The sequence below is a fragment of the Ixodes scapularis genome, unplaced genomic scaffold, assembly GCF_016920785.2.
Source record: "Ixodes scapularis isolate PalLabHiFi unplaced genomic scaffold, ASM1692078v2 PGA_scaffold2__306_contigs__length_199485367, whole genome shotgun sequence".
NCBI classification, from domain to species: domain Eukaryota; kingdom Metazoa; phylum Arthropoda; class Arachnida; order Ixodida; family Ixodidae; genus Ixodes; species Ixodes scapularis.
The window spans coordinates 178,147,736-178,291,914 of record NW_024609857.1 but is presented as its reverse complement, the minus strand read 5'-3'; the positions used below and the strand labels follow the sequence as shown (position 1 = coordinate 178,291,914).

At 45.6% G+C, this 144,179-nt stretch overlaps 1 pseudogene; it reads left to right on the top strand.

Annotated features, from left to right (window-relative positions):
• The first annotated feature begins 64,542 nt into the window (after window positions 1-64,542).
• LOC8042014 lies at window positions 64,543-129,209 on the top strand (annotated as a pseudogene).
• Window positions 129,210-144,179: the final 14,970 nt, after the last annotated feature.

The following is a 144,179-nucleotide window of genomic DNA, read 5'->3' as shown; positions in this document are numbered from 1 at the left end:
ATTATTCTGTACAAGACACAAAGTAGTTTGTGAGGTTGCACGGTGCCGCCGGCTTCAGACCATTAACATAAAACAATAACTGCAATGTTGTTTGTTTAATTCCCGCTTCAATTACTGCAGTTTAGTTTTAGACACAGCTATAAAATCAAATATCAATTTTATTACTTTCCTCCAAATGAATTCGCATAATGTTGAGAATGTTCTATGCAATATCTATACGGACGCTCTATTCTCTAAATACGAAATACCTAGCTAGAATACCAGGTACAAAAACTACCTACTTTATACAATTTTATTTTTATGTCCGGCCTCAGTTGATTCCACATTTCACACTTCAGGGCTAGCGAATAATTAAACACGTAATACTCTTTCTCTAGAAAGTGGTGGCTCTTGAGTGTTCTAAAAACCAATATTCACAGTCTCGCTACGTAATCATTTGTTCTTTCATATTGTTTAAACAATTACATTTGAATGGTAGCGATATATTGATAATTTAAGACTATCTTTCGACCAGATTCTATTAATTTGTCGAATTTTTTTTTTAAGCTTTGTAATATAACTACATCTCCTTTGTGTCTCGACAAATGCTTTTGAGCGAAGACATTGTTCTTTCCTGAAACTTTTTCCAACGGGCGGACAAAAAGTTGACAATATAAACTGTTAATTAGCGAATAAATTGCCTAAAATTTGTAAATTAGCTTTTTAAATATGTACTTTACCTGGCACGTTCTAAATTCCGGTTGGTTTCCCGCAATCAAAATATGCCAAAAGCTGTGACTAGAATTACAATGACAAGATTCTGCTCACTGTAATATCGAGCCAATCAATTGGCTAACCTATCAAACGGCATCATATTTGTTTTTCCTAGCAAGGAAAATCTGATTGGAATCTCTGCGTCCTTTCCCACATGCCACCGGTATGTCGAGAGTCTGATAGATGGGTTGCGCTTGCCTGTCCGGTAGAAACGGCTAATGATCATCTGGATGCAATACCAGCTGTGAGCCAAACAAGGTTTTATTTCAAGCTTTTTTATTTCCATCTTTGTTGTTCATCGACTGCAATAACGATCCCTATGCCATTCGCCCACCACATGCAAACGACTACCTTTGAATATGCTACCTGTGAGGGAAGGTTGACTCTTGCTAACATAAGCTTTATCTCACTGTCATGTGAGTATCGATTGCATGCATTTCTGAATACAAAGCTCAGTCGATATGAAAATGCTTGGGGCTGGTATGCTGACGACATACGAGAATATATATTTTTTAGAAAATAATATTGGTTAATTCTTGAGGCAAATTACTGATTAGAAAAACTCTGTTGATTGTTAGATAACAGAAAGTATAAAACAGAGAGAGGACGAAACACAGACGAGTGCATTCTTTGGACTCAGAACAAATTTATTCCATGGAGTGCGAACGCACGGTCCTCTGCGCAGAGTTAGGGAAAGGTGGAAAGGACAGAGGCAGAGGGGGGAAGTAAGAGGAAGGAAGGGCGGGTGGGAGAGGCGGCTGGGTGCGTGAACCCCTTGGGGTCAGGCCGCTCACCGAGGTCGTCTAATCACCCCGGACAGCTCTTGGGTCAGATAATCTATCTCTATATTGAAGAGGGCTAGCGAGGGGGAAGGGACATTGACTCCGGAGTTTTTTATCGCTAAAGATTCGATAACTTCCCTGCCGAATCTCTAAGGATGGCGCCCGAGCACGCGCGTTTTTTTTAACCTTGGCTTACATCCTTCGCATGTGCGGCGATGCGCTGCAATCGGTTGCACCGTTTCCTCGCTGGGATCGGCGACCTCTCGGAAATGCTCCCTCAGGCGGTCATTTAGGCACCGCCCCGTTTGCCCGATATATACTCCCCCGCAAGAGAAAGGGATGGAATAGATTCCCTCTCTCCGGCAAGGGACGAACTGCTTTTCATGTTTCTTGGGACAGGGATTTGGAGGGCAAGGATTATTGACCTGACGGCACATCTGCTTCAGTTTGAATTTGCACTTCAAGACGACTCCCACGTCGAAACGTGAGGCGAGCGCCTTGAGGCGATGTGAAGTGTTGTGGGTGCACGCAATGACGGCAAATTGTTTGCGGCGTGGTCGGGGTGTAGAGGGAGGTGTGTTGGAGGAGGTAATAAGCCTCTTTAGAGTATTTGTCAGAAGGTCTTCTAGATATCCGGCGTTCTGCAATCTATCTATTTGGAGTATAACGTTGCTTGTGCCTAGATGAGGGCAGAACCTAGATCGCGCAGTCTTCAGGAGGGACTTAACCAGGCCTACCTTGACTGTTTTTGAGTGGGCGCTGGTGAAGGGGAGAACTGGTTTTTCTGATCTTTGTTTGAATTCCCAGCACAACCCCTGGGTCGGAGACTAAGTCGTAGTTCTAAAAATCGAAGGGTACCCCCTACCGGGTCCTATAGATAGATTGCGGAAAGCCGGATATAAATAGATAGATTGCGGAAAGCCGGATATCCACATAGTCTGGGGACCTACAGATTGTACCAATATCAATTGTGTTTTTGCAAAACAATTCGCGTCATACCTAATGCTTCATATCGCCAGCACTCTGAACCACGCTTCCTTCAGTATAAAGTAATAAAATATGTATATACCGTAAGCGACCTATCATTCACGGGCTCAATGTTTCGCGATTTAGATCAAAGCTCAAGTTTTAGAATAATTCGCGGGTTCTAATTTTTGTGACCGCGGTGGGATCTCAATATAGATTTCAATGTGTTTACATTTTACCGGCATTGTTCGCGGGACCTATTTTCTGCGAATTGTAGGCGATTCGTGAAATTCGCAAAATTATGTCCTCGCGAAAATCAAATTGTTTACAGTATATCACTAGAAACTTGCTGCACAGTATTTGGAATCTCGTACACCTAAGAAGCATATGTTGCGTCATTCCACATAGAAGGTAGGCTTCCATTTTAGAGTTTGATATGTAAAGGCCTATCATTATTTTTTACAGAATGCAATACGAATTGTCGACATATGTTTCTTTCAATCCGATCACTCGCTCATACAATTCCGAGTTTCCATGCTATTATAAACTTAATACTGGATGTATCCAAGGAGAGGCCAGGCTCTTTAAATAGACCGCAAAATTCGGTTTCTTAACCTATCGCGCTGCGATTTTGTGCAGCGTTGACCACAGATGATGCTTTTTTTTTTTTTTTTTTTTTGCAAAATTTGCAAAGAGCCAACTTACCAGAGGAAAACGTTAAAAAAGAAAAAGGCTTAGCTCCTATGGAAATGCGGCGAAGCCAAAGGTCTTCGAACAATACAGCGCCGTTTCGCACGGGAGACAAGAGATAGCGCAAGCGGCCGCGATGCCAACTGCGCCAAAGAACGAGCATACGGCGCCGAAAGCCCACGTCTTTAGCAGACGATCTTTTCAACTCAAACGCGGCGCGAGCTTTTTCTGATATCAGTTGCCAATGCATTATTATATCATCCTTACTGGTAAAACATATTGAATGGACACATAATCGATTAGAAAAATGGTTTGTCGAGATATTTTGACTGTTTCTTTTCGGGGTACCGATGTCGTCTGCATTGCAGTTCCTTGTTGTTATCGCGCCTGTTTTTGTTTCTGCGACTGTCGCCGCCTGCGGAACGCGCTCCGCTTTTGAGTCGAAAAGATCGTCTGCTAAAGGCGTCGGCTCTCGGCGCCGCATGCTCAATCGTTGGCGCAGTTGGCATCGCGACCGCTTGCGCCACCTCTTGTCTCCCGTGCGAAACGCCGCCGTATTGTTTGAAGGCCTTTGGCTTCACGGCATTTCCATAGGAGCTAAACCTTTTCCTTTCTTTACTTTTTCCTCGGGAAAGTTCGCTCTTAGCAAATTTTATGAAAAAAATGCACCATCTGTGGGCAACGATGCAGATAGTCGTAGCACGATACGTTAAGAAACCGAATTTTGCGGTCTATTAAAGAGCCTGGCCACCCCTTGATACACCCAGTAGATAAAGGGCGACCAACAACAAAGAAACAAAACAAAAAAACAAAAAACAGTCATATCAATACTGTGTGGACAGATTGTTCGAATACCCTTTTTTGTATTTTTAAGAATGATGCTTTCTCCTTGAAGGATGTCCGTCGCAGATTGCGTGTTTTCATTTTTACATGTATTAGAAAGGTTGCCCAGCTTTTAATTTTTCGGATATATAAAATTCACGGTTCTACACTTTTTGTAAAATTAATCTTTTGCGTCTGGCATGTGGTGTCAGTTTCGTTGATAGCGCAGAAAAGTGTCATGATATTTGTTTTATTAATATTTTGTTTTCTATGCACAATGTTTTATTCATTCCTACGATAATCTGGTGCTCTACACAAGTAAAGACTGCGCTGTTACCACAACTTTGTAAAAGTTTGTCCGATGAATTTTTCGCAGTAGGTTTGCTACCTTGGCTGGCCGTCTGCTGGCAGTAGCGCCTAGAAATAATAAAATAAAATAAATATACACATAAAAGCAGAGCACAATGCCATAATTATTAGTCTTTATGAAGCACTTCAGCAAGGCATACTCAAGATATAGTTCACCTTTTTAACCGAAAACCAGGTTCTCGAATTTATGAGAACGCTTAATTGAAAGTAAAAGAAGCACAGCTACGAGGAATTGAGCACTGAACCTCCGCACGGAAGCAAAGCACGATAACCACTCGGCCACGCACGGGCTCTCTCAGTGATTGGCGGGGAATTATTTCATCCTTAAAAAGCGCATCGACTCGATGCAACTTGCCGGGAAATGAAGCAGCAAAGCACACAAAAAGAATGACAAACAACAGAGGCTTGTAAAACACAATCGTTTCGATAGTACAAAAACGCAGTTCGCCGCCCTATCGATCGGAGTGCGGCTTCAGGCGCATAACCTGTACGACTTCCGGTCGTGGATGGCGGCGTGATGAAGTTCGTCTTTCGTCGGACATCACCTCGTTGTTCAAATACCCGAGTCGACGAAGCAATTTGTAGGGTAAGAAGCAGCAGCGCTTCAGGAGTTTATAGCTTACACCGGAGCATCGTATCGGGGTCCAGACTTACACACTGTCTCCGAGCTTGGAGCGAGCGTCGATCCGACTAATGTTGTACCTAGTATAGCGTCGGCACGTTGTTGATATTTAATTCGGAGTCGGGCGAGCTGGAGGAAGTTTTAAGCTCGTTGAGCAACAATATGGGCATAGTTGCTCACATCGTCACCTGCATGGTTTGTAGGGCAGCATCGCGCCGAGCATGGTCGTTACGTTTCGGCCATGCGCCAGCTGAAATGGTGTTACTCCTGTGGTCTCTTGTACCGCCGTGTTGTAAGCAAACATGACGTAATGTAAAACCTCGTCCCACGTCTAGTGCTTTACGCCGACATACATGGATATCATGTCGGCTATAGTTTTGTTCACTCTTCCCGTTAGTCTATTTGTTTACGAATGCTACGCAGTGGGTCGACGGTAGCTGGTGCTACTGAGACGAAGAATGTCTTGCGTCAGCTGAGCCATAAACGATGATCCACGGTCTGTAATGTGCACTTCGGCGGCGCCATGCTTAAGGACAATGAACTGGATGAAAAACTTGCATACTTGAAGAGCCGTACCTGATGGAAGGGCTTTCGTCTCGGCGTACCGTGTGAGATAATCAGTCGGGACGATTAGGTATCTTTTTCCTTACGTCGACGGTGAAAAGGGGCCAAGCATATATATTCCGATCTGTTGGAACATGCGGTCGGAGGTGAAATCGGCTGCAGGAGACCTGCCAGCTTTGTCGGCGGTTTCTTATGTCGCTGGTACTCGTGGCACGATTGTGTGCAGTAGTGAACTCTTTTCGGGAGCTTGGGCCAGTAACACCTTTCATGAATTCGGGCAGCGTACCACTGTAACCAAGGTGTCCGGACGTCGAGTCGTCGATGCAGGCTTGGGAGATCTCTAAGGTCGGTATGAATTACTAGCAGCCATGGCGAGCTGTTGTCTCCGAAGTTCTCCTTGTAAAGTGCACCTTGTCGAATGACGACGTCGGCAGGGCTCTCGAAAATACACAGGAAATAGTACCCCCTCGTCGTTCGAGGTGTTCGACTAGCGCGAGCAACTCGGGGGTTGTGTCTTTGACGTCGTGCATATCGTCGGAATTCACTGCTCCTAGGAAGCACTCGTCGTCATCGTCGTCGCTGCTACCGGGATATGTCTCGACAGAGGCTCTGGATAGGCATTCGGCATCGCTGTGCTCGAGGCCTGATTTGTAGACCACAGTCATGTTGAACTCCTGCTGTCTGAGACTTCATCGAGCGAGCCGTCTTGAAGGGTCCTTCAGGTTCGCAAGCCAGGAGAGCGAGTGGTAGTCCGTGATAACACGGAACGGGCTCCCACACAAGTACGGGCGAAACTTCGTAATTGCCCAGACGTTCACAAGACATTCATCTTCAATCGCGGAGCAATTTATTTTTGCTTCGCACAGTGTCCGACTTCCGTAGGTGATGGCTCGATGGGTGGCTCCTGCAGGTTCTGCAGGTATTGCTCGGCAGTCCATCCGTTGTGGCGTGCCACGCGCTCGTAGTGTTGAATCCAGTCCTCGACGTCACCGATATTCTCGCTGTGGAAGGGCGTCGCAAACCAGGAGAGCGAGTGGTGGCCCATGATAACGCGGAACGGGCTCCCACACAATTACGGGCGAAACCTCGTAATTGCCCAGACGTCCGCAAGACATTCATTTTGAATCGCGAAGTAACTTATCTCTGCTTTGAACAGTGTCCGACTTGCGTAAGCAATGACTCGCTCGGTGGCGCCTTGCACGTGAACCAGTACAACGTCAAGTCCTGCGTTACTTGCGTCCGTATAAATCTCGGTTTCCGCATCTTGATCGAAATGTCCAAGAACAGGGGTCATCGCTTCAGGTCGTCGAATGCCTGTTGTTGCTCCTCGGCGCATTCGAACGTCTGGGCGTCTTTCGTAAGGTTTGCGAGTGGGGCACAAATCATTGCAAAATCGCGAACGAAGCGCCGATACTACGCACATAGCCCAAGAAATCTTCGTACAGCCTTCTCGCGTTTCAGCGCTGGAAATACCGCGACGGCGCGAGTCTTCTCTGGGTCTGGGAGAACGCCATCATTGCTTACCACGTAGACGAGCAAGTTGAGTTCGTTATAGGAGAACCGACACTTTGATGGTTTGAGGGTGAGACCGATGGTCTGTATGGCTTGAAGAAAAGATTGCAGTCGTCTGAAGTGCTTGTCGAAGTCGCTTAAAACACTACGACGTCGACAAAGTAGAGAGACGGCTCTGCCATTTCACTCCTGCCAGCACAGCGTTCATGAAACGCTAGAAAGTCGCTGGCGCCGTGCATTGCCCAAATGACATCACCTTGAACTCGTGCCGTCTATCCGGAGTGACGAAGGTTGTTTCCTCTCAGACCCGTTTGTCGATTTAGATCTGCAAGTAGCCGCTCTTCAGATCCATCAATAAAAAGTATTGAGAGTGGCGTAGACGGTCTATCGCATCATCTATGCGGTAGAGTGGGTAGACGCCTTACTTTGTCACCGTGCTTAGCTGCCGGTGGTTCACGCACAACCTAAGCGTTCTGTCCTTTTTAAAGAAAAATACTCGACCGCGGTGGGAGGTTCACGTGTTTCGCGATGATTCGGACGACTCCTGGCGTCTATTTGGATCCCTCCGGATGTAGGGCAGACTTTCTAAGCGGTCAACCATTTCGAGGGGCGACAGCCAGGCATAGAACGGGGGTGGCAGCGGCGGGCATCTAAGTTTGCGAGTCCCAGGAGGTCATAGTTTGTTTCGTCATTTTCTTCTGGGGGTCCGGTAAAGGTTCGAAATTTGGGGTTGATCTTTCGTGCGGCGGCTTCCTCGGCTCTTGGCTGTCTCCCGAGGACTGTCTCGAGCCGGGGGCTGGGCTTGCGCTGCGAGGCCTTGGAGGGGTGCGCTTGATGGGCTTCGATACCCCGCACCTTCACCAGAAATGTCGCGAATGACAGTCGATGAAGTAGGAGAAATTGGAAAGAACTGAAGATCTAATAAGGCTAACTTATGCAAAAAAAAGAGGAGAATAGACGTCAAGAAAACAGCAGCGAGCGTAGACAGCGGCAGCAACCAGCGGCGGTGCGTCGGCCTAACAGCTGGCTATTACGAGAGAGAATCAGTGAATGCATCGACAACACGGAGCTGAACTCCTTATCTACTATGGCCGTCATCTGGACTATTCTACCCAGAATATTCGGGAAAGATCTAGGGGGAGGCTGACTAGACCAGGTCATCATGACCTCCTTATCGTGTAAGCTCGGTGTAAGAGCACACGTGAATCTTCTAGAAGAACGGAGAAGCGTATCTTCTCGGTCACACAGGCGGTCATATTAAGGCGCCCACTAAAGAAAGACAGTATTACACCACATCGAAACCTGTCCAGAGCACACGAGCGAGAATGCACGCCATCATTGCTTACGCTCGGCACGCAAACGTATGCAACAACAGCAACTATAGGACCCATTTCCACATATGCACGTTTTCAAAAGCTACACATCGGGCCTGTGCTGACGCTCGCAACACCACCAGTGACTTATGTAGTGTACTATACCACTGTACCACTGGATAGCCCCAATGCATCCGTCACGATAAAAAAAGGTTGAATAAACCTTGAACTGCACTTCCCCGCTTGGAGAGCCAGCAGCCATGCGATTCACTCGACATGGTGTCAGAAGTAGAGTCCGTCTCCGCTGATTTCGTGCCTGTGGCTTCCACACACGGCCCGGCCCCGCCGTTGCCACTCTCCGTCAAGGCGGTCACCTTCCGTTCGCCATGGACAACGGTGAAGGGTCCGCTGGGTCCGCCGCTCCGTTTATACAAGGCATGGTTCTGCTCCGTCCTCCACTACCGTCTGACTTCGACAACCTCAACTCCTAGCCCACGTGGCTGCTGCAGTACGAGGACTATTCTAGACGGTGGTTTTAAAAGCGCAAAGGACTAAGAGGAGAAGGAGGGGACAGGACAGATTAAGAGAACATGCCCAAACGTTGAACTCAGCACCATCGGGACATCTTGCGGTTCATGTCAGAGACTGCAAATGCTCACCAACATTCAACAACACCAAAGTTCTGAAGCGGTTCCGTGACAAAAACATTAGAGAGCTCTACGGGGCTCAAGTCATCCTCACCAGTGGCGACAAGTGTAGAAGCGCGCCATCAGTGACACTAACACAGAAAGAACTTCAGTTCCTTCGGTGTTTCCCTTAAAGACTTGAAACACGAAAGAACCTCAGTTCTAGTGGTGTTTTACCTGAAGACTTTTTAGCCGGTTGCTCTGCGTGATGTTTTTTTCTTTTTTTTTTTTTGTCTTCTAATCAAATTTTCGTTTTTTTCTTTTTGTTGTACAGACAGTTTTTTTTTTTTTACGCGACGAGTACTTTGCCTTTAGCTGAAGTTAAAATATTTTTGTTTCGATTTCTAAAACCAGATATGTTCTTTGTAGCAGCAGTGACTTTAATTTAGTTTTCTTTTCTTCTTTTTTCACTTCTACCTTGTCGTTTTCTAGATGCTCTATTAAATTTGACAGTTGTAACTAAGCGCTCTGTCTTGTCCGCTCCTTCTCTTCTTAGTCCTTTGCGCTTTTAAAACCACCGTCTAGATGTTCAACCAACTAGCCCCCCCAATTAATTCTGATACGAGGACTACTCTTTCGCCACCAGGCTCTACGCCGCTCCGATAAATGTCCAGGTGCGCTCTATGCTCTACCGCCTGGGTTCGCAAGCCAGGGTGGTCCTCGCGTCCACCGCGTTGGGAGAGGCGGACCTCAAGGACGTCACCGCCTGAAGAAAACGTTCAGCGACGACTTTGTCCACCCACCGAACGAGCTGTACGAGTCAGCGCGCTTCCACCACCGTACGCAGCAACCGGGTAAAACGGCCGACGCATTCTACACTGCGCTCCAAACTACGGTCAAGTGCTGCAACTACCACTCGACCGACGTCGAAGAGCGACTCGTCCGAGACCGTTTTCTTGTGGGCTTGTTCGACCGCAAGCTTTCGGACTAGCTATCTCGGAATCCGCGATTGATGTTGCACAAAGCGCTCACGCACGTTCGCCAACACGAAGATGCTGATAACGAGCTGTGTTCGTGACTCGGCTATGCTCGTGACTAGGCTGATTCGCCGCCGCTCGCCGTTGACGCAGCTCGATTTCGGAAGGAAACGCCAGCGCCAGTTGATAAACCAACGCAGATGTGCCCTTTCTGCGGGCGCGCATCACACTCTCATGCCAACTGTCCGGCTTGTCGCGCGTCCTGCAACTTTTGCCACAAGAGTTGCCACTTCGAGGACGTTTGCCTCAAGAAGAAGCACATCAATAGGAAGCAGACACAGAAGCCTTCGGCCAGTTCTATCGAGCTACATACCGTTACGGAAGAGCGCCCGAACGTGAAGTTCGTCGAGGTACTCGTCGACGGGTGCCTACTTTCCTTCAAGGTGGACTCCGGCGTCGAAGTTGCCGTCGTACCCAGTACGTTTACCGCCGTTCCCTTGAAGCTTCAAGACCCCAAGGGTGAGTTCAAATCCCTGACAACAACACCCTGCCAGTCTTAGGCACTTACGTCGCTACCCTGGCGTGGCGCAGCAAATCCATCAAGCAGCTGCTCTACGTCCTGGCAACCAAGACGGTCCCGCTGCTGGGCTTCCCGGAAATCCAACTATTGGGCGACTTGTTCCTTGATTCGAGCTTTTTTTGAGGACTTCAGACGCTTCCCGAAGCCTACACTATCAAGCTTCAACCAAACGCTACGCCTTTCTCATTTGGTGTACCTCGGCGCCTCCCACTCCCTCTCCGTCACACCGTGAAGACTGAGCTCGATAAGCTGGAAAATAAAGGCGTAATTCGTTTGGTGGACACACCCACTGACTTGTGTGCTGGACTGGTTGTCGTCCCCAAAGTCTCGGAAGGCTACCGGCTCTGCGTGGATTTGGCTCGCCTCAACAAGGTGGATCATCGAGAGCGTCACGTGCTTCGTACCGTGGAACAATGCCTCGGGTTGCTCGAAGAAGCCACAGTTTTCTCCAAGTCAGACGCTACGTAAAAATTCCACCAGGTCAAGTTTTCCCCCGAGTTCCAAGAGTTAACCACGTTCATAACCCCGTTTCGCCGGTACTGCTTTCTCCGGCTGCGGTTTGGGATCACGTCTGCACCGGAGTCCTTCCAGCGGCAGATGTCCCGGATTCCCGAAGGTCAAGCGGGTGTTGTGAACATGATTGACGACATACTCGTCTTTGGGAAGACATCCTCCGAGCACGACCGGTGTTCCCGGCAAGTCCTTGATTGGCTAGCAAAGGCACGAGTCACACTCGACCGGGAAAAGTGCTCGTTTGCCACTTCCAGCGTAAAGCTCCTTCGCGTCGTGGTCAGCGCTTAGGACATCTCTCCAGGCACAGATAAGGTTGCCGCGATTTGAGTAGTGCCGGCACCCGAAGATGTTGCAGGTGTCCGTCGTCTACTGGACCTTGTGAATCACATCGGGAGCGTTTTGCTCCACGTTTCGGAAGTGACCGCGCCGATTTGCGCCTTGCTGCTCAAGAACTCTACTTGGACTTGGGGCCATGCGCAGCAGCCTGCCTTCTCCCAAGTGAAGAAGCTGCTGTGCTCAGACCTCTGCGTGGCTCGTTACCACACCGCAGACAAAACCACAATCTAGGCCGACGCCACCTCCTTTGGACTCGGGGCAGTACTCCTTTAAGAGCAGCTATCCTCTGCTCGTCGGGCCGTCAATTTCGCATTGCGCTCCCTCGCACCCACGGAAAGCCGGTACAGCAAAATGAAAAAAAGAGGCTTTGGCGGTCACCTGGGCGGTGCAGCGGTTCAACTAGTACGTCCGTGGACTCTAGTTTTTTCTCGAAACGGAACATCAACCTTTGGTGGCGCACTTAAGGTCCATGGACGTTGACCTGCTGCCACCACGGATCCTGCGGTTTCGCTTTAATCTAACGCGTTTCCAGTACTAAGTATTCTACGTACCGAAAAAAGCTGCTGGCAACCGCCGATACGCTCTCGCGCGCACCGCTGGATTCTCCTCCGTCCAGCCGGGCGAATCAAGTCGAGCTGTTCGTTCAAGAGGTTGTGCGTTCCCTCCCAGACATCGTCTCATCGCAGCTCGAGGACCTGCGCCAGGTCCAAGCCTACAACGGCCAGTGCAGCTTTTCTGCTTCAGTACTGCGCCAACGGCTGGCCACGGCAGTCGCACTTGCCTCTCCACGTCAAGAGGTACTGGCAGTACTAAGGGGACCTTAGCGTCTGCGAGGGATTGCTTCTGAAAGGATCGCGCATCGTCGTGCCATCCGCCCTTCAGTGCCGCATGCTGGAGCACCTTCACGATGGGCATCAGGGCATTAACTGATGCAAAATTCTCGCTCGGGATTTGATCTGGTGGCTGGGCATCAAACCCAGATAGACACACTGGTGTCTAACTGCCCCACGTGCGCTGAGACCAGAGGGCAGCACTCGGAACCCATGCTGCCGTCAACGGCTCCACGTCGACCCTGGAAAAAGGTGGGAGTACATGTCTTCCATCTGAACGGCCAGGAATACGTCCTTATGGTGGATTACCTGTCACGCTTCCCGGAGGTCATCAGCTGCGCTCGACAACAACACCCGCTGTCGTTAAACATAAAAGTCAATTGTCGTTAGTTTTTGGTTTTCACTTTAGTGGCACATTTTATTGTTGGTAGGTTTATTTTTATCTCTGTCGGTTGTAGATTAGCTTTTAGATCGGTTTTACCAAGGAAGATTTGTGCCATTCTTTGGACATGCAAACTTGTGTACATAGAGCAAAACCTGTACGCACACAATTCCTGCAGGCAAACGCGTCCTGTGGGCATACATCCCATGTATGAATACAGGTCCGATATGTAAACGAGGATACCTGTTCCGATACAGGTCCTCTTTCCCATAACACGTAATAATTAAGCTGGTCAACCGGTATAAATATTTATACAGTTTTTTGCCAGTATGGGTTTTAGGCGTCGTCTGAAAACAAGCTCACAATGTAAGGCTTGAAGAGACCCATGTCGGCGGTTAATAGACAAATAAACATTACAATATGCGCCTTAGAATTCATATTATAACGTTGCGCGAGAGTGATAAGTAAAAAGGTAATCATGCTCAGAAGGAATGTTCCGCGCCTTACCAACGTCCATGAATGCTGTTCTCTCCTTCCTGCCGAGTGCCACTTCATACCTCCCTGCGAGACTCCCCGCTAACATAAAGAGTCAGAATTATAAAGGCCATCGACGTCTAAAATTATCAGGGCTGCCATCACATCACCACAAGAAAGTGCATTATCGCTATACTCTTCGTATTAATGTTGGTCCACTCCTGAAGATACCGCGGCATCATATACATGAAAGCCAAAGAACCCACTCGCTTCAGTTTGGAAAACAAAATGCGCCCTACAAACGCATAAATGCCTTCTGGGCAGAGCGGGCTGCGTCAAAATTAAAAACGAGTGTTGCCTTATTTGTTTTCCATGAAATGTCCAAATCGTGACACTAAACATAATCGTTGTTTTGCAAGTGTGTAACCCTACAATTCACGCGACTTTTTCTGTTTCAGAAACTAGCGTGCATCACTGTACAGTTGGTGAGTCTAACCTAAATTATTTATTCCCAATACTATTAACCACAATCCAGGTTGTTGTACGGTGGTTCGGTTTGAAATAATACAAGGAAATACAATATTGCAAACACAATTTGTAGGTCAATATTCAACGCAAATATGGGAGTAAAGAATGAAAAATTAGTAAATAATTTCAGTACAATAGATACATTGTAGTTTGAAAAAAAAACATAAACTATTAGTTTATGATAAATTGTGGGCATCTACCTAATTGCGAAAGACGAAAATATCTTATTTAACAAAATATGTTAGGTTCGTTTCTTGCAAGGGCACTGGATTTGAACAGGGTGCCAGCTGCTGCTCATCAATATGATGCACCTCGCCCACAACAGTGGTCAATTCACTTTCGTAATGTGCTGTTCTTACTCAATTGGCCAATAAGCAAACTTCCTATAAAGCGTATAAATACGAAAATGCCTCTGTCCTTTTTAGTGAAAAAATAGCGCAGTAGCGCTTGCTCAAGGCTATAAAACTAGTTTTATATTTATATATATTATTCACTCCAATGTAGCTCTTTAGAATGTAGTTTTTTTAACTCCAATTGAAAGTTACTTCCTTGAGTAAAATTGAAACTATCTCCGCTATAAGCAAGATTTTTGTGACCTGCGGAATCGCAGCACTTTTCAGGCGCACCTGCAAAAAGCGAACGGAACCCTCTCGCGTGGGGCCATCACGCGGCCCCACGCGAGTTCAGCGGGGCGAAGAAACACACACGAGTCGGTCCCACGACATTGAAGTCTGGCAGGATGACGGCGTCCAGATGATGCTCGAATCTGTTCCTCCCTCTATTACGCACATCCACGACGGCTGTGCGGAACAGTGGCTGTGCGAAAGAAAGTGAAGAATAGATTCGAGCTGGCGATGCGCGAGAAGGTAACCGAGACTATGCTTCAAGCTTCATATCGGGAGAGGAGCTTTCGAGGTAGTTTCTGCAGTTACTCAAACTTTCTCTTTTCCCTTCCCGTTTTCAAAAGAACACGTCAGCCGGCGTTAACGTTTCATCTCGGGAGAAGCCCACTCTTCACAAACGGTTATAGTTGACAAGGAGGCTGGCTTCGACCCAACTAGTCTCCGGGCAGAATACAAACACAAGTGTATTTACCAACACGCTCGTTTTAATGTCAGTTTCCGGTCCTTGTTGTTTCCAAAAGAGATAACCCTTTATAAGGACAGAACGAGCGCGTTGGTGGGGATAATTAAACTTAAACACTCCCTTCTCGTTTTCTTCCTCAAGTTTAATAGATAACCCTTCGGTGCTATCGGATCTCCCCGGAGAGAGAGAGAGAGAGCACGGCCGTTTCAAGGTAAGGATAGGGCGCTCGAAGCTAGGGCAAACAGGCGGTATCGTTTCACGCATGCACGGGTGGCTGGTTTCAAATTTCCCCACATCCCTAACGAAACCGGCCCATCTTCGTGTGTGCGTCTGCGGGATTTCTGTCCCGCGCCGCCGGTTTTAGCGCGCACGCGGCGTTGGTTTGGCTGGCAGAACAGTTGTTGACCGTCGACATTGTAAGGCCGTGGTGTCCTCATCCTTTCAGGCAAACGATTCCTTTGCTTTCCCTTGTGCAATCTGACAGACTCCTCCTGGGTGGCTGTCACTGTTCGCCGCGTCAACGACACAATCGTACCATTTCACTCCTCGTGACACAGGGTGCGCTGCTCGCTTTACTGTCACGGGCCGTCCCATCTAACACAACGAGCGCGAAAGGTCGTGGTCATCTGCTGGCTCCGAAAGGGCGAGACGTTCAGGTAGGCCAACGAGGGCCCCGAATCAATACGACGTCTGCCGACTCCTACACGTTAAAAATTTACGACACCTGCTGGTCTGTTAAGAAGTGTTGCTTTCTTTTTTGAACTCCTCCGATGTAGCTTGCCGCCTATACTAAAATTTAAATATTCAATAATTATATCAGGGTGGAAATACTGTATTTCGTTTTTATGTGGGAACGTTGAAAAAAAGAAAAAAAACTATTTCCAAGCATGTGAAGACGCGCAATTCGCAAGTCCATTTCGAGCTGTAAAAACACGTCTTTGTACGATATTGATGCTTAAATGTAGAACATACAAACAAAATATACACTCTCTAGGCTTGATTTTCGTGTAGACAACTATCATATCTACATTTGAACAAAAAATAAAAAAAATAAAAACTGGGTTTTTTGAGAAAATCAATTTCAAAAATGGTACTTTTTGATTTTCTCATAATATTAACGTAAACGTACCGCAAAGGATATTTCATACAGCCAAGGCATTTTATAATAAATATAAAGAGCGTGTTTTGGGCTCTTCGTGGACATAAAAAATATCGATGTAACCCAAGTAGATCGCCAGTAATTAATTGTCAAAGTTCGTCAACAATTGACCGAGGAGGCGTTTTTGACATTTTTACAGAAAAAAAGCAAAAGGCCTAAAATTATTTCATGGTATTGGAGCCTTTTAAATGTGTACACAGAGTGCTTCAAAAAAGATAATATAATGTGGACTGAAAATCCATGGCGGGAGATCAAGCGAAACATCCGACCCACGACGGGTGTGAAAAACACTGCTTTTCGCCGCGGCCTCTTTAAAAATTCATAGGTCGAGAACAAAAAATCCGACGAACTTGCGGTTTGTGTCGACTGCGGTTTTAGAAACGGCGCCATAACACATATTTTTTTCATCGAAATTAAAAATTCGACCCTTTTTGCCTGCACGATTTGAGATGAAACCACCCATATATATATATGCATATACATATATATATATATATATATATATATATATATATATATATATATATATATATATATATATATATATATATATATATATATATGCCAAAGTCCTTCCCATTTCTTATGCGTCCCAACTTAAACACAAAACCTGATCGGGCCCTGAATATTGTCGGGACCGAAGTACACATTACAGAAGCGTTTGTCCCTGTGGAGAAGTTTCCTCGATTCCTCGTGATGCACTCCGAAACTGAAAAACAGTTATTCAAGCTTTCCCCCTACCTAGTTTCTAAGACTCTTGAATTTATAATCGGGAAAACAAATTTGAAGCTGAAAAAACGCCACCTGGTCCCGTTTGCTCGAAGCGCTAACCGCGGCTAAAGTTAGCCGCAGTACCTAGGAGAGGGATTTTGAAATCACGTGACTGGCTCGGTCTGGATGCGGGGAAACATGGCGGTGCCCCAGTGAGTGACCGCCGCTCGCTTTAAAACTAATATGTCATTGTAGCTGCAATATCGGGCGCGTTAGTCAGCAACGAATGGTGCAGGAGGCTTTCGCTTCGCCTTGCCTCACTTAAATCACAAAGCATGATCAATGACCTCGCCGCATTTTTTAGATAGTCTTTCGATTCTGGCAATTCCTAAGCCTAATGAACGCGATAATTGTCGGCATGGCAACGTCTTTGGAAAGTGAATTGCCTTGACTCATTCCGCCGGGTATTGATAGCACATAATAGCAGAGAGCGTCCCAAAAGATTTTTTCTAAATTACCCAAGATCAAGGCGAACGCTGGAAGTGTAATTCTACGGTCTGCGCGCGCTGGCCTTCCTCTTATAAAAGATTCGAAGAAAATAATCATAATAAGGATTTGACGTACGCGCGTACAAAGCAAAATTTGTTTTAGACCTTTTGCTTTAGAACAATTTCTACTGCAGACGCCAGCACGTGCAACGTGTGCAACTACACTCGTTGCATGCACTTCGGTGCTTGGGAAATTTAGAGAAAGGTCTATTGGGACGCTGTCTGCTTTTGTGTGCTATCGATACACCGGCCGATTGAGTCAAGGCAATCCGCTTTCTAAAGACGTTGCCGTGCCGACAATTACAATTTTACAGTTGCCGTGCCGTTGCCGTGCCGACACTACAAATTTACATGAATATGTATAATTTTATGCAGTGGAACAGCAGAATTTTTCTACAAAATATTTATGACATTCATTTCATTCTGGATGAGATTGAGTCGATTCTTCTGTGCTTGCAGGAGTCGTTACTTAACAAAACCAATACAAATGTTTTAAATCCTCACGTTTTAGAAGTAATGGCAACACCACCATTATTCTGGTGGTGTTGCCGTTGTTGTACGGAGTGGCATAGCGTGTTTAAATACCTCTGTCTACATCACTGGAAGCAGTTGCGGTATGTGTTCTTGCTGATCGTCTCATTACGGTTGTTTCCTTGTGTTTACCATCTTATCGTCAGCTGCATCTTCAAGAACTTCAAGGGTGAGTTCAGCAACTTCAAGTGCCTTTTTTTAGTTTCTTGGGTTTTGAATGCTCACAGCCCCATGTGGGGCAGTGGGCGCCTTGACTCTCGTGGCCTTGTTGTAGAAAGTTTGTTTCACTGTCCTCAGATCTATGTGTGTTTGTTTTGTTTGTTTTTTTTTTAAATAAGAAAGAACAAACGCTTTATAGATCCTCTGATAATTGCCTCACATCTATCGACTTCTTGATTTCATCGCCATCATTACTTCCTTGTTTCTCTTGAAAGGTTTTAAACAACACTTTCGGGAACGATGATCTCCTGCTTGTAACTGAAAGCCTCGTTCCTCTGCCGACTATTTTAAAAGAAACACCTCCGTGAAAACAGGACTAAGCCAACAGGGCACTATTTAAACTTAATGCAGTGTTTGACTGGTCAGTTCTAGCAAATTTGCCACCTGAGGAAGCGACAATGCATGTAGCCGAGCAAATCACCAGTGCCGCCCAAGATTCTATTCATCGCACCTTTGAAAATGTACCAGACAGGTGTAGCCGCTGGTGGAATGAAGACTGTGCTATCAGACGGAAAAATTAGCATACGGCATGAGATAACTTTTAGGGGTACCCTACTCCTTCAAATATAATATAATTTTAAGGACTAAAAGCAAAGGCCCGATGGAGTAGCAGGAAAAGTAAACGGGACTTCTAATCCAGGTACATTTCCTCCCGAAATATTTTTGTCTCGGAGAAGGAAGTTTGAGATACGTACCAAAACTATGAAATGGGATTAACATTGTTTTGTTATTCCTGTGTTCAGCTCCCCTGCTAAGTCGCGGAAAGATGTTGCTAATGTGCTTGGAGAGTACTTTGAGAATGTTTCCAGCTCCCTGAATTATCGGACGGAATTTAAATATTTTAAGGCAAGCGCAGAGTGTCACCGTAATCCCACGTCTGGTTGTAGCTCTAAGCAATGCGACTCAGTGCAAGAACTAGGGCTGGTTCTTGGCTCCAACAAGAGGTCTGCTCCGGGTCTTGCTATAATTAATATCCACTATGAAATGCTCCGTCAATTGCCTCCTGAATCACGCAACACACTACTAGGTGTTTTCAACTATCTGTGGGAAATGGGAAGCAGCTTACTTTCGTCAAATCTGGAAACGGGCAGATGTTATTCTTTTGCTGAAAGCTGGGAAGGATCCTTCGTAGGTATGTAGTTATCGTCCAATCGCATTGACGAGTTGCCTTGGTAAAACATTCAAACGCCTTGTTAAAAGGCGGATGATACATATTTTGCAACATAAGCACTTGTTTGCTAAAAACAGTGTGGCTTTCGAGAAGGACTTTCTCCTTTGGGCCACATAATCCCCATGGAGACAGTTCGTGAAACTTTCGTAAATAGGCAATATTGTGTTTCTGTTTTCTTAGACCTGGAGAAAGCATATGATACGACATGGGGGTATGATATCCTCGATGATTTGTATGCGTGTAGTTTGCGTGGTCGGATATTGCGTTGTATAAGCAGTTTTCTTACAAGTTGCTCTTTTCAAGTTCTACATGGCTCCACACTATCCGACTAGTACGTCCAGGAAAACGGTGTTCCGCAGGTAGGCGTATTAAGTGTCACCTTGTTTGCCGTTTAGATTGACTCAGTGTCAAAGGTAATTCCACTTTCCGTTTTATACTCCCTCTACGTGGATGATATTCACATTGCAGTTTCTTCTTGTAATTTGTCGAGCTGTGAGCGGCAAATGGAGCTTACCATCAACAATATTAGTAAGTGGGTTGATGAAAACGGGCTTAGGTTTTCGCCTGAGATGAATATCTGTACACCATTTTTTATGCGGCGGGGCGGTTTCTAGATAAAGAACTGACGTTAAACAGATTTCCTATTGGTGTCAAAACAGAGCATAATTTTGTGGGCATAACATTTGATAAAAAGTTAAACTCGGTGTGCCACCTGAAGGGCCTGAAAAAGAAGTGTCTTAAATTAGACTATATTCTTAAAGTCTTAGCGCACTAGTCATGATGATCCGATAAAATATGTCTACTACGACTGTTCAACACCCTTATCCGATCAAGTCTGGACTATGGTGCTATAGTTAGTGACTCAGCGAGGCCTCCTGCACTCAAAATGTTGGATCCTGTACATCACCTCGGCGTAAGGATCCTTACAGGTGCCTCCCGTACAGCGCCCATTCCCAGCTTAGCTTGTACGCTGAATCCAATCAGACGTCACTTAGGCACAGACGGTGTTATCTTGCTGGGACTTATACTTTGAGAATTTTGTACGGTCCAAATTACCCAACATATGGTGCTTTGCAGCATTCTCGGTTTGCTCGTCTTTTTGAATATAAGCATAAGGTTGTACCGCGTTTGAGGCTTCGCCTTGAGGGCATTTGTACATATCCCGACCTCACCCTTCACGTGACGGACTTTCTGCAGAAAGGTGAAGATGAAGCTCCGTGAGATATGCTGCCAGTTTCTTTTTTTTTTTTTGTGATTTCTATTTTACTATATTTAACAAACGTAACATCCCCTTAGCGATGATTCAGCGAAACTTCCTTGAGGGACAGAAGAGGTATGGTGACTATTCCCACTTTTATACCGATGGTGCCAAAGCATTGCCTTTTGAAGGATCAGCAGTTTATTCTGAAGGCTTCAGTAACGCCCAGCGTCTCAAGGAGTGTGCGAGTATTTACACTACAGAGCTCTATTCGGTGTTGATGGCCTTGGAGTATATCTTTACCAGCAAGACGATGAAACCTACTTTATTCGTGGATTCGCAAAGTGTGCTCAGCACACTTTGCGTAAGTTAGTGAAGGGTAGTAAAAATAGACTAGCCCAACTTGTCCGACGTAAGGTACTATGCAAACTGTGGCTTGACCGAAACATAAAATTTTGCTGGGTGCCTAGCCATATGGTTGCCCCGGGTAACGAAATAGCAGAAAATTGGCCACTAGCTCTAAGCACCTATTGCCAACAAGCTCGAAGACACTATTTCGAGACATAAAGCACTTAGTAAAATCATCAGTTTTTAAACTATAATAATACGACTGGAGTCTGTAATGCGAAAACAAACTTTATGTCATTAAGACAGCTCTTGGGATGTGGGAGATTGAATCCCACAGATTCCGCCGGCGTAAAGTTCTTCTGTGTCGTCTTAGAACTGGACACTCCTACCTTAGCTACAAGCATCTGCTCATGGGGGAAGCCCCATCACTGTGTGACGACTATGGCGAGCGTTCAACTATTTTAACTTTTTTTTTTGGCTGTGCTCAGGGCTGGAGCAAGAACGACGTAAATAATTCCCCGAGTTCTTTTTTTTTTTCACACCCGGTTACTTTTTACCCGGCGTTCTTATTGGTGAGACCTCTATACTACCGTTTGATCGTGTCATGAATTATTTAAGAAAAACAGGCTTCCCACTGGAGTTATAATTTTAATTCTATTACTTTTAACCTTGTCACATAAAAATTTGTTACATAAGATGTATCAATAATTCTTGAGTATGTGCCTTCCAACTAATCAAGATTGGCGCAGTATGGCCATAGTAGCTTTCCGACGAAATGCCCTTGATCGACAACTATCCCACACAGTTGTTAGTTAATTTCTAGGCCACTCGAGATGACCAAGTATAAAACACGGTACGTGAATGCAGAGCACTTAATTAGCTTGATTACCACCCGCCAAGTTATCTTCTTCGTTGCTCAGGCAGTAAATCAGTGTTGAAACAGGCGTTAGTCAACTCTGGTGAATACGGCAGCGTGTTTCTGACTATAGTGTGTTTCATAAACTATCCGAGTACAGTCGAAGGATTGAACGCACAACCACGAACGCACACGCCCAAAAGCGCATGTCACAGGGCCTCCCCCTACATGATTGTTTTCGCGATGATAGAGCATGCACAAATAAACATCACAAACACTTGCGCTTTTCACGCTGTTTCGCCGGTCCCATTGGCTCGTAGTGTCCAGACGTAAAGGGGCTTTGCAACGACATTTTGGCTGGTTTTTAACTTTGCACTGACCCTGAGCGCCCTGATCCCCGTAATTTAGTGAAACTTTCCTTTTCTCAAGTTTTGCTTTTAGAACGCAGCTCTTAGGCGCCCGTTTCCGGCTTAAGCGGCGTCGGCGTCGCCGTCGGCGTGACCGCGACCCACCCCCCTTCCTCGGGAGGACCTCGGGTTCATTCGGGAGGACCTCGGGTTCCTTCGGGAGAACCTCGGAAGGACCTCGGGTACGTTCGGTGACCTCACGAAGGGGGGGGGGGGGGGGTCACGTGACCCCCTTCCCCCTCCGTCGTCTGGCTGTACTCGCTCTGCGCGTGGTACGAAGCACAGGTGCGCAACGCGCAAAGGCGAATGCCACCAGACCAGTACCTTAGGTGGCGTCTCGATGTCCGAGACTTGTTTCAATTAGTGCGAAATATTTATGCCAGGTGGGCCTGCCAGGAGTCTGTCACAATTAAAATATTCTGGCGGGCTAGTTGGTTATACATAATTAAATTACAAATAGCGTTAGGACGAGGACAAACGAAGAAGTGGACAGGACAGGCGCTAACTCACAACTGACGGTTTTATATACAACGTTAAAGAAGAAGGTGAAGGAAGTGTCTGGAGTTGAAAACAGAAGAAAAAATAGTCTTTTTCTAACCGGGCGCTCTAAGAAGATTTTTAGACTAGAAAGATTAAAACACAGCAGACCAAAACGAAATTAGTAAAAATTAAAAAAAGGTAATGATTTTGAACTCTATACGATACTATTCTGAAGGCTTAGAAAATAACCCCGGACCGTGGCAGACAATTTGAGAATAAAAATTGGATAAAATATTAATAGAAAAAAGAAAGGGTGATCGTCCTAAGGCCGCCGATCAGTGCCTCGTACAGCCTATTTACCTTTTTACATCCAATAGGCACCACAGCCAAAGCTATACCGGCGCAAGCGCATAGACTCACCCGGTGCACCACCTCACGCGCTGACGTGCAAACGTGATTATGCATAGTGGTTCAAGTACTGAACCTCTTTGTCCGTTAACGCCAAAGATGGTGCGGAGACGCATTTTTCTCCATTGGCTTGCATGGTCTGTGCTTCATAGATTTCCACGTCTGATCACTTTTGTGTTTGAAAGCAAAGGTGTGCAGGAGCGATCGCGCACATGCATGGCTAAATGTCCAGAAGGTGTTGACTGCAGCGTCATGGCATGTTCTCTCAGTCGTGTGTTTATGCAAAGTCCAGTCTGTCCTATATACACTTTCCCACATGTGAAAGGGATTTCATACACCACTCCGCTGTTGCAGTCGACATATTGGTGCTTGTGGTTTAAGTTGCATTCATGATGTTGTTGCTTGACATTGTTGATTTTTGGGCACATTCGTTTTAATTTATCCGGTGCCGATAGGACGGCTTGGACTTCAAACGTGGATGCTGTCTTCTTCATGTTGTGCGAAATCTTGTGGATGTAAGGCACCACAGCCGGACGCCGTCTCTTCTCTTTTATTTTTTCTCTTCTTTTGTTCGTTGTCAATAACTTCCAGGCGATGTCAGTACTGGAAGGGGGTACCCCGAAGCTTTCAAACGAGCCACTTGTAAATCGAAGCTTGATTTTGCTCTGTGCTCACATGACTTGTTTAGCGCCATGCTTAAGCAATTAGACACTATGCCTCGCTTTACAAGTTTGGAATGGGATGAGTCAGAGCGCAATAGCCGTTTTTTAGAACGTGGGTGGTACATCCAGCAGGTCTGGTTCTTGTTGAAAGTAATCTGCAGTTCTAAAAACTGTAGGATGCCGTCCGTTGGTACCTCAATGGTAAAGTTGAGCTGTTCAGCTTGTTCCAGAAATGTGGCACGCACACTGTCGATAAGATGACTGTCACAATCATCGGGACGAAAAGGGAGGAGGACCAGGTAATCATCGACATATCGAAAAATACGCGATGCTTGGTTGGTTGATATGTTCTCAGCAATAGCCTGATCACAATGTGACAGATAAACCTAGCATAAAACGGGTGCAACGCAGGAACCTATGGATATCCCTCTCTTCTGTAAGTAGGAATTTCCATCGATGGAGACTGCAGTGGAACATAGGTAGAATCTCAGGAGTTCTAAGAATGCCTCTACTGATGTTCCGCAGTTGTTCTGAAAATTAACCCTTCCGTTGGCATCAATGCAATCGCTTACTGCTGCATACAGTTTTTCATGGGGAATAGAATAAAACAAATCTTCCACGTCCAACGAAAACCCAAATCTTACTCTCGTGGGATTTTCTTTTAAATGCTTGATTACCTCTTCAGAGTTGGGAATTAGAAAAGGATCATCCAGCTTGAGGGTAGACAGATGTCGCAGGAGAAATCGAGACATGTTCCCCTGCCAGCTTCCTTTCTCAGTAACTACTACAAGGAACAGGCATGCTGGCTTGTGTGTCTTGGCGGTGAAGAACATCTCTAGCTGGTCTTTTTAGAGCGCAGCTCTTAGGCGCCCGTTTCCGGCTTGAGCGGCGTCGCCGTCGCCGTCGCCGTCGCCGTCGCCGTCGCCGTCGCCGTTGGCGTCGCCGTCGGCGTCGGCGTAACCGCGCGGTGCATTATGGGTAAATTTCCCCGCTAAATCTACCGGGAAATTTTCCCCGCTAAATTTAGCGTAAAAATTTCCCGCTAGATCTAGCGGAAAAATTTCCCCGCTAAATCTAGCGGAAAAAATTTCCCCGCTAAATCTAGCGGAAAAATTTCCCCGCTAAATCTAGCGGAAAAAATTTCCCCGCTAAATCTAGCGGAAAAAGTTCCCCGCTAAATCTAGCGGCAAAATTTTCCCCGCTAAATCTAGCGGAAAAAATTTCCCCGCTAAATCTAGCGGAAAAAATTTCCCCGCTAAATCTAGCGGAAAAATTTCCACGCTAAATCTAGCGGAAAAAATTTCCCCGCTAAATCTAGCGGAAAAATTTTGGTCACGTGACCCGGGGGGTCACGTGACACCCCGAGGTCACGTGACCCCCTCCCGAGGTCACGTGACCTCTGAGGGGGACGTGTTTGCCCCCACGTGACCCCACCAAGGTCACGTGCCCTCGGGGGGGGGGTCACGTGACCCCCCCCCCCCCCCCAAGAACACGTGGCCCACAGTACCCTCCCCTCCTCCTCCTCAAGAGCTGCGCTCCAATTCGGCGTTACAAGGAGTGGTAAACGGCTTTCACTTTTTTTGAAGTGTTAATTTGATTCCTCAATTGTGTTAGGTCAAGTCTGCGGTATAATTCAATAGCTTTGGTCTTCACTTTCCTTGCATTGAACTCCGTCATATGTTTGAAGTTCTTGTCAATGGCTGTTTTAGCCTTTTCTAGGTAAATGTCCTTTGGTGCTACTACGAATCCGCCTTCTTTGTCAGAGATGATGAGGCTTAAATTATTGCCCTTGAAATAATCGACAACCTTTTGGATGCTGGTCGTGTTTTCAGTTTTTGAACGTGTTCGTTACACGACATCGACGCATTCATTGATGCATTGGGCTCTGTCGGTCTCAGTAACCTTGTCCGCGATATCATGAATAACACCCAACATCTGCACTCCCTGTCTCTTTGGTTCAGTGCAGTACTTGGGACCTTTTTCAAGCACTTTAGAGAGCCTGTCCGGAAGAATAGCATCCCCCAATAGCGTAATATGTTCACCTTGATTTTGTTTATGGTGCGAACGAAGACGCTTAAGATGGGAAACGTAGGATTGCCGAAGAAATTCGGTCATGTTACTCGCTGTGTGTAGATAGCTGGAGTATCTTAGAGCATGGCCTCCGTTGGGGCTCGCAGATCCAGCCAGTACACTGAGGCATGTCCTGTAGAAACGCACTTGCCTCCACAGCTCAGAGCGCATGATCTTGCTGATCCGTTTGGCGTGCTGCAGGGATGGACTTGCTTGGCCGAACAACGCTCTGATGTCTTCAGGCACCACATTATGCCTGATCGAGAAGGAGCAGAATCTTGCTTTGCAGGTACAGATGGCGATTAAATTAATATAGAAGGACACTAGGTCCGGGCGGGAGACACACGGAAAAGGACCCATTGGAGAAGAAATGAACTGAATTAAAATATTCTGGCGGGCTAGTTGGTTATACATAATTAAATTACAAATACCGCCAGGACGAGGACAGGCGAAGAAGTGGACAGGACAGGCGAGAGAGAGAGAAAATCGTTTTATTAAAATAATAATGAAATTCGGAGTGGGTTAGTCTAGCCGATTAGCTGACATTGTACGCTCCGAGAAAGGAAAAAAAAAGTTAAAAGAAAAGATGAAGAGTGCAAAGAAAGAGAAGAATAAGAAGAGAAAGGTGAGAGGTGTAAAGTTATTCATCCCGAAAGCACTTTCGTATGTTCACAACTTTAGAAAATGCTCTGCTTCTTATAGTTGACCTTGTAGCCCAGTGGCTTGAATGAAGGTCAGGAATATCCTTTGAAGTAATTTCCTCCGAGCTCGGGTACCAGAAGGGAAAATAATGCTTGCAATGTCTTCCACGACGAAGTGATGTCTTTTTAACTGTGATGCGAGGTCTTTCCTTTCCTTTTCAAATTTCTGGGAGTCTTCTAGGATATGGTTAATATCTTCGGTAACACCGCATACGTTACAGGTGTCTGTATCGCGTTTTTTCCAGCGGTGAAGTAATTTTCCTGTACGCGCACTTCCTGTACGTAGGCGGAAGAGAAGTGTGGCTTCTGCTCGTCGAAGACTTCCTGTTAGACAGGGTTGGATAGGGGAGGAGTGCGCTATTGATAAATCACAGATGTGTTCATTTATAATTTGGTAATATTTTCTAGGATCATCTTGCGTCTTGATGCTAATAGGAAGATTGTGTGCGTTGGAGGCAAGTTGGTCTGCCTTTTCGTTTCCATGTAATCCGACATGAGCTGGTACCCACTGAAATGAGATTTCGAAACCATCTTCTTCTAGTGATCCTGAAATTGATTTGGCCGCCATTACTACTTGTGACATTTGTCGAGGCCTTTGGAGCTGTTGAAGTGCAGCACGAGAATCCGTTAGGAGAATAACTGCCTGTGGTGTTAAGTTTTTTATCATGTGAAGGGCTTCTAGGATTGCATGCATTTCAGCTGTTGTTGATGACACAAATTCATCTAGTCGCCCACTCCATTCGAGCTGTAAAGTAGGCGCATAGTAGGCGGAAGTGCTACTTCTTCGACTTCGATTTACTGATCCGTCCGTGTACACCTCCAGGTGGTTGGCGTATCTTCTCGAAATGTATTCATTAGTTTTTAGTTTTATGACAGTTGAGTTGGCGCTGAAATTGTTGTGTATACCGGTAATGCGGCACTTACATTTCGGGCAGTAAACGTTCCAGGGGGGAGCTGATAAAGAGTTGTCTTTGTCTTGCAGTAACTCTGGTGTCCATCCAAGTTGTTGAAGAGTTTGCGTAGAAATAAAAAAGCGAGAGTGTTGCCTGGTTCGAAGTCGGCGTAGGAGGCTCCTTCCTGCAGACGTAGTGGACAAACGAATTTGTTGGGAAAGAAGGCATTTGGTAGCCATAAGTGGTAAAGTCAGAGCTCGGGCTTCTCGATATACATTTTCGTTCCTCTTTGATCTGGGCACTCCTAGGCAAGTACGTAGGCCTTGTCGATGTACGCGCTCTAGAGATTGAGAGTCTGTCGGCGATAATCTAATGAAAGGTAATGAATATAGAATACGACTGACAACAAGGGATGAATGGAGACGTATCATAGAGCTTGGCAAGTTTCCCCATGATTGTCCTGCCACTCTACGAATGGCATTTCTTGCTGTCATCGTTCATTTTATCACGTTAGTGGCTTGCGCATGCCAGTTGAGGCGGGAGTTCAGTGTGATTCCCAAGAATTCGTGCTGTCGAACACGGCGCAGAGGGACGTTATAAATAGTCAAAGTAATTTTTGTGCTTCGCCAGTTTTTTCCAGGAAAAAGTATGAACGCAGTTTTCTCTTGTGAGAACTGCAGCGCACAATCAAGTAGATAATTGCTTGCTCCCGTAATGGCTGCTTGGGCGGCGTTTCGAAGACCATGATGTTGATGTGCTGAGACCCATATGCAAATGTCATCTGCGTACAGGGATATATTGATGGGGAGAGTGTACTTTGGGAGGGATGTTGGTAACCAGGCCAAAACGATGTTAAAAAGGATTGGCGAGAGTACGCTTCCTTGTGGTAGTCCTTGAGCACGGTTGCGAGATGTACTAAAAGACGCGCCTAGTCTAACCTTGAAGGTTCGATTCGTGAGGATGCCTTGCACAAACGCCTGGCCTTTTCCCGTGATGCCGATGGCTGTCAACCTTTCAAGAACAACTGCTGGATCAACGTTATCATATGCCTTTTTAATGTCAAAAAATACCGCTAATGTCGATTTGTTGTCGTGATGATTCTGTTCAATTGAACTTAATAGATCTACGATGCCGTCTTGAGAAGTTAGCCCACGCCTGAATGCTGTCATCTCGTGTGGTAATAAGTGATTGGTTTCAAGCCACCAGGTGAGTCGAGCGTGTATCATTCTTTCCATGAGCTTCATAACACAAGATGTAAGTGAGATGGGTCGGTAGGACGATGGCGCGTCGCGTGGTCTACCAGGCTTGTGGATTGGAATTACCCAAGCTGTTTTCCAATTTTCTGGTATATCATTTGTTTCCCATATATAGTTAAGAAACTTGAGAAGTTCTTGTAGGCGTCCATCTGGTATGTTTTGCAGCATCTGGTTTGTTATTCCAGCCGGTCCTGGAGCGCTTTTTCGTTTACTCTCTTTTAAAGCCGATAGTAGTTCTTCGATGTTGAAGGGCGCATCTAATGGGGACGATGTAGTCAGAGCGTCATACGTCCTGACTGTCTTGTTATCGATTAAAGAAAACTGGTCTGCAAATTGTTCTGCGGCGTCCTCTAGACTTGTGTCCAACCGAAACGCCATCGATGCGTGTGATAGGTGGAGATCTCGTTTGCCCATGAAAACATCAAGGATTCGCCAAATTTGGGTTCCAGGTTTATCTGCATCTGCTGATGCACAGTTGTCGTCCCAGTGTTTACGCTTTGTTTTTTTCGCATATCGTGTTGTTGCTGCATTGATTCTGTTTAGATCGGTTTTGTTTGCGCTGGAATACTTCCTTTGGAGTTTTGGTTGGGCCTGTCTTCTTGCTGCAACGATTGAGCAACGTGAGATCAGGCTCTGGGTAGTGCTCTGGGAGCTTTATCTTGATGGTGGCCTGCTTTGCGCTCGTCAAGACTGCTTGTAATATGGGTTCTGATGATTTTTCCATATGTGCTCGAAATGAATCCCAGTGAGTAACATATCGAATACGCTGTTTAGTTCCACGGAATTCATGCAGATCTAAAAATATCGGATAATGGTCGCTGTTCATGGTATCAGGGTTTCTCGTCCAATTTACGCATAGGTCTGTGAAATGAGCAGTGATGTCGATGGCGCTATGCGTATCAGGAGGACGAAAAAAGGTCGGACTGCCGTCGTATGCAACAGCGAGGTCGCACTCTTCAAAGCATTTTGCCAACGCCCGCCCACGAGTATCGTCTCTGCTAGCTCCCCAAAGGCTGTGGTGTGCGTTCCAATCTCCGCAAAGTAAGATTGGGTCCTCACAACGCTGGCAAATTTCTTTTACGACTTCAGAAATCTTGATTCCACGTTTTCCAGCACGGACATATATGGATGCCACACACAAACTCCGTCCGGTCAACATGACACGTGCTGCTACCAGTTCAATATCTTGGGTGCACAAATCGTTCGTGTCAATCTGGTGTTGTGGAAGAGCTTTTCGAATATAAAGGGCTGCACTCCCGTCAGGAAAACCGCTCATGGTTCGATTTTTGTAGCAATAATACCCAGAAATGCTGCGGTCATTGGGGAGACCCGCCTCACTTAACGCAAGTATCGGAATAGGGAAGTGTTCTAAGTACAAAGAAAGCTCCGCATGACGATTTTTCAGCCCGGCACAGTTCCACTGCATGAGAATCGGTATATTTCGTCGTTTTATTGCTTTTCGTTGCGGCTGACACTTCGAAGTGTCAATCATGGCTCTGGTCGAAGTTTCGTGTCATTTCTGTAATAGACGGTTAGAAAAACATGATTGCTTGTAATATGGTCTTGAAATTACCTGACGGTAGGTTGGCGATGAGGTTTGGTAAAACAGAAAATATTAGACTAACTAAATCCCCGATTTTCGAATTCTGAGAAGGTCTTTTTCCAGTGACGATGTCGCTGTATGATCTCTTTCCTCTGGTATTAGTCTTTGAGGTGTCGGTAGTGTCGGTGTCAGCATCTTTTGAGTAATGTGCTTCCACTTCTTGTTCTTTCTCGGAAGAGGTCTGCTTTTTTCCCTCTTTTGTCCCAGCAGCTTTGGCTTTCTTCTTTTTTGCATTGTCATTCGGAGCCTTAACCCTTGGATTCCTTTCCGAGGTGATTATGTCATCTTGGCTTGTGGCCTTTAAGCGTGGTGCATCACGTTCCACCTCTGTGCAATCCGCATTTTTGAAAAATTTGGGGCCTCTGATAAAACTCTTCTTCTTCGCTAGAGCTTGAAGTCGAGTTTTGCAGTTGACATAATCGGCTGGATGGTCTCCGCCGCAGTTCGCGCATTTGACAGGTGATTCGCCATTGCAGTCCTTGGTGGCATGTGTTCCTCCACATCTCTTGCAGATCGCGGTGGCACTGCAGTATTTTGCCACATGGCCCAAAGCTAGGCAGTTGAAGCATCTTGGGGGCGCTTCGACATAGTCAGTCACTTCATGTCGTGTGAAGCCGAGATTAACCTTGGCAGGGCGTTCTGTGTTAGGGCGAAAAGTGATCACCACTTTATCTGTCGGCCGCACTGTTTCGTCTGGTTTGCCGTTGCGTTGGTATAGGCGCCGTGCTGCAATGACTCCTACTGGTTCGAGGAATTCAGTCATCTCTGAGTTTGAGTACCAGTCAGGCACTCCTTTGATCAGCCCATTGTTTTGCATATACGCTTTCGGGATGGTGGCCTGAACTAGGATCTCTCCCAGGCAGCGCACCTTCAGGAGCCTGTTGACCGTCGCCGGCTCTGCTACGTCAACGAGTAGACCTCCCCTGGCTGTAAATCGATGGCGTACGAAGGGTGCGCCTGCAGCTGCCCTGACTTCGTCATTTAGCTTGAGCGGGTTTAGCTGCTGTAATCTTCTCCCTTCTTGCGTTGGAGTGAACAGCACAGGTATGCCTGTTGTCCTTTTACGGCGATGTTCGACTAGGATGAATCCCTCGTTGTCTCCCTCTGCTTGGGATGCGTCCATTGAATCGCAGTTGCTGAGGAGCAGTTTGGCTGGTGTGGAGTCTTGTGATGTGGAGTCGTCGGTTTTGTCAAATCGTCGCTTAACAGGGGCGTGGGGTCGCTGACTTGGCGGGATAATATGGTAAGCGTGGTCCTTCTCAGCGGTCTCTTCAGTTAGAACCACTGGTTCGATGGCGTCCATTTGGTCAGCTTCCGCGGAGGCCATAGCTGGCCTTGTAGGCACCCAGGTTGCCCCGGTACCTGATGTTCTCCAAGAAGAAGAGTCTAGTTTTGAGACCGTGACCCAAGAAGTGGTGGAAACCGTCGGTGCGGCGTGAAAAACGTCCCAAAACCAGGAGCGGTTTGTAAAACACAAACGGGGTGGGTGACACTTCTTTGTCCTCCCGACAGGACAGGCGCTAACTCACAACTGACGGTTTTATATACAACGTTAAAGAAGAAGGTGAAGGAAGTGTCTGGAGTTGAAAAAAGAAGAAAAAAAAAGGTATTTTTCTAACCGGGCGCTCTAAGAGGATTGTTAGACTAGAAAGATTAAAACACAGCAGACCAAAACGAAATTAGTAAAAATTAAACAAAGGTAATGATTTTGAACTCTATACGATACTATTCTGAAGGCTTAGAAAATAACCCCAGACCGTGGGAGACAATTTGAGAATAAAAATTGGATAAAAAATTAAAAGAAAAAAAAAGAAAGGGTGATCGTCCTAAGGCCGCCGATCAGTGCCTCGTACAGCTTATTTACCTTTTTACATCCAACAGGCACCACAGCCAAAGCTATACCAGCGCGAGCGCATAGACCCACCCGGTGCACCACCTCACGCGCTCACGTGCAAACGTGATTATGTATATTGGTTCAAGAACTGAACCTCTTTGTCCGTCAACGCCAAACATGGTGCGGAGACGCATTTTTCTCCATTGGCTTGTGTGGTCTTTGCTTCATAGATTTCCCTGTTCCTCTTTTCTTTAAAACGTCTCATCACGTTTGTGTTTGAAAGCAAAGGTGTGCAGGACCGATCTCGCACATGCATGGCTAAATGTCCAGAAGGTGTTGACTGCAGGGTCAGGGCATGTTCTCTCAGTCGTGTGTTGATGCAACGTCCAGTCTGTCCTATATTCACTTTCCCACATTTGAAAGGGATTTCATACACCACTCCGCTGTTGCAGTCGACATACTGGTGCTTGTGGTTTATGTTGCATTCATGATGTTGTTGCTTGACATGGTTGACATTTTTAGAACTGCAGATTACTTTCAACAAGAACCAGACCTGCTGGATGTACCACCCACGTTCTAAAAACGGCTATTGCGCTATGACTCATCCCATTCCAAACTTGTAAAGCGAGGCATAGTGTCTAATTGCTTAAGCATGGCGCTAAACAAGTCATGTGAGCACAGAGCAAAATCAAGCTTCGATTTACAAGTGGCTCGTGTGAAAGCTTCGGGGTACCCCCTTCCAGTACTGACATCGCCTGGAAGTTATTGACAACGAACAAAAGAAGAGAAAAATAAAAGAGAAGAGACGGCGTCCGGCTGTGGTGCCTTACATCCACAAGATTGCTCACAACATGAAGAAGATAGCATCCACGTTTGAAGTCCAAGTCGTCCTATCGGCACTGGATAAATTAAAACGAATGTGCGCAAAAATTAACAATGTCAAGCAACAACATCAGGAATGCAACATAAACCACAAGCACCACTATGTCGACTGCAACAGCGGAGTGGTGTATGAAATCCCTTTCACATGTCGGAAAGTGTATATAGGACAGACTGGACGTTGCATAAACACACGACTGAGAGAACATGCCCCTACCCTGCAGTCAACACCTTCTGGACATTTAGCCATGCATGTGCGAGATTGCTCCTGCACGCCTTTGCTTTCAAACACAAAAGTGATCAGACGTTTTAAAAAAAAAGAACAGGGAAATCTATGAAGCACAGACCACACAAGCCAATGGAGAAAAATGCGTCTCCGCACCATCTTTGGCGTTGACGGACAAAGAGGTTCAGTACTTGAACCACTATGCATAATCACGTTTGCACGTCAGCGCGTGAGGTGGTGCACCGGGTGAGTCTATGCGCTTGCGCCGGTATAGCTTTGGCTGTGGTGCCTGTTGGATGTAAAAAGGTAAGTAAGCTGTACGAGGCACTGATAGGCGGCCTTAGGACGATCACCCTTTCTTTTTTTTTTCTATTAATTTTTTATCCAATTTTTATTCTCAAATTGTCTCCCACGGTCCGGGGTTATTTTCTAAGCCTTCAGAATAGTATCGTATAGAGTTCAAAATCATTACCTTTGTTTAATTTTTACTAATTTCGTTTTGGTCTGCTGCGTTTTAATCTTTCTAGTCTAAGAATCTTCTTAGAGGGCCCGGTTAGAAAAATACCTATTTTTTCTTCTTTTTTCAACTCCAGACACTTCCTTCACCTTCTTCTTTAACGTTGTATATAAAACCGTCAGTTGTGAGTTAGCGCCTGTCCTGTCCACTTCTTGGTCTGTCCTCGTCCTAGCGCTATTTGTAATTTAGTCTGTCACAAGAAACAAGGTGACGCTGTCGCAGCTGACGGGTCCTCCATTCATGCGGCCACAAAGGTGCATTGCATATAACACTAGGCGTGCTGTCTCGTGAAAAAATCCCGCTGAGGCTCGGAACTCGTCGAGAGCTCCAGTACTCGGAGGGAACACACATAATGGAGTATTCATCCGGCAGACAGGTTTCTTCAATAAACCCAGCATCGGCCGCAGCCGGTGGGGTGCTGCTGCAAGCAACTGAAGATGCAGTGTTTTAGCGTCAACTGAGGAAGCATCGGCGTTCTTTCGCTTTCTCTGGGGCCTTGGCTGCGACACCTTCTTTGACAGGTAGCTCGGAGCATTCGGAAGCAGCGCCGGCACAGCGGCCGGAAAGAGCTGCGGCTTTTCACGGGGACTGCGCACCTCGTCTCCGTTTATAATGTGAGCGAAGTCTCGCGAGACAAAGGATGGTTCAAAATGTAGCTTACACATTGAACATATTTCGTCCACGAGCTTATCCTTGCAATGCAAATTCTGCCCCCAAACAATTTTTTGTGTTCTTCCTCCTTAGGTACTGAGAACAGCGACGGCTGCTCACCTTTTTGCCACCGACAGCCTGACTGGCAGCCCAGAGCGAAGCAGTGGCGTTGTCGTCGTCAATTCGACATCTAATTCGGCATGACACTTCATTAGCCACAAACGACAGCGAACACGGGTTAAATATCAGTTCAGAACTAGAGCGTATATCCGGGACCTTTCCACGCTCGCCGCTTTACAGCAACGCGCGGCACGCGTCAGTGCCTGATCCGACTACGCCTTTCTACAGGGTGATTCAAGGAGAGGCCAGGCTCTTCAAATCGACCGCAAAATTTGGCTTTTTAACTTATCGCGGTACGACTTTGTGCAGCGTTGCCCACAGATGGTGCATTCTTTTGTAATATTTGCAAAGAGCGAAATTACCTGAGGAAACGTAAAGAAGGAAAAAGGCTTAGCTCCTATGGAAACGCAGCGAAGCCACCGGTCTTCAAAGAACACGGCGCCGTTTCGTACGGGAAGAAAAAGATGGCGCAAGCGGTAGCGACGCCAACTGCCGCCAACGAACGAGCATACGACGCCGAGAAGCGGCGTCTTTTGCAGACGAGGAACTGCAGTTCCTTGTTGTTAGGCCCGCTTCAGACGGGGCAACTTTTCCAGCAATTTTGAGGTTGCTGGCGGGTTGTTCCCTAGGTTTCCCTAGATCGACGCGAATTGCTGAGATCGGGTCCGGCTCGAACAAGCGAGCAACTCGGAGCAATTCGAAGACGGTTAAGCGGCTGCAGCCAATCAGAGACACGATATTTTCACGTGACGCCCCTGTGGTGGTGATGATTACAGCTAACGACGTAGTTCTGGTTTGGAATGGATCGTTTTCGGAAATAAACAGTTTCGGAAAAATGAGTCAGTAGTCTCAACGCCGTTCAAACATATAAGAACGCGTTTTTAGCGCGTAGCTGGGCGTCTAAATAGTGAAAGAAGAATCGAATTTAATGATGATGATGGCAAGTCGGAGCAATTCGGTTGCTGCGTATGAACGCGGGCGGCCGGTGTTGCTGGTGTTGCGACGTCAAGTTGCTGGGTGAAATTGCTCCGTCTCAAGCGGGCCTTACCGCGCCTGTTTTTGGTTCTGTGACTGTCGCCGCCTGCGGAACGCGCGCCGCTTTTGAGTCGAAAAGATCGTCTGCTAAAGACGCCGGCTCTCGGCGCCGTATGTTCGTTCGTTGGTGGCGTTTGTTGCGCGATCTCTTGTGTCCCGTGCGAAACGGCGCCGTGTTGTTTTGAAGACCGGTGGCGTCGCTGCGCTTCCATAGGAGCTAAGCGGTTTTCTTTCTTTACTTTTTCCTCAGGTAAGTTCGCTCTTTGCAAATTTTAAAAAACACAAAATGCACCATCTGTGGGCAACGCTGCACAAGGTCGTGGCGCGATCGGTTAAGAAACCGAATTCTTCGGTCGATTTAAAAAGCCTGGCCTCTCCTTGAATCACCCTGTGGTTTGCACCGCCTTTTCCACCGCTTGGTGGCGGGTATGTCGATTAATCATTTCTTGTTTCCCTACTTTCTAAGCTGCATGTGTTTCTTTTCTTATCTGAAATACTGAACAAAACTACTTTCATAACTAGTTGAAACGCCACTTATATTTTGCATTTCGACAAAAAAAAAAAAAAGAAGCTTTTAGCGGCCCTCACCAGTCGTAAGGCAGAAGCTGACCAGGATCGACAATGTCACGATTTCGTCATATGCTGCGCGCATTTGGCACCACGGGGTGCCCCCGTAGGAGGAGGAGGTTTCCACGTCGTTTGGCTGAAATATGACTCATTGATACTTAGTTACTCTTTCTGCGCACGCTGGGTTGCCCGAACTAAAAGAGTTGTGGAAACCGCAAAAAATAGACGCTTAAGTAGGACTGCAGAGCCCCTTTAAAGGAACACACTGACACTCCACAAATGTTTTTAGGCGATTTATTATGGTGTCCGAAGACTATTCAATCAATATTTTGCTACAGCGACACGCGTATATTTTAAGGTCAAAAGACGCAACTGCACGAAACCTAAACCGACACTGGACTGGGGAAGAAGATGAAATATAGACGAAGGAAAATAGGGGTATATTTTCTGTCCAACTATAGTATTCAGTGTGCGCTTCGATATCCCACGACTTTGATTATCTTTGGTGGTTGTGTTTACGCCATAGAAAACAACACCTGACCACGAAGAAGAGAGTTAGCGCGATCCAAACCGACCAGTTCTTGATCGGCGGTTTTTGGGCAGGAAGAAAACAAATTTCCAGCAGCAAATTGTGTTCTTGGTAGTTGAGCTCTCATATGTCATGTACAAATAAAAACCCTGGCGAGCTTAGATACCCTGTCAGTGTCCCTCTAAGGTGGAGCAGAGTATTTCGGCGTTCTTTCCGGCGACGGCTGGCGTGCCAGTGCAAGATTGAGAAAAATGGCGTTACGTAGCAGCAGAAACAGGAAAAATAATGCGTTGCGCAAGCAGCTTGTGCTCCTTCTCTTGTGCTGGTTATCGTTACTTGTCAGAGATCGTGAGGAGTGTCGATAATGTTTAGTGTAGCCAGCAAAAAAGTCAGGGCCAGCCTTACCGGTGACAAATAACGGTCCCTGTTCTGAATTGCAGATGGCGCGCTTGAACAATGACCTGTCATTCCTTTCATCACATCGAATGTGTCTGTAATGCACCATAGAGTCATCCGATATAACCTAACTCGTCGGGAACGTGAATGCACCTCGTTATTCGCTAAATGGACGAGCCCTGATGTTTCGCAAAAAACGTAAACAAACAGAATGAAGGGAGTGGAAGTAAACGGAGAGAGCTCGTGCATAAAAGGACGCCGCTAGGGATGTTTGAGAAGCGAACAGCTCCCTGTTTCCTCATGCCTCAAAACACATCTAAAGCATTCCGAATGATATTCCTGAATGTAAGTTGGGGTCTTCGTTAGTATTTATCATTGAGATGTTCTCAACCGTATTCTAAAAATAGAAACGAACGAATTGGTATTTTGTAAGCTGGACGCACGTAAACGTTGTCAAAAAAAAAGTTGCGTTTCGGAGGGAAAGTTAGAGGTATGCTGATATCCTCCATTCATTAACGTACAATATCTTATCGAACACATATAATCGGCAGGTGCTCATTGCTCCGACCCGCAGTTCAGAGTTCTAAATTTATTACTCTTTATACCGCAGTTACCATCTGCGAATATAGTCTTAGTATGTCAGCAGCGCCTCTCTTCCGGCCAAGTCAAAATTCGATAACATTGCTTATAACGGTTGCAGATGCATCAAATGACCATAGATGTTACCATTATCAAAGAGGGTCATACTCAGCTCGTCCCCTTTTCTGTTTAGTAGTCCAGTCTTCATTCTGCTCCTTCTTGCGAGACGTTGCAAGGAATGTGGCACATCCAGTCAGCATTTCGTCCCGCGATCCGCACATACGCGTAGTAAACGAGGGTGGCACAAACATGATATTGCTTTAACTCTTCCCTTACAATAAATATGGATATAAAGACACTGGTTTTAGTGGAGCTAGTTGGTACATACTGTTTGCCATCGGGTCAGCAGAACACACACAAAAAAACACGAAAACACAGAGAAAAGGATCGGACAAACTGTGTGTCCAGTCCTTTTCTTTGTGTTATCGTCTTTTCGTCCTCAGCTGACCCGTTTGCAACCTACGGTTGTTAAAGAAAAAAAAAAAAGGTAAAATTATTCACATCGGCCCTAGAACCTTAGGGTTGACGGTTCCATTCTCCTCGGGGCCGTTCAGAATTTTACTTTTCCTACTTCTCTGCTTACCTATTTGTTACACTTCCCGCAAATGTGCATGCCTCTGCCAATACAGATGAAAATTTTCAGGCAGAGTTTTCCCGAAGAAATGATCCCGCATTCAGTACCTATAATAGTCTCTAAACCCGTCTTGAGTGATTCAAACCTAAGTATTTGTAAACTTTCTAGAATGTTCCAATAAATTCAGACTTCGTTAAATATTTCCTTCTTCAAATTATGTTGGCAAACGCATGAATTTCCGTTCGTTTTTCTACTCATCATCAGAGCTCCGCCTTGTCACTTCCTGTATTTGGACCGTGAGTAGTGTGCTGAATAAACACGAAACTGTACCAATAATTGTTGGGCGTTAGGAACTGAATCATTACTCAGCAATAGCAGCAAACCAGAGTGTAGTGGGATAGTTTAACATAGATTCGAACGCCACCCAGTTGAGCTTTTCGAGTAGTTTTATTTGTGACTAGATGCATTTCCGTAGGAATGCGACAGCTGAAAGATGATTACATTTAATCTCAATAAACTACAACAGTGGCTGAATCGTTCAGCTGGGTAGCAATTGTATGGAAACTTTTAAGTAACGAGGCGCTTGGCGTTTGTTGTTGCGATGTTAAGAGTCTAGTATTGGCTTCCGCGCTGCTGCGACTCCTCTAGGAGGAAAAGGGAACAGTCGCCAAAACAAAACTTGTCCATCATAAATGTTTTTTTAATCTTAGATATTGAACATCACCTTAAAGGAATAATAAAGATTGCCAGTGCACTTCGCCTTTATTTCGGCGGAGTGTCAACTCAGCGGTCATCCAAATGAGGCGACTACAGTTGAGAGGGTTTATGTCTCGCGCACCCAAACCTTCTCTCGTTTCCCCGTCACCCGATAATAGCCGTCAAATTCAAATTCGATGAGCTACGTTCCTATGTATGTAAACACAGCCATCGTCATAGATGATACTTTCCCTGATCAACAAAAACAGGCTTATCGTCAACATACCTTCAGGTCCATGGGTGAACATCGCTTGACTCTTTAGTTCCAGCAGTACTCAACCCAATAGACCCTTTTCAAGACCCCATCGGGCAATATTGGCGGTCGTCATTTCTAGTGCATAAAGCGTGTGGTTGAATTCGAGCTCGCGGTGAATGCAGACCCAGCCCTTGTGTCCAATGTATGCTCAAAGTACGTGCCCAAGCAATGGCGGGCTCACGTAAATGGCACAGCAGCTGCTAGATTGCGCACACTATTGACAAAGGGTCTATTACGTGATTGAGCTACACACAAATCGGGTTTCGATGGAAGACAATACCATCCGGGTTGTTGTGAGGTAGGGCTCGGGAGTTTGTGTTTTTGTCATAGTGAAAGTCGTAACGCCGAAGATATCTCAAGATACAGATCATAATAAAAACGGCTTGAGCGCACTAAAACGTCTGCGTGTGGACAGTTTTTTTGTGCAAGTGCGGAAAATGTAAAATATTGTACACCGATAAAAGCGGCATTTTTGACGATTAAAAATTTAAAATCCACTCACCGTGATGAACACGTAGTTTGCAATCTAAATAAACTCCGAATGCCTAAAATTTAAACCGTACGCAACAATTACTAAATATTAAAACTGTCACGATCATTTCGTTAAACACGGCAAGATAAGAATATATCGTGTGTGCTTTTCATACGCTTAATTAGGGGAACTTTTTTTTATTTGCTATTTTTGAGACAAGTACGCTTCTGTGCTCCACGTTCATCAGACCGAGAAAGACAAGTTTAAACGTATTCAGGAGTGGAGTGTTTCACGAGTATGCTTTAAAGAGAAGTTTCTCATTGGTTTTGATTCTTGTGTGGGCACGAGTATGGCCTTGAAATGTTAGTGCTCTTGGAGTGCGAGCAACGCATTGTGGTAACATATGTTATTGCGCGGAGAGGAGGTTCATTGCACCCTTTACGTTATATGTGAAGTGTTCTCTGATAGTCTGGCGTCATACGCCCCCCGCGCTATGCGGAGGGCAAGTTCGTCTGCTTCTTCCGCAGGGGGTAGCGATGAGGTCAGAACACCGAGCCCTGATTGACTGATCGCGACCCCCTATCTGAGCGTCGTCTGCTCCTTTGCAACGTCGTCTGCTCGCAACATCGTCTGCGTCTGTCTTACCTTTCCTGCGACTTTCGGAAGTGCAGAGGCCAGAGGCCAGGTTCACAAAACGATATTACTCCGAAAATACGCGTAAGACAAAACTTGAGAAGAAATTCGCATTCACGAAACGAAGTTTTCGTACCTTTTGCGCAGGTTACGACGAAATCCCACGACTGCTCCGAAGCTGTCTTACGGACTTCTTACGATCAAATCAGCATGGCCGAGAGCGTCGCGGTCGCGACGACCAACGGACGTTTATTTTTCTACGTGCGCTTCTCACGCGTCTCGACTTCAAGCAGCAAGAAAAAAGTAAAAAATACTTGAAACAGATCACGCGACGAGCAAGAACGCTGGATCCACAAACACCCGGGAAGAGCTCCAACGGCCACGACTCCACCGACAACGACCAAGCGAGCACGGCAGATAGGCCTAGCAGGCACTCCGACTCGGCGACCGTCTGCCCACGACCGGCTGGCGTGCTGAATGGAATATGCCCGCGCGACCCTTGTGAACCCTTCCCGTCTTATACTTTGATCGCTGACCTCAATTTTAGATTAAGAGGTCAATCTCTTCCTCTTGTCATCTCCTTGTTTTCCGAGGCAACGGTGACTCTCGCCGGTAAAAAAGCGGTGAATCTCCGACAGACGCAGGAAAGGTAAAGCCGCCATCGCTTTGACTAGCGGACGTAAAGCAGACGACATTGACTCCGCCAACCCGCCTACGCCGTTAAAGAGTGAGGAGTCTCGCCGCACACTAAAGGAGGAAAAAAGTATTTGGGAGGGAACTTGCGGACACTAACACGCTCACTCTCGGCTCTCAGCAAACAAACCTTGGCGCCTCGGGACACCTCGCCAGTGAGTCCTTTGACTTCCCTCCTTGATGCGCGTCTGCTAGTTAGACAAAAACAACATACCGCTCGAGTTATTTCGTCTGCCATCTCTGAAAGGCGAAGTCAAGCTCGCTCGACTTCCGAAAGTCGCAGGAAACGTAAGACAGACGCAGACGACGTTACGAGCAGACGACGTTGCAAAGGAGCAGACGACGCTGAGATAGGGGGGCTCGATCAGCCAATCAGGGCTCGGCGTTCTGACGTCACCGCTACTTCCTTTTTCATGCGCAGAAGACGAAAATGAGGCCACTTGCGAGGCGTATACCCTAGTACGTTATGAGCCCCCCTCCCCCGTTATGTTGTGAGTTAACGTAGGGAATTACGGTTCATTCTTCGGGAGCCAGCTGCGTGCGCCCACGGTCGACTGCGTACTGAGTATGCTGGTCTACGCATGACTCTCTGTTTAACGTCACCTCCGGAAAAAGTATGCTGCTAAGTGCTTTGTGTTATGTCTCTTGCTTTCTCTTCCTGTCTTGTGGCGCGTATTGTAAAGGAACGATGTAACAACCTGCCCGTCTCTCACTATTTTTACTGAACCACTCTACTAGAAATGCTGTATAAATATTCATACACGTATAGAAGTTTAACTTATGATGATATCGCATACAGGACCTGCACCTAAGCTTGTCTCCCCGTATGCATTCAGATGTTCCTGTATTCATACAGGATCTAAATGCGTACAACACCTGTAATATATGCACACGGGTTCGCAGTTCAAAAGACGGCACAAACTCTACCTAGCTGAAACAGTTTTAAAAGGTGATCTACAACCGTGATAAGAAAAAAAGAACTATCAGAAATAAAATGTGCAATAAAAACGAAAACAATAAAGTTGTTATAATGCAGTTTTATTGCTTTTAAATTAATATATCATAAGGTACACTACACCTACTTTTATCGAAGACTTGTATACTTGGTGTTTATCAAGACGAAAATTCTGCCAATAAAGCTTCACGATTTCCCTTACACGGTCTTTGGTATGATGCAAGACATCAAAACAATACATCAATGCCCTGAGAACTCTTCAAACTGTAACTCTGATTTTACCTTTCCAAAGCATTTAGGTCTAAATGTGTTTTGCCTAATTAGCTTTAAATTCTAAAAGGGTTGTACACATTTACACTTCAATCAAATCTCCTCTTTAAATATCTAAAACAAAAAAAAGAAAACTTGACGGCCTCGGCAGAAGGGGTAAGCAACAGTCGTGTACAGTTCGACGTATGTGTCTCCTTAGTTTAAAAACTGCCGTTTGGTCGGCAGAGCAGAACAGTCGATAAGTGGTCACGAGAATGGGAACGGCAACACAGATTCAGCAGTGGCGTCCTAACATACCTCTACTCTTCAATGTGCAGCTCCTGTTCCTGGTCCACTATGGTGTCGTTACTTTCACCAACGCGACGGAAGCCGTCGCGTCATCTGTAGCAGCGGGAGTGATTTCGCTGATTTCTCTGGCCGACCTGCTTCAGGATGACGACTTCAACTCTGGATCGCTTGCGCTCCTGTTTTTGTTGGTTCTGCCACGCATGACAGCGTCGACATCAAGTGCACCGGTTCCGCCTACAAAAGCAGCTGCGCGGGAATTTTCTACTATTGGGCACGGCAGCACAGTTTCAGCAATGACTGTTAACGTGCCACTATTCTTCACAATGCAGGTGAGTAAGAAATAACTTTTCTGTTCAGTTATAAGTAATCGGGTACGACTCATAGTGATGTCGTGCCCACGGTCGTGTTGAAAGCTTTTTCTTGACTTGCTACTGCCTCTCACTGGTGATCTTTAACGTAACCCTGCCCCCATGTCTACACTGAAGGCAGAGTCGTTGTCGAAGATTAAGGAAATTGTAATTTAGTTTGACACCGGCAATGCAAATACTTTAATTGAACTAAATGAAATAAAAGCGGAACTGAAGCGTGCAAACAATACGACATCCGTTTTAACTACGCCTGTCAGAGTTATCTAAAGTGATCTCGCCATTTGTAAATAAAAAATAGACGCAACGACGGATGGGTTCTCTCGGAAACGGCACTCCTTCAGCGTCGTTTCGATGATGCGCAAAACCGTTCCTGTAGATCCGACCTACTTTGTTTGGGACTATAACACGCGGTCAGGGAAATATTGGCTGAATCAGAAAAGATTTTTTAGACCTGTGCAGCATTAAACTAGGCATACAGAATAATACTGACACAAGAGACAGGACTCATTAGGTTGGCAAGTTCAACCCAGATAAGAAAAGCAATATTATTGCAAATGTTGCCTATTTAATCATAAAGAAGCCGTCCTGCGGTCATGCAACAAGCTCAAAGAGACGAACGTTTTCGTTGGTGACGATTGTCCGAAAATTTAAGGCTACAATCTACGTTGTAAAGGAGGTTGAACAGCGAGGCTGTGGTATCACCTACAACGATTGCCCTCTGCACTGTAGGCTCTTTTTATGGCAAACGCCACCAGGTGTCGTCTTAGAGACGATACCTCGTGGCGACCTAGAGAACTTTCGGTTTATAAAAATAATCAGCAAAGGCCACATTAAGAAAACTACTTGAAATGTTGATGAAACGTTTAACTACCTATTCTCCAGGTAAACTCAAGAGTAAGGAAGGAGTGCGAGATCTGTTAAAATGTTTTGAGTATTCTTGTAAACCGATTCGCCTCCTCCAAGACGTAACACGTACAGCAGAAGCCCTCGTGAAACCTTCAACGTTGTTGCCCGTGCAGAATTTTACGATTTCCAGCACTGGTGACAAAAGCAAGATCAACAAGCTTGCATAGACGGTGCGACCGGAAGTCGCTTGGGACGCAAGCAGCAGACTATGTTTGTAAAGAGCAAAAGTGTCTATACTAAATGTATGGCAAAAAAAAGTAAATGCATTGTACCAAAACTCTTTTATAAATGAAAGACTTCGTACGCTGCCGTTACCGCGGCAGCTTTTGCAACCGCAATCTTTACCGAGAAACACATTTGGGAAGCGCCCTGTGCTTGGCATTGTTAGCGGGGCTAGTGAGGCCATTCCACACTTCCTACTCTGCCGTTGCCGCGGCAGGTTTTTGCAACCGCAATCCTTACCCAGAAACACATTTGGGAAGCGCCCTGTGCTTGGCATTGTTAGCGGGGCTAGTGAGGCCATTCCACACTTCCTACTCTGCCGTTGCCGCGGCAGCTTTTGAAACTGCAATCTTTACCGAGAAACACATTTGGGAAGCGCCCTGTGCTTGGCATTGTTAGCGGGGCTAGTGAGGCCATTCCACACTTCCTACTCTGCCGTTGCCGCGGCAGCTTTTGCAACCGCAATCTTTACCGAGAAACACATTTGAGAAGCGCCCTGTGCTTGGCATTGTTAGCGGGGCTAGTGAGGCCATTCCACACTTCCTACTCTGCCGTTGCCGCGGCAGCTTTTGCAACCGCAATCTTTACCGAGAAACACGTTTGGGAAGCGCCCTGTGCTTGGCATTGTTAGCGGGGCTAGTGAGGCCATTCCACACTTCCTACTCTGCCGTTGCCGCGGCAGCTTATGCAACCGCAATCTCTACCGAGAAACACATTTGGGAAGCGCCCTGTGCTTGGCATTGTTAGCGGGGCTAGTGAGGCCATTCCACACTTCCTACTCTGCCGTTGCCGCGGCAGCTTATGCAACCGCAATCTTTACCGAGAAACACATTTGGGAAGCGCCCTGTGCTTGGCATTGTTAAAGGGGCTAGTGAGGCCATTCCACACTTCCTACTCTGCCGTCGCCGCGGCAGCTTATGCAACCGCAATCTTTACCGACAAACACATTTCGGAAGCGCCCTGTGCTTGGCATTGTTAGCGGGGCTAGTGAGGCCATTCCTCACTTCCTACTCTGCCGTTGCCGCGGCAGCTTATGCAACCGCAATCTTTACCGAGAAACACATTTGGGAAGCGCCCTGGGCTTCGCATTGTTAGCGGGGCTAGTGAGGCCATTCCACACTTCCTACTCTGCCGTTGCCGCGGCAGCTTATGCAACCGCAATCTTTACCGAGAAACACATTTGGGAAGCGCCCTGTGCTTGGCATTGTTAGCGGGGCTAGTGAGGCCATTCCACACTTCCTACTCTGCCGTTGCCGCGGCAGCTTATGCAACCGCAATCTTTACCGAGAAACACATTTGGGAAGCGCCCTGTGCTTGGCATTGTTAAAGGGGCTAGTGATGCCATTCCACACTTCCTACTCTGCCGTTGCCGCGGCAGCTTATGCAACCGCAATCTTTACCGAGAAACACATTTCGGAAGCGCCCTGTGCTTGGCATTGTTAGCGGGGCTAGTGAGGCCATTCCACACTTCCTACTCTGCCGTTGCCGCGGCAGCTTATGCAACCGCAATCTTTACCGAGAAACACATTTGGGAAGCGCCCTGTGCTTGGCATTGTTAAAGGGGCTAGTGAGGCAATTCCACACTTCCTACTCTGCCGTCGCCGCGGCAGCTTATGCAACCGCAATCTTTACCGAGAAACACATTTCGGAAGCGCCCTGTGCTTGGCATTGTTAGCGGGGCTAGTGAGGCCATTCCACACTTCCTACTCTGCCGTTGCCGCGGCAGCTTATGCAACCGCAATCTTTACCGAGAAACACATTTGGGAAGCGCCCTGTGCTTGGCATTGTTAGCGGGGCTAGTGAGGCCATTCCACACTTCCTACTCTGCCGTTGCCGCGGCAGCTTATGCAACCGCAATCTTTACCGAGAAACACATTTGGGAAGCGCCCTGTGCTTGGCATTGTTAAAGGGGCAAGTGAGGCCATTCCACACTTCCTACTCTGCCGTTGCCGCGGCAGCTTATGCAACCGCAATCTTTACCGAGAAACACATTTCGGAAGCGCCCTGTGCTTGGCATTGTTAGCGGGGCTAGTGAGGCCATTCCACACTTCCTACTCTGCCGTTGCCGCGGCAGCTTATGCAACCGCAATCTTTACCGAGAAACACATTTGGGAAGCGCCCTGTGCTTGGCATTGTTAAAGGGGCTAGTGAGGCCATTCCACACTTCCAACTCTGCCGTCGCCGCGGCAGCTTATGCAACCGCAATCTTTACCGAGAAACACAATTCGGAAGCGCCCTGTGCTTGGCATTGTTAGCGGGGCTAGTGAGGCCATTCCACACTTCCTACTCTGCTGTTGCCGCGGCAGCTTATACAACCGCAATCTTTACCGATAAACACATTTGGGAAGCGCCCTGGGCTTGGCATTGTTAGCGGGGCTAGTGAGGCCATTCCACACTTCCTACTCTGCCGTTGCCGCGGCAGCTTATGCAACCGCAATCTTTACCGACAAACACAATTGGGAAGCGCCCTGTGCTTGGCATTGTTAGCGGGGCTAGTGAGGCCATTCCACACTTCCTACTCTGCCGTTGCCGCGGCAGCTTATGCAACCGCAATCTTTACCGAGAAACACATTTGGGAAGCGCCCTGTGCTTGGCATTGTTAGCGGGGCTAGTGAGGCCATTCCACACTTCCTACTCTGCCGTTGCCGCGGCAGCTTATGCAACCGCAATCTTTACCGAGAAACACATTTGGGAAGCGCCCTGTGCTTGGCATTGTTAAAGGGGCTAGTGAGGCCATTCCACACTTCCTACTCTGCCGTTGCCGCGGCAGCTTATGCAACCGCAATCTTTACCGAGAAACACATTTGGGAAGCGCCCTGTGCTTGGCATTGTTAGCGGGGCTAGTGAGGCCATTCCACACTTCCTACTCTGCCGTTGCCGCGGCAGCTTATGCAACCGCAATCTTTACCGAGAAACACATTTGGGAAGCGCCCTGTGCTTGGCATTGTTAGCGGGGCTAGTGAGGCCATTCCACACTTCCTACTCTGCCGTTGCCGCGGCAGCTTATGCAACCGCAATCTTTACCGACAAACACATTTGGGAAGCGCCCTGTGCTTGGCATTGTTAGCGGGGCTAGTGAGGCCATTCCACACTTCCTACTCTGCCGTTGCCGCGGCAGCCTACGCAACCGCAATCTTTACCGAGAAACACATTTGGGAAGCGCCCTGTGCTTGGCATTGTTAGCGGGGCTAGTCAGGCCATTCCACACTTCCTACTCTGCCATTGCCGCGGCAGCTTATGCAACCGCAATCTTTACCGAGAAACACATTTGGGAAGCGCCCTGTGCTTGGCATTGTTAGCGGGGCTAGTGAGGCCATTCCACACTTCCTACTCTGCCGTCGCCGCGGCAGCTTAAGGAACCGCAATCTTTACCGAGGAACGTATGCGTGGAGCGCAACGCGCTTCTAAACCTCCGCGCGCACCTTACGATTTATAGCGCGGTTTTGACACTTGTCTTATGGTTCTCTTATTGAAACAAGTATCAGAACCACATGATAGATGATAAGGCGCGCGAGGTGGTTTTCTGTAGACGGAAACAAGAATACTCGATCTACGAGTAATACAGCTTCGCTGTAAAACGTATCGCTTGCGAAGAGGAACCTTCTAAATTTTTCTCTTATCCAGTGAAGTCCTTACAGACTTCGTGTTGGCAAGCTGTTCGTAGGTGATAAACAGTATTTTTTTAGATTATGAAACTTGCCAATACTATGATAAAATAAAACGTATTATAAAACACAAATGAACACTTTCGGAGTTTTGTGTCTGCCCGTCCTTTTTGTCCCCTAGCTCCAGGGTTACTATGTCTTCCACATAGCTAGCCAGACATTTCACCGATGAGCTTGGAAATTCGAACTTTAAGAAACCGATCCATAAGAAAACACCAAAGTTTCCTGTCAGTTATTTTTACTAATATAAGAAGTGTTATCCGGAACCGCGGGGCACTGTCATCAGTTAATGCAGCATCTAGCGATGTTTTTTTTTTTTGTTTTTTTAATTGAGACATAAATTTCGAACATAGTGTGCCACTATGTTTTATTTTTCATATTTGTTTTTATCTTAGAGTTAGTTTTTATCGTTCTGATAGGGTTCATAGACCTGGTTGCAGGGTTTTGAACGCAATAAAGAATAACCTTGAAATCTATCATGAAGATATCGCAACCTCACTGGAACTGTTATGCGTACTTTTGCGGTGTTCTCACAAAAATGTGGCGGTATGCGCGTGCAACCGTCCTGCCAATAAGAAGGTAGAATTCCGCTCCAAGTTACGTGATGCTTTAAAAAGTATTTTGTGTAGGTTTTTTTCCTACGCCCATTTTAAGGCTGGGCGACTTCAACCTACCCATTTTTGACTGGTCTGGCGCTTTCCCGACAGCTACTTGGAATTCGCCCATGTACTCAAATTTTCTTGATCTCTGATCTGATTATTTTTCACACCGTGTTAAGTAAACCACCTCGGATTACCGATACTACAGGCACGCAGTTGCATTTAATTCTCTCCACTTACACTAGCCTTGCCTCTTCCATAAACGTGTTACCAGGAATTAGAGATTATTGCATTCTACACTTCAATTTGCACACTCCAATGTATGTCTGGAATAAAACTACTAAGCAAATCCGTGATTATTGGGAAAATTTCAATGCATCGAATAACGAGTTAGCTGCCTTCCTTGATTAGTTCCTGCTTTGTTTTTCAGAACGTCTGGTTGAAACTACTTGGAACTTGTTTAAAAATTAAATAAACTATTTAATAGTTTTATTTGTTCTGTGTAGGTATTTTGTTTCTAAACCCTTATCTTTTTGGTGTAATGTCGCATTGACAAGAAAAAACGTTATTCCCGAGCTTCGAAGTCTCCTGTGCTGGCTGCTCGTGGGGATGATTACAAAGAAGTTGCTGATACTTGTACGACAGCTGTGAAAGAAGCCAGACCAGATTTTTTTAATGCATCCCTACCTTCTTTGTTATCTAAGCGCACTAAGCAGTTTGGGAGTGTTCTCAACGGCCAAACAAATACTGTTGTCTCACTGACAGGGGACAACGGTGAAGATATTCCAAGCAATTACTGCGCATCTGTACTAAATTATATTTTTGTGAAAGCGTTTTCTATTGATGTCGAAACTCGTTGCCTCATTTACCCTCTTTACAACGTCCTTCCAATAGATCCGCTTGTTTCGATTATGACGGGATTGTTAAACTAACTTATTATCTAAAAATGACATAGTCGTGTGGTGTTGGTACCAAAAGTTAAGAAATTCTTAAAATGATTAAAAATTTGCATTTCAGTTTTTCTTCTAAATATATTAACAAATCACTGGACCTTGGCATTTTAGCAAACAAATGACAAATGAAAAAAAAATAAATAAAGATGCTTGCAAATTTCTTTAGCGTGAAATCAGAGCGCAGCTTTTGAGAGGGAGGAGGGTAAGGTACGCACCTCATCTTCCTCCTTACCCTCTCCTCCTCCCGTCCACCTTAACAAAATGTTAAAATGTTGCATCTGTATCTAAGCTAAAAATGTATACAACGAACTATAGTAACACGAGCTCACCTCTCAGGATGTCGACGTTCGACTTCTTGCCGTTGCCCTCTGGCGGTGCAACTAGTTCGGTCCTACCAGCAATTTTTTAAAAAAGCAAAAAGAACAAAACGAGAATTTAGATTTATGAATGATGAAACAGTGTTCTCAGAAATATATATACACGCAATCTAGTACTTTCCCGAGATTTAAGTATCTAGATTTACAGAAATACGAATACTTGTGCGCCTAAATAAAATAGATATTTTTACGCCGTTCTGAAACGCTAAGAAACCGGAAATTCCATCGGCGCTGCGTCGCTTTCAAGTGATTTTGAGATATGGAACTTAGACGTTTCTTCTCCGTGAGCCACATATTGTCACGGATAAAGGCGACGAGCGGGTGAACAGTGAACTGAAATTAAAGGTTTAATCGGCGAACTTCTACCAAACGAAATGAAGAACGAGCATCGAGGCAGCAGAAAAGCGGGCGGCGATTTGGCGGAGAGCGAGACTGACTCGACAAGGTCCCGCGCAGTTCCTTATGTACTGAGCGTGACTATCGAAAACTCGGCAAAGAAGCTTTGAGCGTCGCGTGTTCACGGCGAGAATGAACAGGCACTTTTCAGAACAATAAAGCAGAACGAAATGAAAGAAGTTACATCCCGAGGAATATTAAACGCGAATCTTCCAGAATACCATGACCGGGTGCGGCTTGCTCGGCCCTGCGAACGGAATTATCCAGTCCCCCCCGACGCAACGCAAAGAGAGAACAAAAAAGGCTAATAAAAATGAAAAAAAAAAAAAAATTGCTGAGACGAAATAAACATGCAGCGTCACAGTCCTAACGCGCGTAGAACGGCTAGAGTAAAACTACGTAGACCACTTCGGGTCGTGGCTGGTGGCGTCCTGAAGGCCGGGTTTCGTCGGAGAGCACATTTCAAGCTCCCAGGTGGCGAATGATATTTTAGGGTTCAAAGTAGCGTTTTAACAGTTTCTCGCTGAGGCCGCGGTGGCGAATGGGCGTCCACACCTACATCCTGTCTCCGGGCTGGAACTCCACGTCGCGGATGCAAAGGTTGCACCGGCCAGTTTTCGACACGTTGTTGGTCCTTTATCCGAAGGCAGGCTAGCTGGCGTACCCCTTCTGCCCGTTGGGTGACTAGATGGGCGTCGTCGATGCCATCATTCGTTGGGTCATGGGGCAGCATGGCGTAGAGCATCGTCGTCACCTTTATGCCGTGCACCAGCTGAAAGGGTATAATCCCAGTTGTTTCTTGAACAACCGTGTTGTTCGCAAACGTGACTTAAGGCAACACCTCATCCCACATCTTGCGTTCCTCGTCCACGTACATCCAGATCGGGTAGGTGACGGTCTTGTTTAATCGCTCCGTTAGCTCGTTGGTCTGCAGGTGTATGCCGTGGTTTGATGGTGGTCGGTGTACCGCAGGCCGAGTATCTCTAGTGTCAGTTGCGCCATGAACGATGAGCCTCGGTCCGTATTCAGGACTTGGGGAACGCCATGTCTGAGGATGAGGGACTCGTCAGAGAACTTGTCTACTTCCACAGTGGATCCTGACGAGAGTGCTTTTGTCTCAGCGTACTGGGTGAGATAATCGGTTGCCACAATATTTCAACGGGTTTCCTGCCTCGACGACGCGAAAGGTTTAAGTTGATTCATTCCAATCTGCTGGAACGGCAGATTGGAATGAATGGGGTTTAGAAGTTACACGCTAACTGACAGGATGAGAAAGGGAGTGGCAGAAGCTTTTCGTTTCGGCCTTCGCCGACGCCCGCGGTGGTGGCAGGGTTGCGTCTGGTTGCGGCGGCAAGAGGCCGGGGCTCCTCCGCTCTCGGTAACACAATGATGTAAAAAAAAAAACGGGTCGCTATTTTTTGACATTGTATTTTGACTTGACCGCGCCTTTGCTCACTGTCGGGTTTGAAGTGGCTGAAGCACGTTGACCACCAAAGACGGATCATGGAGGTGGATGACACCCAGGCTTGTACAAGATACTCACTACAAGTAGTTAAGTTAAGTTACTCAGTACCACGGAAATTAGTAATTGACTGGAGTACTAAATACTCAATTCCGTAACGTATTTGAGTAAAGTGCAAAATTCTCCAAAGAAGTAACTCGTTACTTTCAAGGTACTGTCAAGTTACAATTTTCTCTGCAATTAATTGTCATGTACGACCGAAGTCAGAAACAGTTCTTCCTTCCCGCTACTATGGAGTCTCCTGGAAATTTCTTAGCTAGACTTTGGCTGCCACTCAGGCTTCTAGGAGGTCCCAAGCTACTACGAATGAAACAAAAATGAAAGTGTTTTTCTTTTATACCCTTGGTATGGCGAGGACATAGGCGAGGGCAGCGCGAGGCCCGTTCGCCTGCGGTAGGAGTTTCTACACAGAGGCTCGCCTCCGACGCTCCCCTTGTGTCAGGTGTTCATTTCTGGTTCCCCCGTCAGTCGGGGAGTCCAGGCCAGTGCATAGAGGGCGCCATCGTGGTGGGCGCCGGCGGTCATTCGCGCTGCTGTCACTCGGCGCTTATTACGTCCTGGCAAAATAGTAAGCGTCTTCCGGCAACCGGTTTATTTTCTTTCCATTCACTCGTGGAAAGCTCGCCAAGAAAACCAAAGCAACGAAAGCCTGTTTAGAAACATTATGTCTTTCAAACACTGTACTTCACTTGACCCTAAATTAGAGTGCAGTCAAAGGCTAGAAGACACACGAACACAGAACCTACACACTAAAAATGCAGGGTCAAAGGCAGCTCTGATGCACTTGTTTGATACAGCCACTGAGAGAAAACGCATAGAGAGATGACCGTGACATTTTGGCAAAACAAAATATATAGATACCATATCGCAGATAAAATAAAAAAAGAAGTCAGTTTTTCTTTTGTATGAAGCTCGCTCGCCATGCAATACCTACTTGGCCACTTTCTCAGTTTGTGTCATTATATGACAGCACCTCACCATGACGTCTCGTCATTGATTACAATGCACCACAATCGATTAGAGTCTCATGGCTCGTGCATACGTGATTAGTTCAGTTTACGTGCTAAATTTAGTGGAACAATTGACCAACTGCGAGTCCTTTAACTATGCCTGCAGCTAATCGCTTAACTAGACAGCAACATAGCTGGTTCTGCTATATTTTTTTTTTAATTTCAAGTATTACTTTTTAATGTCTGGGTCAATTTCTGATTTTTGTATCCCACTCTTGGGTTTCTGTGTTTGTGCACCAAAGAAAAGACTGTCGTGGTTTAATTTGAGTCCCCGAAGATAAACATTAATATTATTATTACAGGCAGACAAGCGTACAGGTAAGGTAGGATTGTGAACATTTTTACTAACGTTTTGTGACGTTAGTAAAAATCTCTCTAGCCTTTAAATTATTGTAATGTACATAATGCCCCAATAGGTCAGTGAACACAACCGAGCCGGCACAATGTGTATCAAAACTCAAACAGACTGGCATTAGATTCGCTTTCAACGCCTTGAAGTCTCGAGAACGAGCTTCGAGAAGACAGCGCTCCCACCTGTCTCAGAATGGAGGCATTCAGTCCGTTGTACATCGCCAGGACGCCCTGCTTCTTCGCGATGGCCACTGCGCTGCCAACGAGGGTGACGCGTCCGACAGACTGCGTCTGCAAGTGCACCTGGAAGGAAGTGTGGTTACGTAAACGACTACAGCCGACGCCACTCCTTACGACACCGCAGATCTCTTGCATGCCTACCGCCAAGAAGAATCCGAAGATCTGTCTTGGCGTTCATCGACTCGGCGGCACGGGATAAACGGACTGCACTGTGAAACCGACTCTCACCTACTCTAGAGCCACGAAATAAGCTACGCCTCAGAGGAATGGCAGTTCGGCAATCTTGGTGTTCAAAACGATTATTGCTAGTTATCTCAAATCGCTGAAACTGCTTTTCTGTCCTCCTGAAATATTAAACCGGTCCGCGAAAGAGCGAAGAGATGTTGTCCGAGCTTTCTGACATTGTAGCGAAACCCTGGGAAGTCGCATTTTCTAATTGTGACAATTGTTAATTCCATCTTCTCTGTACGAAGCCCCAAAATGGCGGCACCTAGATGGTAATCGAAATGAAATGCACAAATTCCATGCGTAGGATAACTAGTAGCTCTAGAGTGCCCTACAAATACCGTAAAAGAGTTTGCTTCTATGCGCTCGGCAGTGCGCTAACCAAATAATACAGCAGTGGGAAATCCGCGACATAGAATGTTGTACGGGCAACCAAATCTGAGGCAATGTAACATAAAATCTCTTGTCCTCATGCAGAAGGTTTATTATCAGTGGATTCTTAGAAACCGCTTAACATCATTCTCAGTTTTAACCCTTGAGGGCTAAAATCCATTAACCGAACAAAGAAAAAATTCAAAATAAAAGCATTTTAACGCCTTGTATTCCCAAGGGGGGCGCAAAAATGCAAATCATGCTGCTTGGACCCACTGTGTCCCTTCTGGTGGATCCCGAAACAGTAAATGCATGGCTCATTGAAGACGTCATGCATCACAGGCCACGCAAGACGATTGCATAGTGGAACGAGCTGCCCTAAAAAGCGACCACCTATCTCCAGGTAGGATGCATAAGTTTGACAGTGAATGAACACTCAGCATCTGAGTTTTGCAAGCACCTTCGGCATAGGGTGCTTTTAACGGCTTGATTCGCTAAATGTCCTCCAGAATGCTGATTGCCATAGCTTAGTAAGCAAATATTGCGGTAGCAATCTGCAATATCACTTGTCAGACAGCAAAGCTTGGTCGACTAACAAGGCTGTCTAAGTGCCAGTCGCCCTCTTCCTGACTAAGTTAGAAAGAAAGCCCAAAATAAGTTTACAATTCTCTGTAACGCCGGTTAGAGCGCAACTCTTGAGGAGGATGATGGAGGCGTACTGAGAGATAGGTGACTCCCTGAGGTCATGTGACCACAGGGGGGGTCGTGTGACGTCAGGGGGTCACGTTAGCTCAGGGTGGTCACGTGACCTTATGGGGTCACGTGACCTCAGGGGTCACGTGACCTCAGGGGGTCACGTGGCCTCAGGGGGGTCACGTGACCTCATGGGGGTTACATGGCCTCAGGGGGTCACGTGACCTTGGGGGGGGGGTCACGTGACTTTGGGGTCACGTGAACTGGGGGCCACGTGACCTTGGGGGTCACGTGGCCTCAGGGGGGTTACGCGACCTCAGGAGGTCACGTGTCCTGAGGGGGTCACGTGACCTTGGCGGTGTCACGTGACCTCGCCATTATGCCGACGGCAACGGCGTGACCACTCAAGCCGGAAACGGGCCCCTAAGAGCTGCGCTCTAAAATAAAAGCCGTCTACAACTCCCTGTAACGCCGAATTAGAACGCAGCTCTTGAGGAGGAGGAGGGAAGGGTAGTGGGGGTTACAGGTTCTCGGGGGGGGGGGGGGGGGTCACGTGACCTTGGGGGAGGGGGGGCGCGTGACATGGAGGTGTGGTCAAGTGACTACCCTGTTCCCCCCCCCCCGAGGTCACGTGTCCTTGGGGAGAGGCCACGTGACCTGGGGGTCAAGTGACCTCCTCGGGGGTCACGTGACCCCCAGAGATATTTTCCACTAGATTTAGCGCGGAAATGTTTCTGCTAGATTTAGCGGGGAAATTTTTCCACTAGATAGGGCGGGGAAATTTTTCCGCTAGATTTAGCGGGTAAGTTTTTTCACTAGATGTAGCAGGGAAATTCTTCCGCTAGATATAGCGGGGAAATTTTTCGCTAGATTCGCGGGGACATTTTTCCACTAAATATAGTGAGGAAATTTTTCCGCTAAATATAGCGAGGAACATTTCCCGCTAGAATTCGCAGGGAGATTTTTCCGCTAGATTTAGCAGGAAAATTTTTCCGCTAAATTTAGCGGGGAAATTTTTCCGCTAGATTTAGTGGGGAAATTTTTCCGCTAGATTTAGCGGGAAAACTTTTTCCGCTAAATTTAGCGGGGAAATATTTGTTCTAGATTTAGGGGGAAATTTTTTCGCTAGACTTAGCGGGGAAATTTTTCCACTACACTTAGCGGGGAAATTTTCCCGCTAGATATAGCGGGGAAATTTTCCCGCTAGATTTAGCGGGAAAGTTTTTCCGCTAAATCTATCGGGTAAATTTTTCCGCTAGATTTAGCAGGGAAATTTTTCCCCTAAGTTTAGCGGGGAAATTTTTGCACTAGATTTAGCGGAAAAGTTTTTCCGCTAGATTTTGCGGGGAAATTTTTTCGCTAAATTTAGCGGGGAAATTCTTGCTCTAGATTTAGCGGGAAAATTTCTCCGCTAGATTTTGCGGGGAAATTTTTCCCCTAAGTTTATCGGGGAAATTTTTCACTAGATTTAGCGGGAAAATTTTTCCGCTGAAGTTAGCGGGGAACTTTTTCTGCTAGATTTAGCGGTAAAATTTTTCCGCTAGAATTAGCGGTGAAATTTTTCCGCTAAATTTAGCAGGGAAGTTTTCCGCTAGATTCAGCGGGGAAGTTTTTTCGCTAAATTTAGCGGGGAAATTTTCCCGGTAGATTTTGAGGGGAAATTTTCCCGCTAGATGTAGCAGGGAAATTTTTCCGCTAGATTTAGCGGGGAAATGTTTCCGCTAGATTTAGCGGGGAAGTTTTTCCGCTAGATTTAGCGGGGATTTTACCCATAATGCACCGCGCGGTTACGCCGACGGCGACGGCGATGCCGCTCAAGCCGGAAACGGGCGCCTAAGAGCTGCGCTCTAAAATATACTGTAATATCCCAGGCGATATGAAGATATTAGATTTTATGCCAAGGAAAGCAATATTGGTTTTACGTTTTGCCCAAGGCTGAAACTAAACTGTAACCTTTGGGAAACAGGGTGAGCAATGTGGAGGTATGGCCAATAGAAAACCAAAACTGGGCGTTCCTAAATGGCATAACGCTTCTCAATGCACATAGGGAATCAAATCTGCGCTTCAAAGCTTTCGGACATCAAAATATTTAGAGGAATCCGATGATGTCAACAAATGTCCTACTAAAACTACTCGTTGGTTCAAAATTCATTTATTACAGACACGTTAGGGAGGTTTTTGGTAGTCCCTAATATGATGCCAACCTACTATGTGCAGAACGTACGTCTTTCATTGGAAAGTGATGGTGCATATCTTTAGAAATATTCCATAGTAGACTGTGAGCAAAAACATTCTGTTACAGTGTTGCCGTATTATGTGTGATTCCCCAGAGTGTGGGGAACAGAATATATCTAAAGGGTAAAGAAGGTATTATATTTACTTAATGGAAATATTTTCAGTGGATGACACGCAGGCTTTCATATAGGGTTTGAAAATATGACATTACACTTGGAAACAGGTTTAATCGAAGCTCCAGAAATAGCCCTCAGAGGTTGGAGACTCCACGGGCTCCAGACTCGTCAAACAGAAAGCCGAAGCACAAAGTTCTCGGACCGCGCCGATTGGGCTTTGGCGGCGAAACCGTGCCGCCATCGTTGTGAGCGCCCAATCGGTGCGCTCCGCAAAATTCGACACCAACTTTGTGTTTTGACGAGTCTAGGGTCCCCGCACTGGAAGCCCAGCTAAACTTACAATCAAACTACGCACGTTGTTCGGCCCATGTGCGACTTCGAACACAGAATAAAAGAAAAAAATGCCGGATTACAGATGCCTCCTCGGCGCCGCAAGCATATTCCAATTCTAATTGAAAATCCAAAAACAAAGTTCGAAGCAGACCTTTAGGAGATCGAGGGGATAGGTTACACAGGCAGCCATCGAGCCTGCCAGGCCCCCAAAGTACCATCTGGCAAGACGGACTTGCTGGGGCGGCGGTTGAGAATCCATTTCGCAGAACCTGCGGAGAGGATAAGACAAAACGCAAATGACTCGGCGTAATCCAGACATACTTCCTCAGAACACTCGTTCGCTTCAGCAAGGGCAATTTTCGTGCAACCTTTATGAAATAAAAGAAAAAAACAAAAAAAAAAGAGGAGAAATGTTTTCTATTCTTTAAAAACATTTAGGTTGGCTCTAGAAAAATAAGTTATTCCACATATTTTTAAACATTTTATGGAGGGCGTCAGGTGAGATCATCGCACATTCATCTAGCACGCATTTATCTTCTGTAATTGAGAGATGAAGATGTCCAGCTTGTCTAACGTTTTGTGCACTGCTTCTCTACAGTGCTTTAGTGGTGACATATCATTGAATGATTTTGGTGGCATGATTGCTTTGGCAACATTATTGAATGATTTAAGACCTACACGAGAAACAAATAGCTGTATTGGTACATAGTGGCGACCTTCCAATAACAGGTATTTGCAGTAACCCCGTCCCCTTAGTTTTGTATTCGGGATACAATACCGATAGATATATTGCCACTTGTTACACATTTAGCAATGGGAGTTTGTCAGGGAGCAACACAGTTACGACCTTACGAGACCGATAAGTGAAAAGTATTTTGATACTGTGAAATACTAAAAGCTTGTTTGATTGGCGGGCGCTTTCAGGGAAATCACATCATTGTGGAGCTATGCTGGAGCGCTCGCACGCAAAATAAACAGTGAAGGAACAAACCTTTTAAGTGCTGTCCAAACAAAATTCACTCGAAAAACAAACAATCTAGCGTTTCATTCGCCGAAACAACCAGACACTCGGTCCCTGCGCGAAGAATAGTACAGAATGACTTTACGAGACCTACAAACATATCAGCATTATCGTAAAAAGAATCTGACACGCTATCAGCATGTAATACGTGCACAAAATTGCGAAACGCGAGATTAAAGACTTGGTGGCCTACACGCTGCCGAAGGAAAATTGTTACCGTTTCGATACGAATATCAGATAAGAACGAGATACAAGTAGGAGTTCTTCATGCAGGCTCAACCAGATTCCTTACACAGTTCGACTACGTGTTTCGAGCGAACGCAACCCAGTCAAAAATCGGGGTCAAGTTCGCGAAGGCGCCGGTGTGGGGAAATAACTGAAATTCTGAGAAACCGCACACCCCTCTGAGTTAGCATTTTGAGCCAGGTGTGCTAGAAGGGTTCGGTGCACCTTCCACCCGTTCATTGAGAAACAAATATGTAGATTTTCATGAGGCTATGCCGGTATATGTTTGCACCGGTCGTAGACATCTCTGACAGATGTCTGTCGAAACGGAGATCTACGATGGTTTTAACTTACGTTCGCGCGTCGCTGCGGTGCGATTGCGGCAGAATTATCTTTCTCAGCGTTTCTGGAAGCACATCCTGTCTCTGCAGCTGCTATTTCCTCTTCCAGACAGGTAGCGTAAAACCGATTTCGCCGTAAACGTTGTGGCTGCTTTGCTGCCGGCGGCTGTAGCCAGTTGTAGCTGTAGCAGAAGTAAAATGGACCTTTTCCACATACCGACGGCACCAGGTGGTGGCTGCATGAACTAAAATTCGAGGAAGTGACCTACCTGCGCTACCAATCGATAGTGGGAGCTACGCTACAAGTTTCTTCGCTCTCTGAGCAGCGGCGCGTGCCCAACGCGACTTTAAAAAGGGGTCATTCATGGCGTCCACCCAAACGTCGTGTTTTTCTCTTCGTCCACTTTCTTTTGTTGTGTAACACAATTATATATATGCTGCAATCACGTGTTCTACTCGCTGATCCCCAGCCTCCTTCCGAATTTCCTCGATTTCTCGTGCCGACTTCCGCCGCTTGGCATCGGGCGCTCGCGCGTGCGCAGAACGCTTCTCGGGACAGGTCCATTGATGGAGGGGAAAGGCGGTACGGCTTTCCGGTCTTCCGAGGACGACTGAGGCGCCATTCATGGATATAACGTTTTCTACACTTACCAGGTGGCGTTGGACGTCAACTATGTAGAAGGCAACGCAGGTAGAAGCCAACGTAAAAGGTTTGAGAGGTGAACGGACTTACCATCACGCATTCTATTACAACAATTACTTGCAGAAAAGTAGTAGTTTTGGGCTTTAAAGTACACGTTAAACTGTTTGTTTAGGCAGCGAAAAGTCTGTGAGCTCATTGGGAGCCTTCGGACATGACGATGGTCTCAAGTCACATACCCACATTATCTGTTTGACTTTATCACTTTACCATTTTAGTTACTTTACATTGTAACTGAGTAATTTTGCCAGTGCAGCAGGACTGCTAATATGGGGTCTTTGACCTGCATCACGCAGACCAATTACACGGCAGCGTTGTGCAGCCCGTTATATCGATTTTAAATAATGTAACTCATTGTACGGAGCTCGCATCGAAAGTGCAATGGGGCCATCTGCAAAACATATTTACATTGAAATATAACTTCTTATAAAAGGAGTAAAAATATTGCAATAAATATAAAAAAAAACAAAAGAAAAATATATTTGTCAGAAGTGGGATTCCAACCCACCCCAGGAAGACCGGATTGCGACCTGAACACAACGCCTTGGACCGCTCGGCCATCCTGACTGCCGAGAAACGAGGCAGCCTGAGGACAGCAAGTATCGAGAGTCCTTGAATATGTACTCTTGTGAGCAAGGCTTGTGAGAGTGAGAATGGGCGAGTCACCGTAACACCGCAACTCCTCCTGTGACGTCACAAAGAAAGGCCTACGGCTGCCGTCGGGTGCAGAGGCAGAGAGCGAAAATAAAAGGAATTGTGTTTATATCAACCGCCAAAGATATGAGCTTTTATTATCGAAAGCTTAACTTAAATCTGTGAACATGAATCGGGTAAGAAAGTGCATTATATTGGAAATGCAAGAATAAGGCACCTGTAGAATTACGTGTTGGAAAAGATGGGATTGATTTTAATGCAGAGACTTTGAGTGGGTGTAATTATTGCAAAACAATATAAATGTTAAAATAATATTAATGAAATGGCATTATTTGCAGTGGTGGGACACAAGAGAGCAAATCAGAGCAACAATCGGGTGCACGAAGTTCAAGCCTGGACACGGCCAAACGGGTTACACACCGGATATCGTGGTGGCATTATCAACTTCTCTGGTCACTTAATTCTCGCTCGAAGCTAACAGATTTAACTGAAATATTACACGAGATGCAAAATTACACCAGACAGGGGGGAAAGTTCATGCACCAAATAAGTGCGCATAAGCGCGTACACGTGCTTATGAAAGACTCTTAAAACTGCCTATTCAGTAGCAGCATGAGTTATACTGAAAGGGCATCTAAGGACTAGTTATACCTTTAGTTGTCAGGGTACTTCAAAGGCCTTTAAAGTGCGGACGCAACTGATCGGCTGTCTTGACGCCGCGGGCAGAGCATTGCCCAGTTTTATGTTGTAGACCCTAATAATTGTCCTTCCGCCAAAAACGAAACATTTCCTCCTCAAGAAAAGAAAAAAACAATGTTTGACTGATAAATTCATCCCTGTCTAGGGGTGAAGAAGTGGGTATTCGCAGACCTAGAAACTAGGATGCTCTAGGTTGCGTTTGGGTAGTGCACCTTTCTGTCGCTTATCGTCCAGGCGAAAAATGCCAAGTCAGTGTGCTGTGAAGGCATGTGCGGCATCTGGTATTGCGCAGAAGAAAACGACTGGGCGTGCTCAGTGCGTGTTTCACAGCCCAGCAAACCAAGATGGCAAAAATGGTAGCGCACAGAAGCGTTGAAGAAATCGATACCAATTATGCAAAGGATCCCTCGGGGTAGTTTGGATTACGCACTGTGCACTTATAAAGGCGATGACCCCGTATTTTGGAGGACTTCGAGTTGTCGACTGGCTGAGTATATCTATCTCATCATTAGCTAGGGATGCCGCGAACTTTTTTCGAATCAAAGTTTCGATGATCGAATCAAGCGGATCGAAAGGTTCGAAAGATTTCGATTTTTCGAATTGTCTATATCGTAAAATTCGACGGAGGTCGAATTTTCGAACTTGTTAAGCTAAGAAGTTCGACGCTTTTCGAACCGTCGAACTTATTACGCTAAAAATTCGATCTTTTTCGAACTTTAGACCTTATTGCGCTGCAAGGTTCGATGCTTGTCGAACTTTCGACCTTGAGTGACCAAAAAATTCGATGAATTTCGAACTTTCAAACTTATTTATCAAGAGAATCGAAAAGTTTCGAACTTTCGATTTCTGAAAAGTCAGAAGTTCGACGAACTTCCAACTTTTAGGGTAAAAGTTCGACGTTCGTCGAACTTCGAAAGACCGGGGGACGGTTTCATTTGATTTCAAGTAGTGGGGTACATTCGTAATTTTTTTTTCTCGAACTTTTACACGCGGTGCTGCGTTCCTTACGAAAGACAATGTCGTTTATTTCAATGTTCTGGCATGCTTAGGTTTAAAGAAATAAATCCCCGAAGGGGCCAGGAAGGACGACGGGTTTTTGACGATTGTCGTTTGTGCCAGATTTGAAGCACGCTGCAGCCGGAGCTATTTATGGTAGATATGTTATACTTTTTTAAGAATGATCTGTGTATAGCCTAGGTAAGTGCCGTCTTAAGATGTGATTATTGTTATTCAACGTGAGTTTCGAAGAAATGTCCAAACATGTATCTGCATGCAATTATGACCTAAACTTGATATTTATTTTCGTCTAAGTTGTTTGAGGTGTCGCATTTAAATTAGCACCACAGACAGTACATATCATTGCCATCTGCAGAATACAAAATAATATATTTATTGTTTTTTTATGTTAAGGAATAAATTAACTCATGGGAGAAGATTTCTAATAGTGTTCAAGTTCAGCACGTCATTAAAAGAAAACTTTTTTTTTCGCTTCACGTTCCTGGGACGTGTTTCTTTTAGCCTGTACACATTTTGGTAAAAGAAACTTGTTTCGAAGTTCTGAACCTCTGAATATGCAAGAATAGAACACTTCCGACGAATTCTTGATAGTTTTTTTTTCTCCTGCTTTTTATTCCCGCATTTATTCTTTTTCTTTTTCTTTTTTTTTTTTGTTACTAGGCACAGGTGTTTAGGTCGAAAAGACAGCTTTGAACTTCCGAACCACTAAGCATGTGACGAGCAGTGCCTTCTGACAACGAGTTTCTAACAATGACCATCTACGCAACCTTTTATGCAGTGAAGAGCGACAGTAGCTATACATATGCATAAATAATTTTAGATTAAAATAAGCTCGACTACGCCCTCTTTCCTCGTATTGTTTTCTTAAACAGTCCGAAATACCTGCAAGGGGGAGAAGGAGGCTGAAGCCCCCCCCCCCCCCCCCCCCGCTACCCTCTTTCCCCCCGTTTTTCCTCTTCCGACGCCACTTGTATGGTAGAACGCTCCTCGACCTCGAGTTGTGTCGGCTTTTGTGCTTTTTGCGAGGCGATTCCTCCGTCCCAGAAAATAAACCTCCAGGACAATTATAAACTTCACCGGATCAGATTACTATCAGCGTGCAAGGGGTGGCGAGCTAGTTTGCCAGGTCGCTTTAAGGTTTTTCTGAGCCTCAACCTCCTGCTTGCGCCTGGCCGTTTCGAACTGGATGAGTCTCGTAAAACAGTGTGTTCGTGCAATCACTACTGCGTGATGCAGGTTAAAGACCCCCCCCCCCCCCCCCCCCCGGGGCTGGCGGTCACAATTCTGCACTGGCAAATATTCTTCGCAGAATCTAGATATCACACCATAGAGTTATTATAATGTACGCCAGAGGTTCAAGTGGCGCTAGTGTGCTGACGCAAATTGAAGCAGACAGCAACCAGTCCAAAATTGACTTCCGGTAATGCATTCCTATGGGAAAAAGTGAGTGTATTTTCTCCCTGCGCTCGATCATAAGAGCAAATATCCCAAATAATTCGTACGTACTAGGCAGCTTAGAACATTTCTCCGTCAGGCCGACGAAAAAATTGGTCAGTTACGGCGCTTTTCTTTCAAATTCATCGTACTAGAAACGGTGCTAAAACGGCTTCGTACGTGTATTTATGTGCACTGTCGGACACTGTTAGCGCGAACACGACGTCGGCGCTTTTCAGCATGAGGGATACACGTGCCAAACGAACGAAGAACATCTGGAAATTAAGGGAGACGGCAAGAACTACGCAGTAACACTAGATCAGTAACTACCCGTGCATGTACGATCAAAATAAATTGATGGCCACGTAATCTATTCCGGTTTTAAATAAGTACCGCTTCATTCTTTCTGCTCTGAGCGAAGATGACATTCGTTCTGCTTTCAAAATATCACCAACACACCTGAAATCTTTGAGCCCAAGTGCCCGGCAGAGAAAACGATACGAAGAGACACCTCTCATAGCCCACGAACTTTATTCTCTACGGTTTGAATATTTTTATCCGCTCATGCACGACGAGGTCATTTTCATATATTGACAGGACTGGCATATTATCAATATATAAGCGTCACTGGAATGCTGGCGAGCCTTGAACACACTCTAGATTCCTTTCGATTGTATTTTTGCTTTAAATCATCGCTTGTTTTTCACACCTGCTGCGGAACACACGTTCTGGACTGAAATGTAGCGAAGTTAAACACCACTCACTGATGAAGAAAAATGTGCTAACTAAAGCAATTACACTTTTACAGTGTTAATCAAGGTGTATACTATTCGGTACGACCCAAATAACCAAAGTGTTTCGTGTTATTTTCCGGCGAAGAGACAAAATGCACGCGCGTTTTCCCATAGGAATGCACAGGAGCACCGCAAAAGTAGACTGGTTGCTGTCTGCTTCAATTTGCGTCACGGAAGTCACATAGACACTAACGCCAGTTGAACCTCTAGCGTACATTGGAATAACTCTATGTATCACACCCTAACTTTTCTAAACTTGATTTTGTGAAAACCAGTGAGTCGTGAAAACGTTATTTGAAACTGAAACTGTGGAAAAACTTGAAAATCGGACTTCGAACTTTGAAAACTTGGATAAGAAAGAAATTCAAAATCTTCAAAGTTTTTTTTTTTTTAATTTAGCGTTAAAAGAGAATCGAAACCTTCGAACTTTTCGAACTTTATGCAAAAAGAAATTCGAAATCTTCGAATTGTTGGACCTTCATGCCTATAAAAATTCGAAGCGTTCGAAGTTTTCGAATTGTTTTTACAAAGAATTTCGAAATCTTCGAATTTATCGAACCTGAAGTCAAAAATATTCGGAATATTCGAATTCGAAATTTTAGAAACCGTGAAAGCTTCGAAATTTTCGAATTCGAAACTCTGCTGTGGTCAAAAGTTGCGAATTTTTCGAAATCGAACCTCGGTCGGTACGAAAATATCGAAAATTTTCGAAATCGAACCTCAGTTCACTTCGCAAATATCGAAACCTTTCGAAATCGAACCTAGGGTGGTTCGCGACACCCCTATCATTAGCCACAACTTTACGTTGCGCAGGGGTCTTGCAAGCCATCTGGTTCATATGTCTTGCTACACCTTTTGGACCTTAATCCCTTGGACCGGAAGTCAGTCGCAGGGTCGGCACAATGAGAGATTAGGTGTTCCCAGAACCTGTCGCACCTCAGCAGTTCCCTGTCTGAAGACTCCACCACAGAGACGGTCCCGTTTTTGTTTTTTTTTTTTGCAACGAAAATTTTGGAAGAAATTTCGGACTTTGTGTGGGCAGCGCTGACCATCGTCGTCCTCACGTGGTTATACTTGTGAGTGTAACAGCAACTGCGCCTTGTACTGTATAGACCTTTGCAAAAATCGCCTCCTGCGCGCTGCCATCTTTAACTGCTGGGCTGTGGAAGGCCTTCTGAGCATGCGCTGCTGATCTGTCGTGCGGTTTACCGGACACTGCATATGCGTCCACAGCTCAGTGACTCAGCATTTTTCGCCCGGGTGATAAGTGATGCACAGTTCTATACAGCGAGCGAGTGTTCCAATGTGAAGTCCCTTGATATTTGTTTTACAAGTAACGACAACCAATTCAAATGACAAAGCCCATTCCGCTGGAACAAAATGGCGGCATTCAGTTCAAACCTCTGCTGTGCGCCGCCATTAAAATTTGCACCGTCACGCAGTCGGCGCTTCATAGAATTTCGCTGCTTGTAGGAAGCTCTTATCTGGGGACTTTATCCCAAGGTGGGTCTTTGGCGTGTCGGAACGCGAGGAGAGTCAGGCCAATCAAAACGCAACATGGCGCAGGGAACGCACAATGACGGGGCAGCCAAACGCGCGCTCTTATCGGTCGACGTCGGTAAGAAAACGAAATGACGTGGGCGTATTTGGCGTTTATGCATGCAGACGCACGAGATGCGCAAAGAGAACAGAAACTTGCAAGGCGTTTGGGCACCGACAACTTGAGAAACGAAGGACGTGACTTACTATGTTCAAAAGTCATGCTTCTTGATTCGTCCGTTGGCGTCCTTATCGGCTAATGTCGCATTCTGACTAGCCCAGCGATATATGACAATCGTGACTCGCTATGCCCTGCGTTTCAGTGACCAAACTAGGTCACAAACCATTGGCCGGTACTGCGACATCCATCAGTAATTAATAATATCCGCCAGTACCGATAATTAGAGAAAAAAAAAGAATGCGCAACAAAAATATTCTCGTTAGAAAAAAGAAACACACACACACGCAAACAAACATGGTTACCCGGTACTTGAGTAAAGCCATTGAAAGAAGGGTAGAAGTATAGCTTCTCTGATTTGAACGGCGGCACTCGGCCACAACTTTAACTAAATGAACGACTATTATTACTGCGATCGAAATATACCATAGGTATCAGGTGCATGCATACTCTTGGACAGTGGTTCTCAACCACTAATCTACCGGGGACTCCTTCTGAATCAACCGAAGTGATGGGGGCCCCATTTAACAAGGAAGGAGGAACTAGGGTAATGCACGATTACCATAACAAAAGTGTAAATGAAGATAACTAAATGCATGCAAACCAACTTTGAGGCTCTGAAACGAAAAATAGTCGACTCTTCTCACTCCGTGCGTAAGGTCGGGCCTATTTAGCTTTGTCGGTCGGCCAGCATCAGTTAAAAAGAAAAGTTTTACTGCTCGGCTTCAATGACGGTCTAACTCTAAAGCTTCGGGGACCCCTAGGCGGACTAAGGATTCCCATTTGAGAACCTGGGTACATTGCACGTTCTTGAAATGGGTACATTGCACGTTCTTGTTTAGCATTGTTCATGCTTCACTAAGCGCGAGGAATTTTCACAAAAAAGTCGGCAATTAATATGACATCTTTACTATAGACATCCTCTGCTTGCCCTCTTTTTTTCGGTTGGGTCATGCTCGGTGGGAGGGGGGTTCCGCTAAGAAAGCATTTCATGCCTTAAGAGCAACAAGAAAGGTCGAAGGCCGTGCCTTATTATGTTCTCTCTTTGGGCTTAGTGATTCGTGCTTTAGTCTTCTTATCGGCTAATGGCGCAATCTCATTGGCTGCGGATGGATAATGAGATGCCTGGCACTCGTCACTTATCGATAGCAAGGCCGCCGGCTGTATCGCTGGATGTTGCTACGTCACCTACAAGGGGCCAGTGCAGGGCGCTGATTAGCCACGAGCGATACGCTACCGTACGGCTGAGATTCGCGTACTTACTAATTGGACACGAGTGCCCGCTAAGTGCTGGCGTTCCATCTGTGACCCCGCGTTGGCCCCTTGTAGGTGACGTAGCATGAAGTCTAGCGCTTTGGCCTTGAGAACTTGTTGATCCCGCGCGTTGTGCCACCATTGGTCATGTAGCTTGTAGCTTTCAAGTTTCGAGCAGCGCCCCTGGCGAGCAAAATCAGATATTTTTTAGGTCGCGTTTTTTCGGTGCGATCGCGTTGCGTCCTTTTCTAACGTTCCGTTAGAGGCCGTGGAGTGGAGGCCGGAGAGGCCGAGGAACGCTTGGACGCCGCTCCGCGTCGGCATTAAGTGTGGACTGCTGTTTTTAGCGGCCCATTCCGACCATGGACTGAAAGTAGTTCCGAAGGGGCAACAAATGACGTCACTAAAGTCGAAGTGTCATGCTGTCGCATGTCGCGATCCTGGTGGTTCGTCGTAAAAGTTCCAGCAAAAGACGAAAGAAAAAGCACACGCGAGTTTCGCTGTCGTCGCGGCGCCCCGATTCCATGGCTACCGAAGCTTCCACGGTCGGTCAAGCTCGACAGCGAACTGAAGCAGAACAGGCGTGTGCCACACCTAAGACAAGTGCTGTGACACCGCTAGGGTCGCGACCGGCGACAGAACGTCACTTTTATTATGACGTCATCAGGCGGAAATCGAGGGACTACGCTTTTGGACGCGGTAAACATAGCAGTCGGAGACGCGTTCCAGGCACCTTCTATGTTGTAGCGTCTCGCGAACGGTACGGTCTCGGTGGGGAAGTGGAAGCTCCTCTCACCTCTTTTTACTTTAGCAGAGCGATAGACGCTGGAGAGGAGATCGTCTCCTTTCCTACGTTCGCTCTGCCAAAGTGGATAGAGGTGGGAGTTGTCTCCACCTCGGAGGCGCCTCTTTTGTGCTCGTGTGTCGCGAATGGTATACAGCTCCCCCAAGCCGAGAGAAACAGGCCTATTGGATCGTCGCTAAGAGTTAAAGGGGAAGAGAATCGAAACTTGACGTATCCGCGGAACACTTCGAAACGGGTGAAATATCATCCATGATATCCGTAAATGATAATCACACGCTTGCATTTTCAGCTGGTGGCTACATTTTTCGTTCCAACCGACGGATTCTAGCGAGCGCTTCAAAATCAGCCATCGAAGCGGCGTGATGCGACTCGGGATATTTGCCCTGGACGTCCCGCTCGCAACGTCAAGGGCCCATATATGGCCCAGGGTACCGTAATTACTATCGTCGCCACTAGGTGGCGCCAGCTTTATCGTCAACGCGTTATAATCCTGACCAAGGGGAATGTCCGAGGTATGATGTACTAGAACTGAGAGGTGTGCCAAGCGTTCACCGGCGCTTCCATCGGACACGTCGCTCTGTGGCGCTGCTACTGGTGGGCCCGTGACGTCAGACATTTCAACGAATCTCGCTCGCCCCCCCCCCCCCCCCCCCCGACTGCCAGGTGTTATTGAGAAATCGTTTTATTTGTTTTGAAATTGCTTTTAAAGCCTTAACGGAAGAAAGGCTGGTCTTCGTGAGCTGCAGTTATGAGGGAGAAATAGGCGGAAACATTTCGCTTCCGTTGAAGGTTCATAAGAAGGAGTTTGCCTTAGGAACTGCGGTAAATGAAAATAGAGCTCAACAAAGGCTCTAATCGGTGTTTCTTCAGAAATGTTCCGCACCTATTAGTAGAAATTGTTGGTCATTTGTCACTAAGGAATTCGGAAAATGTGACTGAGTTACTATAAACCCCTTCCAAAAAATCTGGCAACAGGGAAAATGTTTTGAACGAATCCAACAACATTGGGTGGCCGACGCCATGGTGAAGGACTCCGTTGCGGCCGGTACAGTTGTTTACGCTGTGGAGCTCTTACGTTCCCTCAATCCCTTCGCGTTGGTATGGCTGCAGGTAGCGTTTTCCCTATCGCGGGTTGGTAAACGATTTTTCTAACCACCAGCCGTTAAACATGACGAAGAACAACGCTTCTACAAGAGCCGATCGGAGTCAGAGCGCTCCTTCGACATGTGCTACAACTTCGTTGAGGGGCGGCTATCAATATTTCGTAGTTTTCCGTGTTTTTTTAGAAACCTATGGAATGAAATCTGCAAATACAAAACTAAGTGTTTATTAAAATGCAATTACCACTCACTGAGCTGGGCAATTTCAGCGGGATTATGCGATTTTTACGTTTCGATGACTTCCATCATTTTAAGAGCCAGAAATCCGTGAACACGAAGAAGTAATGTATGGTGTAGAAATTTGGGATAGCCGGGGCTCCCCCCGGCCATCCCAAATTTCTACACCGCACATTGCTTCTTCGTGTTCAAATACGTGGACCCACACGAGCCATCGTTAGTACATGGCCATCACGGGTTTTATGCACGACGACGATCGTGTACAATAAATATTAGAAAAGCAAGTAAAACATTAGGTTGCTCTGCAGGGTGTCTGAAAATAAAGTTTCAACTCTGAAATCGCCTGGAAAAATTAGGGACTTGACGTATCAAGTCGAAACATACCTCGAATAGGCATTTGACTGGTTGGATTTATGCATTAAAACGTTAGGTTCCAATCCCAAATACAAAAACAAAACCCATGCTTTTAAGGGAAGGTTTTTTTTTTTTTTAGTTTTTGTTGTACTTAATCTAGATACATGAAATTTTATTGAGTGATTGGGACTAATAAAATACGTATTCGTGGTAAGTTAAAACTTGATGCATTGAGCCGCTTATTTTTGGTGTCTCAATAATGTTACAAGCTACAATTAATGGCCCGTCAAAATTCAGCGACTGAGCGTATCAAGTTGAAAGTTGCCTCGAATACGCATTTTACTTTTACCATTTGCACAATAAAATTTCACGTCTCTACTTCAATGGCAAAAGAAACACCTAATTTTTTGGGTATTTTTGTATTTTTGTTTGTACTTGGTAAGCTGTGTAAATGGGACCGGTAAAAAACGTATCCGAGGTACGTTTCTGCTTGATACGTCGATACCTTGATGTTTTGAATGCAGAAGAACCATCTTTGCAGGTATTCATCAGCAGAAAAAAAACAAGCCAGCAATTATTTATTGCAAATTGGACTATATTACGTGGCCTTCAATTTATTTTGATCGTCCGCGTGCACAAGGAGCTACCAGTGTTACTGCGTAGTTCTTGCCGTCTCTCTTGTCTTTCTACAAGTCCTTCGTTTGTTTGGCACGTATATCCCTCATGCTGGAAAGCGCCAACGCCTTGTTCGGGCTAACAGTGTCTGACAGTGTGCCTAAATACATGTGCGAAGCCCTTTTACCACTGGCTTTAATGCCATAAATTTGAAATAAAAGCACAGCAACTGGCGAATTATTTCATCAGCGTGACTGAGGAATGTTCCAATCTACCTACTAAGTGGGAATTGTTCGTGATATTTGCTCTTATAATCAAGCGCAGGAAAGAAATACACTCACTTTTTCAAATCGAAATGCAGCAAGCAATCGGAAGTCTATTTCCGACTGCTTGCTGTCTGCTTCAATTTGCCTCAGCACACTAGCGCCAGTTAGACCTCTAACGCACATTATAATAGCTTTATGGTTTCGACTGCATTCATCTAATGGGTTCGAATGCGAAAGCCAAACCCAGGGCTCCGGCTTTCCGCTTTCTAACGTGTTCGACGGGCCCAGTGGAGACAAAGGCCGCTAGCTTTCGGTCTACCCACTAATCGTTCCAATCAGAGCTCGGCATTCTGACGTCCCCCCGCCCTCTCATTTTCTCCTCTCCCTGAATTTCTCGGCGCATTGATAAGAAGATCGCGTCTTCTCGAATGCCTGCGAGTGATTTTTGCTCATAGCTGAACAGCGCGCCGTTCAGACAAATTGCACTGCTCATCATACTGTTCAGCACCGCTCAACCGAGCAACGCTTAATCGGGACATCTTGTAACAAGGGCGCAGAAAGTAAGGAGATTGATATTCCAGTATCTTGGACATTTAAATGATCACCGTGGTTACAGCGATATCTGTTAGTGGGACGATTCGTGGTTTTACGTCGTCGACCGCGCTCCATATCGACGCGGGCCATTTCTGGCACTTCGCAAAAACAAACCACGGATAACAAGAGAGCAAGACAGCATGCATGGTCAGTAAAATAGTCCCCACCGGTCAATCTGGCTGTGCACTAGGATAGGTGCCCATGTGACCTAAAATTAGCACAAACGACCATTCTCGGGAGATGCGCAGATAAAACTGCCTTAAAATTTTACATTGCATTCTGTATCAGAAAGGAACGGAAGGCAAGTGCGTTAGTGACCCGCCAATCCACCTGACAGATATAGAGGTTTAGTTCCTCAACGAATAGCCAAAAAGATGGTATTAACAGTGTGTGTTTCAATAAACCTTACTTTCAGAGTGCACTTCGTCTTGTCTACTTCTTGCCCCTGTTTACTCAACGCTTTTCGCTTAGCACGTTTGACTATTTGTACCGAAGTGACGTACGAAAACACGCCCACTGCTGAGCAGACATCTGAAATGCTCTCTACATAGTACACCCTCATTGATTCCAAAACACTGTGGAATTTCGGTTCGGTGTGTTACTCGGTTTAATACGAAACGTCGATGCGGATTCTATGGTGCGTGCTCACAGCATTACCGTTCATTTAGTCCATCGACAGCGAGATGACACCTCATCGGCTTCGACGTCACACTTCGGCTGTCGCTGTGTTTAACCCTACGGGTTGCGCAAGCGTTACAAGGTTATTCCCCAAAGACCCTCTGTAAAGTCTGTCGTAGTATAAAAGGAACCGAAATGATCTTTGTACAGGTGGAGACGGAAGAGATTTTCACTGTTCGAGGAAATTGGAATACCTGGACCCACGCCAAGATTGTTCTCCGGAAATCTTACTGAGCTCATTGAGAAGGTAACTTCAATGAACTTTGCTTTTAGAAAATTACGTAAGAGAGAATTGTCTTGTGTACTTGTCATATTATTTTATTATTGCTTGATATGTTTCCCTGGTATCGAGTGACAACTGCTTGAATCAGAAGTCTGGTGGTCATACACCCGAAGGGATGCTTGCGTATCTATTTTCGGGCAGAACACTCTTCCTGCCATTCATTGGGATCTAAGTAGGTTGACGAGATCAAAGAAAATATTTCGACCTGAAAATCCAGCCTGCGTTATAGCTATCGGCATAGGGTGAATGTATGAACTGTCAAAAAATAATGTCAGAACGAAGACTTTATTTTTTAATTGTTTTTCTTACCTCGTCATTCTTTCAGCTCCCTTTGTAGACTGCGATATTTGGCTTTCTGAGCGCTCTGTGGAGAGTGGATTCACGTGATTTTGGCTCACTATGTCTTTGTGCTTGGTAAAGTCGAGCTCTTATTAGCATTTTTAGGTCATGTTTTTTTTTAGGGAACTGCCCAATCGCTTGAAGACTGGATTAAGAAGTACGGAGACGTTGTCGGGTAAGCGATAATTTTGCCGATTAGCATATTTGTTAGAAATAAATGATCTGGTTTTTCTTATTCACAAAAAAAAACATGCACGAATTTTGTTTTGTGAAAAATCCTCAAGCAAACGTGAATAACATTATTGATCAACCACAGTCGTAAATAAATATAATGGCTAAGTAGTGTAAGGCATTTGCTTTGGTTACTTCATCACCAAAATCCCTCGTAGTTTTAACAATGGAGCTAAACCCATGTTGATCATCCAAGACCTGGACTTGATCAAAAAAATTCAGATCAAGGACTTCGGCAACTTCCACGGAAGAGGGGTGAGTCACAACGTCAATTACACAAATATTGGCTTAATTATGGTTTATTCTTTTTCAGTCTTCTTTTTTTACGAGTCTTTTTCAATTCTGTACTTTCGTTGCCTGGAATGAGGCAACGTCTGGTTCTTTTGCGGGGGTGTCTGGTGACGTCAGAACGCCGAGCTCTGATTGGCTCTGCTTGAAGGATAGCGGTTAGACCTCAAGGCAGCTTGCTTTGAGGTCCGCCCATCATCCTTCAATCAGAGCCAATCAGAGCTCGGCGTTCTGACGTCACCACATCCCCTGCAAAAGAACCAGACGAACTTGCGCTACGTATACCAACTACAAGACGAGGCCTGCGCCTTTCAAAACGTCGCCACATTAGGGCAACGCAGAACCCCCTATAGCATGCGCCAGCATCGCCGCTCGAGTGTCTCGCAGCGTCTCACGACGAGCGCGACGCTAGAACGTTGTGACGCCAAGACGAAGGCATCTGTCGCTCCGCGGCGTGTCTCGTCGGGCTTCGGCCTGTTGCCGCCTGATGCGGGTCGTGTACCCACTAACTAGAGTTCCTCGACACGCTTCCCCCCGAAGGGGAGCAGAGTTTCGCTTTTGGTTCCCCCGAACCACCACGCCGCTATTCGCCGAGATCAATCGCGTGAGGACCGAAGTATCCAGCGCCGCGCAGGAAATCCACCGCTACAGTATCTCCACCGACGTTGCACGCGCCCCGGCGTACATTTCCCTGCTTCCGCCTCCTTCTCCTTCTTTCCTGTTCTCCATGCGCGGCGGCGCATGACGAGCAAAGCATCCAGGGCCGCGCAGGAAAGCCGGCACTACGGCAACCCGCCGGGGCTGAATGTGCAACTCTGCTACCACAGGTAGATATAAACAGGAACTCTGCCATTAACTAAAGTTCCTGTATAGACTCCCTACGTGAGCCAGAATTGCGCGTTCATCCCGATAACTTCGGCTTTCCTGCATGGCCCAGGATTCTGCTCATCACGTAACTGAATTCGCCGAGGTGCGCGCGTTGGCGGTGCACGGCGCGCTCCTTCTCTTCCTTTCCTGGCAAACAGGAAAGGAGGTGAAGAACAGGGGATGGCAAGGGGTGTGGTGACGTCAGAACACCGTGCTCTGATTGGCTGTTTGTAGGAAAGTGGGTTGACCTCAAAGCATGGCTACCTTGAGGTCTTGTACTCACTATCCTTCCAATCAGAGCCAATTAGAGCTGGGCGTTCTGACGTCATCACAACCATTTCAAAAGAAGCAGACGAACTTGTGTTTCGTATACGGCTTTCACATTATAAAGCGCGGACAATAAACAAAACTTAATCATTTTTTTTTCTCGATAAATGTGTCTCTTTGGTGGGACGTAATAATACCATATTAGGGTACATAATAGGGGTCACGATACGTAGTGAGGTGTTGGTGCGCACAAGTGGTATCTCCGATTTCCAAGGAGCACCATCTGGGAAAACTTAGTCTTATAAATGCGGACGGAGAGTGATGGAAGGGCATGCGCAGTCTCCTGACACCCGCCTTCACCTCAAGCAACATGAAAAAAGTGAGTCGTAGTTCAACCAGGCTTGCTGAAAAAAGCATCTGTCTAGCAATAAGCTTGGTCAAAATTTTAAGAACAGTGAGCGAGAAGTGTTGTAACGGCAAAACAGTAAGCAGAACCGCTGCTCTAGTCTTTCAGATATATGTTTACACGCTTCCAGTAACTCTAAAATTGTTATGAGGATAGAAATTACAAAATTTCTTTTCGCCCTTAGTATGTGGAGGGGATGAGCTTTGGGGATCGTGTGTGTTTACGCATTTCTGCTACTTCATTTTCTTATAACTGTATTTATCATCATGATCATCACCATCAGCATCATCATCATCAGCTCTTTATTTCTGTGGCCCAAACAAGATTTGTCTGTCTTTACCACGTCTAGCCTCTATTGCCACATCAAGAGTTTGGTTATATTTTCACCACGACTAACCTTCACTGCCGTGTCGATTGCTTTTCATATTCTACTTTTTGTGGCACAGCAAATAAAAATAATTAAAAAACACACACATATAGGCATCGGAAGTCAACATGCTGAAACAATATGTAAATACCAGGCTCTCTTGATTGCTGATCTGTATATATAAATTAAGAAAGGAAGCTGCTTGTCGGCCATGGGCTTTAAGATGAACGCCCAAATCTTAAATCAAAGTATAGTTCCCCTCCGGACCGCCGCAAAAGTGGCGCTTGAATATTGTTGAAAACATTGCAATACTTGTACCTTGAACCTATTTTGGAGCTATCAAATCTTATGGACGTCTGCTCCGATGAGTTTCTGGAAGTTCTTGATTCCCTCCATGACCAAGACACGGCATTCGAAATTAGGGCGGTCTTCGAGAAACTTACAATAGACGTGATTGTTAGGTCGGCCTTTCGAGTGCAATCGCACGTTTAAAGAATTCAGAAATGACGGGCATGAATGCGATGATCAAGGAAATATTGGAAAGGCTGCAGCAGTTTCGCACGGGCTGGCTGCCATTTCTTTTTGGTAAGCATCTCATATAGAACATGTGATCATTTATCCTCTGAATGCTAGAATATTTTTTTCTTCTTAATTTTCTCCTAAACGGCCATCACAGCCAGACACGTAGGTAGAAAAGAACGGACTGGAAGAAGAGGACATAGGTCCATAAATTGTCCTACCCTGTTGGAAAATTTCGACGATTGAAAGATGACGGAAAAGGCTCATACAAGCGTAACCGTAATATGGGACATTCTATACATGCGAATCGGCGGATGGAGTATAGTGGATTAAGACGGAACGATACAGGCAGGCGGAACCATACAAGCGTGTCGTATTATGGGACATCCTATACCAGCGGAGTGGAATATGTCGGAACCATGTGGAACCATACATGCATAACGTAATATGGGACAACCTATACCAGCGAAAAGGCGATACCAGCACGGTGGAGCCTTATGGCTCCAACATGCTGGTTTCGCCTTTTCACTGTTGTACAGGGCGATTTAGTTTTAAGCTTCACATATATGTTTAGAAAGGTCGTGAAAGCTAAATTAATGCGGTTTGTGCAGGCGAGTTATACGGCCAGGCGTATGTAGTATAGGGACCTAATCGTAACAATCAGTCAGATAATTAAATAAAATTTGTTAATTGTTAATTTCTATGTTTACGATTGTTAATTAACTTTTTAATTAGTGAAAATGAAAATATGGTTTCAATTAGAAACTTGCTGAGTCATTGAAAACCACAAAATCAACTCTTTTTAGAAGGATATAATGCAGGGGTAGCCTTTTACGCGTTCTGTAAAAACGCTTTATTTGGACGAGTTTCTAGGTTTCAGTTTCTTATCAGAGCTCATCTCTGCGCCCAAGGTCCTGTTCCCCCTTAGACACGCAACGCACGTGCGCCTTGCTTCCCTCCATCCTACGAGGGAAGCGAGGGGGCGGCTTCGCACTGCGGCCACCGGGCAGCAGGACCGCAGGTGCAAAGATGCGCTCTGGTAAGAAACCAAAGTCTGGAAACGCGTCCAAATTGACCATTTTTTTAGAACGCCATAAAATGCTGCTCTTGTTTTATATCTTCACAAAGAAAGTTGATTTAGTGTGTTTTGATGATGCTTAGCAAGTTTCTAATTGGAACCATGGGTCTATTTTCACTGATTAAAAATTTCAGGAACATTCTATTAGCCCCGAGAAGTTTGCGTGGCGCCCCCTTACGGCGAACCGGGGTGACGTCACGGCGAGGAGAGAATTTTTCCCCGACTCGCCCCGGTCGCCCTGTGGAGGCTGTGACGACGCTAGCTGTCGGCGCGCTCGTTTCGATTTAATTTTTTTTAGGCGTGTTTTTCATAGTAAGTGTAAATTTTTATTTGAGCCTTTATTTAGGTATGGCCTGTAGCTACAGGCGAAACTTCAACCAACATTTTACGCATGCTTGACAAGGCAGGCAACGCATGAATCGCAGCTGGTATATGAAAATAAAGAAATATGGCTACAATTGCAGGAGCATCATTATAGATTTACATCTCGCACAATAAATGCTGTTGATGGTCTGAATATTTGGCAGGTTATGTATACGATTTTTCTTTTGTATCTCTGTTTTTAAACAAGATCGCCGAAGCAGAAAAGCTGAATGCTCCTCGAGCAACATGCTAAATACAGCCTGGGCCATGGGGAGAGAATCACAAGTAAGACAGCCCAAGTGCAGGAGCAAAGTGAAAAAAAAAAAAAAACAAGCAACATTTATTATATACATTGCTCGCATTTAACCTTTGCTGGATTCGGATAGTATTTCAAAGGACTACACGGGTGATATTTGTGGACTTGTTTATATCAACCTTTAAGTAATGTATAACAAACGTAAGCGAAGGTGTCTAGCTCGTTATTAGACCCTTAAGCCCTAAAATTGAGATTTTAGTTAAATCGAATTGTCCTGAAGCTAAAGTACCGGAAGATTTTTTCTCACGCAGACTGTCGCCCTTCACAGGTTCCACATTTTCTGCTACTAGTGCTGCATCTAACACTGGACAGACGTTCGAATGCTTGCTTTTACTCCTGTTTTGTTCTGTTGTCAGAGAGTTCAGCTGTAGGGAGTTTGAAGGCTGAGGAAGCTTTTGAGGACCTGTAGCAGTCTGTTTTAATTGGAAATGACAATTCAGACTAAACCGTGTATTTTTTAATACCCAAGGCTGGAATAAAGAATGTCCAGGAAAAAGTATAAACATTCCAAATTACGGCACTATTGCTGTGCATATTTTGGGAAGTTCAATACATATCATACAGGCACCTGGGGGCAATTCGGCCGTTTTTGCTGCTACCATACAAACTAATTTTCAGTAATTGTGCGTCTTCTAAGAAATATGCCTGCATACGTGTATAAACTATATAATTAATTCACGAAGAAGCTACATTTATGTAAAACAGCCCTGTCTCACGAGCACTTCAAAGATCATCAGACGCAGGGCCTTTAAAACATCTGCGAACCAGCGCATGCAGAGTGGCAGCGCAGAGTCGGGGTCGCGAGCTAATTTGCCGACCACTCAAAGGCCCATGATATAAATGCCACTTCAAATGTCTTGAAAGCGGGATGTAATATCGTCCTAAATCGTGAACACGCAAGGAACAGAATTCCAGCGTCTGAAACACTTGCGCCAGCGCTTCACCGACCCCTCGCAAGATTGCCTTGTGTCGTGTGGACGGGCGGGAAGGTTCATCGGCGGAATTGCCTCCTCCGATAGCTTTCGGGATTTGTAAGCCAATTTTAAAGGTAAAAGGGACGAGCAGGCTTATAAAATGTACGGAAGCACGTCAATATCGGCCTAACTCAACGTCTTGCACACCGGGTAAACGAAGTCCAGCTCCTCGAAGAGCTTGCGGCACACAACGCCAAACCAGGAAACCGGTGCTGGGAAGCGAGCCGAGGCGAGATCGCGGAGCGGAGTACTCCCCCTGACGTCACGGTACACCTCACCCAATCAGGGCGCGGCGACCGCAGCGACGCTTGTGTTCGCTCTCGAGGCTAATACTTAGAGAGAGGCTGAAGCGGTTTTGTATTTGAGAAAACACGTTTATCTTCTTCATATGACCTCCAGAATCTCAAATATCAAAATTATTTGGTAATTTTATGAATCGAGGCTGCATAGAGTCATTTTTAAAGCGCTTTGAAAGCACATCCCTGGAGAGCGACGTCACAAAAGTGGCTTTCGAAATCTTTGCTCATGCATCTTCAGCACCTATCAAAGCTATGCACGCACGTGCTATTTTTTAAAAGGGCAGAAAAATGCGTCACAACTGGTGCCAATGCGGGAGAATATACATAGAAAACTTGAGATTGGACGAGCGGCCCTTAAGCGACGCGCTTGGCGGCCGAAAGGTCTTCTTACGATGTCACTATCGGTAGGATGTTTTTTTTTGTTTTCTCACGTTTAGTTATATCTTTGCGGAAAACAAACGGGATATTCAGATTCGCGAGATAAAACTATGCTAGAATGAACCTCCATCTAGTTTTCTGAAAGAAGACCGGCACATCTCTGTATTAAGCTGACTGATCATTACAAATTAGCCTTTTATACTATGCCGCCCTGGCCATATAACTCACGTGCACAGACCGCGTAAATGTAGCTTTTACGGCTTTTTTGAAACAAATCTGTAAAACATACAAAAAATACACTCTCTAGAATGTCCCCCAATACGATACGATTGTATGGTTCCTTTCCCGCTTGCATTGTTCAAGAAAGACCTGTGGACATCCAGCGTTTCATTGGAATGCTGGATGTCTGCGAGTGTACATCAGTGAGTGGTTTCAAGCAAGCTTGATATTTGCACACCAGTAAGCTCTTATCCGAAGCTCACCAGGAGCACTAAGAGCAGAGGCAAAATGTTGTGACGTGGTAAATTTGGTTGTAGGTATTTATTTTTAGAAGACCTGCAAGCAACAAAGCTTAACTTCGCTCAAAAGAAGATAATTAAAAATTCAATACTGAACAATGGTGTCCCTTGAGCTGTCAGACCAAACTCCCACTCTTGCCACTCAGGAGTTCCTAACTTGTGCGTAGAGGATCAGCACAACCCAGATTTGTGCTGCAAGCGCACCTGCAATATAAAAGTTGAATAAACATGAGATGAAATATGAGACGTTTACAATTCTCTGTAACATAAAATTAGAGCACAGATCTTGAAGAGGCGGATGGGAGTGTATGCCCCTCCTCCCCCTCCCCTCCTCCTCTTCTGCTCCCTCTCATTCAGCGGGACATTTCCCTAAATTTAGCGGGAAAATTTCCCCACTAAATTTAGCGGGTTAAGTTTCCCACTAAATTTAGCGCGGAAATTGATGTCACATGACTTCAACACAAATGCAGTTTTCCCGCTAAAAGTAGCGGGGAAAATGACGTTGCATGACCGTGTCATGCCATCCATAAAAAATTCAGTTTCTCAGCTAGACTTAGCGGAAATATTAACGTCACATGACCGCAACATTAGTCAATTTCCTGCCAAGTTTAGTTGGGCGGTTACGGCGAGGGCGACGCCGCGAAACGCGGAAACGGGTGCTAAGAGCTGCGCTAAAAAAACTAAATGCATCAGGTGAAATAAGGTGAAAATTAGAGATAAAAAAAAGAGAAGAGAATCTAAGATACCGTTCTCAGATCCTTCCTTTTGTCCGTTCTCAAATGTTTTGATTTCAAGAAATTTTTATATCTTTATTCATACCCAGAGAACCCCTCCCAATTTCAGCATGAATGCAATAAATCAATGCAGACCAGACCTTGTAAACTATAATGCACATGAAAATGAATGTTCGCCACATAGTCATGTATGAGTCAGTGGCTCAGATCTCTAAATACATTTGTATTGAGGAACATTCTTGAATAAAACTTCTGGGCGTTGAATTCAACAGTTTGTACTTCCATAAGGAACACTGTATGACACTGATTTTTTTTGTGACACATCAGAAACAGCAGTGTCATCCTTGCATACCTAACAAGAATTTGTATTTTTTTTTAGCATGGCATGTGCTATTTTAATGCTTATACAGCCTCCTTTAACAAAATTTCCTTTGTAGAGCTTTTTATTGGTTCTTATTTAACTCGCACGACAGATTTGGGACCTTGAATTCTCACTCGGCATCAACAGTTTTATATATTAATGTAATAGTGAAAGACAATATTAACGGTCTTGAGTACGGCTCGACAAGCACAGATGTTGAGAAAAGTACTGAAGAAAACTCAAATGTCAAAATAAAAATAAGCTGGAATGTGGATACAATTAAGGACATAGTCATGAATACAGTAGCAGATTCAATATGAAGAATACGTGTGAGACGCACACTCAAAGAAACCTGTTGCATCTATATTCATGCAAATTACTTCGCAGAACCCAGCGCTGCAGTCTCGGGTGCGAGTTCGCTGAATGAGTCCACTGAAAATGAGTGCAGACGGAAAAAGCAGTTTGATCTGCGACAATGAGCATTACATAGGCAAGCGACATGTCATTGTTACTGTTACAGTGCCGAATGTTTCAAACTGCCAGTCGTATCATTCTGCGAGCTCCATCCGTATATTACAGGGTTTGGCTCTCTTGAATTCTTTGCGAGAAAAATTATGAATTCGAAATGTCTAGCGTAGTTCTAGAAAAACTACTTCCAGAATCCTAACTCAGCATTGCAAAAAGAATATAAAAAGTTTCTAGAGATAAGGTTAGTGCAGGAGCTGAAGAAACTAAATACTTAGTTTTGTGAAACCATCTTGCCGTAGTAAACGTATAAAGTTCCCCTAGGTAGAGCTAGTCATTACGGATGATTGTGCCCATTGCATACCATAAAAATTTAATTTGCGACCTACAATATTTACAGACTCAACCAACTGTCAATAAGTGGGACATTTGGCACTAAAGATTGGTCTCACCATGACTGTCTGCAAACATCCACATAATAATAAACCTATGCATTTCAAGAAAATATTTGGAGCGAGCTGTTTAAACTGCCATAACACTTTTTAACACTAATAGAAAACCTGTAGTGGGCCACAACTTAAGCAGCTTTTACTTCATTATGAAGGGCAATAACAAATATGTGAAGCTTAAAACTAGGCCTGCACTGAATTGCTTTCTTAAGTTGAACGTGCTATGCTTGGTTCAATATATTATCTTTGCAGAGCTGAAAATGTGCAAGTTCCCATTTTTTTTATATTTTACATCTCCCGACTGCTGGGTGGGGTAGGTACATAAGGTTAATGACACCAACGTAACACAATGATTATTTTAAGAATTTGTTTGGGTATAGCACTAGCGAAGCCATCTGCAGGAAATTATTTCTGTGACTCCGTCGAAGCTACATCCGTGGGCTTTAAGTTCACATGTGAATCATGTCTGCAGACGCCTTTTTGTAATTGGAACTCAAACCAACCCGAGATTTGAATGTTTTTTGTATTTTAGGCTTAGTAGTGCTTTTGCTGTTTCACTTCAAGAATAGGTAAGAATGCTTATTTCTAGTAGCATACCTAACACTTGGTGGCATGAGGACTCCCTTGTCGTGATGCTAATCGAAAGTCACAGGCAGGGAGATACTCTGATGCTCTTGTTGCTGGGATTACCTCCCCCATGGTCCTGGCCGGACCACAGAAGAAGATTGAGTCCAAGCTTGTGGCCACTAGGATCTCCAGATCTTGAGGCAACCAAGTAGCTGGAAATAAAAACAAATCACAATCAAGTACTTGGCAGAGCTACATTAGAATGGCTAGCATATTCTTTCATGATCAACACATAGATCCTTTTGTTTTTATACTTTGTACTTGTACCTATTAAAAAACTGCTCCTTCACAGCCACAGTCATAGACACACCCAAGGACAAGGCCACACAGGCCTTGAAATGATGGGTACCGAATTAAGCCGAATGATCAAATGCATTCATTTAACCCTCTATCACCCCAACCTGGGAGGTTTCTGTCAAATATTCACATTTAACTCTAAAGACTATAAAAAAACCTACTACTGCAATGCAGAGCCGTATAGTGGGAGAGTTTAGCCAGTGGGTGTGGTGACAAAGGTGCCGGAGAGGAGGAAAGGGAGGAGAGCGCCGAAGGAAAGAGAAGGAAGGCAGAAAAAAGGAGACGACCGCTATTTTGACGCAACGCTGTTGGCGCGGAGCACTGCTGAGGCTATGTGTCGTCTGCTACTGGCTTAATTCATTTTTGCCTTTATAAAAGTTTGCGTTTAAACATGGAGAAACTTCTTTCTTTAGGTTTTTAAGCCACCGAGGAATAACACTATATTATTTTATTGCCAGAGCCTGCCCAATAAAAGCAAAGGGCAGGTGTCAGGATAGAAAGAGTTTAGTTGGCGCACCAAGAGGCTAACCAATAAAAATGGGTACCACTCTGCGCAAAATGCCTAAAAAGCGTGCATCTCTACTTGACACTAACAGCGGCACACACTATCTATTTTACTGACTAAAGGGTACTAGATCATTATTTTCAGCTAACTAGTCAAAATAGACAACGGCTAAAAAAAAAGCAATGGCAAAACCAACAATCGAATTCGCCTGCTCTCCAGTAGCACGACATCTATAGAAGGCAGACCTGCAGAATGAACAAGCAGTCTAAAGAAGAGTATGTCCCATGTATAATTTGTTTCCATGCTGCAAAGCAAGTGCTGGAAAGAGGTTTCACGACATTAACAAAATTTCTTGCAATCAGTTGAGAACAAGTTAGAGCAGTGAACTTGTCCTTGCCCTTGGCATAACGTTTTAGTTTTGCCCATGGAAACTCAAATAAATTTGTGAATAAAAAAAAAAAGATTAACCTTCATAAAAAAAAATCTAACTTTCGCAAAGAAAAGTTAACTTGAACAAAATATGCGGGATACAGTTGTACAGCGTCCATTTTTGTGCTGAACCTATTTTGAGGCAAATCTGCGACAATGAAAAGAAAATGCCCGAATACAATTAAGGGAAAGACAGAAAGGATGCATACCTACAACAAAAAAAAATATAGAACGAAAACGGGCAGGAACCTCTGGTGAGGCTCTCGGAGTGACTCCCTGCAATGGGCCTGCGCAGACCAGAGAACAAGATCGGTCAGAGCTTGCAGCCAGAAGGTGCTTCATACCATGAAGTTTCAGAAGTAGCTGCACTTGGAAGCAAAGTGCATTTCATTTCTCTGCAGAATGGCGAGTTTAATAGCTAGAATGCATTCATAAGGTGATACAGTCACGAATGCAGATTTTTCAATGCAGCACTATATCACCAAATTGTTAACCGTGCCGGGCAACACTAAAAACCGGGAGCATTATTTTAAACTATCTCAGTTTAAAATTAACCACGGCAGAAGCTGCAAGCCATGTGACCTTCTAGTTGGATGCCATGGTACGTCGAGCTTATAATCATGTCTCACACTGTTTTTGCTGCAATGGCTTGTAGTGTCAAAAGTGGTCCAGCTTAAAGAGATGCAAAGTATAGACGTTTGTGAGTGGGGCCCTGACCTAGTCTTCAGCTACATTGCGAGGTAGGACGTTCCAACCGGGATGTTTGCTGCCTGTAACCACACGACCAGCTTGTGCACAGCGATCGCTCGAGCCGAGTACATGTCCTCGACAGTGCCATTATTTGACAAGCAGTTTTATGAATGTTAAACATGACTGACTTGCAGAGAGACTGCATCTCAACGACTAATGACTTGGGATACCTAACTGAATACTGATATATTAACTGAATGCAAAACAAATTACCTGGCAGGCATTACATTTATCAACAGGGTGGGTCAACTCCGCATTAAGTTGGAGTCGATGCGTCAGGCACGTAGCCAGGATTTTGTTTCAGGGGGGCCCCCTCATAACAAAACGCTGTATGAGGGGGAGGGGGGAGAGGAGGACCCATGCAAAATGGAAGATATCGGAAGGGAGGGGGGGGCCGGGCCTCATAAGCCTCCCCCTGGCTACGTGCCTGCGATGCGTAATAGGACAATACAAAGAAAGATATGCCTTACAATTCCTTTTGCACCCCCAAAATGATGTGTTTTTGAAGGTAAGATACACAATGTTCTTGATTCAGAAAGTGCCTCAGCTGTACAAATGCATATGCAGTAAGGGCACTCGCCAAGCCTATTCTCCTCAGCTCTGTGCAGGTTAAGCTAAGTTAGAGTATAGAGGTACACGCTCACTGACAGCATGAGAAAGGCAGGGAGAAGTCTCCGTTGTTCCACCACCAGCCCGTCTGCTACCTTCGATGACGTTTCAGCGCCTCATGAGCCTGGAGCAAGCACATCTGTCCAAAGTGGGGTGAAAAGCACAAGCACGTGCTGGAGGACGCCCAGCCATTCTCTTTTTGTCATCGGCTATTCTACATATTTTAGTATGACATATTTTTAAGTGAGAAAAAGTATTGCAAATATGCAGTCCAACTTTGACCATAATACAGAAGTCTGATAAAGGTAACAGTTGCCATTCACCATTTTCCAAATAAGTGCTCCGACCTATCGGAACATCTACAGATGTGGTGCGTGAGTGGGTTCAGGACTGAGACGCTAGAAAATGAAGCGCTCACAAGGCTTGTCTGGCCCTTCCAACCATGCGGGTACATTCATCGCAAATCCCAGATTTTTAGACAAAATGATTTAGAATAAGCAAATCTTGTCTACGCCCGAGGTAGAACATTGAATTGTGATTCCCCTATATTGTGCCAACCATCCTTCAACCTGCGGTACCACCTGCAAATGAACTATGTTGTGCTGCGGCACGCGTCCATGCTGCCTGCTTGAGAAGAAAACCACTGCTCGTGTTGAAGACGACATCCCACAATATACAGGCAACAATGTTTAACGAACTAAAACAAAATTGATATCATTCAATAGACACAGATAGGCTTACAAAGTGTCGACACCATGATTGTTGTTGTTGGTTTTACTCCTGCATACAAACATAAGTGACTTCCTCTTTCCTCCGATGTACAGTAAAACCCCCTTATCTTCGTGGCCCCTATTTCTTCTCGAATCGGTCACAGAGGACATAATCGCAGCCACTGAATTCTGCAAAATTAAAGGCCGCGAAAATTAAAGGTTCGCCAACATTAAAGAGTTTACTGTTCTTCCGTGTGTCACATAATGTTAACATTTCAAGGAGGTTGAAGGTATTAGTTTAAGGAAAAATTGACCTATGAAAAAAAATGCCCTTCTCCAGGTTAGGCACGCGAGGTTCTTTTGCACTACCTATAAGGCGGCAAGTTTGTTTCGGCAGAGCTTTTGGTTAAACGGAGTCACAAAAGTAGCTATACTTGGAGTCAACCATTTTGTGCTGCATTATAAAGCTAGAGTAAATTCCACTGTGCTTCTGCACAGCACTGTTTGTTGCGAGAGCATATGTGGTTTAGTTTTGCATCCCATTTGCATGATCTAGAGAAACTAGCGCTGACAGAGTTGGAGCACTCAAAAAAAAAACAGCCGACTGTGGAAACATTGAGAGATGCACACATGCGAACTGTGCATTTCTTAAAAGTGGATTCGAGCAAAGGTAAAAACAATATCTATACTTACGGCGGCCATACTTGCCTTTCCCAAGCACGACCACTTTTCCCTCGGTAGCACCATCCAGTAAGCACCAGCAACACGCCCATGAGACGCCGCCGACTCATGGATTGAATGACGACCCGCCTGAGGTCTTGGAAGGAGATCCGGAACACTGCTTTAGGCCAGATGTTGTATCTGGAGGGGGCAGGGACTAAAAGTAAAAATTAACAAATTTATCTGAAGCGCTACATCCCTATTGAAAAATCCACCAGCCCGGGTCTGGTGTGTTTCTGACGTTTACATCAGAGCGGAAATTCAGACACGGGTCTTGGCGTGTTCTGGTGCCCTGGTGTGTTCTAGTGTGCTGACGTGTTCTAGTGTCCTGACGTGTTCTAGTGTCTTGACGTGTTCTAGTGCCTTGGCGTGTTCTGATGTGATCCGGCCGACCTAGTGTCTTCTGGGGTGACCTGGTCATGCATGCACGATATAATTTAGATGCAGAAAGGACTGCTGATGACAACAGCTAGCAAATTGTGCAAAAAGACTGCTAATTTTTTGCAGGTTTAGGTGTTCATTCTGCCATGAAACAAAACCACAAAGAGAATGGACCTTACTATTTTATTTTTTTCCCAACATGCACCACTCGCAAACATTCTCATGCAGACTGGGCTGTCCATGGCTCTTTTCTTCCATGCCACTTTTGCCAGCACATCTGGATGGCTAAGATGATGGCTTCGGCAAGTCAGTATTGCGTGATAAAGCCTGCAGTGCATAAAAAGAAATACACGAGCAGTTATTCATAAAAAAACCCTTAAAATAATAAAATCACAACTACAACAGTGAACAAGAGGTTATGTCGTGTCGAGCCTGATAATCAGTCAATTTATCACTCGGCCCGGCCCCCCACGTTCTATCTGATTTCGCCTACCTGTGGGCAACATAATACAGTCAAACCTGACTATATCAAACTCTCAAAAAACCGTCTACCACTTTGATATAGCGGGCAATTCTCTATAGAAGTTTTAATGAATTTGACAACTAACAAGCACGCCACATTTTGAAAAGTTGTCCACGCTCGAAGGGGCATCTGTACATCATGAGGAACACCGACTGCAGTTATATAGTGGCCGCTTCTTCGTTTACCGGCTCACCCTCTCCCCCCACAAGACTTTTTTTTACTCCTGGGCGGCCGACACGGCTGCTCAAAAGAAAAAAAGCCAGATTTCTCTGCAAGCTGGCTCTCCCCCAAGGATGATTCTCAAGCAGGGGGAAAGCCAGCTTGCAGAGCTAAACAGCGCTCTTGGCAGATCGGTCCATGGGGAGACACTGCAATTTTCGTTCGATGTAATTGCATTTTTCGCTATGCATTTGTATTACAGCTACCGGTCCATTTACAAATACTTTAAGGGCACAAGGTAAGTCCTATACTCCCCATGCATTTGAGGCCATGTTGAGGAACAGTTTTCTCGGTGACTATTAGGAGTATTTCTGTCATGCATATATCATTTTGTTCGAAACATTGTGTTTTATCCACTGAACTAGAATTATTTGAACCAATCTAAACTAAGTATTTTAAATATTTTTTTAATTGCAGTACTGAAATTTTAGTTTTTTTCATCTATTAAAAACTTTATAACTCAAAAACTGCTAGGTGCACATTTTTAGTTTTAGTTCAGTATTTTTGAACATCCATGTATGTGGTAGGAATAAAAAATCAACCCTCTATAATGTCAGGTTAAGGAAAAAATGGTACCTATGTACTAAAAAACACTGTTTTGAGATAATTGAGTTTAAAGTAAAAAAACTGGTGAATAACGAATTTCTATTGTCACCAACAGCCTTACAGTCATTTTTTCAATAGCCGCCAGCTTGAAAGGCATTGCTAAAGTCATATCTTCGCCTTTAGGCTTATCGCATTGCTTGCCGGGCCTCTTTTGTGACCTGCCATGTCGCTTGGTCCGTAAAGTATATTAGAGTGATGTCAACTTCCCTCAGCCACTTGATGGCTTTCCAAACAGGGTTCCATCCACAAAACTTCAAAACATTGGCTTGTGCAATGCTGCCACCATTGAATAAAGGAACAGCATTCAATGGCGCCATTTTGTCGTTATGAAAACACAAACACTTGAATGTACACACGTTACACATCTGGGAAAAACGTGCACAGCGTCTCGTGATTGTCTTGGTTGAAAAAAAGCTATGCAATAGTTTCAAAATAATTTTTTAGATTATCTGTTACTGGACAAGCTTTTAGGTCTTGTGTTGATTTTGTTTTGTTGGAGAATTCATCGATAAACAGGGAGTGTATCCCAAAAGGAGGCGTAGTCACCTGCTACTTGCTTTCGGAAGAAGTGATTTTCAGCCCGAAATATAGCTTTCCAAAAACACTGGGACAATGGAAAATGTGCAGAAAGAGCTAAACTTTTCAAATTGCGAAAAAAAACTAAAATCGATTTTTTTTTTTTTCAATTTTACCTCACCATGTGCCCTTAAATTAACCGGGTTCGATAATATGAGTTTTGAATACAGATCGACATCGTGGCCTCGCTCCCAGTGAGCAAAGAAAGCGCTGCACCCCAAGTGGCATTTCTCCTTCTCTGTCCACATTCCCCTTGTCTGACCTCTTAGTGCCTCTCACTGTACATGTGTGCTGCACAAGGCAAAATCAACAATAGGTTCATAGCAATCTCAAATCATAGTAAATCATAACTCACACTATACAAACATTACATCTGCCATTAAAGTTGCGACGAGTCACACGTTGCTCATCTACAGCGTATGACTCGTCGCAACTTTAATGGCAGACCAACTACACGCTGTATAAATATTCCCATAACCAAATTTTTGTTTTTTTTTTGTTCAGAGCTAAGCACAGCAGCCACAACAAATGCTGTGCCCTTCCAGGTTGATCAGAAATACCCACCTGGTGTGGTAGGGGCTGTTTTCCCACCACACCCTCCTAGAGGAGACGGCTGCAGGCTTGTCCTGACACACCCTTGTCCAAGAGCTCCGCAGGCTCCCACAGTGATTGGCTGACCATTCTGAGAGAGCGGCCAGGAGTGGCAGCCTTTTCCACAGCGTGTGTAAATGCTGCCTCTCGCATTTTGATGCCAGGTCCAAGATGAATCTGCAGTGAGTAACACTGTCAAGAAAATGCACAAAAAGTGGAGAAATACAGGCAACACAAATGGACTCTCCACTTTCGTCTGCAATCATGCTCCTGCATTGTTTCACTGAAATGCTGAACTATAGATATATATAAAAAATGAAATAAATTAAAGGGGCACTCCCCAGTATTCCAGGATGGCCTATTTATGTTCCTAACTCAACCTATGTGCTCTATCATCCCACAAGTCCAAAACTTACAATCATGTGTGGCCTATTTCACTATTAAAAAATGTGATCAAAGATAGCGAATGCGGTTGAACCGAATCAAGGCGAATAGGGTGGAACGGCGAAGAACACTTGTCAGTCGATTGCAAGCGAGGGCCTCTTGTGCAGACAAGCAGGGCTGGTTGGCTGCTTGTCTGGACGTGAAGCTATCGCTTGTGATTGTCTGATGAGCCCCGTTCCTTCCTCACCTACATTCGGCCGGGTTCAGTGTCGCCATTTGTATGTCTGAGATTCAATATCTTTTATCACATTTTTATTAGTGAACTAAGCTGCACATGATTTAAACTTAAATATTTGGGATGCTTAGAGCACATAGAATGTGTTACGGCCATAAATAGGCCGTCTTAGAAAGCTCCCGAGCGCCCCTTTAAGAGAAGTAATTTCAGCTTTGGAATATGCATTAAGAAAGGAGGTCCATTATTGCTGTACACATCAAATACTAATAATGATATAAAAAAATTGTTTCATGAAAGCTTGACTTTAATGAACCATTTGACAATTTGTAAATTCGACATCGCCAAGTATGAAGGAAGTATACTGCTGTGCACTCCCATGTTTTGTACAAATATTTGCAACCTCGGGCAGCCGAGCAATGTGAAAAAAAAACAAAAAACCTTTGGCTCCACTTTATGACGAGACATGAAAAAGAAAACACGAATGAGTGTGCTATTTCCAAAGCTCACTACCTTCCCTTTCTGTGTTCCGAAATAGGCATCAATGTCTCACCAGTCAGCTGCTTATCAGCTGACAAAGAGGACGTGTTTTCCAGAGCTCCTGCGAGGCTAAGCAATATTTGGTGTATTTAGTTTAGTTGCGAGTGTGTTTATGGGTACTAGAAAGCACTTTTTAAAGTAGCGATAGGATAGGCTTGCTTGTTGGATCTGCTTCATTGGTGGTGTTGCACGGGCACACCCCATTGGGGTTGATCCTCCTGGTTTACCACCCTGCTGTAAAGCATTTTTGCTCTAACTCTGGTGGTTTTATGAGGTAGCAGAAAGCAGTTTTTAAAGTAGCGATAGGATAGTTGGGTTGCAGCAGGCTTTTTAGGTAGGGTCACAAGACCAAACCACCTGTACGTTTGAAACTTTTGGCGGGCTAGTTGGTTTTGTGGACAGAGACGTTACCCAGGCTTTTTTGGTTTTTGTGCGATATTTTTCGTGGGGTCGCGCTGTGTGTCCGTAGGCAATGGTGAATATGCGGAGGAAGGAAATTGCGCAGGCTAATGTAAAAGGGGGACCCGATGTAGAATCTGAAGAGCGTGGCCGTTGGTGCTGCATGATGGAGTTGGAGCTCAAAACTGTAACAGAAGCCGAAGAGAGCAACTTTACCTGTCGGAGTTGCGAGAAGGTAGAACTTGGTTTTGGGAGAATAGGAAGGGAATGGGCGGATACGGTTCAGGAGTCGAAGTGGGAGATACGGGTAGAGCGGGAGAAGCGGGTTCAGCTCGAGGCGCAGGTCGGAGATATGAATAAGAGGGCCGAAGCGGATGTGGTGGAGATGACCAGGGAATGGGAAAGTAAGGTAGGGAGCGTGGCGGGAGAGCTGAGACGATAACAGGAACAGAGAGCCGAGGTTGAGCGACAGGTAGGGGAGCTTAGGGGAAGAGTGGAAGGCGGAGTTGGAAGAGCATAAGAAGAAGTATGAGGAGATGGTGCAGCAACTGACAGGAGTAGTTAATAAGAAAAAGGGTGAGGTGGCAGAGAAGACGGCGAGGGGGGGGGGGGCAGACAAAGGGGGCCAGTTAAATAGTGACGAGGTGATTGACTCTGTAGGAAAGGAGCCTGCACGGCTGTACAGTACTGCAGTACAGCAGGGCTTGAGAAAGGCAGCAGAACTTGAGGCACAAAAAGCACAGAGAGCTGGAGGGGGTGAAGACAGGCAGTCGGGGGTTAAGAGGGTGCTGGTGGTAAAAGACTCAAACATAACAAGGGTTAAGGAGGGGCTGCTGGACAGGGTGAAAGGGGATGGGAGGGTAACCGTATGGCTCAGTCAGGAAAGTGCATGGTAGATGCTATGGCCAAAGCGAAGGTGGAGGTGTGGAAAAACAGGGAAGGAGAGAACCTAGTGTTGGTACACGCAGGACTAAATGATGTGTTAAAGGGACGGAGCCAGAACCTCGCCAGGCAGACAGAGTTGGGGTTACGTAAGCTGAGGGACGTCTCTGAGACTGTGCATGTGCAAATATGCACCGTCCCAGAGGTCTGGGGACAGTCTTTGCAGATAGAGAAGCGGGTGGTGGAAGCTAACCGGGTGATAAGGGGGTTGAGCCGACGATTTGAGTTTGGAGTAATGAAAGTAAACAGGGCGGTGCACGAAGCTCGCTCCGACCCTTTTACAATGGGCATCCACTACAGTGGAACCACTGGGAGCACGGTAGGCGATAGGACTGGATGCCACATCATACATTTTTTGCGGAGCCCCGGAGCCCTGAGGGCGCCGGTGTAAATGAGGGCCAAAATGTAGATACAGGGGGGAGGGTTTGGGAGGGTGAGAGGAAGCCTCGCAGGACTAGGAAAAAGAAACAGCGTTCATAAACACGCAGGAGGGCAGGAACAGAATAAAGTGGGAGGAGATTGAGGAGCGATTAGAAAGCGACAACTTTGCAGTGTATGGATTAGCAGAAACATATCTGAAGGATATGGAAGAACCACCATACATACCGGGATATCATTGGATGGGATGCAACCGGGCCAATGGGGAACACAAGGGAGGGGGATTAGGGGTGTTAGTTAAGGTTCAGGAATGGGAAAGGGAACGAGAGGGCTGCAGGGAACGCATGTCGGTAAGGCAATATTGGGCGTTTAGACACAACCCTGGGTTTTGTTTATCTAAAAACAGGCGGTGATGCAGGGGAGGAAAATGCAGAACACTTGACATGTAAATCAGGAGACGTTAGGGAAATTGGCACTAGCAAGGAAATATTTATCTTGGGGGACGTGAAGGCATATTTGGCAGACTTTGATGGACATACAGATACAACAGGGAGGATGTTAGAGGCGTTCTGCAAAGGTTACTGGGTTAATGTTAATGGGTTAACGCTCAGGTGAAATGTGATGGAAAAATAGCACGGGAAAGAAAGAACTTGCACTCGACTATTGACTACTGTTTAATGTCGCGTAAAATACACAACAGACTAGGAGGTATGTAGGTCTAAGGTCTGGGGAGCGATCGTAAGAGAATCAAAATCAGATTTGGCACAATAAAACCAGAAATGCAAAATCAAAAACAAGAGGGTAGGAATAACTTAAATGTTAAACAGTTACAAGAGGCGTCTAAGCAGATCGAGAACATTGTATCCAAGCAACCGGAAAGAGAATGGACATATGAAGACTAAGTGTTTTCAAAAGAGAGTTAGAGAAATATTGAATCAAACAAGGATGAAGAAAACTAAAACGCAAGCCCAAAAGGTGGTGGGATAAAGAGGTTAAGGCAGCAATATCGAGATGCCAAGCGGCATCTAAAGAACACAGATGGGCAAAGAAAAAGGGGGCCACACTAGCCGAAGTAGCGACAAAATGGGAGGAATTTCAGGAAAGAAAGCAGGAGACATTAGCATTAATACAGGCCAAAATTGGGAGAGCAGGGGTCCAGTGGATGATAGAGATAAGCCAAAAGGATAGGAATGTGGCAAAAAGATTCTGGGAACACATCAGTGCACAGGGGAAAATGACCGAGGCGTACCAGCAGGCACTAACAACACAGGAAGGGACAAAGGTAGAAGGGGATGAGGCAGGAGAATACATTAGACATACAATCGAAGCAATATTTTCGGAGTTAGAATCAAATCAGGTCGTAGGGAATGGTAGCGTCTGCACAACACACGCGGAGGATCAGAGTGAGGAAGAGAAAAGGACCACAGAGGAATGGGAAAAAAGTAGAAGGAAAGGTTCTGGCTGGCACTGAAACAGGTCCAGACGGCATACCAATGAGATTGATAAAAGTTCTAGGCAAAACAAGCAAATTGAAACTAAGGCAGGTGATTCACCAGATACTTATGAGAGGGAGGTACCCAGTGGACTGGAAATTGAGCAGGATGAGATTATTATATAAGGGCAAGGGAGAAAAAGAGTGTCAAATCATACCGAACAATCACAGTAACTTCAGAAATATACAGATTAGCTATGCAAATTGTAAAAAGAAGAATGGAAGAATGGGCAAAGAGAAAACAGATTCTGGGGGAGCTTAAATGGTTTCAGGAAAGGTAGACGACTGGATGAAAATGTATTCATAATCACTCAGTGCATAGAGATAGCAATAACAAGTCAAAGGCCATTATGGATAGCATTATTAAACATCAAAGGGGCATATGACAATGTGAATCAGGAAAAACTCTGGAACCAATTGAAGGGATATGGGCTAGAGGGAACCACGGTTAAGTTTCTAGAATGGGTTTATACGGAGAATAGGGGTGATTATAACATGGGAAGCCGAAACTACAAGACCAGCAGCAATAAAAAGATATCTCAGACAGGTTTGGCCATTGTCTACCCTGCTCTTTATGATATACCTCAGTGAGATGGGAAAAAGTTAGAACAGTGCAACCTAGGTTTTGATCTGACTAACATGAAGGAAGGACAAAGTAAATCAAATATTGCCACGGTTGATGTATCAGCTAACCTTTGGATAGGTATTATTGGCACTGCTAAACTGTAATTTGTGGGACACAACTATCAGATAGCACTGATGTCACTGTCATCCGCATGTACACTTTTTCAAAGATAGTTCACCTGCTCGTCCTATGGCAAGACTTAAGTATGTTCTTTTATTTTTATTTTTAGAAGGAAAATAGGAATGGAACGAGCATAATTTTTTTGGATATTTAGGATGCTTAGAGCCTGTCGAATGAGTTATCACCAAGAACAGACAATCTGAGAAACATCTTTAGTGCACCTTTAAGTCAGTACCTGTGTTTGCCTTTTTGTGTGCCTGCCTGTTTGTGTCCTTGTTTTTTCTGCCATTAGTCTGTTGTCCTGAACAAGTCAATGAAGTGAAAACAATAGACAAAATGTCTTGTAGGCCCAGATACATACCTCACCATCTTGGACAGCAAAGAGAGGTGGCCAAGAGGAGGCCACGGCCTCACCAAGTGGAGCAGCCACTGCAGCACCTAGGATAGCAAATTAAAGGTTAGAGCGACGAGTTAACATCAAAATCTTGATTTCTTTATACGCTAGGACATACTGTAGCTGTAATAAAGAAAAAGATAGCCGCACAACATATTCAAAATGACGTGCAATGCAGTATAAATAAAGCACAATACTCCTTCACAACGTCAATCTAGCCCTATGCTGAGGAGCTATGTTAGTCAAAACTAGGGATGTCGCGAACCACCCTAGGTTCGATTTCGAAAGGTTTCGATATTTGCGAAGCGAACTGAGGTTCGATTTCGAAAAATTTCGATATTTTCGTACCGACCGAGGTTCGATTTCGAAAAATTCGCCACTTTTGTCCACAGCGGAGTTTCGAAATCGAAAAGGTCGAAGCTTTCACGGTTTCTAAAATTTCGAATTCGAATATTTCGAATATTTTTTTACTTCAGGTTCGATAAATTCGAAGATTTCGAAATTCTTTGTAAAAAAAAATCGAAAAGTTCGAACGCTTCGAATTTTTATAGACATGAAGTTCGAACAATTCGAAGATTTCGAATTTCTTTTTGCATAAAGTTCGAAAAGTTCGAAGGTTTCGATTCTCTTTTAACGCTAAATTCAAAAAAAAAAAAAAAAAAAAAAACTTCGAAGATTTTGAATTTTTTTTTAATCCAAGTTTTCAAAGTTCAAAGTCCGATTTTCAAGTTTTTCCACAGTTTCAGTTTCAAATAACGTTTTCACGACTCACTGGTTTTCACAAAATCAAGTTTAGAAAAGTTAGGGTGTGATATCTAGATCCTGCGAAGTTGGTCACGCAATTAAATGAGACGACGAGTGTCCCGGATGTGCTGGAATATTTGCCAGTGCAGAATTGTGACCGCCAGCCCGGGGGGGGGGGGGGGCGGGGCGCTTTAACTTGCATCACGCAGTGGTGATTGCACGAACACACTGTTTTACGAGACTCTTCCAGTTCGAAACGGCCAGGGGCGAGCAGGAGGTTGAGGCTCAGAAAAACCGCGAAGCGACCTGGCAAACTAGCTCGCCACCCCTTGCACGCTGGTAGTAATCCGATCCGGTGAAGTTTATAATTGTCCTGGAGGTTTATTTTCTGGGACGGAGGAATCGCCTCGCAAAAAGCACGAAAGCCGACACAACTCGAGGTCGAGGAGCGTTCTACCATACAAGTGGCGTCGGAAGAGGAAAAACGGGGGGAAAGAGGGTAGCGGGGGGGGGGGGGGGGGGGGGGGGGCTTTAGCCTCCTTCTCCCCCTTGCAGGTATTTCGGACTGAATACGGGGAAAGAGGGCGTGGTCGAGCTTATTTTAATCTGAAATTATTTATGCATATGCACAGCTAATGTCTCTCTTCACTCCATTAAAGGTTGCGTAGATGGTCATTGTTAGAAACTCGTCGTCAGAAGGCACTGCTCGTCACATGCTTAGTGGCTCGGAAGTTCAAAGCTATGTCTTTTCGACCTAAACACCTGTGCCGATAGTAACAAAAGAAAAAAAAAAAAAAGAATAAATGCGGGAATAAAAAGCAGGAGAAAAAAAAAACTATCAAGAATTCGTCGGAAGTGTTCTATTCTTGCATATTCAGAGGTTCAGAACTTCGAAACAAGTTTCTTTTACCAAAATGTGTACAGGCTAAAAGAAACACGTCCCAGGAACGTGAAGCGAAAAAAAAGTTTTCTTTTAATGACGTGCTGAACTTGAACACTACTAGAAATCTTCTCCCATGAGTTAATTTATTCCTTAACGTGAAAAAACAATAAATATATTTTGTATTTTTCAGATGGCAATGATATGTACTGTCTGTGGTGTTAATTTAAATGCGATACCTCAAACAACTTAGACGAAAATAAATATCAAGTTTAGGTCATAATTGCATGCAGATACATGTTTGGACATTTCTTCGAAACTCACGTTGAATAACAATAATCACATCTTAAGACGGCACTTACCTAGGCTATACATAGATCATTCTTAAAAAAAGTATAACTTATCTACCATGAATAGCTCCGGCTGCAGCGTGCTTCAAATCTGGCACAAACGATAATCGTCAAAAACCCGTCGTCCTTCCTCGCCCCCTCGGGGATTTATTTCTGTAAACCTAAGCATGCTAGAACATTGAAATAAACGACATTGTCTTTCGTAAGGAACGCAGCACCGCGTGTAAAAGTTCGAGAAAAAAAATATTACGAATGTACCCCACTACTTGAAATCAAATGAAACCGTCCGCCGGTCTTTCGAAGTTCGACGAACGTCGAACTTTTACCTTAAAAGTTCGAAGTTCGTCGAACTTCTGACTTTTCAGAATTCGAAAGTTCGAAACTTTTCGAATTCTCTTGATAAATAAGTTCGAAAGTTCGAAATTCATCGAATTTTTTGGTCAGTCAAGTTCGAAAGTTCGACAAGCATCGAACCTTGCAGCGCAATAAATTCGAAAGTTCGAAAAAGGTCGAATTTTTTAGCGTAATAAGTTCGACGGTTCGAAAAGCGTCGAACTTCTTAGCTTAACAAGTTCGAAAATTCGACCTCCGTCGAATTTTACGATATAGACAATTCGAAAAATCGAAATCTTTCGAACCTTTCGAACCGCTTGATTCGATCATCGAAACTTCGATTCGAAAAAAGTTCGCGGCATCCCTAGTCAAAACATTGAACCCCATTTCTTTGTTGTAGTAATAGCAGGAAGCATGCATATTCCCAAACAAAATGTATGCTACAGTTGCTAATAAGGTGAGATTTCAGCAATGCATGCCCTCAAAATGTTTCGTAATTTCACTCCACCAGTAAATCACTTTCACTTGTTTTAGGATTTTCAGACCATTAGCAAATCGCTTTAACTTGATTTATGACGATGCAAACCTGTAGAGGTAACGTCAGCTCTTTCTTGCGGTACATTTAGTAAGGTGACACAAGGGCTGTGGTCACTACCATTAAGGTGGTATTGTTGCTTATGATGTTGCCACAGCCAGGCTGCTTTATGCACTAAATAAATGAACACTACCTTTTGAAATCACGCCTTTAGGATAGTATTTATTCATGTAAGATACTGGCAACCTTACCAACTCTCGTTATTACAACTACTCGCCTGTCAGGTAAGCAATGACTGTATCGTGCTACGCTCCATAAAGAAGTCATGAAATGATGTCTTCCTGTTCTGTCATCAACCTTTGTTGAGTTAAAAGTCTGGCTATAGTAGTACGACAGTGTTGTCCTGCCCCTAAAGAAAGCGACTTTTGATCCCTCTGCTCCTGTGTGCAAAGAGGGTGAAACACTATTTTCTTAACGGTAGAAGGGCCTGAAGCATGTGAATAACAGTACTGGGCAGAGCCTCTCCTGAACAATCAATTGACTTGCTCCACTAAATTGAGATTGTCACTACCTGCAACTACATTATCAGCAGTTCAGATTGCAAATACATAATTAGATTTGGGCCCACCAGCACTGTCATCCTGTCAGTAAATTAATATCTGCTTTTATACAGATGAAAAACAAATTAAGATTTGCAACGTACAGTCGGAGGCGTCTTGAGCAACGACTCAGCAGAATCTCGATAATACAAATCTCTCCCCCCCATTCCACTCCACCCACTCCCCTCACTTCAAGTGACCCAAATATTAACCGGCAATGCAATTTGTCACTACGTATTGCGCCATGTAGCGGCTGCAAGATAAAAGACTGGGTAGGCCAGGACAGCCCGGATCGCAAGGACTGCAGGCGGGTGCATTTAGAAACCAAGTGTGAATGTGGCATTTTGGATCGGCGTCAGCCTTTTTGGGAACCGCTCTTCTTAAAAGTAAGTCCCGGCTTCACGTCTCCATGAACCCAGCGGGTTTCTGTAGCATCTTGCCTACTCCTATAGGAGTAGGTGAGATGCCACAGGAACCCGCTGGGGTTCGATAGGGTTACCCCAAAAAATAAATGTCGCTACTGCTGCGTGAAAGACTGTCACAGTCACGAAGGCGACTCAAGCGTCAAGCTATACCGCTTCCCCTCGAGATCTTCGGAAGTGACACGGCAACAGAAGTGGATCACTGCAGTGTGATGCATCAGGTAAGTAAATTCTACAGTAATTGTTGCTGTTGAAGTGAACGAAAATAGATGTGCAGGCTTGGAAAGTGGTCTGACGAACTTGTTTTGCAGACTACTCAGCAAAATAACAATTTTATACAAGTTTTTCTACGAGTCACTATAGTCCGTTGCAACCTAAGAACGAAGGGCGAGGGTAAGACGGGTCGGGGAGGAGGAAGCAGACGGAACGCTGGAGAAGAGAGGGGAAAACCTTCTCTCTTTAGCGTTCCGCCTGCTTCCTCCTGCCCGGCCCGTCTTACCCTCGCCCTTCGTTCTTAGGTTGCAACAGACTATAGACACCACATAGGGAAATACAATAGGAACAATTGGGCCGATTGTTGATTCGCTGTGACGTCCAGAATCAGGCGATCAGGCCTTCAAGAAGCGAAAGGCCCGTCCCGGCAGTCGTAGTTGTATGTGCGCATAGCCGTTCGGCACACGCGTGGTCGTAACCAAAACCTTCCAAACCTGCGAGTTCTCAAATTGTAAATTTTCGCAGCACATAAAACTTTGTTTGTTTCGGCAACAAAATTTAACGCTGAATCTGGTAACAAATGTGACGGCATGCAGAAAACAGGATGCGTACGTTTTTCTTTAGAAAAAGCTCAAGTGAAGCGTAAATATCCTTCTCAAATGTGCACCTTGTTGCCTGTCACCTTTTCACACCAGGCTTGCATATCACGGTACAGCCATTGTAACGTGCATACTGTTCTCTAGCACGCAGAGTATGTTTCTAATTACTCACATTTTCTAGCCGGGGGCGAGCGCGAGGAAACAGGAAGAGCGTGCCGCACCATGCTGGGGCCGCGCAGGAACGATGGAGCCGTCCTGGCTGGTCTGGCTCATGGCGACTCCTGGAGCGTTCCGCCAGCGAGATTCAGATCAGGACCGGCGGAAACGGCGAGCCCTGGCCACACCGACCTAGGCCATGACGATCCCGGAGTGGTTCCGCAGCGAGACTCTGGCTCTGATAGCCCGGAACAGCTTGCCTACGCAGCGCTGGCGTGGGGAGGACGATCCGCAGGCCTGGACACGGACAGCGACTGCGAGCTCTGAATGACGGGCGACAACCCGGCTCGGCGGGCCGCAGTGCCGGCTCTCGAAGACGGACAACTGGGAAGTATAGTAAACCGATTCGCAATCTTCTCGTTGTATTGTGTCACTCCCTGGGAGACGAGCGAAGCACATGCCGATCGCGCGGCGCTTATTACAGAGAGACCCCACAAGTGGTGAAGACAACTCAAACTGGTGTCCAAATGACAACTCTAGAATATGCTTGCCGGCTAGCAATTCTGGGTAACAAAGACTTTCGAACTGATAGCCGCCCGGAAATTTTTCTTCTGTAAAGCTATACATTCAGGCTCGAATCGTTCACTGAAAATAAAGCTACAAGTGTCTCAGCAGACCTAATAATGCGAAATCCCCACATGGTAATGCAGCAAGCACAAAAAGAAACAAAGAAATATCCTTAATACTTACCTTTTCTCCCACGACCGTTTTTTCCTTCGCGCTCAGCAGCTCGCTGGCGGGGCAAATTGCCCAGTGTGCACAGACGCCGCCGACGATTCCTAGCACTTCTAGCAACACTAAAGTTTTCCTTTCGTTTTTATTTTTATTAACCCTTTTAGGTACTTAAAAAAATGTTTGTGTATTTTTAGGACACATTCAATATAAAAATAGTGTTTTTGGGACCCAAAGAAATACTCATGCAAAATGTTTAACGTATCTTAGGAAATACATTTTCTGGTTTCGGTTTCGCGGTCTCGACTTTTCGCCGCGAGGGGTTTCCAGATACTCCGTCGCTCCGTCGGCTGCGATGTGCATGGCGGCGCCCAAGATGCGTATCGTCCACGCCGTGCTACGCACTTCGACCTGCTGTTACAAAGGTAAGCAGTACTTTGCTCTGAAATATGCTAATTTTGAATTTTTACAAGTTCTGGATTCCATAGCGCTGACGTATTTTACCCTGAAACGTATGAAGGTCGGGGGAAAAAAAAGTACATAGTAGATATGCGAAGGCTCTTTCACATGCTCTGATTCTCGCCCGAAATCGGTGCGATTTCTAGTATATGTGCGATTAAAATCGCAGTCGCACTGTCGCAGCGGCTCTGCAACTGGTTTGCACCAAGTTGGTATTTTGCCGCAGAGCCGGTGCGATCGCTTTCTCGTCAATCAGCCGTTCATTAGCCAGCTTTCATCCGCGAAAATAAATGTAGGCACATAAAAGCTTCTGATTTAATGCTTCGTTATTATAAATTTCTGGTTACATATTGCATTCCTAAAACATGTACGCTTATTAAGACGTTTTTGTTGTATTTTAGACAAAGTGAAACGCGTCGCGTCCGTGTCCGAAGCGCCAGCCGCTCCGACAGAAATCGCGCGGTTGTTGGAGCATGTGAAACCAAACATTGCGATCGCACTCACTGCGTCGACTGTCGCACCGATTTTTTTTTTTTTTTCGCACAGTCGCTGCATGTGAAACTGTCTTAAGAGAGGAGTCGCATAGTAGCTCTGTGATTTCTGTGGTGTTCCGTTCCGTGCTTAGATTTGGCAGTGTTTCAGTAGTTTCCTTTAGGGGCGGGCGTTCACTCTGAATTTTACATACCTGTGCACGAGGAATCGGCTTTAATTGTCGGGAGAAAGCTTCCTGTTTGGCGTGGTTTAGTACATCCCTGTTTTCTGGTAGAATTTGACGTGGTGCTCCTTTTTTTTTAGGCTTCGTATTCTACTGCTGCCTGAAGGAAATTCCATCGGGATCTTTCTACCAGACACGGTGTCGCGATCGTCCCTGTGTGGTTTTGATTCCAGAAAGTGGAACAGTGTCTGATGCGGGACCTAGTGATAGTGAAGTGAGTGACAGTGACGAGGAGAACTTGCCAACGAAGGGCCTAACAACAGAACTTCCAAGCGATAACGAAACTGAAGGCAGAACGCCCGCCTGTCCACTTCTGTCAACATCAAGAAAGAAGCAAAAGTCACCGACGCAAGTTTTTGACTGGGGAAAAGAAGACCGGTGTTTTCTGGAGCCTGCGGAACCCATGTTTACGGCCTCTGATGATTTCAAATGCCGACCGAAATATTTTCAAGTTTTCATTGATGACAAGCTGCTGACGATTGTTGACGAGGCAAACCTGTATTCTTTCCATCAGGCTATTGCATATAGGTAAACGTTTGTTACACTGTGCCAACATGCTTATGCAAAGTACATGTTATTTGAAGTGAATCGTTGCATCGCCCCTTCAATTAAGCACCTTATAAAATCACATGTGGTGTTTTAGCTCTGTACATCTTATTTAATTTTACAAGAAAACATGTTTTCATTCAACACCATACATATATCCGTAATGTGTGCTCAACAGAGGCACCCTGGTGTGCATGTCAGGCCAGTTTAGTGTGCCTTGGTGTGGACATTAGACCAGTCTGGTGTGGCATAGTGTGCACATCAAGCCATTCTGGTGTGCTGTGTTGTGCACATCAGACCAGCCTGGTGTGTTTTGATGTGCACATCAGACCACACTAGGATGATGTGATGGGCACACCAAACCAGCCTAACGTGTTCTGGTGGGGACAACAGAACACGTTAGGCTGGTCTGATGTGCGCACCAGAACACACCAGGCCGGTCTGATGTTTACGTCAGAAAACACTAGGACACACCAAACCGGTCTGGTGGATTTTTCAATAGGGATTCCTATAGCATTAACTTTAGGATGGCAGTATTTTTTTTTTAGGTCAGTGATGCATTTTAATTAAACACAAATGGTTGGTTTATAACTTTATATGATGAACCAGCAGCCCCTATTTTCCTTAAGTGTAACGGAGTGTCTAACGTTACGTCCGACGGAACCCGAAATAAAAATTATCGTTACGCCCAACGTAACTGTCAAGCATAAGAGTTGCGTCCGACGTAACCCAAAATAATAATTAAAGTTACCGTATTTACTCGAAAATAGGTCGAACCCTATTTATTGGATCCACCAAGAACAAAAAAAAAATTGAAATATAGGTCGATCTTTTTTTATTTTTAAGAACAGGGGAAATTTTGGGCAAAAGAAAGAAAAAAACCTTTATTTACATCACTCTCAGCTAAATCACGGGGCGATGCCAAAAACTTCATCACCGTCAGAACTTCTGGACATGTTATCATCGTCCCAAGCTTCGTCAGCTGGGTAGACATCCTCGCAAATTCGCAGCAATACTTCACTGACACCGTTGTAAAATGACGACAAGAAACGAAAAAAGGTGCGAAGCGACGGAAGACAAACTACAAAGACGCAAGCAAAGCCGCCGTGTCGCCATGAGCAACACGCGAGCCGAGCCGCCTCAAGCAACTAACAAAAATAACATCTTTTTTTTTTTTTTGTGTGCGCGTTTGCGAGGATGGAGGGTAAAGTGCATGCCCTATTGGAAAAACGTACAAGTAACAAACCTGCTGCTTGTACAGTTCTGGTATGACACCACCATAATTTCTTTGTGTTACGCATGCAGCTAGTTTGGTTTGTCGTTCTGCATAACTGGAGATACTGGCACCGCTATGGCTCCGGGTCTGTCTATACTGGCAGCCACTTTGCTTGCCGATATGATTCGGTGTGGCTGGTATGATTTTGCGCCCGATGACATAGGCGACTGCCGTCTTTCCAACAAAACGCTTATACCACAGGACCACTGGTATAACCAAATCATACATGCACAAGGACGACCGCCATCTTCCAACAAAAACGTCCATCGTTCACCACCGCTATCGTTACATACACCATACATGTCGAGAAAGAACATAAGCCACGTTTACACGAATGCGACTTAGTCGCATTGAATCCAGTTGCCGCATTCAATATGCGGTCATGTAAACGGCATAATGCGCAAAGCGCATCACATTTTGGAACGGGGAGAATTATCGGAAGGCGCTCGCTGCGGGAGCGAGTAAACAGCTGAGAACATGGCGGCGGCCAACCTCGTTGGCGGCGCGGAGAGCGGTCCCGCAATTTTTTTCCCGAGAACGCAAGCTTTTATTGCGATCATAAGTAAGCGGAATATAGCGGAGCTGCTCGGTGAGGGCGGCCCCGTCCAAACCTTTGCGAAGTACGACTTGCGCGTCCGAAGGGGTCACAAAGGCTTCGGTGCAAGCTCGAATGACACCGAGAGCTCCGAGCACTGTAGAGCACTGCATGGTAGCGCAGAACGAGCAGCTCCTACCTCGGTGCTGTTCCTGGCTCCGCAAGAGCCTCTCGGACTCGGGGTCCGGTTGGTCTGGTCGCGATCGGCGAGGTCTAGCGCGGCGAAACGCGGAGGCTTCCTCAAAGCGTGCACACACACGTCGCCTCTCGTTCAGAGTGAACCGGCGGGCCGGCCTGGAGTCCTAAACGCCTTCCGTCTCCCAACTTCTTCCACAGCCCCGAAGACAGCGGGCACGATCTTTACGTTCACTGAATGCGTCGAAAGTCCTCCACGTGCGATGCACCGGAAAACGTGATGCGGCTGGTGCCGGAACGGAACTGCATAACTTCGAGCTTTGAGTCAACGTGCACGGCAACAAACCGATCGTGACACCAAGCCGCGGATACCGCATCGCCGGTCGACAGCGGCAAACGGCCCGTTGCTCGTATCGTGGGCCGTGACTCGTACTCGGCCAACTTGGCGTCTTTTCGTGTCCTCTCGCGTCGTCGCAACCAGCCACAAACCCGACAAACCCACCACCCCGAAACCGTAGCGACCGTAGCCTGCGTTGGAGAAAAGCGAAACCGAAACTTAAAGCTTCCGCCCAGTGGCTTCCGCTGCATGCCGCGGCTTTTCTAACTTCGCGGCTTCCACTTCCGGTCGTCGCGGAGATGGCGAAGATAGAGCGGTGTGGGGGGTCGTTGGCTCGTTTACGGTTACGGGACAGATGTTTTGCGGTCCGTTTCTACTGCGTCTCTGGCTCTCAACTGGACGGCGCCTCTCATAGTTCAACCAGGCGTGGTCAGCCTGCGTCAGGCCGGCTCGACACGTCCGATCGCCGGACCGCAGGCGACTTCCAAGTACGGCCGTTAGGCCTAGGATCCGAAGGCCTAGGATCCGTGAAGCGGTAAGCGAATCTCGTCCCGTTTTCGTTCTACTTTTAAATTACGTTAGGCGCGCTACAGTATAAGCATGCGTGCCAAGTGTTCGTGACAATTTTGAACTAGAATAATTGTGCTTCATTGCGGTCATTTGCCGAAAATGTAAATCGAGCAATGAACGAGGAGCCATGCTTGAAAACGGTGTATGTACGATGTTAACTTCTACCTGGGCGGCTAAAAAAAAAAAGACTGGTTACGGTTGGATGCGAGGCTGGTCCCAATGCAATGGTAAGCACTTAGAGCGCCTTTCTGAACGGCATGTTAGCAATATAGCGATCAACGAGACAAGCGACGGCGAGAAGCTACGAGAGCCGGCGCCGAGCGCCGAAGATTTCTCACTCTCGCTGCTTGCGGCGCTCGGTTCTTGGGCTTCTAGAAAACGTCGCTCAATGCCTCGGTCGCTCGCACCAATCGCTTTCATAATGTGTGTCTCGTCGCGCGGCTGACTGCCGTGTTTATTCAATATAAATCGACCTTTTTTTTTTTTTTTTTTTTTTCTTTTTGGAAATTGTGACTAAAGAATTTCGACACCTTCATTCGCGACCAAATTTTGCGACCCTACCGGAGGCATGAAGCTATCGAGTCACCGAGCCGGCGTTGCCGTAGAGCCGCGCCGCTTCTTGTTTCAAAAAGCTTTTGGTTGCCGAAATGGCTCGCCGCCCGCGGTGGCCGGTCGGGCGTCGGATTTCGACATCGCGCCTCTAGCGTTCCCCTTGCTGGGCAACGGGTAAGGAGAGAAACGCGATGCGCCATGCACTTTACCCTCCATCCTCGCAAACGCGCACACACACAAAAAAAAAAAAAAAAAAAGATGTTATTTTTGTTAGTTGCTTGGGGCGGCTCGGCTCGCGTGTTGCTCATGGCGACACGGCGGCTTTGCTTGCGTCTTTGTAGTTTGTCTTCCGTCGCTTCGCACCTTTTTTCGTTTCTTGTCGTCATTTTACAACGGTGTCAGTGAAGTATTGCTGCGAATTTGCGAGGATGTCTACCCAGCTGACGAAGCTTCGGACGATGATAACATGTCCAGAAGTTCTGACGGTGATGAAGTTTTTGGCATCGCCCCGTGATTTAGCTGAGAGTGATGTAAATAAAGGTTTGTTTCTTTCTTTTGCCCAAAATTTCCCCTGTTCTTAAAAAAAAAAAAAAAAAAAGATCGACCTATATTTCAATTCTTTTTTTTTTTGGTGGATCCAATAAATAGGGTTCGACCTATTTTCGAGTAAATACGGTAACTTTAATTATTATTTTGGGTTACGTCGGACGCAACTCGAATGCTTGACAGTTACGTTGGGCGTAACTTTAATTTTTATTTCGGGTTCCGTCGGACGTGACGTTAGACACTCCGTTACACTTAAGGAAAATAGGGGCTGCTGGTTCATCATATAAAGTTATAAACCAACCATTTGTGTTTAATTAAAATGCATCACTGACCTAAAAAAAAATACTGCTATCCTAGAGTTTATGCTATAGGAATGTAGCGCTTCAGATAAATTTGTTAATTTTTACTTTTAGTCCATGCCACCTCCAGATACAACATCTGGCCTAAAGCAGTGTTCCGGATCTCCTTCCAAGACCTCAGGCGGGTCGTCATTCAATCCATGAGTCGGCGGCGTCTCATGGGCGTGTTGCTGGTGCTTACTGGATGGTGCTACCGAGGGAAAAGTGGTCGTGCTTGGGAAAGGCAAGTATGGCCGCGGTAAGTATAGATATTGTTTTTACCTTTGCTCGAATCCACTTTTAAGAAATGCACAGTTCGCATGTGTGCATCTCTCAATGTTTCCACAGTCGGCTGTTTTTTTTTTTTTGCTTTTTTTGGGTGCTCCAACTCTGTCAGCGCTAGTTTCTCTAGATCATGCAAATGGGATGCAACACTAAACCACATATGCTCTCGCAACAAACAGTGCTGTGCAGAAGCACAGTGGAATTTACTCTAGCTTTATAATGCAGCACAAAATGGTTGACTCCAAGTATAGCTACTTTTGTGACTCCGTTTAACCAAAAGCTCTGCCGAAACAAACTTGCCGCCTTATAGGTAGTGCAAAAGAACCTCGCGTGCCTGACCTGGAGAAGGGCATTTTTTTTCATAGGTCAATTTTTCCTTAAACCAATACCTTCAGCCTTATTGAAATGTTAACATTATGTGACACACGGAAGAACAGTAAACTCTTTAATGTTGGCGAACCTTTAATTTTCGCGGCCTTTAATTTTGCAGAATTCAGTGGCTGCGATTATGTCCTCTGTGACCGATTCGAGAAGAAATAGGGGCCACGAAGATAAGGGGGTTTTACTGTACATCGGAGGAAAGAGGAAATCACTTATGTTTGTATGCAGGAGTAAAACCAACAACAACAATCATGGTGTCGACACTTTGTAAGCCTATCTGTGTCTATTGAATGATATCAATTTTGTTTTAGTTCGTTAAACATTGTTGCCTGTACATTGTGGGATGTCGTCTTCAACACGAGCAGTGGTTTTCTTCTCAAGCAGGCATCATGGACGCGTGCCGCAGCACAACATAGTTCATTTGCAGGTGGTACCGCAGGTTGAAGGATGGTTGGCACAATATAGGGGAATCACAATTCAATGTTCTACCTCGGGCGTAGACAAGATTTGCCTATTCTAAATCATTTTGTCTAAAAATCTGGGATTTGCGATGAATGTACCCGCATGGTTGGAAGGGCCAGACAAGCCTTGTGAGCGCTTCATTTTCTAGCGTCTCAGTCCTGAACCCGCTCACGCACCACATGTGTAGATGTTCCGATAGGTGCGAGCACTTATTTGGAAAATGGTGAATGGCAACTGTTATCTTTATCAGACTTTTGTATTATGGTCAAAGTTGGACTGCATATTTGCAATACTTCTTCTCACTTAAAAATATGTCATACTAAAATATGTAGAATAGCCGATGACAAAAAGAGAATGGCTGGGCGTCCTCCAGCACGTGCTTGTGCTTTTCACCCCACTTTGGACAGATGTGCTTGCTCCAGGCTCATGAGGCGCTGAAACGCCATCGAAGGTAGCAGACGGGCTGGTGGTGGAACAACGGAGACTTCTCCCTGCCTTTCTCATGCTGTCAGTGAGCGTGTACCTCTATACTCTAACTTAGCTTAACCTGCACAGAGCTGAGGAGAATAGGCTTGGCGAGTGCCCTTACTGCATATGCATTTGTACAGCTGAGGCACTCTCTGAATCAAGAACATTGTGTATCTTCCCTTCAAAAACACATCATTTTGGGGGTGCAAAAGGAATTGTAAGGCCTATCTTTGTTTGTATTGTCCTATTACGCATCACAGGCACGTAGCCAGGGGGAGGCTTATGAGGCCGGGCCCCCCCCTCCCCCCCGATATCTTCCATTTTGCATGCGTCCTCCTCTCCCCCCTCCCCCTCATACAGCGTTTTGTTATGAGGGGGCCTCCACTGAAACAAAATTCTGGCTACGTGCCTGACGCATCGACTCCAACTTAATGCGGAGTTGACCCACCCTGTTGATAAATTTAATGCCTGCCAGGTAATTTGTTTTGCATTCAGTTAATATATCAGTATTCAGTTAGGTATCCCAAGTCATTAGTCGTTGAGATGCAGTCTCTCTGCAAGTCAGTCATGTTTAACATTCATAAAACTGCTTGTCAAATAATGGCACTGTCGAGGACATGTACTCGGCTCGAGCGATCGCTGTGCACAAGCTGGTCGTGTGGTTACAGGCAGCAAACATCCCGGTTGGAACGTCCTACCTCGCAATGTAGCTGAAGACTAGGTCAGGGCCCCACTCACAAACGTCTATACTTTGCATCTCTTTAAGCTGGACCACTTTTGACACTACAAGCCATTGCAGCAAAAACAGTGTGAGACATGATTATAAGCTCGACGTACCATGGCATCCAACTAGAAGGTCACATGGCTTGCAGCTTCTGCCGTGGTTAACTTTAAACTGAGATAGTTTAAAATAATGCTCCCGGTTTTTAGTGTTGCCCGGCACGGTTAACAATTTGGTGATATAGTGCTGCATTGAAAAATCTGCATTCGTGACTGTATCACCTTATGAATGCATACTAGCTATTAAACTCTCCATTCTGCAGAGAAATGAAATGCACATTGCTTCCAAGTGCAGCTACTTCTGAAACTTCACGGTATGAAGCATCTTATGGCTTCAAGCTCTGACCGATCTTGTTCTCTGGTCTGCGCAGGCCCATTGCAGGGAGTCACTCCGAGAGCCTCACCAGAGGTTCCTGCCCCGTGGTCGTTCTAAATTTTTTTGTTGTAGGTATGCATCCTTTCTGTCTTTCCCTTAATTGTATTGGGGCGTTTTCTTTTCATTGTAGCAGATTTGCCTCAAAATTGGTTCAGCACAAAAATGGATGCTGTACAACTGTATCCCGCATATTTTGTTCAAGATAACTTTTCTTTGCGAAAGTTAGATTTTTTTTTATGAAGGTTAGTCTTTTTTTTGTTTTTATTCACAAATGTATTTGAGTTTCCATGGGCAACACTAAAACGTTGTGCCAAGGGCAAGGACAAGTTCACTGCTCTAACTTGTTCTCAACTGATAGCAAGAAATTTTGTTAATGTCGTGAAACCTTTTTCCAGCACTTGCTTTGCAGCATGGAAACAAATTATACATGGGACATACTCTTCTTTAGACTGCTTGTTGATTCTGCAGGTCTGCCTTCTATAGATGTCGTGCTACTGGAGAGCAGGCGAATTCGATTGTTGGTTTTGCCATTGCTTTTTTTTAGCCGTTGTCTATTTTGACTAGTTAGCTGAAAATAATGATCTAGTACCCTTTAGTCAGTAAAATAGATAGTGTGTGCCACTGTTAGTGTCAAGTAGAGATGCACGATTTTAGGCATTTTGCGCAGAGTGGTACCCATTTTTATGGGTTGGCCTCTTGGTGCGCCAACTAAACTCTTTCTATCCAGACACCTGCCCTTTGCTTTTATTTGACAGGCTCTGGCAATAAAATAATATAGTGTTATTCCTCGGTGGCTTAAAAACCTAAAGAAAGAAGTTTCTCCATGTTTAAACGTAAACTTTTATAAAGGCAAACATCAATTAAGCCAGTAGCAGACGACACATAGCCTCAGCAGTGCTCCGCGCCAACAGCGTTGCGTCAAAATAGCGGTCGTCTCCTTTTTTCTGCCTTCTCTCTCTTTCCTTCGGCGCTCTCCTCCCTTTCCTCCTCTCCGGCACCTTTGTCACCACACCCACTGGCTAAACTCTCCCACTATACGGCTCTGCATTGCAGTAGTAGGTTTTTTTTATAGTCTTTAGAGTTAAATGTGAATATTTGACAGAAATCTCCCAGGTTGGGGTGAAAGAGGGTTAAATGAATGCATTTGATCATTCGCCTTAATTTGGTACCCATCATTTCAAGGCCTGTGTGGCCTTGTCCTTGGGTGTGTCTATGACTGTGGCTGTGAAGGACCAGTTTTTTAATAGGCACAAGTACAAAGTATAAAAACAAAAGGATCTATGTGCTGATCATGAAAGAATATGCTAGCCATTCTAATGCAGCTCTGCCAAGTGTTTGATTGTGATTTGTTTTTATTTCCAGCTACTTGGTTGCCTCAAGATCTGGAGATCCTAGTGGCCACAAGCTTGGACTCAATCTTCTTCTGTGGTCCGGCCAGGACCATGGGGGAGGTAATCCCAGCAACAAGAGCATCACAGTATCTCCCTGCCTGTGACTTCCAATTAGCATCACGACAAGGGAGTCCTCATGCCACCAAGTGTTAGGTATGCTACTCGAAATAAGCATTCTTACCTATTCTTGAAGTGAAACAGCAAAAGCACTACTAAGCCTAAAATGCAAAAAACATTCAAATCTCGGGTTGGTTTGAGTTCCAATTACAAAAAGGCGTCTGCAGACATGATTCACATGTGAACTTAAAGCCCACGGATGTAGGTTCGACGGAGTCACAGAAATAACTTCCCGCAGATGGCTTCGCTAGTGCCATACCCAAACAAATTCTTAAAATAATCATTGTGTTACGTTGGTGTCATTAATCTTATGTACCTACCCCACCCAGCAGTCGGGAGATGTGAAATATAAAAAAAAAATGGGAACTTGCACATTGTCAGCTCTGCAAAGATAATATATTGAACCAAGCATAGCACGTTCAACTTAAGAAAGCAATTCAGTGCAGGCCTAGTTTTAAGCTTCACATATTTGTTATTGCCCTTCATAATGAAGTAAAAACTGCTTAAGTTGTGGCCCACTACAGGCTTTCTATTAGTGTTAAAAAGTGTTATGGCAGTTTAAACAGCTCGCTCCAAATATTTTCTTGAAATGCATAGGTTTATTATTATGTGGATGTTTGCAGAGAGTCATGGTGAGACCAATCTTTAGTGCCAAGTGTTCCACTTATTGAGAGTTGGTTGAGTCTGTAAATATTGTAGGTCGCAAATTAAATTTTTATGGTATGCAATGGGCACAATCATCCGTAATGACTAGCTCTACCTAGGGGAACTTTATACGTTTACTACGTCAAGATGGTTTCACAAAACTAAGTATTTAGTTTATTCAACTCCTGCACTAACCTTATCTCTAAAAACTTTTTATATTCTTTTTGCGATGCTGAGTTAGGATTTTGGAAGTAGTTTTTCTAGAACTACGCTAGACATTTCGAGTTCATAATTTTTCTCGCAAAGAATTCAAGAGAGCCAAACCCTGTAATATACGGATGGAACTCGCAGAATGATACGACTGGCAATTTGAAACATTCGGCACTGTAACAGTAACAATGACATGTCACTTGCCTATGTAATGCTCATTGTCGCAGATCAAACTGCTTTTTCCGTCTGCACTCATTTTCAGTGGACTCATTCAGCGAACTCGCACCCGAGACTGCAGCGCTGGGTTCTGCGAAGTAATTTGCATGAATATAGATGCAACAGGTTTCTTTGAGTGTGCGTCTAACACGTATTCTTCATATTGAATCTGCTACTGCATTCATGACCATGTCCTTAATTGTATCCACATTCCAGCTTATTTTTATTTTGACATTTGAGTCTTCTTCAGTACTTTTCTCAACATCTGTGCTTGTCGAGCCGTACTCAAGACCATTAATCTTGTCTTTCACTATTACATTAATATATAAAACCGTTGATGCCGAGTGAGAATTCAAGGTCCCGAATCCGTCGTGCGAATTAAATAAGAACCAATAAAAAGCTCTACAAAGGAAATTTTGTTAAAGGAGGCTGTATAAGCATTAAAATAGCACATGCCATGCTAAAAAAAAATACAAATTATTGTTAGGTATGCAAGAATGACACTGCTGTTTCTGATGTGTCACAAAAAAAATCAGTGCCATACAGTGTCCTTATGGAAGTACAAACTGTCGAATTCAAAGCCCAGAAGTTTTATTCAAGAATGTTCCTCAATACAAATGTATTTAGAGATCTGAGCCACTGACTCATACATGACTATGTGGCGAACATTCATTTTCATGTGCATTATAGTTTACAAGGTCTAGTCTGCATTGATTTATTGCATTCATGCTGAAACTGGGAGGGGTTCTCTGGGTATGAATAAAGATATAAACATTTCTTGAAATCAAAACATTTGAGAACGGACAAAAGGAAGGATCTGAGAACGGTATCTTAGATTCTCTTCTCTTTTTCTTATCTCTAATTTTCACCTTATTTCACCTGATGCATTTAGTTTTTTTAGCGCAGCTCTTAGCACCCGTTTCCACGTTTCCCGGCGTTGCCCTCGGCGTAACCGCCCAACTAAACTTGGCAGGAAATTGAATTAATGTTGCGGTCATGTGACGTTAATATTTCCGCTAAGTCTAGCTGAGAAACTGATTTTTTTATGGATGACATGACACGGTCATGCAACGTCATTTTCCCCGCTACTTTTAGCGGGAAAACTGCATTTGTGTTGAGGTCATGTGACAACAATTTCCGCGCGAAATTTAGTGGGAAACTTAACCCGCTAAATTTAATGGGGAAATTTTCCCGCTAAATTCAGGGAAATGTCCCGCTAAATGGGAGGGAGCAGAAGAGGAGGAGGGGAGGGGGAGGAGGGGCATACACTCCCATCCTCCTCTTCAAGATCTGTGCTCTAATTTCACGTTACAGAGAATTGTAAACGTCTCATATTTCATCTCATGTTTATTCAACTTTTGTATTGCAGGTGCGCTTGCAGCACAAATCTGGGTTGTGCTGATCCTCTACGCACAAGTTAGGAACTCCTGAGTGGCAAGAGTGGGAGTTTGGTCTGACAGCTCAAGGGACACCATTGTTCAGTATTGAATTTTTAATGATCTTCTTTTGAGCAAAGGTAAGCTTTGTTGCTTGCAGGTCTTCTAAAAATAAATACCTACAACCAAATTTACCACGTCACAACATTTTTCCTCTGCTCTTAGTGTTCCTGGTGAGCCTCGGATAAGAGCTTACTGGTGTGCAAACATCAAGCTTGTTTGAAACCACTCACTGATGTACACTCGCTGACATCCAGCATTCCAATGAAACGCTGGATGTCCACAGGTCTTTCTTAAACAATGCAAGCGGGAAAGGAACCATACAATCGTATCGTATTGGGGGACATTCTAGAGAGTGTTTTTTTTGTGTTTTACAGATTTGTTTTAAAAAAGCCGTAAAAGCTACATTTACGCGGTCTGTGCACGTGAGTTATATGGCCAGGGCGGCATAGTATAAAAGGCTAATTTGTAATGATCAGTCAGCTTATTACAGAGATGTGCCAGTCTTCTTTCAGAAAACTAGATTGAGGTTCATTCTAGCATAGTTTTATCTCGCGAATCTGAATATCCCGTTCGTTTTCCGCAAAGATATAACTAAACGTGAGAAAACAAAAAAACATCCTACCGATAGTGACATCGTAAGAAGACCTTTCGGCCGCCAAGCGCGTCGCTTAAGGGCCGCTCGTCCAATCTCAAGTTTTCTAGGTATATTCTCCCGCATTGGCACCAGTTGTGACACATTTTTCTGCCCTTTTAAAAAACAGCACGTGCGTGCATAGCTTTGATAGGTGCTGAAGATGCATGAGCAAAGATTTCGAAAGTCACTTTTGTGACGTCGCTCTCCAGGGAAGTGCTTTCACAGCGCTTTAAAAATGACTATGCAGCCTCGATTCATAAAATTACCAAATAATTTTGATATTTGAGATTCTGGAGGTCATATGAAGAAGATAAAAATGTTTTCTCAAATACAAAACCGCTTCAGCCTCTCTCTAAGTATAGTATGTTCCTGAAATTTTTAATCAGTGAAAATAGACCCATGGTTCCAATTAGAAACTTGCTAAGCATCATCAAAACACACTAAATCAACTTTTTTTTTGTAAAGATATAAAACAAGAGCAGCATTTTATGGCGTTCTAAAAAAATGGTCAATTTGGACGCGTTTCCAAACTTTGGTTTCTTACCAGAGCGCATCTTTGCACCTGCGGTCCTGCTGCCCGGTGGCCGCAGTGCGAAGCCGCCCCCTCGCCTCCCTCGTAGGATGGAGGGAAGCAAGGCGCACGTGCGTTGCGTGTCTAAGGGGGAACAGGACCTTGGGCGCAGAGATGAGCTCTGATAAGAAACTGAAACCTAGAAACTCGTCCAAATAAAGCGTTTTTACAGAACGCGTAAAAGGCTACCCCTTCATTATATCCTTCTAAAAAGAGTTGATTTTGTGGTTTTCAATGACTCAGCAAGTTTCTAATTGAAACCATATTTTCATTTTCACTAATTAAAAAGTTAATTAACAATTGTAAACATAGAAATTAACAATTAACAAATTTTATTTAATCATCTGACTCATTGTTACGATTAGGTCCCTATACTACGTACGCCTGGCCGTATAACTCGCCTGCACAAACCGCATTAATTTAGCTTTCATGACCTTTCTAAACATATATGTAAAGCTTAAAACTAAATTGCCCTGTACAACAGTGAAAAGGCGAAACCAGCATGTTGGAGCCATATGGCTCCACCGTGCTGGTATCGCCTTTTCGCTGGTATAGGTTGTCCCATATTACGTTATGCATGTATGGTTCCATATGGTTCCGCTATATTCCACTACGCTGGTATAGGATGTCCCATAATACGACACGCTTGTATGGTTCTGCCTACCTGAATCGTTCCGCCTTAATCCACTATACTCCATCAGCCGATTCGCTTGTATAGAATGTCCCATATTACGGTTACGCTTGTATGAGCCTTTTCCGATATCTTTCCATCATCGAAATTTTCCAACAGGGTGGCGCATCGCGTTCCTCTCCTTACCCGTTGCCCAGCAAGGGGAACGCTAGAGGCGCGATGTCGAAACCCGACGCCCAACCGGCAACCGCGGGCGGCGAGCCATTTCGGCAACCAAAAGCTTTTTGAAACAAGAAGCGGCGGGGCTCTACGGCAACGCCGGCTCGGTGACTCGATAGCTTCATGCCTCCGGTAGGGTCGCAAAATTTGGTCGCGAATGTAGGTGTCGAAATTCTTTAGTCACAATTTCCGAGAAGAAAAAGAAGAAGAAAAAAAAAAAAGGTCGATTTATATTGAATAAACACGGCAGTCAGCCGCGCGACGAGACACACATTATGAAAGCGATTGGTGCGAGCGACCGAGGCGATGAGCGACGTTTTCTAGAAGCCCAAGAACCGAGCGGCGCAAGCAGCGAGTGAGAAATCTTCGGCGCTCGACGCCGGCTCTCGTAGCTTCTCGCCGTCGCTCGTCTCGTTGATCGCTATATTGCTTACATGCCGTTCAGAAAGGCGCTCTAAGTGCTTACCATTGCATTGGGACCAGCCTCGCATCCAACCGTAACCAGTCTTTTTTTTTTTTTAGCCGCCCAGGTAGAAGTTAACATCGTACATACACCGTTTTCATGCATGGCTCCTCGTTCATTGCTCGATTTACATTTTCGGCAAATGACCGCAATGAAGCACAATTACTCTAGTTCAAAATTGTCACGAACACTTGGCACGCATGCTTATACTGTAGCGCACCTAACGTAATTTAAAAGTAGAACGAAAACGGGACGAGATTCGCTTACCGCTTCACGGATCCTAGGCCTTCGGATCCTAGGCCTAACGGCCGTACTTGGAAGTCGCCTGCGGTCCGGCGATCGGACGAGTCGAGCCGGCCTGACGCAGGCTGACCACGCCTGGTTGAACTATGAGAGGCGCCGTCCAGTTGAGAGCCAGAGACGCAGTAGAAACGGACCGCAAAACATCTGTCCCGTAACCGTAAACGAGCCAACGACCCCCACCACCGCTCTATCTTCGCCATCTCCGCGACGACCGGAAGTGGAAGCCGCGAAGTTAGAAAAGCCGCGGCAGCGGAAGCCACTGGGCGGAAGCTTTAAGTTTCGGTTTCGCTTTTCTCTAACGCAGGCTACGGTCGCTACGGTTTCGGGCTGGTGGGTTTGTCGGGTTTGTGGCTGGTTGCGACGACGCGAGGGGCCACGAAAAGACGCCAAGTTGGCCGAGTACGAGTCACGGCCCACGATAGAGCAACGGGCCGTTTGCCGCTGTCGACCGGTGATGAGGTATCCGCGGCTTGGTGTCACGATCGGTTTGTTGCCGTGCACGTTGACTCAAAGCTCGAAGTTATGCAGTTCCGTTCCGGCACCAGCCGCACCACGTTTTCCGGTGCATCGCACGTGGAGGCCTTTCGACGCATTCAGTGAACGTAAAGATCGTGCCCGCTGTCTTCGGTGCTGTGGAAGAAGTTTGGAGACGGAAGGCGTTTAGGACTCCAGGCCGGGCCGCCGGTTCACTCTGAACGAGAGGCGACGTGTGTGTGCACGCTTCGAGGAAGCCTCGCGTTTCGCCGCGCTAGACCTCGCCGATCGCGACCAGACCAACCGGACCCCGAGTCCGAGAGGCTCTTGCGGAGCCAGGAACTGCACCGAGGTAGGAGCTGCTCGTTCTGCTTTACCATGCAGTGCTCTACAGTGCTCGGAGCTCTCGGTGTCATTCGTGCTTGCACCGAAGCCTTTGTGACCCCTTCGGACGCGCAAGTCGTACTTCGCAAAGGTTTGGACGGGGCCGCCCTCACCGAGCAGCTCCGTTATATTCCGCTTACTTATGATCGCAATAAAAGCTTGCGTTCTCGGGAAAAAAATTGCAGGACCGCTCTCCGCGCCGCCGACGAGGTTGGCCGCCGCCATGTTCTCAGCTGTTCACTCGCTCCCGCAGCGAGCGCCTTCCGATAATCCTCCCCGTTCCAAAATGCGATGCGCTTTGCGCATTATGCCGTTTTCATGACCGCATATTGAATGCGGCTACTGGATTCAATGCGACTAAGTCGCATTCGTGTAAACGTGGCTTATGTTCTTTTTCGACATGTATGGTGTATGTAACGATAGCGGTGGTGAACGATGGATGTTTTTGTTGGAAGATGGCGGTCGTCTTTCTGCATGTATGATTTGGTTATACCGGTGGTCCTGTGGTATAAGCGTTTTGTTGGAAAGACGGCAGTCGCCTACGTCATCGGACGCAAAATCATACCAGCCACACCGAATCATATCGGCAAGCAAAGTGGCTGCCAGTATAGACAGACCCGGAGCCATAGCGGTGCCAGTATCTCCAGTTATGCAGAACGACAAACCAAACTAGCTGCATGCGTAACACAAAGAAATTATAGTGGTGTCATACCAGAACTGTACAAGCAGCAGGTTTGTTTCTTGTACGTTTTTCCAATAGGATATGCTTAACTAAATTTGAAAAAAAAAATAAAGAAGAGTTTGTTTCTTGGCTAGAATTGTCACGGGAGCGTCACGTGTCAACCCGGCTCAGGAGCGTCACGCGACGGCTAAATGTAGCGGTCACGTGACGTGAATAGTAGTCAGGTGACATCACTCGTCCTTGCCTGGACGAATTCTCCGTTCACAGCAGTTTCGCGGAAGCCTAGGCGTCTTGGGCCAGATTCCCGAAATTTTCTTACGACAAAAAGGTTCGTGAATTTATCTTACGACAAAGTTACGAACGTTTGAGTAAGTTTGTAAGTTTTGCGCAAGTTATGACGAAATCGTGATTTCGTCGTAACTTACGCAACAATTGCGAAAAGTTTGCTTCGGGAATACTCGAAAGATCTTAACTTTGTCGTAATATAAATTTACAAACTTTTTTGTCATAAGAAAGTTTCGCTCTTGGTTTTGCCTCTAATGACTGTGACTGCTTTGGACGGTGCAAAACTGTCCGAGTAGCTCCTCAGTTGATTGGATTTTGCTGCATTATTGTGAGTCATATGAGCCTTAACAGCCAAACAGGCATTTTAAGTGTACTTTTCAGTCTTTGAAGGTGCTCAGAATAGAGCTGCAACGCAATGTCTGGTTTTCACTGTTAAAGATAATGAAGCCCATCATAACAGCAATCGTTGGAATATAGGTATTTCAGACATACTAATACTTTTCTCCATGGGCCCATCTGGGATAATATATATACATACATATACATATATATATATATATATATATAATTTGTTTTCACGAGAGCTTTGAAAGCAAGCTCAGTTTAGAATATATCTGGTATCGTCGTGCGTTCTCTAATGCATCTCTGGGGAACATTCTGTCCGTTTTTCACCTTGCCTTCCAGAATTTCCTCTCCTATGGAAATTGGCATTTCTTTTGTGGTAGCGTTTCATGAAGGCACCGTCGGACATCAGATGTGGCATCATGCCGATAATTGACTTGCGCAGGACGAACCCAGAGGGAAGTGTCCTTTTCTATGGTTAGTTGCAGGTTAAAAAGAAACGCGAGGCGCGGCGAGTCCCGAGAATTTCTTCAGGTCTCCGCAGACAAGATTGCAGCATTAGCCAGAAGAGGGCTGAGGAACAAATCTCGAAGCAAAAAGCGAAAATATAATAACCGACGCCCCGCATTTTTTAAGCTCTCAAAGACAATACGGCGTGCGAACAGCGCAGATGCAGGTGTCTTAGCTGAACCTAGAAAGAAATTCTGCCTTTTTAGTCCCATGTTTTCAGGCTGAACCTAGAAAAAGGTTCAACCATATTTAATCCCCAGCCCCCAAACCGAGAAAGCACCGAAGGTGCTTTCTCGGGGTGGGGGCTGGGAATTACCCGGCCCTCCATTTACTGACCCGGTCCTAATTTTCCTTTTCCGGGTTATTAAAAACATTTTCCATAAAAAACCTAGAAAGAGGAGCGTGGTGAGACTGGTGTAGTGGAACGTGAGATACTACGAAAGTAGGAGGTAACAATTCTTGCTAACCGTAGAACAAGGATGACAATTTTGCCCCACGACATAGTGGTAATTGTATGTATATGTTGAATAACTGTTAGGTGGAATAGAGAAAATAGTGGAGATTGTCACAGCATATTTGTGTATTTTCTTCCGGCTCGTCGAGAAGATCTGTTGCAACATTTGCTGAACACTGAGGCCGAAGAAGGAGCAGCTGCAAACGTTCATCAGCTCATTGTGGGCTACGAAGGCGAGACATCACAATGTCAGTTAGTTTGATTCAAGTTTTAAGCGAGTCTGACAACTGAAGTTTGTCTATGGGTGCCTTTACAAAAAGGCCGACGTAAACTAAACTTGTTACGTCACAATAAAAAGGCGACTTTCCCGCAAAAAAGAAAGAAAGAAACAGAAAACTACATGCATGATTGGAATCAGCGGGTAACTTTTCATTTATGTGGAATGTGGGACATTGATAAAAACTAGAAAACTTGATAACTAAAATAAAAACTAAATCATTGAATTCGGGGCCTCGGCTTTTTTCCGTCGTCGTCTTGGATACGGTCAGCCATATCACTTGTGGAAAGGACCACATCATATCGCCGAAGCGGCAACTGCGCATTGCAAGGCGACGCGGCCCTGCTCGTCTTTGGCACCGCGAAAGCTGTGCGACGCTCGTATTGGTCCGAAGCGCTGACGTCAGTACGCGTCACCCTCTTCCTCTCTTCCTGCCACCGACACGATACCTCCTCACCACCCTATTCTCGTCGCCACGTTCAGCATGACGCTGAAACACGGACTGCCTCCGGCAAGTTTTCTCGAAAACGAGCGTTCCAATGCTAACGCATTAAAAAAATGAACGACAGAAAAGAAATATATGCAATCGCGTTTTTAAAGTAACTTTCCTTATAGATGTTTTTACTTGTTTTGTTTGAAATTACATAAATACAATTTTGTTCGATAGCATTTACAGTTCCCACCGTCACTGATTGCATCTTGAGCCTAGTAAGGTACGATTAGTTAAAACGTACAGCGAAACAGACGGGCACGGAAGAAAGAAGACAAACAACCAGTGAACTCACAACTTAAGTTTTAACCCGTCAAGGCGCAGACTATATACACGATCTTACAATTGAAGCGCACAAAGCCAATGGCACCCCCCTAAAACCCGCACAATCATGGCGCATGCTGTCGTCTTGAAAGAAAATCCAATTCTTCAGCCGACAAAAGAACCGACGGGGCGCTGACACACTCTTCTCCCAAGCGCGCTATTGCCTCTGCCTCTATAATTGCCCTGGGGCCCTTATCTAAACAGTTGGCGAAAAAGTCGACAAGAAATCGGGCTGCCGTGATTGGACAACGCCGCACTTGATCTTGGCGCCGGCCAATCAGAGCCACCGGATTTCTCGCCGACGTTTTCGCCAAGTGTCCAGATTAGGGCCCCAGTTCAGGGTATTGGCACTTCTTCAATGACAGTACACTTTTGTCAAAAACCCGCATCACAGCAACAGTCATGACAAAACGTGTACTGTCATTGCATGGAAGGAGTGCCAATACCTCACCAGAGAGATTATAGAGGCAGAGACGATAGCGCGCTTGGAGGAAAAGTGTGTCAGCGCCCCGTCAGTTCTTTCGTCGTCTGAAGAATTAGATTTCCTTTTAAGACCACAGAATGCGCAATGATTGTGCGGGTTTTAGGGGGGTGTCATTGCCTTTGTGCGCTTCATTTGTTTGATCGCGGATATAGGCTGCGCCTTGACGGTTAAAACTTCAGTTGTGAGTTCAGCGGTTGTTTGTCTCCTTTCTCCGTCCCGCCTGTTTCGCCGTACATTTTGAATTATCATGCCTCACCAACACGCCCAAGCTTCTATTCTAAACCTAGAAAGGTACTTCTTAAAATTTTAATTCTTTTACCAATGGATTCAGATTCATTAATTGCGCTCACAACTTTTGTTGTACTATGTGTTGTGCGGCAGGAGGTTAAAATGATCTTAAAGTTTTTATCTGACAACTAAACTTGATTTCCTTCTCAGCAGCAGAATCCAAATCAAGCAAGGACAAGAAGAGGAGTCTGGATAATGCCGAGATACAGGCGAGCGCTATAGTCTTTCTAATGGCTGGGTAAGTTGGTATAAATTGCACTAAATCACTTATAGGGCAAAGAGAGAAATCACACTTTTAATGATAATATAAGAATAAAAAAACGCATCATACAGACATCTCCATTAGCGTATAAAGATGTTACATGGTTGATCAAAGCATATGCTTATAAGCCGCTCCCCACACACAAATCAGTAATCTGAGTTTATAATGCTAGAACGCATTGAACAATATAAATGAAGTTACGCGGAGAATAAATGATCGATCTCATGCACTTAAAGCTGGATTCGCTCATCTTTTTGTGCATAATCGGGTGGAAAAGATAAAATTTCTGATCTGCCTATAGCCGTTGCCTACTATGACCCTTGGATGCCACCATATTGCTGCTGGCGTCTGTTTATTGTCTGATAGTGAAGGCTTCTGAAGTCCTGCCCATGGTTGCAGAACTTGCGCCAAAACAAAGCATTATCTATCCAAGGTGGTGAGACTAGTTTTTAAAGCACGCTCCGGAAAAAAAGCACGAGGATAACATGGTAATGTTCCACTGAATATAAATTCTGCATCGGACTTTGATGAAAATGCGTGACAATAAAACAGAAGAATGAATACTCAAGCCAAGACGGTATATGGCAGGAAGTCAACGACGACTCGCAGCACCTATAGGTCTCACAGTTTGGAAACTTGCTGAAAAACAGGTCCTTTTTCCTAGTGGTTCCTCGGAGAGTTAGCAATGTCGGTTCTTCAAGAGGCTACCAATGGCGGTTCGTCAAGAGGCTACCAATGGCGGTTGCTCGGGGAATTTCAGATGGCTGTTATTTTTAGAGTTACAACGGGCGGTTCCGTAAAGATTTACCAATGGCGCTTCCTTAGGGAGTAACAGGTGTCATTTTTTTAGAGAGTTACCAATGTAGCTCTTCAAAGCGTTTCCAAGAACAGTTTACGGTAATTTTCAAGGTACTAGGACATTCGCCCTTCAGCAAAAACGTTGTAAGACGTGATTTCAGCCGCACATCTGTATACCTCTGGCACAATTATAGACGAAAATGATACAATTCTAAGACCAATTAGAAGCCAAGGAACGTACACAGGAACAGGTGTATGTAGATAATATATGCTCAGCTGCCTTTCTAAAACTTTGTTTCATTAGAAGAAAACTAAAGCTGGCACCAACATCCACTAGACTAATCGCCTATAAGACCCTAAAAAGGCCAATGTTGGAGTACGCCACTGTAGTAGGGATCCCTATACCAAAGTTGATTCTTCTAAAGTCGAACCTATACAAAACCAGAGTCTATGATTTGTGTACGGCAGATACAAAAGGACGGATTCTATCACCGAGATGTTGTCATTGTCAAACATAGAACCTGTGTGCGCCCGACGTAAGTTAGCTAGGCTAAAACTCTTGGACTGTATTGCGAACAGGCAAACCGGTATCGATCGTACCATGTATTTGCTCCCTCCCTTCAAGCATTCCATTAGAATAAACAACTCGCACCACATTCGACCCTTTCGATCGTCATCCAATGCGTTCAAGTTTTCTTTCCAGAACTGTAGATGAATGAAATCTTCTACCTGACAAAATTGTTGCATGTACGACAGTACAGCAATTTGTTGATGCATGTTCTTCGAATTTCTAACGCGCTCGCATGTTGTTGTTTTTTTGTTATATTTCAGTAATGTTGTAGTCATGATTTTAAGATACAACGTGTCACTAGCGTTCTTACCTTATTTTTTATGTGCTCTGTTGCGCTTATTGCAAGTGGCTATCAGTGGCCCCATTGTTGTATTATCTATGCACCCTTTGAACTTGTGTTTCTTTTTTTTTGCTTTCTTTTTTTGTGACCTCCAGTGTACCACATTTGTAGGTTTACTCTGTTTAGTTACGTCTTTTTCTTGTTGTCGCACCCTGCTTGGGCCAGAAATGGCCTGCAGTATAAATAAATAAATAAATAAATAAATAAAACACGCGATTACTAGAACACCAAATTTCACAAAAAGGGCTGCGTCCCGACACTTATCGCCCTGCAGAGACTACGCGTCCGAACCTCGGTGTCGGTGGCGCTGCCACTTTGTTGAAACATAATAACAAACAATTCAAAGAAATTGTTAAAGCGTATATAAAAAAAAGTGAAAGCCGTTTACAACTTCCTGTAACGCCGAGTTGGAGCGCAGCTCTTGAGGAGGAGGAGTGGAGGGTATATTCCTCCTCCTCCCTGGTGATCATGCCTGCTAGTCCTCCTCCCCTCCTGCTCCCCCTTCCTCTCCTTTACCACCTTTACCGGGCGGGGGGGGGGAGGGGGGAGGAGGAGGAGCGGAGGGGGAGGAGGAGGAGGGGGAGGGGCGACGCCGCACAGGCTGGAAACGGGTCATGTGACCCCCTCCCCCCGAGGTCACGTGACCCGCCCGGACCATACTACACAATGAGGGGAGGAGGAGAAGGAGGGGGAGGAGGAGGAGGGGGAGGAGGAGTAAGGGGAGGAGGAGGAGAGGGAGGGGCGCGGTTACGCCAACGGCGACGCCAACGGCGACGCCGCTCAGGCTGGAAACGGGCCCCTAAGAGCTGCGCTCTAAAAGAAAAAATGAAAGCCGTTTACAACTCCCTGTAACGACGAATTAGAGCGCAGCTCTTGAGGAGGAGGAGGGAAGGGTACTGGGGGGGTGGGTCAAGTGACCTCGGGGGGCGGGGGGTCACGTGACCTTGTGGGAGTCACGTGACATTGGGGCGTCACGTGACGTCGGGGGGGGGGGGTCACGTGAGCTGGGGCCACGTGACGATGTCGATGACGTCATCAGTGACGTCACTGATGACGTCATCAGTGATGATGACGAGGATGATGCGGATGCCGGTAACGTCATCAGTGACGTCACTGATGACGTCATCAGTGGCGATGACGTCAACGGGGGGTCACGTGACCTGGGTAACCATCGTGACCCTCGTGAGGGTAACCCTAGTAACCCTTGTGGGGGCCACTCTCGTGACCCTCGTGAGGGTAACTCTCGTGACCCTCGTGAGGGTAACCCTCGTGAAGGTAACCCTTTTGAGGGTAACTAACCGTCGTAACACTCGTGAGGGTTACGAGGGTAAGCAACCCTCGTGAGGGTAACACTCGTGAAGGTAACCCTTTTGAGGGTAACTAACCCTCGTAACCCTCGTGAGGGTTACGAAAGTAAGTAACCCTCGTGGCCCTCGTGATCCTCGTGAGGGTAATCCTCATGAGATTAACCCTCGTAACCCTCGTAACCCTCACGAGGGTTACGAGGGTTGCGGTTACGCCGACGGCGACGCCGACGCCGCTCAAGCAGGGAACGGGCGCCTAAGAGCTGCGCTCTAAAAAAAGAAACGAGTATCATTTCTCATACTACCATCTGTAACCCTGCTGGACAGTGGGGCAACTGTTTTGGTCTAGGATAGGGGTAGTTTCAGTGCGAGAATGTTTGTTTTGTATTCTCGTGGAAGTCTGGAAGTGTTTATAACACCAGAGAGAAAGTTATTTATTTGGAGTTTTTCTACGAAAAATTCAGTTGATAATCTGCACTTTATCCTGTGGTGAACAATTCATCACTATGACAGTCACTCTTTTCCATTATTTTCTATGGACCACCATGTGGAATATCTTGAATTTCTTCTGTCCTTCATAATAAGGAACCGTTATGTACCCAAGGATAAGAATAGCCTCGGAACACGGGAGTAGACACCCGAATCCACGTAGCAGACATCCACTTTATCAGAGCAAACACTGGAGGGTAGGCAAGTATCTTCTCCCCCGCTTTCGCCTTCTCCCCAACGGACGCTCTGAAAAGTGGAAAGAGTGCAAGACTTCGCGGGAACAGCTTATATGGCTTTTCATTACCTACAACAGGGCATTAGACGTGTTGATTAAGCCCGAAATCCCACAGGATAGGATTCGCAAGCACGAAGCAGCTCCACTGATTGTCCAAGTAACAAAGCTGCCCTGGACATGACGCGGGCGTTGTTTTGATAGGAATTAATTTTTTTTTTTTAAAAATACAAGAAAGCTTCATTTTTCTTTTTTGGGGGATTACACAAGAATGCTGTGTCCCTACTTAGTGGCCGCTTCTTTACCTATCTCTCTTCGAAAATTACGGGCTTGCAATTTAGGGGCGAAGCTCCTTAGGGCCTAGCCTTGTCCGTCCGTCCGTCCGTCCGTCCGTCCGTCCGTCCGTCCGTCCGTCCGTCCGTCCGTCCGTCCGTCCGTCCGTCCGTCCGTCCGTCCGGCCGTCCGTCCGGCCGTCCGGCCGTCCGGCCGTCCGGCCGTCCGGCCGGCCGGCGTCCGTGCTCACACAAAAAGAAAAAAATGCTTGCGCAGTCGACAGGATTCGAACCTGTGCGGGGAGACCCCAATGGATTTCTTGTCCATCGCCTTAACCACTGGGCCACGACTGCGGGAGGAGTAGGGGGCTCTGAGATGTGGTAGTAACTTAAGAGCTGGGGATGTCACGGATGAAACGTTGCATGTAGCCACTCAACATCTATACAGGAGAGGGCGCTGCGGTCAAATGCGTATATAATCGCGTTCAACTTTGCATGCATTGGCTCAACGTTTATAGACGAGAAGGCGCTGCGGTCAAATACTCAAATGCGTATATAACCACGATCCATACCGCACATTCTCTTTCTGACATAAACCGTTCACTTAATCGGTGGAGACGCGTTCCCACGGCTTTTAGTGGATCCAAGCTGATCCGCTAGAAAAACCACTGGCTCTGCATTTCACCGACCATAACGCAGTAATAATGAAGTCCAAACACAACCCGGAACTCAGCACTACCTATGAGCAATAAAAAAAAAATCAGCACCATCGGCACTACCTGTGAACAATAAAATCAGTATTATCAGCACCACCAGAGCTCCGCCCCAATCAACATGATTCACCTCGTAGAGATGTGGTCATTTTTTTTCTGAAATTTTTTAATTCCAACAGAGTATACGCAGAAGCTCCTTGCTGATTGTGATTCGTTCTGCGGCGTACTTACGGAATAAGGCCACAATCTTACCGTCTCGCCACGCCGCGCGAGTTTCCAAAGAAAGCTGCGCCGAAGCAAAACCTCTCTGGATGATGTCTGCAATTGTCTGACAAGTTCCTACTTAAGTTTAAAAGCTTGGGTTGAGCGAGTTGATTCATACTGACTTAAAAGGTTAAAAAGCGAAAAAGAAACAAGAATAAAAAAGGCACAAAGTGACAGGACGTGTAGCGCCCGTCCTATCGTCTTTGTGCCTTTTTTGTCCTTGTTTCGTTCGCGCTTTTTAACCTTTTATGTCTTACATCAGTCAAACGAGGTTCTGCTTTATGTCAATGTTACATTCCTACTTACTCTTGTATTAAAATATCTCTCCGATCCAATTTAGAGAGTCACAAAGTATTTGGGCGTGTGTTACTTTCTCTGACACAGTTTTGAGACGACGAGCACGGCGTTGACGTTCACGACCTTCCTGTTGGCGAAGTTCCAAGGCGTTCAAAACAGACTAAGGAGCAAAATAACTGCCGTAGTGGAGAGAAACGTAAATATATCTCCGACTTTTTTTTTTTTAATTGTGCAAGCTAAATATACGTAAGTTTGATTTTGATGAGGTGGACCATCTACCACCGTAAAAGTGCCCACAGCCATTGAACCAACTGGAAAACAATGGCCAAAACTTGGCATTAAAGCGCTTGATACCACATACGAAATAACAGTTTGCACCGTGTTTACTCTAACCGCGATTTACTGTATTGTAATCTGTACATTTGAAGTGATTGAAGAGTATGATCAAGTAAATATTCGAACCAGCCGTGACAACGGGCGGACAAGTTTTCAGGGAAGTCATTTGACGCCACGTCTTACTGACAATTAGTCTCACTGATAATTACTGACAATAGAGCAATTAGAAAAATAAAGTAAAGGGAGCTTTACTTATTCGCACCTAAAAGAAACAGGCCCTCATTTATAAAAAAAGTCACATTTTTAGAATAGTAGGCCACATAGCCTGCACACGTAATACTATTTTTTTTTCAGGCTGTTAGCAAAATTAAAATGACAGACAGGCTTCCGCCGAAACTTTAGCGAAGTGAGTGAATTATTGAAAAGTCCACCAAACGCTCCAAATGGCAAAGACAATAAGTTATTTTTTTTTAAACTGGGTATGTATGCTTACATCTACATTCGTAGAAATAGGGGGTGCATAGGGGTAGACCCCTTTTCTTATCTGTAACCCCCCAAAACTACATTTGGACGTTCAGTCCAGTTCAGTCGTAAAAGCTGGCGATACCAACTTTTACGAGCGGCTCGGTAGCGGTTGGATCTAACGCATTAAATAGCTAATTTTCGTATAAAAGACCAAAAACAAAACGAAAACACGGAGGTTTTGCAGCAGGGCTAAGAAAACCTTGGTTGTCTTACTGTAGCTTTTAATGCGTACGCTAGCTATTTTCATAAATTGTATCGGTCGGTCCTCGAGCCGCACTTGAAAGTTTGTATCGTCGTTTCGACATCTGTGGACTGAACGTCGCGTTATTGTTTTGGGGTGTTCCATATGGGACAAGGGGTGTACCCCTATACAGCCCCTATTTCTTAAAGTACAAGGTTCTCAACGGTTCCTCGTACTTGCGTTACTGCAATTTCATTATTATTTCGCTGACCATTTTGACATACTAGAGTGCTAGAATCGTGCATTTTTGCAAGTAAAAAAACTAATATATTTGTTAAAATTCAACCAATACTTAATTAATTTCCTCCAATAACAAAAAAAAGAAAAAATACAGACGTGTAAATAAATACAATCATTTGCGCAGACACACGTTCCGAAACACATACTTTGGTAAATTGCTGATAGGTTAGATGATAAATTGCTGATAAGCTAGAGAAGCTAAGAAAAAATTGACAGCGATTTTTAAAAAAGAATAGCGCTGAAATTTCCTAAGATTAATATTTCGTGCGAAATGTTTTTTAATTAGCATCCTAAAATGAACCTATTACACGGAGCGCTTACTGATTGCATGTCCACACTAAGCATGTGTGGGGTGATAGACTACGTGTCGGTCGTTCTTGGCGTTCCGTAAAGTGCATCTCGACTGCAGGTAACTTGAGCATACATATGACTGTTCTAGATAAAGTTTACCCACGACAACGCCTTCGGCATGCGGTACCTGGACCAAGTGATCTCGGAGTCGTTGAGGTTCTACCCACCGGTCACCGGGTAAAGGAAGCCTTTTGATATGAAAGACTTCCACGCCTTTTCAACGTAATGAAGGAAGGCAATTATAGAATTGACGTTGCCACCGATTCTTAGGCACCATAGTCAAAGCCAGCCAAATGAAACTAAGGGCATCAGATGCGGAGGGCAAGTTCGTCTGCTTCTTTTGTAGGGCTTGTGGTGACGTTTGAACACCGAGCTCTGATTGGCTCTGTTTGAAGAATACTGTGTAGACCTCGAAGCAAGTTCCTTGATATATACCATTATTGTTCAATCAGAGCCAATCAGACCTCGGCGTTCTGACGTCACCACAACCCCGAAAACGAAGCAGACGAACTTGCGCTCCGAATATGCTGTCAGCTGCCTTAGATACGCAGATGAACGTTCTACAGGGTGTTTCAAATAGCGACCAGGTTTTTAAATCTGTCAATATAATCGGTTTCTTAACCTATCGCAGTACGATTTTGTGCAGCGTTGCCTACAGATGGTGCATTATTTCTATAAAATTTACAAAAAGAAAAAAAAAGTAAAAAAAAAAAAAAAGATGAAGTTGTAACTTCCATGAAAACGCAGCGAAGCCACCAGTCTTCAAACAATAGGGCGCCGTTTCGAACAGGAGACAAGAGTTGGCGAAAGCGGTCGCGACGCCAACTGCTACCAACGAACGAGCGTACGACGCCGCGAGCCGGCGTCGAATTGCAGGCAATATTTTTGACTCAAAAGTGGCGCGACCTTTTTTCATATCAGTTACCAAGACATGATTTTATCATCCTTACTAATAACACCTTTGGAATGGACACATATTCGATTGAAAAAAAACAAAAAAAAACGCTTTGTCGAGTTATTTTGATTTTTTTATACTTTTTTTCCGTACTTATGCCGTCTGCTTTACAGTTCCTTGTTGCTTCCGCGCCTGTTTTTTGTTCTGCGACTGTCGCCGCCTGCGGAACGTGCATCGCTTTCGACTAAAAAAAATCGTCGGCTAAAGACGCCGGCTCTCGGCGCCGTACGCTCGCTCGTTGGCGGCAGTTGGCGTTGCGACCGCTTGCGCCATCCCTTTTTTTCCGCGCCAAACGGCGCCCTATTATTTCGAGACTGGTGACTTCGCTGCGTTTCCATAGGAGAAATGTCTTTATATTATTTTTCCGTCTTCCTCAGGTAAGTTCGCTCTTTGCAAGTAGTATGGAAAAAATGCCCATCAGGTGGGCAACGCTGCAGAAAATCGTAGCGCGATAAGTTAAGCAACCAATATTTGCGGTCGATTTAAAGAGCCTGGCCGCTATTTGAGACACGCCGTATTTTATTCCCTATAAAAGACAAATCAACACAATTGTAGTCGCTGACGAATTAAGGAACGCAAGTTGCGCCTGATAATGTTTACATTCTTGTTTCCTGGTTCGTTATTTGACGTTCTTATCACCAAATGCCGCAATTTGATTGGCTTCGAAGTGATAGTGAGATGACGGGAACGACAACCACAGCCTGCGTTTCTTAAGCTGTCCGCGAATACAGTTAGTTTCAAAGCCATCAAGGCGGTCGCCATGTATCGTAAATATTTTGTTTTGTTTTGTTTGTTAGGTTTATCACGAAAACCTGCCAGCACCACTACGAACACGATGGACTTAAGATCGCCGCCGGAATGATCATTGTGATTCCTCCGTACCAACTTCAGCATAATCCTGACTTGCGGTGCGTCCCCTGCGAATAGTGCGTCCCCTGCAAAATAATGTTTTTGCAGGGGACGCACTATTTTATGGGGTGAACCTAGACACTGTCGACGATGCAAACCGGTGCGCTAGCTCTGACTGCGTTGCACGCTATGTATGAAACGGAGTATAGTCTTGAATAAGCTGCTGCACCTTCACTCACCTCCAGAGACGCACCCCTCGACAGTTCAAGAAATATGTAAAATGCAGGCGCAGGCTTCGGTTTACAATAATACGCACGACGCGAAACTTGTTAGATCTCGTATAAAAGGATTTTTCAAAACGAGTACTCGCAGGTGTAGTTATGTGGAAAGATGCCCGCTTCATACGGAGCGAACCCAGGTTCAATCCACAAAATAAAAATACGTGTTTTTTTTGTTTTTTTTTAACAATTATTATTGAGAAAAATGAATGTCGACAAAACTTCGTCCCTACTTTTTTTCCTTTCCTTTTTATTTTTTTATATATATATATTTTTTTTTCTTTTGTTTTGCACAACTGAAGGGCAACTCCAGTCCATACTTTCGATTTTGGGATTATGACTGTTGTTAGTACAGTCAGCGTCCCTGAATTGCAAAGTGTCTTTTTTTTTTTCACGTTATTTGCGTAGTTTTAAAGATGTCAACGCCCAAAGTTTTGTTTGGGGCGTGGCCAACAAAACAGAAACTAGCCGCTCGAGGCCCCGGCAACACTGGAAATCAGCCGCTATGTGAACGTGACGTCAGGATCGTTCTCGTTCAACGAGTACGCAGGCAGAGCGGTACCTACCTCTGTTGCGCTAGCCGTCTAAAGAGGGAGGTAAGCTCATTTTGTTTTAATTTTGTACACGCGGTAGTTATCCAGCATATGCAGCAAGAGTTAGTGCGTATACCCAAAAGCTAGCGACGTGAAAACCTATGAACTCGTTCGGTGCCGTACTCGTCGCTAGTATAGCCCAAAACTAGCGACTGGAAAACGAGTGAACTCGTTCGGTACCGTACTCGGCGGCTGTCGCCGTGCGTGCCTTCTTCCGTCTTAGTCGCTAGGCCTAAATTGTCATCGGGGCTCCGTGGGTGGAGCGGTTTTTCTCTACGTCGTGCTGCCAGTGACGTACAGTACTGGGGGCACTCTCACTTTCGCGCTACGGGTCTGTCTCAGACACGAAGCTTTGAGGCTCTCCGGCGTGAGCCGCGGCGCCCGAACACACGTGTGCTGGGATGTACACGTCTGTTTTTTTTTCGTTCTTTTTTCCTCGGGCGCGTAAAAGCCGAAATCCAAAGCCCACTCGTCGAACAGCGTTCACCCACACCTTCTCCGATTTCCAGTTCGTTGGAAACTTCTGAAAAAGCACCTCCAGGTTGTGCAGCGGGCTGTTTGAGCAGCCCACAGCGCTACAAGTTGTACTCGGCATCTTTCGAGGAACAGCTGGGGAGTATTGGGCTCACCGAGTTGCTTGCTAAAACAAGTCTTGGAGTCCTCACAAGCAAATAAACAAAAGGCTTTACCGAAGCCACACGGGCTGCAGATAAAAGCAACGGCTAAACACGTCAATCACAAGCCGAAGTAGAGGTGGTAGCGGCTCAAAGAAGCGCACTCCGCGCGACGCCCGGACCGGAGGAAAAAAAAAAAGAGAACGATACTGACGTCACGGCCCAATGTTGCTTTAGCGATCGGCAACCCGCTGGCCGCCCGCTAAAGAGCAGCTGCTCGCGGCGGGTCGCATTTTCATTATCGGCTAGAGTTGAGAATGCGCCGTCTCACGGACGTAATACCTTGGCTGGGGTCGTATTTTGTGTCCTACAGCGATACCAGTAACTTATTTCATTTTGAATTTTGGCCGAAGTTGCCCTTTAATATTAAACAAAAATTGTTGTCGACGAAGCTTGGAACTAAATAGTACGGGACTCCCTTTTTATAGGTGCATAGGGAAACGGCGGGGCTTGGGTTGCCGGCTGGACGCCGCGAAGCAGCGTTTACGGGGGGGAGGGGGGTTAATATGTTTGTAATGAGCAGCCACAGACTGTCGGAAAATGTTGGCCCAGACATTATCCGACATGCCTTTTAGGCGGATTCCTCAAACTCTGGGCTGGGCTAACCAGAAACTGTTTGCTAGGGCTTTATCCGACTTGCCTTTAAGACTGATTCCTCAAAATCGATTACATTTTTTACTGGCTAAATGCGAAGATTACTAATTTGGACATACAGACATACATTTTTTTGTGTTGCTAAATCTCGCCTGAACTTTTAATTAACATTTTGTGAATGCCAAGTAGTACCCAGTTTGCTAAACATTCTGCCTGTGGCATCTTTCTGTCCCTAGTGTGCTCACTAAAATATGCAGTCCTGGTACAGCTTCCAGATTAAACCCGACCTGCTCAAATTGAACACTGGGTTTCACACTTTGATTCGTGCTTGCGGGCATTCTGGGTCTCGTGCTCCGGGTATGATTCCCAGTACATACGCAGCTTGTGCAAACCGTTTCTTTTCTGTCCAAGTATATTTCCCGGTGTAAACCTGTACTGTTAAACCGTTTTTAGCAAATCCGGTACGTTTACTGGTTTATGGAAACCATTTCTTTTCTGTCCTGGTATATTTCCCAGTAAAGGCCCAGACTGCTAAATCGTTTTTTTTTTTTTTTAAATACGGTGCGTTTCCCCATTTCTGCAAACCGTTCCTTTTCTTTATTGGTATATTTCCCGGTATAAGCCCATACTGTTAAACCTTTTTCTGAAATACGGTAAGTTTCCTGGTATATTCAAACTGGTTTTTATATTCCCGGTTTGTTGTTCACACTGTAATCATACTGTTTGTTTCTTGTTTTTTTTGTGTAGGGCAAATGCTGCTGACCTGTGACTCCCGTTGAGAAGGGGAAGGAGTCAAAACAGAGTAACACGAATCATTGACTCTCTAGGAGAGTCGTGAAGTGTCAAAGGGAGTCATGGAGGCAGCGAAGAAAGTCATGGAAGGAGCGACTCCCTTTGGACTCCTTTTCCTTTAAGAGTGTAGCATTTGAACTACAATGGTTAAAAAGGTACTCCGGCCGTATTTTGAGCTATCTAAACAAATTGCATTTTCTGACTACGCGGACTCCAGTCGTCACAGTATGCTATTTATTTTCTCGAAATTCGAAATATCAATTGAGAAAACCGTAAATGAAGATGACGCCGAAACCAGCATTCCGATTTTCGCACGCTTTTCGGTTGTGTGACGTGACACATGGTACAGACTTTCAGGTCGTGCATGTAGTCTTAAACAGAGTATTTCGATTGTTTTTTGCGTGCTTCTCAGTGAATCAGTTACCAAACATTCTTTTACCACCATCAAACGTCTTCTAATAAGTTGGGAACACGGCTTACTGCTGCCTACTGCCCACTTTGTACCATTTCTGTTGTCACACTTCAATGTTGCCAGTAGGGGCTCCCGGTTTGACAAACACGATGAAAACGAAATTCAAAAACTCAATACCTTCGCGATCTTTTTTTCTTTTCACACACTACTTTGGGAACTTGTAGAGCCATGTCTATCGGTGTTTTAGCCAATTTTGAGGCAAATAAGCTTCCATGAAAAAAATCGCCGGAGTACCCTATTAATCACGCCATTGAGTAAAATTGTCACTGTTTGCCTTAGGAGGGCGATTTTGTTTACATGTAGACCGGCAGCACGTTTCAGCCGCACCTGCAGAAAGCGATCGGAACCCTTTAGCGTTAGGCCATCGCGAGACGTCATGATCAAGTAGCATGCACTCGATCTTCGACTCGGCACGCCCACCCCCTGTAGCCATTTGGTAGCGGGCTCTCTCGTCGTCTAGCGGTCTGCTGAGGTGATTTTATCGGCAGCTACGACCTGGAGACATGCCTATTCCCAAAAGATTTGCTGCTCCGATTTGGTTTAAGTGCATCCCTCACCGCTCCAAAACAGTGATTGCTCCGTTAGTTCTTACGATGATTGTGATCAGAGTCAGCCATGGCGCTGAACTGCTAATCACTTGCTGACCACCGGGCAAGCTACCTTTGCCCCTCAGAAAAGAATTGTTAGATGTCTTCAAGGTCACTCGAGCTAACTAAGCATTAAACAAGATCGGTGAATACCCATAGCGCTTTCTTAGCCGTGATTACGAAATGCCACGTGATAATTTTAGTCCCTGGCGTAGTTATGCAGCGTTTAACAGGTGATTGTCAGGTTTTGTGAATACGGCTGCGTGTCTCTTACATTGTTCTATCAACTGCCCTAGTGCAGTGAAAGCAGTGAACACATACAATTATGAAGGCGCATGCTAAAAGCTCAAGTCACAGTGCCTCCTCCATTCATGATTGGCTTTGCTAATATATAAAACGTATTAAAACATGACGAACACTTTTGCGTTTCCTTTTTTACGTTGTTTGATTCGTCCCATCGGGGGCCTTAGTCTGGACACTTGGCAAAAAAGTCGGCAAGAAATCAGTCGGCCGTGCTTGGCCGGTGCCACACTTCGCCTTTTCGGCGGGCAATCAGTCGCACCGAATTTCTCGCCTACTTTTTCGCCAAGTGACCAAATTAGGGCCCTTGCTCGTAGCGTGGACTGCGCCCGGAATTAAGGTGGAACAAAGCGTTATGCAGCAGTAGAATAAACCGGTGCATGCTACGTTGCCCCAGGAGCTTCTGCTTCATCATCCGTGTTTGTTATCCTGAAGGCCTAAATTCTAAACTCCATGTGGTGGACCATGTTGCGAATAACAGGGTGACATCACCCGGAAGTGTTCGCTTTTGCCGGGGCATCGAAACTCTTGCTGTTCGCAGCATATCTGGAAGAGCTGGACATTGTTCGCCGGGCGAAGGACACTGCAGGAAGCAGTGTCCTTCGCCCGGCGAATCAAGACGGGCGAATCAAGACGTAGTACGCAGTTTGGCTTCCGTCTGGCTCCGATGCACAGTGATAGAGACCAAGCGTGCTTCCCTTCGCCTCTGGACAATCTCGTATACATAACAAAAGCTTGTAAGCTCATTAATACTTAAAAGAACATTAAAATATATCACTTGCTCCTGTCGTAGAATTTGTTTTCAGCTTTTTTACGAATATAACGTGTTAAGCGGAGCTTTATTCGTTGCTGGTTTTAATGTATATTCATTTTGGACCTTGTCAACTCTGATAGTCTCGCTGTTCGCGACGGCGGCGTTCGCAGCTTGTTCGCCACATGGCGCTCAGTGGTGAACAAATGCGCAATGGCGCGTCGTTGCAGATTTTCCGCGTGAATTTCGCCGTCAATGTTCGCTCCATGGAGCCCAGCCTTTATTTGTCAAAGACCGTGAGCAGTATCGAGAGAGATCATTGTAGCCAGCAGAAACGTCAGGGCAGCCTCGACATTGATATATAGCGGCCCCCGTTCTGAATGGCAGATGGTGCGCTTGAGCAATGACCCGTCATCCCTTTGATCGCGTTGAATCTTTCAGTGACGCATTATGCACGAAGCAGAAGCGCAGCGCAATTTCGATACAGAAGCACAGAAACCAAATAAAGAAGTAGACGTCAGCGCAGACAATTCGTGCATGAAAGGACGCCACTCGGGATTCTCGAGAGACGTACAGGGCTCTGGTTCATCATGCCTCAAAGCACCTTCAAACCTTTTCGAATCACTTCCTTGAGCGTAAGTTGGACTCTCCGATAGTTACCATTACTCAAATGATTTCAACCGTATTCTAAAATTAAAGACGTGCGAAATAATAAGTTATAAGCAAGGCGAACTTAAACTATGGCTTAAATGTTGCGTTCCCCCAGAGTAAGCTATAGAGATATGCTGCATATATTACTGTACAAGATCATAGTCAACTTAACGCGGGTAGATATAATAATAATAATAATAATAATAATATATTTATTTGCCATGTATAAGCATAGTGGAGGCTGAGAAAAAAAGCTGCCCAAGCAGCTTGACTGGTCCTGAGCCCCCTCAGGTACATACAATGTCGAGAAAGACATTTAAAAAGAACACGAGAAATTATATAATAATACAAGGTACAAGGTACCCGCAATACAAAGCTCTAAATGAATTATTTCTGCGCTGTAGTAACAATTTGTGAATATAGGCTTTCTGTTTCAGCAGTGCTTCGGCGCCGGCCAAGCCAAAGTGCAATAGCAGTGTTGTCTTTGTGATGGCTATAATCCGTTATTAAATTACGACGAACTCTAACTGTTAACTATGCCTTAACGAGTGGCAGCAATAAAAATGTGCTGAGACTTTGGACTGAAAAAAATAATATCAGCCCCTTGAGTCAAAGGGTATATCTGATTTGAATTTTAAAAAGATTGCCAGGAAGTCAATTATTCTTAATTTTATGCCAATCAACAAAGCAAAAGCAAAAATATAATGTACGCCGGATGTAAGCTAAAATATACTAAATGTAGTGTCGATGAGAATTACAGAAGTGACAGCGTGGTAAAAGGCGTATGCTATGAAAGATTTCAAAATAAATAAGGCATAACAATACCAGCAGCGTATCTCTCGTACGATAAGCTGATTGTGAATGGCATAGCATTTGCCTGGGATGATCAAGAAAAAAAAGGCGGCCCTTGTGCAAGGCAGTAGAAGACCTAGATGAAAAGAATTACAAAGGTCTTCTGCCAAAGGAAGTACGGATAATATTGCCACATCTTCAGGTACTGCTCCTTCTGTGCTGTTGATAAACTGCCTCAGACTTAAAAATAATGTAGACACATTTTGTGCTGAGTAGAGACAATACAGTTAGGAGTACAGAGTCGTAGTTTCAAGAAAATGTACTTAACAACAAAGTATTTCCTAAGGGCCTTACAGTTTACAGCGAAGACTCACATGCACATAGCAATGTTTTTCATTTTAGAGCGCAGCTCTTAGGCGCCTGTTTCCGGCTTGAGCGGCGTCGCCGTCGCCGTCGGCGTAACCAAGGTCACCCCAAGGTCACGTGACCCCCCAAGGTTACGTGACCTCCCAGGTCATGTGACCCCTCCCAAGGACTTACCGGTCAAGATCTTTAAGACACATAATAGAAATAAAGCGTGGATAACGGCTACAATTGGAAAACAAAAAAAAAACAAAAAAACATGAGCGTCAAGCTTATAAAACATTACAGGCACGTACATTCGACCAAACGCGATGAAATGCGGCAGCTTTATAGGAACGTTGTTAGTGGAAACAATTAGAAAAGGAAATGGTTTTATTATGTCGTGCACAAATCGATGATGACGTCAAGGTTCACGTCTAGGAAGACCTCTAGGTTGACTTCTAGGACGACGTCGAGGACAGCTTTGAGAACGACCTTTGGGAGGACCTCAAGAACGATATCCAGGACGACCTCTAGGGCGACCTCAAGGACAACGTGAAACGCAACAAGAACGGCGTCTAGGACGACATAATTGACCATCTTTAGGACAATCCTAAACGTACTGTCTAGGACGACGTCGAAAACGGCGTCCATGACGCCCTAGAGGACGACGTCAACAGCATCTAGGACGACCTCAAAGACGACCTGCCGGATGCTTTTTTTTTTTGGGCGACTTAAAAAAAAAAAAAAACTTTGGGCGACCTCAAGGACGGCGTCGAGAATGTCGTGAAGGGCGTCATATCACGTCAGCCTCACTTAATGACGCTTACGACCTTACATGACCGGTGCTTGCGAGAACGGAGCTTACGCAATCGGCGCTTAAGTGACCTTGATATTGCGACGTTGCACTTCAGTCACGGGCATTACGTGACCTTAATATGCACGACCTTGAGGACATGACACATCGGGCATGCTTTGGACGGTGCCATGCTTCGGACGCCGGTCAGTCTACGTGATGGACGGCAAGGAGGTCAGGTCACAACAGCTTCAGCTACCGCCACTTTCGAGCTTGAGCGACCGGCGCTTATGCAAACGGAGATTACGTTTCACTACATCCACTGGCGTTTCGTGACCTTGATAAAAGGACCTTGAGCATCGTTGTTGTCTCGCTTTCTCTTTTCTCCCTTTCTTCCTCTCCCTTTCTCTCCCTCTATTCGTCTTTCTCGCAATCTGTCTCTCCCTCCTTTCTCGCCCTCTCTCTCCCACTCTCTTTCTTTCTTCCACCCCATTTACTCCTTATTTGTCTCTCTCTCTCGCGCACGCGAGCGGACTTTGCGCAACCGGCGCTTACGCTTCAGCCCCTACTGCTTCAGCAACGGGCGTTATGTGAACTTCATGACGCGATCTTGAACTTCAGTCACAGGTGTTACATGACCTTGAGAGCACAATCTTAATGACACGACCATGAGGACATGACCTTGAGGACAAGGACTTCACCTTGAGCTTGGTTAGGCACAGGTAGGAGCTGGATTGAAACAACCAGTACAGAGTGCAGTGGGATTCCAGCTGCGTTTACGTGCCCGTCCAATACGAGCCTCGCTTTTTCTTCATCTTGCTGCCGGTGAGGCTCGCTATAAGACCCAAGTCTGTAGAACGATAGATGCCGGAGGGTTCCAAGCGATTCGCTTGGGTCTAGATGCAGACGCCGATTGTGGCAGTGGGGTGGGGGTAGGAGAGGCCGGCGTAGGCAAGAATGGTGTCCAGGTAATCCGGCTTGACGTGGTCTGTAGCAACAACGTCACGATGACCGTTGATATCGACAGTGTAGGTCTTGACCTGGCGATCCAGCACTCTGAAAGGTCCATCGTAAGCTGGTGTCAGGGTTTGTCGAATCAGATCACGCCATAAGAAAACGCGGGTGCACGCCTCAAGCTCTTGGCTGATAAAAATGTGTTAAGGAGCCTCGCAGCGCGAAGAAGTGGTCGCAGCTGTAGGATGGTATTTCGAAGGTCTGCAACATAGCTGCTTTTTTGGTGCTGAGAGTCGGAGTGGTTAGAGAGACAAGGTATCCATAAAGGCGCAGTAGGCAACTATAGAAGAGTTCAGCTGTCGTACAGCCGATATCTTTCTTGAGCGCAGAGCGAAAACCTAGGAAGACGAGGTGGAAACGTTCGGCCCAACGTTTTTGCGGCTCGTCAATGGCGAGAGCTGGCTTCAACTGCCTGTGCAGTCGTTTCACCATGACGTTAGCTGGTGGATGATAGGCGGTGCTGGGAATGTGTTGGACACCCAGGATGAAGGCAAAAGCGGCGAATAGGGCGGACTGAAACTGTCGTACTGTGTTGGTAGTGACGACTGTAGGACAGCCGAAATAAGGAAGCCAGCCGTCGAGGAAGGCTGTCTCTATTGTCATCATGTTGGGGACATGAATTGCCTCGGGCCACCGCGCCAACCGGTCCACGCAAGTCAGCAGATAACAGGCGTTTGGGGATGAAAGGAGAGGTCCAACTAAGTCGAGGTTGACATGAGTGAACCTAGAGTCTGGTGGGCGAAATGGTGAAATTGGCGTGATGGCGCGTCGGAGGATCTTTACGCGCTGGCATTTAAGGCAATTCCGAGACCTGCGGCGGAGATCTGCATTTATGTTCGGCCAAAAAAGCGAACGGTAATAACTATCTGTGAAGCACGGATTCCCGGGTGCCTTTTGTGCTGCAAACCGTCGAATAGACCGACCTCACCCAGCGTTCCACGCATGCGTGACACCGCCATAACCGCCATAGATTGTAGGAGGCAGGCGCCAGTTCACGAGACAGCTCATGCCGCCTCGTGCTCTGCTCGCGCAGACCTGCAGCAGGGCTGTCGCGCGTGCAGAAAGACTACAGCTCCCACGATGCATCTCGGTGGCGGTGGCGTACTCAAACTAGCTGGTGAGATCTCCAGCAAAAAACGTTGGTCGCACCAACCGGCGTGCAATGCCGGTTGACGTATCGCAAGTGACGGTTGTTTCAGAAAGAGCTGGATAAATATCAGCAAACTTCAGAGACACAGTAAAATTACGAAGGCGTTGCAGCTCATGGTCATTGCCTTGAGCAGGTGCTAGCTCTTAGAAGTGCATTGGATGTTGAGCTGAAGTTTGCTAAGCTAGAGAGCGCGTAATCAGGATTGTCGTTCTGGCCACTTACATGTCGGAGATCGACAGTAATATCTGAGGTATAACAGATCCGCCGCATCTCACGTACGGGGTAGTTGCTCTGGTTTCAGTGGAACACAATGTCAGGAGCTTGTGATCGGTAAGGACGTGAAAGTCCCGGCTCTCGATGTAGTGGTGAAAGTGGTTGATTGATATATACACTACTAGAAGTTCCCGTGCGGAGGTGCTCTACTTCTGCGTAGCGTATTATAGTTTGTGGGGAAAAAGCAAAATCCGAGCAGCTGTCATTCAGAAACATTCTCCTGAACTACCACGCCGTCAGCCACGCTTGATGCGTCTCTGAGGGGTGGGAGTGGCGCATCTGGGGCAGGAATGGTGAGCATTGCAGCTTCAGCAAGTGCCGGTTTTGCTGACGAAATGACACCCATGCTGCACTTTCGCTCCAATTTTAAAATTTTAGATAGTACAGAGGGAGTAATTCATTTTAAATATAATATCACACAATTTTTAAAAAAGCTGGAAAAAATCTTGGTGGAGATTTTTTCCAGCTTGCATAGCCTACGTAAGCTGGAAACCTATGCAAATTGCATAGGTTTCCACACTGCGTGGAAACCTATGCAATTTCATAAATCATATTCATATTTGATATTTGATATTAGGTATTATTATATTTCGCTCAAACTTTTTTATCTTTATGACAAAAGTGCGGAGCGAATGCTCGTTTTACTGGTTTTTATGGAACTGGTGCTTACATAATGTTGCCTTGACGGTATTTTTTAGGTGAACGGTTTGTTCTATTTTACAATGCTGTGCTAGAGCTGTGAGGGGGGCAGAGACCTCGTCAGGCACCACGCCTTTAGTCTCTTCCCGCGTCCAGACCCGATAGGGAAAAGGAAGAATAAAGAAAGAAAGAATTCAGAAACGGCCGAGGCCTCCATTTTGGTGGCGAACAGGTTCGTTAGGTTGTTTTTTTTTTTTTTTTAACTGAGCACACTTTGATAGGAATCGACGATGGAATTTTGGTAGGAATAAGAATTCGCGCAACTTGTTTAAAGATGTTGGTTGATGAAAATCACGAATGCAGTGACTTGTCTCTAAAGGCTTGATGCCTTGTGGGGTGTCGAGGTAGCCTAATAATTCAATGCTGGTCATGCGCCGGGATTGGGCAGTATCGCGACGCAAATGTATCGCGATAGTATTTCAGAAATACATTTTGCATCTGCATTTCTGTATCGCGATACATTTTTTTCACCAGTATCTCTATTCCTGTCTCGAAATACACTTGGAATGTTTCTTTGTATCGCGATACAGCCAGGATGAATTGTATTTGGTTACGAATCTTGATAAATTAAAAAAAAAACAAAAAAAAAAAAAAAAAAAGTCCGATCCCAGGTGTTTTTTTTTACTTATCAGGGCATTAGGATCAAGGAGATGCTGGGGAATTGTGAATATGCTTACCAAGGTTCCTTCCCATTCTTTAAACTAGTTTTCTATGCGTCCTCTTCTCTCTTCTGAGAAGTGTTGCGTTGTTGGGGACTCGAACCAGGTTGCGTGCCAGGAGTGGAGTCAGGGCATCTTCTGCCGCAGGTTTTTAGAGGGATCTCTTGAGTCATCGTTTGCTGGCATCCAGTGTCCAATTATAAACCTTTCTCTTGCCGTAGCGTAGACAGTACACCGAGCTGGCAAAGCTGTTACAGTCCGTTGTAGCACGTGCCTGGCAGTGGTTGATTTGATATAGTGGGATGACTCACGTAGTGAAGTTCAACACATATCCGAATGTATCTGCGGCTGCGCCCATAATATTGCACGGCTCAAGGCTACGTCATCAGCCGACGTCAACGTGACCCGCTGCTCTGGTGATTCGAAGCCCAGGAAAGAGGCCAGACGTGGCCCCACTGTGCCGACCCAGACTTCGTCCAACGACGACTCGTTTCGAGCGCCCTGTTTCTCGGAGAGATCGCACCTTTGCCGGCAATATCAGGCCGCAGTCCACAAGGTCTCTGTTTTGATGATGCTAGGCGAAACTTGAGGACTGCAAACCAAACGTCAGTTGAGGAGGGTTGGCAGGAAGGACCTTCACAACAGGGATGCCACCGTATCGTTTTTTCAACCGTAACAGAAGATAAAACATGTGTTCCAGGATGTTTCATGAGGTCCACGATTCTCAAAAATTCCAAATGACACTGCCTGCACGACCTTCAACGAGGTAACCTACAACGGAAGTACGTATTGTCCTTTCATACAGTAGCGTGATACAGTTTCATGCTGAAGGCGAAACCTACAGATAAAGAATACCATTTCATTCCACCGCGACGTCATGTGATCAATATTGACAGGGGCGCCCTCATTCGACAGGGGAGTGGTGACGTTTCGAAGGGATTTAGGGTGACATGGAACTTATCTAGAGGCCGAAGTCTTTTCGCATTCCTCGTCAGCCGGGCAGGATGTCACGGAAGGATACCGCAGTCAGTCCTTCATGGAACGTTTCTTTTAGCCCATTGAAGACTACTCCTCGTCCCAAACCACTACCTTCAAGGCAAAGTGCCAAGCCTACGGGAAAGTAATGGGAAAGTAATTTGGGGTCAAAAACTTCCACTTCAAACTTCAAGCTTCATCTCAGTTGGCGTCTCAAACAAATGTGAAAAATGTATTGCAGTATCAGTATTTCTGTATCTGTATTTCTGCCTTCCCTAAAATGTGTTCCTGTATTTGTATTTCCAAAGACTTTTTGCCTCTATTTAAAATGTATTTCCGATACGAATCGCAATACATTTTTACAGATATATTTTATTATCAGTTTATTAGCTACTATTTTCATTTATCCCAGTATTTGTATTTCCAAATACATGTTGAGTATTTCTGCCCAACCCTCACGCCGAAATACATTTGATGGGGTTGATGACCAAATTGTTGTCGTCGAGCAGGGTGAAATTGGCGCTCAGGTGTTCTCATGTTCCGTCTTCGAGGCGCTGACGACCAGGATATCGCCCAGGAGAGCAAATACAAAAGCTGGACCGCGGGTCTCCTCGCCGATGGTGCGTTGAAAAACCTAGGCGGCATCACACAAGTCAAATGGCATTCTCACGTGTTCAAAGAGGCCAAAGGGTGTAACGATGGCGGTCTTTGGGATGCATTCACCAAGTCAATCGTGGAAAAGTTCTGACATCCAGCCAGATTTCAAGTGAAGTTCTCCATGCGAAGCAGCGGGTCACTGTCATGTTGAGTCTTGGTGTTCGAGGCGAGATAATCGCACCATGCTCTCCAGTCGCCGGGATCTTTCTTGACGGCCATGTGACGCGCTAACGCCCAGTGACTCGACGATGGATGAACGATTACAAGTTTGAGCATGTGCTCGAACTCGCGACGAGTGATTGCCAGGTGTCCTTTAGCCAGTCGACAGGGTCGCGCGAAAACAACAGGGCCAGAGGTAGTGATTTTGTGAGTGAAGTTGTGTTTCACTGGCGACACTCCAATGTGCGGTCTCGTAGTGTTCGGAGAATTTGCAAGGTTATTCTCCAAGTTTGACGACTGCGAAAATGCACGATTTTCTGTTGTAATGGTGGTTGAGATGACGCCATTTACAGAGCGGTGTGTGGTCACGTCAATGATGCGCCGTGAATGAACGTTTATAACAGGGTTGTAAAAGCTGAGAAAGTCCGCTATGAAGATAGCCTCCTTGATGTCGGCGACAATGAACAGTGACCAAAATATGCGGCGCAGTCCGTGGTTAAGCGTGACAGACCGCTGATTGTATGTGGCAACGGGTGAATTCTTGATTGCCTTGAGCGGCAAGGTTTCTTGCTTGCGTTGTCGGTCCAACGAGGAGGCCAGTAGTACGCTGACCTCAGCTTTAGTGTTGACAAGAAAGACCCGTTTCCTCTCGACCGGTGCCGCTTACCGCCGCTAGTGCAGAGTCATCTAGTTTCCCGCCGAGCAAGGTAGGGTGCACTAGCGGGCAGTGTTTCTGAAGTTGCGGTGCTGCCGACATACACCCAAAGCGGGGTCGTCTTCACTAGTGTTCCAGGAAGCGCGCTGTAGGGAACGGGAGCGAGAGCCCAAGCGTCGGGGGAAGCGGAACCGTGGTTGGTGATGCCGCGACAAAGGTGCAATGGTAGCAAGATGACGGCTTCGAGCATCAGAGTGGTCTTCAATATTGCCGCGCGTGCAGCTGGCCAAGTAGGTAGCGCGTCCTTGGCCTAAATGTCATCCTGCTTAACCCCATGCGAAAAGCCGAGGTTCGATGCATGGCTGCCGATACGCATTTTTTGTTTCTGTAATGTCGCGTTCTGGTAAATTAGAGAACCCTTTTGCGTATGCGAGGTAAGAATTTTATACGCGCCTAACCTTCTACGCTGAATGTTCGAGAGGCCCACGCGCCTACATAAGGAGCTTCGCGTGGCTAGCAGGAGTCAGTCTCGCACCAGCGTTTGACACTGCTGTTTCCGCGCCATCGACGGTTGCGATACTATTCATATTTCTATTTTGTTTTGGGCACAATTTCGCTCTATTGAACATTTGTCATTTGTGACATTTTGGTGGAGGTGCGGGGTATTGCATACTATGCCCGCGAAGCGTACCCCTCTGAAAACCTCCCGCCCAAGTGAGGTGCGTGCATAACCACGGAAGGCTACCTTCACCTAAGACTCCGAAACCCGAACAAGCCGCCGTTCCAAAGGGCAACTCCCGGAATTCGGACTCCTTCCGCAGAGGCTAAAGAAGAAGACCGCGACCATGACCACTCCACCAGTCGTTGTCTTCTACGTCGCTGCCCCAACGCCCACGGCCTTCCATCGCAAGCCTTAAGAAGACTCCGAGTTCTGGCTACAGTAGTACAAGCGAGTTACCCAGCACAACCGATGGACGGCAGAACAGCGCCTGAAGCATCTTCACTTCGCTCTTGAAAGAAAGGTCAGGTACTTGTTGAAGAATCGCGAAACTTCCTCGACCTCGCGGACCGCCTGCGAGGATGCACTAAGACGGACATTCACCGACCAATATCGAAGAGAGAGGGCCGAGGACCTTTTCAAATGAGGACCCAGGGCGCAAACGAGACAATCACCAGTTTCGTCGA